The sequence below is a fragment of the Coptis chinensis genome, chromosome 5 (genome assembly GCF_015680905.1).
Source record: "Coptis chinensis isolate HL-2020 chromosome 5, ASM1568090v1, whole genome shotgun sequence".
Lineage (NCBI taxonomy): Eukaryota > Viridiplantae > Streptophyta > Magnoliopsida > Ranunculales > Ranunculaceae > Coptis > Coptis chinensis.
Window position 1 is genome coordinate 51,551,158 of NC_141460.1, and position 144,179 is coordinate 51,695,336.

The 144,179-nt window shown below is 37.3% G+C and overlaps 3 protein-coding genes and 1 non-coding gene across 19 annotated transcripts; 1 reads left to right on the plus strand and 3 right to left on the minus strand.

Moving 5' to 3' along the window:
* The first annotated feature begins 6,318 nt into the window (after positions 1-6,318).
* LOC147497866 (uncharacterized) lies at positions 6,319-6,687 on the plus strand. The gene has a single exon (XM_086563035.1). It carries the CDS (start codon positions 6,319-6,321, stop codon positions 6,685-6,687), a length of 369 nt encoding a protein of 122 aa, XP_086419161.1.
* A 19,789-nt stretch (positions 6,688-26,476) lies between these two features.
* On the minus strand, positions 26,477-26,581 carry LOC147497867 (small nucleolar RNA R71). The gene has a single exon (XR_015197224.1). It is a non-coding gene; the product is annotated as a small nucleolar RNA R71 (small nucleolar RNA).
* Positions 26,582-27,143: 562 nt separating this feature from the next.
* Positions 27,144-71,640, minus strand: LOC147497868 (uncharacterized). Of its 16 annotated transcripts, XR_015195282.1 has the most exons (11): positions 71,512-71,639; positions 71,212-71,313; positions 71,041-71,105; positions 69,946-70,032; positions 68,669-68,817; positions 68,043-68,176; positions 52,997-53,054; positions 46,000-46,137; positions 37,473-45,368; positions 27,854-27,970; positions 27,144-27,409 (listed from the first exon to the last, which is right to left on the minus strand). XR_015195282.1 is itself a non-coding variant. In XM_086560176.1 (8 exons), the coding sequence occupies exons 3-8, from the start codon at positions 71,099-71,101 to the stop codon at positions 62,408-62,410; spliced, it is 549 nt and encodes a 182-aa protein (XP_086416302.1). In that variant the 5' UTR covers positions 71,102-71,105; positions 71,212-71,313; positions 71,512-71,639; the 3' UTR covers positions 61,996-62,407. The 16 variants fall into 16 exon arrangements, 4 of the variants coding, with proteins under 4 accessions (XP_086416302.1, XP_086416299.1, XP_086416301.1 ...); XR_015195284.1 differs by lacking the exon at positions 52,997-53,054 and having other exon boundaries at positions 34,480-45,368; XR_015195286.1 differs by lacking the exons at positions 27,144-27,409; positions 27,854-27,970; positions 37,473-45,368; positions 46,000-46,137; positions 52,997-53,054 and adding exons at positions 61,996-62,420; positions 69,786-69,858; positions 70,269-70,331 and having other exon boundaries at positions 62,550-68,176.
* An 18,951-nt stretch (positions 71,641-90,591) lies between these two features.
* LOC147497869 (uncharacterized) lies at positions 90,592-90,999 on the minus strand. Its single transcript, XM_086563036.1, has one exon. It carries the CDS (start codon positions 90,997-90,999, stop codon positions 90,592-90,594), a length of 408 nt encoding a protein of 135 aa, XP_086419162.1.
* Positions 91,000-144,179: the final 53,180 nt, after the last annotated feature.

Here is a 144,179-nt window from a genome sequence, read left to right on the forward strand (position 1 = left end):
AGATGAATCTACAGCTATAGCTGCTTTTCTGGGTGTTCAGCTTGTTTCACCACCTATCACCTATCTTGGAGTTCCTCTCATCTCTTCAAGATTAGGCATTAGGGAATGCCAGCCTTTGGTGGAGAAGATCACTTGTAGAATTACTAGCAGGAAGGCTCGGACACTTTCTCATGCTGGCAGATTACAACTCATTCAATCGGTGCTTGCTTCTTTTTATATCTACTGGTCAAGAACATTTGTGCTTCCTAAGATAGTGTTAGAGCAACTTGAGAAATTTTGTGCTAGATATCTATGGAGTGGACCTAGTTTGGAGCCCAAAATGCATCATGTGAGTTGGGGAAGAATTTGTCACTTAAAAAATGAAGGAGGTTTGGGTATTACTGACATGTATAGGTGGAATAGAGCTGCATACTGTAGGTTAGTCTTTAAAGTTGCTTCTAAAGAGAATAGCTTGTGGGTGAATTGGGTATGGCAACAACATATGAAGCACAAAATGTTTTGGACAATGCTGATTCCAAAGGATTGCTCATGGGTATGGAGACATGTTTTAAAGGCTAGGAAGCAGGCAATCAAATTTTCAAAGGTAAAGCTAGCTGATGGGAAGGCTACTTATCTTTGGCATGATCTATGATTTGATAGTGGAATCTTTCTCAACAACCAAGTTGCTGTGCAAGCTTGGAGTTTCCCTGATGATACAAAAGTCGAGGTGCTAATATCTCAAGGTGTATGGAATCAAAATATTGAACTGATCTTGGACAATGCTCTTAAGGAATCTATCTATAATACACCTATAGAGGATCAATTACATGAGGATACACTCATTTGGACTCCGTCTCCATCGGGCAGGTTCACATCAAACTCAGCGTACATGGCACTGAAGCGATCACTGAATAAGGTAAGATGGCACAAGTTGGTTTGGGGTAAACTAATGTTACCAAAACACTTTTTCAATTCATGGCAGATGTTCTCGGGAAGCATTTCTACTCAAGACAGGTTGATTAAAAAAAAAGTGTTACATTCTTCAAAGTTCTGCCTGTGTAATCAAGAGAGGGAAAACACCAAGTATTTGTTCTTTCAATGTCAATATTCCAAAGAACTTTGGTTAGGTGTTAAGCAACACATTGGTCTTACTACTGATGATAGGAATGCGAACAGAGAATGGAGTAGTATTCTGAGACTATGTCAAAAGAGGAATATGGTGGCGAAGTGTACAAGGTCTATGTGTGCGCTGCTGTCAACTATATTTGGACTGAAAGGAATCACAGAAGGTTTAGAAACAAGTCGTGTCCAGTTACTGTGATCAAAGAAAGGCTACGTAAGGATATGAAATTCTACTTGCAAGCTCAGCTAAAAGAGATGGTAGATTCTATGTCGATGTAACAGCTGTTACAGAGATTGGGTATTGTTGTTAAAATTAGACCGCAGTTGTTTAAAGAAGTTGCCTGGATCAAGCCACCTGATGATGTGTTAAAGCTTAACTCAAATAGTTTTATTGGGGCTAATGGTGCCGGCTATGGAGGCACAATAAGGAATTCGAGAGGAGAGGTCGTTTTGGCGTATTCGGGGAGTAACTCTAATAGGTGCATTTTGAATCAAGAGTTGTTGGCTATTAAAATTGGGGTTATAATTAGCATTGACCAAGGCTTTACCAATCTTATCGTGGCTTCTGACTCAATGAATGCCATCTATAGTATTACCAAGAGAGAAGAGCCACCTTGGTATTGTCTAAATCTAGTATGATCTATTCAGAACCTTTGTATTCAATTTGTGGATATTTCTTTTACTCATGTATATAGGGAGACTAATGGGCTTGTTGACCATTTAGCTTCTATCTATACTAACAATGAGGATATGTTACTTTTTTTAACCCCTCTATTGGATGTTGTATCTGGAAATATTGTAGATGAGGAGATCAATGATAGAATATACTCTAGGAGGATTCAATGAATGAATTAATACATGTGAGGGTCTGCCTAACCCTAGCTTAATTTAAAAAAAAAAAAAAAAGTTTTGGAATCAATTATGTGAAGAAATATATCACTTTTGCAAGATAAAAGAGCAAAGGTTGGTTGCCAAGAAGTTCTATGGTTAAAGCCCAAGTTTCAAGGAGAAAAAACTTTTTTCAAGCCTAGTCAAAGCTGAAAAGTCAAAGTCAATGCGGGCAGAAATAGAACATAAAAGTCAAAAGAACTTCCGCAGGCTGTATCTTTGGACTCAGACCTTGGAATTGGGCCTATTATATGTCAAAAAGACCGGATCAAAAAGAGCTTTCTAATGGTCTAGGCCTTGATCCAATCAGAAGAGTAAACGTGGATGAAAAGGCTATTGTAGTAATTTCTAGCAGAGAAACTCTTTTTGGACTTAAGTAATTAGGTTTTGGGCTTGATTTAGTGGCCCAAAACATAGCTCCAAAGCCCATGCATGAAATTGTAAACCTAGCCCTCTCCTATATAAAGAAGACTAAGGCAAAACTCTAACTCTCCTCTCCTACCTCTTGTCTCTTAGATTTTCTCTTTAGTTAAAACCTAGTTTATGTTTTATTAGCCTAGCCACTATTAATTCAATTCAAGTTATTTTTAATAAAGTAGTTCTTTTATTATGTCTTCTTTTTCTTATTATTTATTCCATGATAGTCTAGCTAAACCTCCATTAGAGGGGTTTGATTGAAGCTTTGATGAAGACTTGATGTGTTAGGATAAGTTAGTTGTTTTTAAGAGTTTCAATTCTAAAAGGTAGTTCATTCACCATGAGAATGGGTTTCAACTTCCTCTCATGCTAATTATTAGTTGGTTAGAGATGCCATGAATAATTAGGGATAAAAATACCTAACCTTTATGTTGAACCTTGTGTGAAAACATAAAGATTAGGGTTGCAACAAATCTATACTAGCATGTTAGGGATTAATCAAAGTGGATTTCAAATCTCCCTAATTCTTTCTTCATATTCACATCTTTATTTAATTGTCATAGTTCAATTTAGAATACACCAAATCATAGTTTTCGTCATATTAGTTATATTTAGAAAAATTACTCTTATATTGTTTAATCGTTCATCATTAAGTGAATTAGTTATTTTCTAAGCAATTAAGAGTGGAACGAATTCTTACTCTAGTTTTTTTGCATGATAATTGAGAGTAGAAACTTTGATCAAACGAGTGCAATTTATAGCTTTACTTCTTCCTAGCAAAATTAGTTAAAGTAGGAGTAAGGTGTTATTGCACTGTTATCACTGTCCCAGCGAATTGACCAGAGTACTGTGAAGAAAGATGCTACTCAGATTGTCCAGAAGATGCTAAAAACTTATCGAGCATCCCCATTCACACCGAAGGTACTCAGTAAACCCTCCCCGCACGATTTCATTCAGCTGTGCTTTGCGATGTACGATGGCAGTACTTGTCCCGATCAACACGTGGCTCACTACATCCAGAGCCTTGCACTCTATAGTGTGTAAGAGTTCGACTACTTGCAATGCCGCTTGTTTCTTGCAAGTCTGAAAGAAGGAGCTCTCGACAGGTTCTACTCACTGGAACCGAACTTCATCAATAGCTTTGAGAAGCTGACCGATCAGTTCGCTAACCATTACGTCTACAACAGACGTAAGAAAACAAACATCGACTCACTCTTCATGCTGTCTTAGAAGAAAGACGAGTCCGCTACTTCTTAGGGCGATTCAAGACAGACTTGCTGTCTATAGAAAGCAGCCTCCAAGAGTCCTTCGCAACCTTGGCATTCACCGAGGCAATCCGGAAAAACACCTGGCTATATAGGTCGCTCGTGAAGGAGCATCCTGAAAAACTGGAAGACTTGTACACTCGCATGTACAAGTATATAAAGCTACAGGAAGCTTTAGATCATGAATGTGAACAAGAGGAAGTCACAACAATCTCAGACGTTGCCCCATCCTTTAAAAAGCGACCCAGACCACAAGGACAGACGTGAGTTTGTTGTGTTGACAAGATCTCCAAGGTACATACTGGAGAAAATAAAAACAGTGGCTTATTACCGACCTAAAGTAAAATGGCCAGAAGACACACCAGGAAAGCCGTACTGCGCTTTCCATAAAGCAAAATGCCATGTGAGACCAACAAATGTCGCGTACTCAAGCACTACCTCCAAGATCTCATTGAGGCAGGCCATATCAAGCACTATACTGATATAGCCGATGGCGACCTGCGCCACAAGCTTATGGCTCGCAGAGAGCGAAGTCGAACTCCACCACGCAACCACAACCGAGATCGCTCCCGCGTTCGAGGACACTTAGTGGATCGATCTCGTCATGATCGTCTAATCTAACAGAGATAAAAACAGAATGATCAACATGATAACCTTCTAAGACGACTCTGTCACATCCACAAGGAAGAAAAGGAGACGGGTAGGAGCCCTACAAGAAGTCTACCAGTTCTCTTCACAAGCGGCTTCTGCCCCACACACCGCTGGCCACAACTCAGGAGATATCACCTTCACTGAGGTTGACCTCAACAAGGTGTGCCTCCTACATAACGACGCTCTGATTGTCTATGTCAAAATCAGTGACTGGACAGTAAAGCGCGTCCTGATTGACCCAGGTAGCTCATGCGATATTTTGTTCTACCAGACTATCAAGGCTGTACTTAGTTGTGTCTGACTTCCCTATCAGTTCAGTTCTCTTCAAAGAGGAGCAAAACGCAGAGTAACAGATCTATTTCACAAGCAAGACATTATTGCCAGCTGAGAATAACTACTCCCACATTGAAAAGGCAGTACTGGCACTACTTTATTTAGCAAGAAAATTCAGGCCCTACTTCCAAGCACATTTAATCAAAGTGCTCACCGGCCTGCCACTAAAGAAGATCTTTCTTAAAGCCAACAAGACAACTTGTATGGCAGTATGGGCAGAAAAACTCGGTGAACACCACATTGAGTTCACCCCAAGAACCTCTCAGAAGGGTCAAGTCATTGCTGATTTCTTAGCAGATTTTCTAGTTGATGAACTGAACTGGGAACCAGAGGACAACACCCCGACCTCTAAACAACACGACCCGTCGGTATGGTCACTCTTCGTGGATGGAGCTAGTAATCAAGGTGGCAGCGGAGTCGGTGTAGTCCTAGTGTCACCAGATGGCTCTATGGTGGAAAAATTAGTTTGCATTGATTTCGCGACATCCAACAATGAAGCTGAGTACGAAGCCCTGATCATGAGACTCCATATGGCATTAGAGCTCAAAGTTCAGGAGCTCAAGGTCTTTAGCGATTCACAACTGGTCATTCGCCAGGTCGTCAATGAGTATACCACCAATGAAGGTAACCTTTCTAAGTACCTTCAAGTTGTAAATCAGTTACTATCTTTTTCAAGAAAGTCACCATACACCATTTCCTACTGGAAGAGAATCGCCACGCTGACAGCTTGGAGTACATCGCGACCCAAACACCGAACTGTGACCCTAGGAAGCTACTCATAGAAGTAATTGATAGACTTGTTTACCAAAATGAGCATGTCCTAGAAATTAGCGACCTATGCCCACTCTCTGACACTCAGATGAGTCAAACAAGGATACAGCCTATCATAGATTATATCTAGCTAGGCAAAGCACCAACAGATCGCACCAAGGCTAGACAGGTTCAATACCAGTCAGGTCGCTACTGCTTAGTAAACGACAAACTTTTCAGAAAGTCCACCGGAGGATCCCATATGGGGTGCATAAGCCCAGAGCAGGGTCAGATGATTTTCGCAGAGATCCACGAGGGAGAATGTGGAAGCCACGCAGGAGGTCGCTCTTTGGCTCACAAAGCGATCTCATAAGGACACTTCTGGCTAAGAATGCAGACCGATGCCAAGAAGTATGTACTTAAATGCATGAAATGCCAAATATTTGGCCATAATATCATCCAGCCAGCTCGGGAACTCATTAACATTGCCAGCCCTTGGCCATTTCACATGTGAGGCTTGGACATCATGGGTCCATTCATTCCACAAAAAAACACAGGCTTTCGGTTTGTCCTAGCCGCGACATATTACTTCACCAAATTGGTGGAAGAGATCCCCTTGGCTCATGTCAAGGAGTCTAATGTCAAAAACTTCAATTGGACCAATATCATTACTAGATTTGGCCTCCCCCACACACCGGTGATGGACAATGGCTCCCAATTCAAGGGCAAAATAGTCAAGGAATTTTTGGCTAAGTGGAAGATCATTCACGCGTTCTCCACCCCTTAGTACGCTCAAAGCAACGGTCAAGCAGAAGCCAGCAACAAGGCAATCCTAGAGAACTTAAAGAAAAAGATTGTAAAGAACAAGAGCCAATGGCCAATGCAGCTAGAAAACATCCTATAGGCTCATAGAATGACAGCTCGTTCTAGTATAGGCGAGTCACCGTTCTCACTATGTTACGGCACTGAGGCCGTCATTCCTACTGAGCTAACAGTTACAACGACTCGATTGGAGATCGTCGGATCTGGTCAGAATGATTCCATTCTTGCTCGAGAGGTCAACTTACTTGAAGAACGACACGACCTAGCAGCTATTCGAGTGGCATCCTACCACCAAACTCTGAGAAAGACATACAACAAGCGAGTAAACCTTCGAAGCTTCCAACCAGGGGACCTCGTCTTGAAAAAGACTAAAGATGACTCGGAACTGGCACCAACATGGGAAGGCCCTTACATAGTGGAACGAGTCGTGGGCAATAGAGCATATTGGATCAAAACCTAAGACGGACAGGCATTACCACGTCCTTGGAATACTTTCTTGTTAAAGAAATTTTATCAATAAAAAAATTACATTTCCATTGAGTTCTTACTCTTAACATATACACATAGTTTTTATTTGGCATCAATGCATTGCAATCTCTCAATGTTTTTAAATAGACGCACAACTCGCTCTCTAAGAGCAAAACACTAACTTGAACTAAAAAGCTCTCAAGAGCTCAAACGTTCTCCATGCTAAAACACTCACTCGAGCTTAGGGCTACATAGCTCACCTACTTCTCACTCAGTGCAGAACGCTTTCTAAGAGCCAAACGATTATCTAAACTTAAACACTTTTCGGAGCTTAAACGTTCAACACAATAAAATGCTCACTCGAGCTCAGGGATACATAGATCATAGGCTACTTAGCCTTAAAATTTCTCACTAGTGGGAAACTTACAACTCTAGGGTCAACTCAGTGCAGAACGCTAACTAAGAGCAAAATGCACAAGCGAACTAAAACGCTCTCCAGAGCTAAAACGTTCTCTATGATTAAACACTCACTCGAGCTCAGGGCTACATAGCTCACACACTTCTCACTAGTTGGGTGCCTACACTTCTCAGGCTAACTTAGTGCAGAACGCTTTCTAAAAGTAAACACCCTCACTCATGCCCTAAACGCTCTCTAGAGTTAAAATGCTCTTCGTAGCAGTATGCTCAATCGAACACTAATACTTCAATGCATCCTAAGTCTTCTTAGACGACAGGACATACATCTCTAGGTTAAATTCCTATGGAGATGTCAAAACAACATGCAACAACCATTCAGATAAAAGTAAGCTAATACTTCGAAGCAAACATGCATTTCATAAAGTGCAAAAGACGAACTGCTTAAACATACTCAGGAAACCAGTTCTTTAAAGTCTACCGAACTGCCACTTATTTGGAAACCAATTCAGTCAGATCTCAAAATGAAAGCATATAATAAAGGCGAACTGCCTAGGTCTCCCCAGGTTATCAGCTCTTAATGTATTTGGCTCATGCCACACAACAATAAATTCTAACGAACTTCCCAGGTCACCCCGAGAAACCAGTTCTAGTGTTTCTTGCCCAAGGCCAATCAAATGAAGTTACTTACACAAACTTTCTAGACAACATGATTAAAGGTTCAACTTGCAGAGGGTCCAACACAGGAGAGGAGACTGGTTCTATGGAGGTCACAGTAGGAGGGACAATACTGTTCATTTACAGTTCACCACCAACAAGATGTAGATTAACAGAGACAGAAGCAAGAACAATAGGCACCATACCAAGAGCATTACTTGCATCTTCGGGTGAGTTGTTCTCTCATCTACCCAAAGCCCCACGTTCATGCTCTTCTTTTAATTGCTCATACTTCTGCTCCACCTCTTCCAATTCATGACATATATCGTCGTACGCCTCCTTTGCCTGTAAAGCGACTCCCTTACATTTCTGGGTGAAGTCGTTTACCGTGACCATCCTTCCCTTCAACTCACTCAACTCATTAGCCGCCATTGTCCTCTCTAAAATTAATGAAACGACCTGCACTTTCAGAGTGTCCAATTATTTCTTCTCAGACTCCTGCACCTCCCGAACATTAGCCAGTTTGTCTTTTAATGCTTCGACCTCACCTTTCTCTATCTCAGCAAATTGAGCAGCCATTTTTAACTTCTAGTAACCAGCTATAAGCTTCACCAATAAGATCGCATCACCACACAGTTACACACTGAAACACAGGAGTACGCCAAAGAACTATATCAATCAAACAAAGACAAGTGTAGCACTTACCAAATATTGAGTCAGGTCGAGCGCCCTCAGATTTTCTGCCAGGTCTTTAGAATTAAGGTCCCTCCTATCTCCATCCAATGTCATCCTCTCTAACAAACAGGCCGCTATAGGTGTAGACTTGTAACTGTAGTCCGACCTCTTAACAAGCCGTTTTTTCCTGGTCCCCTCATCTACATACACCAGGTTGCGTTCTAGGGCGTCTTTACCCCTTAACAGAAAGATTCTTACCAACCTCCCTACCAACCAGTTTTTCTTTCCCCTTACCACCAGTAGTGTTCCCAACAGATGCAGGGTTCCCAGTCTTAGTGCCCCCAACACCAAGGACACTGAAGTTGACCCGTGTTCTCGATCTAGACATCCGAGATGCCTTTCCACCAGATTGGTCACCATCACCAAGATCAGAACTGGTCCCAAGAACATGCTCAGCCGCTTTAGCGACCTTCGCAGCCCTCGAGTCAGACCCATCTACCTTCCTCTTCAGTGATTTGTTGCGATTATAAAGAATGAACGAGATGTCCTCCACATCGACTAGGTAACCCTCAGGCACACTCCCCCTAGGGACAGCCTCGTACCGTCCCCCATCAGGTCACCTCAACGGCCCCTCTCCAAAACCCGACCCCCCACCTTAACTCCTGTTCCTCTCTTCCCTGGTGACAAGACCCCTGTTTCCCCTCTCCATTATAGATTCAATGGACGATCCACGATCAGCCCGAGCTCGTGCTCTTTTCTTCTAACTCTTCCTCTTCGCCCTAATCTCACGTCTTCCCCTTTCAATGAAGTAGTGAGCTACTTTAGGTAGTATCTCTTACTTCTCAGAACGGCTAAGACGGGCGAACTTCTCAATCACTCCACGCGTCCTCCACCTTGAAATAGTGACCTCTACAAAAAAGATATGAATAAAATTCAAAACCAACTACCAAAACACATGAGCAACAGACAATAACACAGAGATACATACCAACAAAATTGCAAACCCTAGTATTCAATCCAAACCCACTAGCTCAATAATTTCCAATCAACAACAACGGATTTCTCTCCCAAGGCTTGTTGCTTACACCATCTAGAACACTCGACTTTCTCGTTAGCGTCTGCAAGCTAAAATTATTAGCACTAGATCGCTTCACAATGAAGTGCTCAATAACATCAACGATCTCTATGTGGTACTCCCCGCTTTCATTCAGCATGTAAAAAACTCTAAGTAAACACTGAGTATTGCCAATGAACTGGCAGGGTGCTTTCCCATAGAAATTCAAAAATTCACAAGTAAGTTTTGAGAACAGTATCCTCATACCAGCTAGCAACTGCCCCTCACATGTAACGACCCTGTAATCCAGTGGAACGAACATATTGCTAAACACGTTCGCATCCTCCCCCAGTTCGTGGATTTCTAGGTCGCTAACTGTTATACCATAAGTTTCCCTTAAATCTAAAATGCTTTTAACAGCACGCTTATCTACGATTCTAGGGGCAACCCACTTGAAATGGAAACCTCTTCACGACCAGAACTACTCACTACAGCAATTACAGAATCTGATTTTACCACCTTATCCTCGCTTTCAAACCCTAACGACTCCTCTATTACTTTGTTAGAGCGAGTGTCATCTGAGTCAGACATGTTTCACTTTCTCTCCCTTTTTTCTTACAACACAATGACCTAAACAAGACTACAAACAAGAACCTTCAAAGAAAGAAAAGAAAACGAAAATGGTGAAAAGAATAACCTAGATACTCTAAACCTTTCGCAAGTTCTGAAAAATGACAAAACGGTGACTGTCCAGTTCTCAAGATGTGGTTTTGTTCAAGAAAAAACCCTTCAGTTCCCAAGGCACGTCATGATTACACTAAAACCATAGACTGACATGTACCCTTATGTAGCGTCTTTCCAAATTCTGCGAAATGAGGCGGTTGCTATTTCTATCCACAACTGTTCGCATCCTCACATATGCTAAAACACGTGTTATCGTTCTCTCTCAGAAAGTCGCTATCTTGCAAAAAAGCGACCTACTAAGATGGGGCTGTGTGAGGGAGTAATATTCACATCTAATGAATATTACACACATGTCCAACATATACAGAACTACCAACCGACCCAATATCCTAGTCCTCCGAACTCACTCCATAGTGACTCGACTCAGGCAAGTGACCTATGCAACTCGCGCTCAAGGTGATATCAGCATAGGTACTCGTCCTGCAAGCTCGCTTCAAAGTGACTCGAGTAGAGTTGGCGATCTCCTCAGCACTCACTCTCCCCGTCCCACAACGGCTAATAACGTATGAATTTATGAATGACATCAAGACCGAAGTTTCAGGTGCGCATCACAGTAGATGTCCATAACTCACCATTATGGTAGGCGAGTGACCTCAAGACCTGGATCTGACCTGACGCGAGAGTGCAAGAGGCGTGGGCACCTTACCTATATAAAGAGGATGAGGAACTACGCCTGACCTGATTCAAGTCCCCCTTAGCAGAAAGAACTTGATACGTAGGTAGTTCATCCAAACAAACTTGGTCAAACCCAATCTATCAACCCATCTCCCTCAAATTGCCTACTCTAGTAAGGTTAAACAAAATATAACCTTTACAACGCACATGTTGCTCAAGTAACACAAATTAACACGTGTTCTCTTACAAGTTGAAACCTCTCACATGTTAAGTAATGTTGACTCTAACCCTTAAGTGATACTATTTTCAATCTCTTCAACTCCAGAGAAACACTTTATAGCCGCTCTTCATGAATTCATGATTTAAGGCATCTTTAACAAAAAAAAAAATGATTCAAGGCATCCAAATGACTTGATTCTTTAGAAGGAATACAACTTTCTATCTGTCAGTCTCTCCATCTAAGTTTTCTTCTTCTCTATCATTATTGAATCCAAACAAACAATTGATGAATTGATCCAGTAGAAACCAAAGTATCGTGGTAATTTTGATAATATGTTGAAATATCGCACTTTACCATGATTTCTTCACGATAAGTTGAGTTTCATATACCATGGCATATATCAGTAATATCATGTGTCGATTAGCTGCAAAACCGATATTTATTATGATATATCACAATATATCAAGACATTTTGTACTATGATATGATAGCCGGGTTTTCAGGCCCCCAATTTTGAGTAGGCTAATTACCTGCCTTTCATTATTCAGTCCTAATACTAAAAGATTGATCTATTAGCATTATAGTACTCTATGCTTCTCAGCTGTTAGATGTTCTAGCGATGTTGCACCCATCACGTGCTTTAAGTTGGCCAAAACAGGTCACGCGAACTACTTTTGTCACTACTTTCTCTTTTCCAAATTAAAAATGAAAGCAAAACTAAAAGAAAAATAATCGATAAACTAAAAAAAAAGTAAAAACTAACCCAAAAAGGGTGGGGAAAGACCGCAATAACTAAGAAGGGATGGAGTCAGAGAAGACAACCAACAATGAAATCTATCCCTTTCTCTCTCTTAATGGAGTGCTTTTCTCTCTCTTTTTCTTGGCCCCCTAATCTCTCTTCAAATTTTATTACTGTTACCACCTTCGAATCTCCTTTGTGTTGCTGTTCCATTGTGTTTTTCTTTATTGATTCATCTTTGAGGTGGGTGTTTGATTTTAACATTTGTTGAATTGATTCATTATTATGTGACTTGGGTTTGTAGAATGAAGCTTATCTATTCTTAGTTGTGTGATTATTATTGTATTCTCAGTTTGGTGTTTATTTATTTTTGATTGATAAGCATGTTTTAATGAGATCAGTAACTCTTTGATGCTGGCAGGGTTCGTGTTTGAAGAATGGATCGTGTTCTTTAGTAGGTTTTTAAGAAGCCTCTTTGGAGAAAATTGTTAGATTAAGTTAATATAGCAAGGTTATGTTTTTGAGTTTGTTTTTTTTATCAATGAATTTGATTGAAGACATGTGGTGATTCTACATTAAGTCTCTTGGATGATGAGGCGTGTCGTCTAGCATTGTTTTTTTATATCCTAAGATACTATGAATCATTTTATATTTTTTTAACAAGTTTTCTTATGTTTTTTTTAAACAAATAAGCTAGGGTTAGGCAGACCCCCACCTGTATTAAACTCAATGTTTCCTTACATAAATTTTTCCATTTGCATCCTCATGTACAATGGTTTGTAATTCATAATCTAAAGGACTAGCAAAATGGACCGTAGACAACTCATGGTTATGAACAAGTCCTGCTAGATAGTTAGCTACTCTATTCACTTCTCTAAAGACATGTGAAAAAGTAATATAGCTAAACCTATCTTTTTTCCTCTCGATAGCCACCACCACATCTCTACAGTACTAGGGAGGTTTCTCTAACTTGCTAATGCCATTTATGGCTCTCATGGAATCAGACTCCACTTCTACCTCAGCAAAACCTTCTAGTATGCCTCTCTCTAGACACACCTTAATAGCCTTGAGTTCTTGGAAAATAACTGATTGATGACCTCCAAACCCACTAAAAGCTGCAACCACTCTACCTTCCTTGTCCCTCATCACACCTCTGTGACTTGGGCCATTCTTGTTTAGAGCCCCATCTGCGTTAGCTTTAACCCTGTTGCCCATTGGATGATTCCATGAACAATTAATATTCTTATGTTGCCATTGCTTTTGAGAGAGTTGGATGAATGAACAAGACTCCTTCCAATCCTAAATATGGTGATGCTTTTGAAGGACACTTGCGAATTTATGTGGTCGTCTTGCTATTTATTTGCCCCATTCACTTCACTTCATGTGCCTACCACGTCTTTACGTACATCCCTCATTCTTGCCCATTTTCAAAGTCATTTAAGTCATTATCCATGTGTTTATAATGTATGCAATTGGTGTCTCTATATCTAAAGTTAAATTTGTTCAAATGTGCAGTTTTGATGCAAAATTGTAGCTGAATGTCTACCGGATTTCATAATCTTAACAAAGATAGCTTACAAGGTAATTTTGGTGGTTTATGGCTTCTGATTGCTTAAGAAAAATTAGCACTCCAAATTAGTGATTATAATCCCGACCTCTGATTGTTGTCATGAGGTTTTATTTGGACAACAATGGTAGCAAGCTCAAGATTAGGTGGACTTGCGAGAAATCTCTTCGGCAGCCTACTTATGAAGTTTGTTTAATATATCAGCTTTTAAAGAAGATTTCTTAGGCATATAGTTTTTTGTAGCATCATCAGTGATTAATGTAATTTTTTATGTGAGGAATGTGTACATTTACATTGTCGTAATTGAATATTTCATTGTCGCTCATCAGTGATCAATGTAATTTTTTATCTGATGAGCTGTACATTTACATTGTCGTAATTGAAATTTCAATGTCGAATGATTTATTAGATATTTCTTACTATATTTTTTTTTGTGCATTTTTTTTTTGAAAAGTCTAGGGGTTTAGGGGACCCCAACCTCTATTAATGGCAACTTCTCAAGTACATCTTACCTTCTTTATCCACTTTGATAAGTTAAGTAATTTTTTGATCCATGGGGGGGATAAAATACATACGTTGGTTACAGCATTCGGTACTATGAGTACTACAAGTACTACTCATTCTAGATAAGTAATCCACTACTTGATTTCCTTCCCTGAACACATGGAGAAATTGAGCCTCTACAAATTTCCCTTGTTCAACCCCTATTTGAGCCACTAATTAAGTTCCTGCAATAATACCACGATGATTCTTCCTTTTTGTTCAGTATCTGGATCACTCTTAGCGAATCCGACTGCACTGTCACTTTATCTATATTCATATCTGCCACACCTTCTAGTCCTTGTGCATTTTAGTTAACTATGTATCTAATTATTAGTAGGAGATTTATTCTCGAGTTATTTGATTTGTATCCAAAGCTCAAATTGTTTAATTAAGAATGTTAGAGATGAAAACTCTATTGGTTTCCCTTGAAAAGGTATGAAAAATTTGTGCTTTAAGCCAAACTGATTCAAAAGCACAGTTTTTGCACTACCGAAATCTTCTTAATACAAATTATATAATGAAAACTCAGTAGCTGCTGCACCGTTAAAATAGGATAGTAGAACCACATCACCTTGTCTCTACAAATGGACTTAAAAAGAAGCTTAACAAGTAGGATGTGATATCAAATGAAAAAGAAAAGATGCATTACAATCCAAGGACGCAGACCATGAATAACTTTCTTGTCTGCTCCTCTATAACAAAGGCAATGATAAATACCAACATACATAACAAGGGAAATTATCGAAGAAAAAAAAACATAACAAGGGAGAGAAGTGCTTGCAGCCATAAAAATATACTTCACAAACTCATCTTTCTATATTTGTTCAAAATAGTGAGTTTAGTACAGAAAAAAAAAGGTCACAATCAAAGTAGTGAGTTTCCATTCTCTATTACATATAATAAATAGAAAGTCATAAGGAATATCTACTATCATTAGTCATCTCCCTGTTTCATAGAGCCAAAATGCAGAGCCAAAATTTCTGTCCATTCTAACTCACCACCCGCAAAACCTATAAAATTTCATGAAAGTATCAATATAAGAATAAAATCAAGAGTAATCTAAGAATAAAATGAGCTGAGTACTCAAATAATTTTTTTTTGCAAACATTCAAACATGTATAAATAATTGTAACAAGGCAGAAAGATTATCACCTCACTAGGATTATTAAGGTTGATGTTCATGCTACCATGAGACAAGTTATTAGCTCCTAAACCTAAAGATTGATGATTGCACAAACTAAGAATGCATATCACTACAAACTACAATTACAAGTTAACAAACACAAGCAAATGATGACCATAATCCATAACTCAAACTTGGCAAGTTTCTTAACATTTTTAGCTTGACCGGGATAGGTTCTTTGTTTGTTTCTTGCCATTATTGTCGGTCCATAATTTTTGCCTTCCTGGTCGCCCCTTATGCTTCACAATGGGTGGATCTTTCAATGGTTTCTCTTTGCACATACGTATTCCAGACTTCGTTTGGCTCAACTTTTCACTTGGTGCACTTCTAATTTGCTTCGTGGGGCTGATTTCCACATTTTTGAATGTCACTTCAACTTCCTTTAAAAGATTATAGAAACCCTTCATTGCAACCTTGAATACTTTGACTGATGAAGCACCTTTAGTTGTTATATTAACGGCTTTACAACAGAGTTGGCTAAACCTTACAGTAACAGACGCATGACAATCATCTACCATTTCTTCTCTATCTTTGGTTGTCACTGATCCAGACTTCACATCCTTTGTCCATCTTTTAAGCACATATTTTTCTAGAAGGTTCAAAATGTCCACAACTACAAATATCTTCATAATGTGCCTGCACAAGTATCCAGCAAATTCAAACAACAAACAATTGCATGTGACAGTATTATCACAAAAATCAGATATATGTTATCGTTCGAAATGTATGATTATGACCATCCCTCCACACATGAAACATGGACTTTGTACCGGTTTCCTCAATCTTTCTTTGGCGATAAGAAAAACCTTCTTGGAGTTGTTGCTTAAACCTTGTAAAAATTTCTTTCGAGTATGTAACCTTTAGTAGCTTCCTTCTCAATTACCATAGAAAATCTCAAAGCACGATTGGTATAATTACATTCATAGTCTTCATCATTTTCATCATTTTGCCTGCATATTACAACCATTTCAAAATGTTTCATAAATGTTGTCAAAGCCAAAGATTTATTCAAGTATCCATCAAAGTACGCATTAATACTCTCACTCTGTTGGGTCATGTACATAGATGCACAAAATATATCATGCGTATAAACTGAAGCCCATTTCTTTCGCTTTTCAAATAAGTTTGCTAACCACTTATTTTCTCCTAGCTGGTACCTTCCAATCATCCCGTTCCAACCAAACTCAAATGTTTCGACAATCTCATACCCATACAAACATTTAACAAAATCATCCCAAAAATCTAAATTTGAGTTAATCACGTGACGTATTTTCCCGATTGCATTTTTTGTAATATGCCACAGACAAAAATGGTGGTGCGTACCAGGTAACACTTTCTTAATAGCTCTCGCAATTGCTGATTCTTGATCCGTTAGAATCATTTTTTGTTGCATAGCGTTCATTGCCCTCATCCATGCCTTGATGAACCATTCGAAAGACTACATACATTCATTATAAAGCAATGTACCACCGAAGATTGTTGTTCGGTAATGATGGTTGACACCTACAATTGGGATGAAAGGCATACCATACTGGTTTGTCCCATAAGTTGGATCAAAGCAAACACATTTCCAAAATAGTGATAATCCATCCTTGACCGTGCATTAGCCCAAAAGAAATTCTTGGTTTGGCCTTTTGGATCCATTTGGATTGAGTAGAAAAATGATGGATTTCTAGAATCTCTTTCAGTGTAGCCAATATTATGAATTCCTTTAGCTTCAACACCCATATAACACAACATAAGATTGACTTTAGCCCCAGCTAATTGCATGTTCCCCATCATTTGTTCTTGTTCTTTTGGTACCTTTCTCGAAGACCGAAGCTTGTGCCGTTTGCTTGGAGTTGCAAGGTTGTGTTTATGCTTTTCAATAACTCGAGTGACAACCCAATTTTTCTTTTTGTTTCTTCTTATCAACATGACAGCCTTGCACCCAATTCTTGTATTAGATCCTTTTCTTTGCCTTTGCTCTATCGGTTTTGATCTAGTAGTGTTTCAAAACCTTGGAGAGAACAACAGTATAATCAAGCTATGATTTCATTGTTACGCTGAGATTTACATGTAGTGTATTTTCTAACGCTGAATCTTGTCCTCCTTGCAAAATAATTATAAAAATCATAGGCTTCTTCTGGATAATCGAAAATTCCATGCCAACATAGGGTTGTATGCTATTTAACATGTCTTCATTGTTTTCATCCATTTGAACGCCTCCACTGCCATTTTCGACGCTTTCAACATTATTAGCATTGGCTCTGACAGTATTTTACCATTCAAGATGCTCATGTCTTTCAGATAGACTATGGTCTTCCTGATTCTTATTAACAAATTCGAGCATGTCTTCCTTATTAGAACTATTACAATAGTCCTCAACAACATCATAAGAAAATTTTGGACTGCCACCATTTTGATGTGGTTGCTCCATAAATAGATCTAGAGTGAAATAAAATATGGAAAGTTTAGAAAAGAAATGAACTCACTAGCAGAAAATGAACAAATCATCAACTAAAGCTTGAAATCACCGCTATTGAGAAACGTCTCTTCGAAAGATGGTTGATATATATGGGTATTTTATCTATTTTTGCTCAATAGCAACGGCAACACAAAGGACTTTCAATTCTAAGGTGGTAATAGTAACACATCTTGAAGAGAGAATAAGGAGGGCCGGGGGCGGAGCCCTTCATCGAGAGAGAAAGGGAGGATAGACGTTCAGTACTTCACTGTTAATCGTAACATTTTTTTTTCATCATCACCATGTTATCTAATGGTTTAGATGCAACATGTACCATAATGCAAAGAGATTGATCTTTTAGTATCAGGACTCTTTAATATTTAGACATTCCTTTTTCATGAATTTTAAATTATAAGATATATCCTTAGATATATATTATAGTTATACCCTCTTGGCTCTATTTTTTGAGCCTTCACATAGTCTCCAATATTTGCAAAACACTTGGGCTAATTCCAAAAAAAAAAAGGAAACTCTTAAGGAAAAATTTGACAAATAAGGAATTGACATGCAATTTCTTTGTTGGAAGTTTATTATCTTTTTCTTGGATCAGTTTAGCTCCTGGGTGGCTAATAGGAAATTAGCCAAAACTTATGTTGTAGTGTTGAATCATAAAGCAAGAGGCTTTGCCACATTGTTTGAAGGCATTGGAAATACATAAAGCTCAATTAAGAGATGATGATTCAGTTGAGGTTGCCCATATTGGGCGCCTTCTTAAAGTTGTATATGCAGGATTATGGGAGTACGAGAAAGCTTTGGTGCATAATCAACTGTTTCATAAAGTATTTAAGAATCAGGGACAAGGTGCTAATGTGTATCGGAAGTTGATGCTGTTAAGCTGAATTTTGCGTTGGGGAGGCTTTATGACAACATTAGTATAATTCTTATTAACAAGACACATGGGGAGAGTGACTAGAGCTATAACACTTATTTCAATTTCAAAGGCCCACTATAACAAGAAAAACTTTCGAGCTTCTATGAATTAAGTGTCTTTGATTTGGAGTGGTTTACTAACAAGGTTCTAACGATACTAAGATTTGCGAGTCGTTGAACTAACTTCAAAGAATAATTAAAGGAAAATCAGAAACTTGATGCAAATACATTGAACTAATCTCAAAGAATAATTAACGAAAAATTAAAAACTGGATGCAAATGCATTAAACTAACCTCAAAAAATAATTAATGAGAAATCAGAATCTGGATGCAAATGCATTGAACTAATCTCAAAGACTAATTAACAGGAAATCGAACTGGATGCAAATACATTGAACTAACCTCAAAAAATAATTATCCGGAAATCAGAAACTGGATGTAACTGTTTTGAACTAACCTCAAAGAATAATTAACAGGAAATTGGACACAGGATGCTAATAAACGTAAAAATAATGGTTTACTATAACTTAATCTTACGTTATCAATAATTATTTCTTACTCTCAACATATATATTCATGCAATATATAAAGTATGGAATCGTTCCACTCTTAATTATTTAGACTTAAACAAATTCAACTAATCAAACAAAAGGAAACAGTGGTGAGAGCAATATTTATGGATGTGAATTTATACTACGAAACTAAACTTATAAATTTAACTTATACTAATTTAATTAAGTAATTGAATATGACCTGAATAAAATATGGAGAAAAATAGAAAGAGTTTGAATCCACTTTGATGAATTCCTAACATGTTATCATAGAGTTGTTTAGAAAACCCTAGTATTTATATTTGCACACAAGGTGCAAACATAAAGACTAGACCTTTAATGGTCCCTAATAACTCATGGTATCTCTAGTCATAACTAATTAGCATGAGAGAAAGTTTGTTCCCATTCTCATGTCAAACTTACTATCATCTAGTCTAGGTTAACTTTCCTTATTTCTAAGTGCATAAAAACCTAGACTTGAAGCTCTTAAACAAACATTCTATTCTAAAAAATCAAGTCCTTTTCAAAGCTTCATTCAAACCCCCTCTAATGGAGGTTTAACTTTGATTTATGAGACTATCATGAATAAAAGAATGAGAAGAAGACATAATAGAAAGAGAAATAACTTAATTAATGAAACTATGGTGTTTTAATGGAGGTTGGAGACAAGAATATTAAATCCTAATTAAACTAAACTACTAGGGGAGGGAGAGATAGAGTTTTGTGTTAATCCTTTTTATATAGGAGAGGGTTAGGTTTACAATTTCGTGCATGGGCTTTAGAGCTGTGTTTTGGGCTACTAAATCAAGCCCAAAACCTAAGTACTCAAGTCCAAAAAAAGTTTCTCTGCTGGAATTTACTGCAATACCCGTTTCATCAACTTTTAATGCTCTGATTGGGTCGTGGCCTAGACCATTAGAAAGCTCTTTCCGAGATGGTCATTTTGACATATAATAGGCTCAATTCCAAGGTATGATTCCAAAGATACAACCTGCTAAAATGTTGTTGACTTTTATGTTATTTTTCTACCCGAGTTGACCTTGACTTCCCAACTTTGACTAAGCTTTAAAATGTTTTTTCTCCTTGAAACTTGAGCTTTAGCAATAGAAATTCTCTAGCAAGCAATTTGACTCCTTTCTCTTGCAAAAGTGACGTATATTTTTTTCCACATAATTGATTCAAAGACTTGAAATACACAAAAAAACACATAAATAATACTAACTCTTATTCATTATAAACATAATTGTCTTAAATATAATACTATTAAGGGGTTAAAACTACAGTTTTAGGCTGTTATCAAACCACCCCCAAACACCATTTTGCTTGTCCTCAAGCAAATATAAGAAATTAAAATAAGTGACCAAAAATGTATTCCTAACTAATCTCTTTTTGCTGAGTGCGATTGCATTGACCATATGCAATAAAGCCTTAAACCACTAGGAATTCCCTAGTGGATGAGTTATAGCCTCGTGAGAGTTTTCCAGAGAAGATACTCACAAACTTCATTTATACTATAACGACTAAGAAATAGAAATAATTGTCCCCTAAATTTATCTCAGATATCTATACATCTCATTAGCATTTAAACAAGGATCATCAATTTAACTCCTAAATTAATACAGGCATAATAATCAAATCATCTTAAGATAAACAACTATATAATGAACTATGATATGAAATGCAATGGCAGGTGTATCAGCCTATTTTATGGCCTATAAGGTGGCATGTCGTCTGGCTAGTAGTAGGATAAGGGAAGAGGAATGCGAAACACCGTAGCCAGTCCACAGAACACTAGTGAGATGTGGGCTTCAGAGGAGAAAAGGGCCCAGGAGGGTTCCGGGGACCAGGCCAAACGCGAAGTAAGGAAAAGGAAGAGGAAGCACTGTAGCAAGTCGTGGAACCCTAATGTGACAAGTGAAGAGGCAATGATCACAAGATGAAGTGAGAGATCAACAAAGGAAAAGAGGAGAGATGGGCAATAAAAAAGAAAAAGAGAGAGAAAATAGGGAGAAGAAAGAGGAGAGGAAAAAATCACTATAAACACTAGTAAGTTCATAAGGCAGAAATTTGGTTTATACATTTGGCGCCGTCTGTGGGGACGAGTTGGCCCACGACTTAGTGGTAAAAAGAGAGATTTAGAGTATGGCTACAATAGCTAAAAGAGGAAGAGGGAGACCCAGAAAAGTGAGGGCTGTGGCCACTGAGGAAGAGACCATGAGTGTCGAGATGGAAGAAATGGAAGAAGAGGTCGAAGATACAACGGCGGAAGCGACCAGACTTTTTCAAGAAGAGGCTATGAGGTTGAGAGACGAGAATGAGGAACTGAGAAGAGAAAGAGAGACCACACAGGAGGAATCGGAGACAAGAGAACTAGAAAGTAGTGAAGTAGAAGGTCAGAATGAGGAAGCTCCTCATAAACTAGGAGCAAATTCAAATGGAGGCATCACATTGGAGGTAGTCCAAGTAATGATCGAAAAAGATAGAGAAGTAAGCCGCGAGGCGGAAAGGGAGAACCAAGGCGCGGCAAAAAAAGTGGTGGTTAGTCTTAATCAGAACCCGCTTGTTGATTTGATCTGGAACTCAGAGGTACCTAAGAGGTTCACGTAACCATGGTTCGAGAGATACGACGGGATAGGAGATCCTGTGGATCACTTACATCACTTCAGGTAACAGATGCCTCTGTGGTAAGAGAACAAGTATGATGGGCTCCGCTGTATGATGTTTCCCACCAGTCTGAAAGGGAGAGCCTCAGATTGGTATTATTGATTGGCGTTGTGAAGTATACATAAGTTTGAGGAGTTGGAGCAGGCATTTGTGAACCACTTCATTCATCAGAAAAGGAGGGTGTTCGACATTGCGTCGCTCTTTAATGTCAAGCAGAAATCCACCGAGACACTTAGGGAGTTTCTTTGCAGATTCAAGGAAGTGACCTTAAGAGTGGAGAATCTAGATGAGCATATCGCGATCATAGCTCTCTAGCATTGGTTGAAGCAGGGAACTAGGGTCCATGAATCTGTGTCAAAAATTGAAGGTACTACTTTACATGCATTGTATCCGAAGTTGGAAAGGTAGATATGCTATAAGGAGATTTTGCAGAGAAACACAAAGGAACACAAGAAGTCAGAGAAATTAGTGCAGATCATAGTGTAGGATGATAAAAAAGACAGCGACAAGGCTTTGGCAACAGAGGGGGGGATCATATAGGGGAGAGACACAGAAAGCCGAAAGGGGTAGAGAACAAGTGATCAGGAGGGACATCTGAGAAAGGAAACCATACCGTGAAATAAAGCAAACTCCCTTGAACAAGCCATTGGAGGAAATTTTGTTGTTAATAAAGGGGCAGCAGTATTACCAAGGTCCACTAAGTACACCTAGGGAAATTGAAGGGAAACCTTTTTGCACATATCATCAAATCAGGAATCATGTAACCAATGATTGTTTCGCGTTGTAATGGTCGGTGGAGAGAATGATAGAAAAGAGAAGGCTGTAGAAGTTTATCAAAGTGGTACGCCCGGTCGAAAGAGAGCCGGCTATGGCCAGGATTTTAGGTACAGTCAATGTCATCTTAAGTGGAGAAATGTTGGGGAGGAACGCCCACAGGGACAAGGTAAGGAGGACGGACAACGTGCAACAAATAAATGAGGTTGTGAGTGTTCCGCAGCCGGTCCTTGGAGCCTCCATAGGAGAGGGAAGGATATAGTTCACCCCAAAGGATCTGGAATCAGTAATCACGCCTCATGAGGATGCACTGGTGATCACGATAGCGATGGGTAACTACATGGTCAAGAGGGTGTTAATAGACTGCAGAAGCTCAGTGGATCTGTTATTCAGAGGCGCGATGGAAGAAATGAACATTAGAAAGGAACAGATGAATAATTCCATCCTGGGAAGAAGACGGATTCATGAGATGAAGACTATCCCATCCACTTATTATCAAGTAATCCGCTTCCCCACCAATGGGGGAATATACGAGATAAGAGGTGATAAGATTGCAGCACAAAACATTCATCAGGTAACAATTTAAGGTTTAGTTTGCATATCGGAGAAGGATATGTTAGGGAAGGGCAAACCCCAAGCATAACAATTACAGATCACGACCAAAGGTGAGGAACTACATGTCGATACAAAGATGATAGATGAGATTGAGACCGTGAATATAGGCGTTACAGAAGAAGAGAAAATTGTATCTGTCGGGGCCAGTTTATCGGATGAATGGAAGGTAAGGTTGACGACTTTCTTGACAAAAAACAGCGACGTGTTTGCATGGTCAATAGTGAACCTGGCGGGATTGGATTTAGAGTTCACATGTCACAGACTAAATATTAAAGAGGGTACCTGACCCGTCAGGCAGAACATGAGGGGTATTAAACTGCACTATGCGTAAGGAATCTGAGAGGAGGTACAAAAACTAATGGAAGTTGGGATAATCTGTGAATGTCAGTTTACGGAATGGCTCTCGAACATAGTGGTGGTTCCCAAGAAGAACGGGGAAGTAAGGATGTGTGTCGATTTCACAAAAGTCAACAAGCAGTGCTCGAAGGATTGCTACCCCATGCAGCGGATCGATGAACTGGTAGACCGAACCGTTGAATTTAAGATCTTCTCGTTAATGGACGCGTTAATAGGATACCATCAGGTGGTAATGTACGGGCCCGATTAGGAGAAAACTATAATCACAGTAGAAGGGGGGGGGGGGACCTACTGTTAGACTAGGATGCCTTTTGGGCTTAAGAACGCCGGGGCAACATTTCAGAGAGTAGGGAAGAAGATGTTCAAAAGCAACATCAGAAAAGGAATGGAAATCTACATAGATGATGATAAGTACCAAAAACTGCAGTTTTAACCCCTTAATAGTATTACATTTAGGCCAATTATGTTTACAATAAATGAGAGTTAGTACTCTTTACGTGTTTTTGTGTATTTCTAGTGTTGAAGCTGATTAGGTCACTAAAGACACCATTGTTGCATGGAAAATGAGATAATATGATTGCTGAGAGAGTTATATATTTAAAGCCCAAGAATCAAGATGAAAAAACCTTTTCAAGCCCAGTCAAAGCTGGGAAGTCAAAGTCAATTCGAGTAGAAAAAAGACAAAAAGCTTTCAGAACTTCAAAATGGTGTATCTTTGGACTCGGACCTCAGAATTTGGGCTACTTTATATCAAAACGACTGGTTTGGAACAAGATTTCTAATTGAACCGGCCTTGCCCTAATCAGAGCTGTAAAAGTGGACAAAAAGGGTACTTAAGTAATTTCCAACAACATTGGCTATTTTAGATTTAACCTAATGGACTTTGGGCTCACATTAGAGGCCCAAAGTCCCCCTTTTTGGCCTATGCACGAAAATGTTACCTAATCCTCTCCTATATAAAGAGGATCAAGGCTAACCTCTCAGAAGATAGATGTTAGATAGAAACCCTACTTTAGAATAAATTAGTTAGGTCTAGTTAATTACTTTTGTAGTGTAGCCTCCATTAAATCCTTCTTCAATAAAAGCTTTAGTTATTATTCAATTCTATTTACTTTAATGTCTTTCTTTTCTCTTATTAGTATAGAACATCCAATGACATAAGGTTAAAACCTCCAATAGAGGGGGTTAATGAAGCCACATGAGGATGATTGATTAATTAGAATGGTTGTTGTTTAGAATTGTATTTTAAGTTCATCGTTGGGAGATTTTAGAGATAAATCTCACAACGGTGAACTAGAGATTAGAAAATCCATCAAAGAGATTCATGGGGGTGTTAATCTTTCATGTTAGTGAAGCCATTATTAGAGATAACTTGGTATTCACTAGGGATCAAGAAAATCGATTCGATGACAAAACTAATAGCCACTCGAATCATGTGGTGGATTACCCCTCTCTATATCCTTATCTAATAATTTAAATCACTGTTGATTACTCCCTTTATCACAAGGTATTGAGAGAATTATTATTAACTTGATATGCATGATTAATGCTGGTTAAAACACCTGTTTCTCCATCTTAATTTACTTTTATATCAAATGGCGCCGCTACCATCTTGTTTGTTTACGTATTGCATGTTTAAATTATAAAACAAAAAAAACTGTTTTCACTATTTTCCCAAAACCATTACTGTTTTCACTGTTTGTATTTTTTTGAAATATTTTTGTTATTGTCTGAGTGCATACGAGTTGAGAATCCAACTCCTTGTACCACCGTGACTTGACTGGAAAAATTCCAACCGACTATATTTACTTGAGAGCGCACTCGTGCCCTCATTTTGCCTGTCTAGAGCGCGCCTCGCGCTTGCTCTCTTAGGCGCCACGCGCGCCCAAATGAGCCTATTTCAAAGTGCGACCGCCCCCTGGTTCCAGTAGAATAAATTCAATTTTATACATTAAGTGCAATATTACCTCACAAGTACGGTGCAATACTCGTATGCCCACCTACTATAGTATTTCATAACAAAAAATTTCATACTATACGGTGTCTAGAAAATTTAAAGAATTGGGGTTATCTAATTAAGGAATGTGTACACACTAATAACATCCCTCAATTCTTAAGTGGCCTGGCTGTTGGTTTGGAAAGATTTTAGTAGTAAAATTAGTAAGCCCACCCACTACCAAAGCCCGTTTCACCATCTGACCACAGACATGACATCTAGGCCCAACACAAAACCCACAGTAAAAAGCCTGACCTTAATTCTTAAACTCTTGGACTAATCAGGCTAAAATTTTTATAGGACTTCACAATCCACATCTTGGACCCGTACCAGTACTCGTATAAGTGCTCCAGTAGCAAAAGACGTGCTTCAAGGATGTTGAAGGTACTATTTATATACGTATCAAGGACGCTCCAGGTAACACCTCTTTACATCCTCAAATCCACTGTAAGAGGATTATATTTCTAGTAATAATCAGGCTATTTTTGCATGCACATTAGGATCAATGCATATTAGACTTAAAATTTGTATGAGATTAAGATCTGGTACGCATAAACCTGCTATATTAGTTTCTCATAGATGCAAAAACTATCGTCTATCTAGAAATTCACACATCACCACCCACACACCACCCACACCCACAACTAATACATTTGTAGCAGTGGGTGAAGAAATAGTAGAGAGACCTTTCTTTGATATTTACAAGGCTTTGAATGATGGACCTGAGTCCTGCATCATTCTTGTAGATATAACGGGAGATTATAGAATCCCCCATAATATATTTAATCTGCTACCAGTTTTCCATGGTTTAGACCATGAGAAGCCTTATCAAAACTTACGTAGGATACAACAAGTTCTCACTACATTTCATCATCTTAATGTAAGACCTGAACAAATAAAGCTTATGGCATTTCCTTTCACCCTAGCTGACTAAAGAACAACTTGGCTAACAACACAAAAGCTAAACTCTGTCAACACATGGGAGAAACTAGTTGGGTTATTTATAGAACAATTCTACCCACCACAGAAGACTAATGAAATACTTTAAAAGATTCACTTTTTTTTTCCAAAACCCGCATGAATCTTTTTCTGATTCTTGGAATGGTTTCAAGGATCTTCTCATAATGTCCTCATCATAACCTTGGAAAAGACACACTTATTTGTGCTTTCTTCAAGGGTCTATCTAAACACCACAAGGAAACTCTCGATATCATGAATGGAGGTAGTCTCCTAAGTAAAGGAGCCACAAATGCTTATAACTTCTTAGATGATCAATCCAAGAAAAGTAGCAACTGAGGAGGTAACGATTACCCCAGCTCCACACCGTCTTTTTCGTCTATAGCTAAGGCAGCCAATATGTTTGAGGTAAAACCAGATCCTGAAATTACAACTTTAATTGAATCTCTCACTCGAAAGGTCGATGCCTTCTCTATGGATAAACAAGAAACGAAACCCACTCTAGTCATGAACATCAACTCCCCTCGCTGTAATTTCTATTTTAGTCTAGAGCATTCCGATTTATGTTGTCCTATTGCCTATGAACAACCACTACCACAGCCTGAAGATGTCTGCACTTTTAATATCCCTAATGCACCTTAGAGACAAAATCCCAATTTTAGTTGGTGAAATAATCACCATCATGCCGCACCTCCAGGGTTTAGTAATCAAAATGTTAGGCCCACCAACAACTACAACCAATTTCAAAGAAAGGCAAGGACAAGGGCAAGGTAATTATAACAATAATAGAGGTATCATCCTGGTAAATACCAACTATCATAATCCACCAGTTAATAATCAATGTGAGATAGTTCCTGTTACAACACCCATGGCTGATCAACCTTCCCAGCCTGATAGATTCGATGCTTACATGCAAGCTCAACAACAGATATTACTATCCATTCAACAATCCATCCAATAGTTAGCCCAAGAAAAAACCCAACAAAAAGGCGTGTTTCCAAGTTAACCAGTACCTAATCCAAAATCAACAAACACACATTACTACAAAAAAGCTTATATACCACTGTTTTTAATAGCGATAAAAGGGTTTTAACCATGGTTTTCAAATCGTGGTTATAGCTACCATGACTAATAATTCTAGTAGAACCGTGGGTATAAGTTATCCATATTTACCACGGTGTTTAGGAAAATGGGGTATAATATCTTCCTAAACCATGGTTAATGCCCATTTTACTATGCTAGGATTGACAAAAACCATGGGTATAAGTTGCAGTGTATAGTTTTGAAAGAATAGTGGCTCAAGCGTACGAACAATTGTCACAGTCTCCTTGGCATCATGGTATAGTATTTTTTTAAAAAAAATAAAAAAAAAATGAAATTAAACCTTATTTAATTCAATAATCAAATCACCAATTTAAAAACACGTGTAGGCATGTACAACCAATCAATATCCTTACCCCGGGTTGCAAGGGATGAGAACAACTTTTTTTCTGCTTGCATTCTGCTGACTTTCTATAATAATTAGATTCTTCCCAGTGCCATCAGCTTTTGCGAAGGATATATAATTGACGAATCTGACAATATCATGGCAGCTAGTGATAAGCACCAAAAAGTGTAGTTTAAACCCCTTAATAGTATTCTACTTCGACCAATTATATTTATAATAAATAAGAGTTAATACTGTTTACGTGTTTTTGTATATTTCAGGTCTTGAAGCTGTTTATGTGCTTAAAGACGCCATTTTGTATGGAAAACGAGTCAAGATGATTTATGTTTAAAGCTCAAGAATTAAGAAGAAAAAGTCTTTTTAAGTCAAAGTTGGAAAGTCAAAGTCAATTTGGGTAGAAAAAAGACAACAAACAATCAAAACTTCAAAAGAGAGTATCTTTAAACTTATACCTCAGAATTGGGCCTACTTTATGTTAAAACGACTAGATCAGAATAAGCTTTCTAATGGACTTGGCATTAACCCAATCAGAGGTGTAAAACTAGACAAAAAAAGTACTGAAATAATTTCCAATAGAATTGGCCCTTTTAGACTTAACCTAATGGATTTTGGCTCACATTAGAGGCCAAAAGTCTAGCCTCTAGGCCTATGCATGAAAATTTAACCCTAATCCTCTCATATATAAAGAGGATTAAAGCTAAACCTAATTTGGGTACTCTCTCTTTAGTTTAGTTTTAATTAGGTCTCTATCTCTCTCCCACTTTCTTTAGTTTAGTTTAGGTTTAGTTAAATAATTAGGATATTATAATTGTAGGCTCTAAACCTCCATTAAAGACTTTAGTTTCTTTAATTCAATTCAAGTTCTTTGTTATTATGTCTTCTTCTTATTGTTTTAGTATAGAACATCCAATTATTTAAGGCTAAAACCTCCATTAGAGGGGGTTTGTGAAGCCACATGAGGATGATTGGTAGTTAATATAGTAGTCATTAATTTAAGCATTTCAAGTTCTTCGTTGTGAGTTTCTAGAGATAGAACTCATAACGGTGAACTAGAGTTTAGAGCCACCATTAAAAAGATTTGTGGGGGAGCCAAATTCTCTTACTAGTGAAGCCATGATCAGAGATGACTTGGTATTCACTAGGGATAAAGAAAAGCGATTCGATGACTAAACTAATAGATAATCGAATCGCGTGGTGGATTACCCCTCTCTATTACCTTTCTCATATCATTAATTCACAGTTTTAGCATCTTAAATTTACTGTTTTTATCATATTACTCTCATAATTAGTTAATAGTAGTTTATTCTAGATTCGTTTACAAGTACGTGCAAACAAGAGTAGATAAAAAACGATTACTCTCCTCTTTATCACATGAAATTAAGAGTATAATATATTGATTGATAGCATGATTTAGCATGTTTAAAACACTGTTTTTTACATCTACTTTAATTCTCTTATCAAATGGCGCCACTTGCCATCTTGCTTGTTTACGTATTACATGTTTAGATTAAAACAATGAAAAACTGTTTTCACTATTCTCTACTATTTTCACTGTTCGTAATTTCTTGATAAATTTCTACTACTGCTTGAGTGCATACGAGTTGTGATTCCAACTCCTTGCACCCCCGTGACTTGACCCTATAAAGATCAAACTCTTGTTTTCACTTACGAGCCCGCACGCGCCCTAAATTTGCCCTACCAGAGCGCGCCCCGTGCTCTACACCATAGGCGTAACCCACGCCATATTTGCACTAAATTAAAGCGCGCCCACACCCTATAATTAATAAAAGAAAATAATTTTTTAATAGTCAATGCAGTAATACCTCACGTACAGTACAACACTCATATGCCCAACAAATTTAGTAATTCAAAATTAATTTTTCATACTATACGGTGTCTAGAAAACTTAAAGAATTGGGTTTCTCAAATTAAGGAACATGCACGTACGCACAAATAACCTCCCTCAATTCTTAAGCGGCTTGGCCATTGGTTTAAAAATATTAATAGTTAAATTAGTAAACACACCCATTACAAAGCCCGTTTCACAACGATGGACCTGAGTCTTGCATTATTCTTGCAAATACAACGGGAGATTTTAGAATCCCACATAATATATTTAATCTGCTACCAGTTTTCCATAGTTTAGACCATGAGAAGCCTTATCAACACTTATGTAGGATACAACAAGTTCTTACTACATTTCATCATCCTAACGTAAGACCTGAACAAATAAAGCTTAGGATGTTTTCTTTCACCCTAGCTGACAAAGTGGCTAACAGCACAAAAGTCGAACTCTGTCGACACAAGGGAAGAACTAGTTGAATTATTTATGGAACAGTTCTACCTACCACAGAAGACTGACAAAATGCTTCAAAATATTCACTTCTTTTGCCAGAAGCCTCATGAATCTTTTTCTGAGGCTTGGAATTGTTTCGCTGATCTTCTAGTAGAGTGTCCTTATCATAACCTTGGAAAAGATACACTTGTTCGTGCCTTTTTCAAAGGTCTATCTCAACACCATAAGGAGACTTTAGACATCATGAATGGAGGTAATTTCCTAAGTAAAGGATCCCCATATACATATTACTTCTTAGATAATCAATCCAAGAGAAGCAACAACTGGGGAGGTAACGATTACTCTCGCTCCACTTCGTCTTCTTCAACAGTTAAGGCAACCAGTATGTTTAAGGTTAAACCTGACCATGAGCTTAAAACTCTTATTGAATCCCTTACTAAAAAGATAGATGCCCTCTCTGTTCATAAACAAGAAGCGATACCCACTCCTGTCATTAACATCAACTTTACCCCTTGTAATGTCTGTTTTAATCCCAACCATACCAATTCATTTAGTCCCTTACTCTACGGTTCATGGCCCCCACAACCCGTAGATAATTACGCTTTCACCAACCCTAACACACAATGGAGGCAAAACACTAATTATAATCAACAATAACAACCTACATCTCCAGGTATTAATTATCAAACTGTTAGGCCTACTACGAACTTCCACCAATTTAATCAACATCTAGGACAAGGTGATTAGGTGACCAGATCAGAAGTTTAGTGCCTGTGACTCAGAACGATCAACATCAAGATATGGCCATGTAACAAACCTTAGTTACAGTCACTCCTCATATGACCACTCCACCAGTTAAACCATCTACAGAGGACAAAGTAGTAACTTTGTTGCAACATCAAAATCAAATTATGCAACAAAACTGCAACTTGTTGAAGGAACAAAATGAACAAAACTCTAACTTGATAAAGTAACAAAATGAACAAAACTCCAAATTTATGAAAGATCAGCATGATCAAAACTTTAATATGTTACAACAAACGATGAAAATGATGCAATCCTTGTGCCAAAAGGTAATTGTGTTATCTCCTAACCAAAATAATAACCAAACAGGCATGTTTCCAGGTCAATCTGTGCCTAATCCTAAGTCAACAAACACTGCCTTCGAAGTAAACAATATTCAGTGTACTGGTAATATAGACCAAGGTGACCTACAGGCCGTCACTACCCTTCGTTTTGGGAGAGTAGTTGATAACAAAGTGACTACGCCTAAAAATGGCCTACAAACGGAAGCTGAAAACGAAACAATACCAAATACTGGTATAGAAACTAAAGACCCTACAACTGTAGAAGTACCAGGCTAGTTAAACCACAACCTAAATGGAATCCACCAAAAGATAAAATAACGGATAATAAATATGTTCACCCTTATGCTAAAGATAAAGACAAGGTTAATAATATTGTTGACCCTTGTGTAGGTATAGAGAAAAACCACCGTTTCCCCAGAGACTAGTTCTGTTTAAAAAGAACGAGAATCTTGATGAGATTAGGGAAGCGTTAAAAAATCTGACTATAAACCTACCTTTTCTAGATGCTATCAAAAGTCTATCTGGACACGCTAAGTTTCTAAAAGAGTTGTGCACCACTAAGAGGAAAACCAAGATATCCCTATTTATTTGAACATAATGGAATCGTTAAGTACAAGGACCCTGCTCATCCTATAATAAAATGCAACTTAGGAGATACTTCCACTACAATTGCTCTATTAGACCTAGGGGTGAGTGTTAACTTACTCACTTTTTTATTTATATAAACAATTAGGTTTCCATGAACCTAAACCGACCAAAATGACTTTGCAGTTGGCCGATCATTTTATTAAGTATCCCAAGGGTGTAGTTGAAAATATTCTCGTTAAAGTTCAGGATTTTTACTACCCAGCCGACTTCGTTATTCTTGACATAGAAATTGCTCATGATTCTATTCCCATCATGTTAGGGTGTCCTTTCTTGGGGACTGCCAATGCCCAAATCAATTGACGGGATGGATCAATGGCTCTTTCCTTTGGAAATATATCTATAGAAGTTAACATGTTTAGACTCAAGCACGGATACTAGTTTTGCCTGTAGAAGAAGAAGTGAAGTCCATTGAGAGTTTTATACCTCACGTTAGTGTGGCCGACGCTTTCATTCCCACACTAGTAGATACCCCTCTTAGGGAAGAAAACAAAGATCATAATTTCAACTCCCTGAAAATAGATGAAATCGAGGAAGATTTCCTTCGACTCTTTTGCAACACTTCTTTGTCACCTCACGAGTCCCCTCCTATTAACATTCATTCATCCCTTGACGCCATGACAGAAAAAGAATTTTTCACCCTCTATCCCAATGGTTCTTCTGACCCACCTATTGAGAAATGTCTTGCATATCTCAAAGCCTCTGATGATATAGAACTAAGAACACTAGCTGAGCACCATTCACCCACCTCACATCCTCATTCACCTTCTATCACCAAGATTCCCCTCCCTCTGCCTTTTCAATCGAACCTCGAGTTTGCACTTGACCTTCTTGCTTCTCCTATGCTTCATGATTTTCTAAACCCTCTTGATACAAAAATAATACCCAGGGACAAGCCACCCAATCTCTTCATTTTTAGATATGAGACAGTACTGTTAATTAATTAATTATGTGTTAATTAATTATGGAAAGACCCACAACTTTTTAGGTTGTTGATATATGGTAAACTGCATGTTAATACATATTTTAGATTAAGTCTTGAGTATCTGACTATAAAAGACCCATTTTATTTTCAGTGTACTCCATTCCAATCTTATCTTATAGGAGTTCACCATTAAGGTAACTGGACCCTCTTTTTAGAGTGAGTGGTTATAAGTGCCGGATCCTTAGTCCACGTTTTATGTAACTTATGCATTCATCTCTTGAATTTTTTCTCGTTATTTGAGTAGTGCTTCTCTATGGAGTGAGTTTCATTTTCATTTTTTTTCTCGTAAGTTTTTCCAAAAATCAAACATATAAAAATAAAAAAAAAAAAAAAAACATAAACATATACTAGTAAGTCTAGGGAATCTGACTTTAAAAAACCCAAGTTTTTGTAAAATACCACCTTTATGGAGTATAGGCTACAAAAACTTTCAAACTTAAAAAGAGTTTTCAAATTTTGTTTCGGGGTGGCGTATTTTGGTCTTTCATTTTAAAATTTTTTGCCACATTTTGCCTGTCATGTTTACTCCAGTAGAGTCTAGGTTAGTTAGTTACGTAATTTAATTGTGATATTGAATTATTTGGGGGTGGTATATTTAATTTTAGCACATTGCACGTTCACGTATTAAAATTGCATGTATAAAAATCGAAATATAGAACCAATGTACCTTATTTATTTAATTGGGATGCATAATGTAATTAGGTACCTTAATTTCGTGAAATTTCACTATTTTGGAGAATTTCGGAAGATAATCCTATAGGAGTCACGATATGTGCATGCTTGATTTGTGAACGTATGATATTATTTTATTTATGTTAGAGTCCGCTTATGTCCCAAGCGTTATTTATTATTTCATGTTATCCCCATAACGGGAGGAACTCATATAGGAGTTGCATATGTTTTTATTTCTTTATATTAGTATAGATTAACCTTCTTTTTCAGCTGCTCCCATTTACAAGCACGTTTCTATGGTACTCTCTATCATTTATTTTCATTCCATACTTTGGGGACAAAGCATGATTCTGTTTGGGGGTGGTATAGAAACACGTTGTAAATATTTAAGCACATATTAGGTTGTATATTACGCACTTTTCTTTATAAAAATGTTAAAAATCATAAATATAGTTTATACTATGCACTTAGTGATAATAGTATTGTTCCAGTCTCCATGATGATATTAGTCTAGAAATCTCACGTAGTACTTGAATTAGGATTTGATTTTTGTTACTTAGATTAATATAAAGGTAATAGTCATTGCATCTTTTCATAAACATCTTGCATGAGCATCTAGGATTGTACTTGGCAGTATTTTTTGAGACCTAGGTTAGAGTACTTAATATATATCCTATGAGCATCTAGCCAAAAAGTCTATATGAATTAATATCTGAGTGATGACACAAGAGAGTAGTCAAATCCTAGTAGAGAAATCACACATCCACTTGTTTGATCACCATACCATATTCTAATAAGCGAGAATTTAGGCCCTCTTTGGATTGATATAGCTAGAAATTCTGACTTAAGTATATTTTCCGCTAGTCGCCCCATTGAGCCTTTCATTAGTCTTTTCACAAACCATAAATCCTTTACCCAATAAAACAAAATAAAAAATAAAATTAGCCTACCTATCTGGATAAGTGTGAGAAATAGGATGAGTGAAGAATAGAGAAGAGAAAAACCTGTGTAAACAAAATTTAGTTAGTTGCTTCAAAAGAAAAAGAAATAGAAAAAGAAAAGGAAAGAAAGTTTCCATCCAAAGAAAAGAAAAATAAAATAGAAATAAAATAAAAAGTTAGAACTCCAAAAACATAATCAAAGGAGTCAAAAGCAAAAACAAAAGGGCTAAGGATGGAAACAAAGTATAGAAGCAAAGTAAGAACAATGTTTTCTCTAGTAACATATTTTGAAGACCCTATTATCTCAGACTTGTCTTTTTGAATATCTATTTCTTTCCTTCTTTAACCAACACTTACGCCCCATATCACCTAATAAAGATATTTAGCTTAATTAGGAATAGGCTGGTGTGATAGTAAGTGGTAGATATGTTTGATCGACCTTGGCTTCCTTGGATTGTCTTTGAGATTGTGAGAAAATGTACGCCCACTGTACACTAAAGTTAGCAAACTTGAGTGGAAAAATTAGAGTGTTATGTGTCTTGACACATTCCTTGTGAAAACCTACTTAAAGACGTTATTTCAAAAGTTTCAGAAACGGATCTGTCATTGGATTTCATAACATAGTTCATTATATAGTTGTTTATCTTAAGATAATTTGATTATTATGCATATATTAATTTAGGAGTTAGATTAATGATCATTGTTTAAATGCTAGTGAGATGTATAGATATCTGAGATAAAATTAGGAGACTTTACTTTTATTTCTTAATCGTTGTAGTATAAATGAAGTTTGTGAGTATCTTCTCTGGAAAACTCTCACGAGGCTATAACTCGTCCACTAGGAAATTCCTAGCAGTTTAAGGCCTTATTACATATGATCAATGCAATCACATTTTGTGAAACGAGATTAGTCAGGACGACATTTTTGGCCACTTATCTATTTTTATTTCTCATCTTTGCTTGAGGACAAGCAAAATGCTGTTTGGGGGTGGTGTGATAAGCACCAAAAAGTGAAGTTTAAACCCCTTAATAGTATTCTACTTAGGCAAATTATGTTTATAATAAATAAGAGTTATTACTGTTTACGTGTTTTTGTGTATTTAAGGTCTTGAAGCTGTTTATGTGCTTAAAGACGTCATTTTGCATTGAAAACAAGTCAAGATGATTGTTAGAAGAGTTTTATATTGAAAACCCAAAAATCAAGAAGAAAAAGCCTTTTCAAGCCCAGTCAAAGTTAATTTGGGTAGAAAAAGGACAAAAAACAATCAGAACTTCAAAAAGGTGTATCTTTGGACTCGAATCTCGGAATTAGGCCCACTTTATGTCAAAACTAACCGGCTCAGAATAAGTTTTCCAATGCACCCGACGTTTCCCAAATTAGAGCTGTAAAAGTGGATGAAAAGGGCACTTATATAATTTCCAGCAGAATTGGCCCTTTTAGACTTAACCTAATGAACTTTGGGCTCACATTAGAGGCCAAAAGTCTAGCCTCCAGGCCTATGCACGAAAATGTAACCCTAATCCTCTCCTATATAAAGAGGATTAAGGCTAAACCTAACTTGGCGACTCCCTCTTTAGTTTAGTTTTAATTAGGTCTCTTTCTATCCCCCTTTCTTTATTTTAGTTTAGGTTTAGTTAAATAATTAGGGTTTTATAATTGTAGCCTCCAAACCTCCATTAAAGACTTTAGTTTCTTTAATTAAATTACTTTTTCTTTACATTATGTCTTGTTCTTATTTTTTTGTTTATGATAGTCTCATGAATCGAAGCTAAACTCCTATTAGACGGCGTTTGAATGAAGCTTTGAGAGGACTTGATTTGTTAGTATAGATTTGTTGATTAGGGTTTAAAGTTTGGATTTTTCTTGACTTAGAGATAAGAAGAGAATAATCTAAACTAGAGAATTGTGAGTTTTTCCATGAAAATGGAAAACAAACCTTCCTCTCATGTTAATTATGTTATGACTAGAGATAGTATAACTTGATTAGGGATCGTTAAAAGTCTAGAATTTATATTTAAGCATTGTGTGAGAATATAAATGTTAAGGTTTTTTCAACATATATGCTTTCAATATTAAGGAATCATAAAGTAGATTTTACTCTCTCTAATTTTTATCATATTTGATTCATATCATTATATTGTTAGTTAATTTAGTATTAAGATTAAATTCGTAGAATAATCATATTAGTAGATTTCACATCATAATCATTAGTCTCACGTGTTCTTCCCTTAGATTTAATCTAGTTGAATTCTATTTAAGTCTTGGTAGTTTATGAGTGGAACAAAATCCATACTCTATTATATTGCAAATTTATATTGAGAGTAGGAAATTGAATTAAACATGAGAATGGTAGAATTACGTATTAGTGTTCTTAGCATTAATATTTAGTATTTTACTGTTTTTATATATGTTCATCATCTAGCAAATTCATGATAAAGAATTATGAAAATAGAGTAGAATAACTACTTTAATAGTGCTGGAAATACATATCAATTTACTGAAAATATTATAGATTGACGAATGCAAAAAACTCAACCATTGGTCTAGCCACTTAAAACTATGGTCTCAATAGGCAAAGACTATGAGCGACACACCAGTATCTCAAAACTATTTGGATTTAATCAAGTGAGATCAGACCATACATCACCACATACGAGGAGAATATCCAGCTAAGTTGCAATAGTACAAGAACCCAAAAACAATTAAGCAAGACTCTCAATTCAATGCCTATCAAAGTCTCCATCCAACAGGACTCTCAATTCAATGCCTATCAAAGTCAGGAAGCCAACAATAGCCTTGCAAACACTTAACATCTCCTAATCTATATATCATCAATGAATTTTAGTAACCAATAATTATTGCAAGAATTAAAACTTATCACCCTTATTTTCTCCAACTCATGTTGACATAAAAATATATGGAAGTACATAACAGAGCTAAGCTGCATCCTAAATTGAAGAGAACACACACCATAAAAATCTAATAATAATTCAATTAATACCTAAAATTCATCCACTTCACAGGACCTTTACATCCTTTCCCTTTGAGTCTTTGTATTGTCATGACCACACTTCAATGTAAGATCAATGTAAAGCTTAATTAAATGCAAGTAAAAGATAAACATGTAACGAATTATTGCATATACATACACACTCATGACTCACCTGTTAAAACAGATATTCATATCATTAGATGGTAGATTATTTTTAGAATCCAACCAATTAAAAGTCATCCGCGATAAATTGATGACAATCAAAACCCATTGTCCACTTTAAATGTGCTCTACCTCAAAGGCAAAAAAAAAAAGACAATTCCTGTACATTTCAAATGCAAAGGGTTTCTGCTGATCCTATCTAATTCCTATACTTTTCAAAACTCAAAAGTACAACGAACCGACCATACAAGTAGGAAGCATCAATTACATTCTAAGTAACTTATACAGACTAGTCAAAGTAAGCAACATTGAACCTATTCAATTTAGGGCTATGGCCTCATTCAAATCTAATGTTTAGAGAAGAATTGCATTAGTAAAGCCTCCACTACACAAGCTTTGCATCACCAAACACAAAACCAACATTGAGTGTAAACAATTGATGGGTATCCACTATCTTGTTTCCACATCAGATTAAAAATAGGTTTAGACTCATTACCAAATGTCATAATCCAGCAAATCTTATATTGTTAGTTATATTGCAAATCCTGTGTTGAATTCAGGTACCTTACTTGTCTTCTACTCTTTAGTACCCACACAACAACTTCAACATCCATTGCTTTCACAAGACAACACAACATAACAAAAGAAGGATGTGCGAGTTAGTTGAGACTAGAAGTGTTACAGACCATCAAATTAAATAAACACCACACACGCCAATTATGCTACAACTTCAACTTGAGCATAGTTGAATATTTTCGTTAACACTTCAGAACTTCAAACATAACCTAACCTAACCCCACATAGACAAGCATTCAAACAATTCAAGTGCTTTTTACAACAGTACTAATAACTAACCAAATGCAAAATCAGTGGAGGAAGTATCAACGCAAGAAAAAGAAAAAAAAAAAAAAAAAGAAATTAGAAAAGAATGATATTTTCCGGGGGATTAAAAAGAGCAAAATCAAAAAATTCAAACCCAAATGAACAACAAATCAACCCTAATGCATTGAATGGTTTTAATTTCATAGAACAAAACCTCGAGAAAAAAATGCTGAGAACAAAAACCCCAATAAATTGAATGGGATTTGATATTGAACATGAAATTACTGATTACCTCGAAAGTCTCGATCCGAGATGATCAAGGATGGCTGTAGCCCATAGCGATGCAAGTAGATTAAGGAAGAGACGGAGATGTAACTCAAACAAATTTAGAGAACTTTGTTGATAGATATCGATTCAAGCTAGGCCATGAAATTCTTCGCGAAGGTTGCCCAATCTCGAATTCCTAAAGTTTCTTCTTTTTCGATAACAATTTCTTAAAAGAAAAGTTGCTACTGCTGAATGATGACTACTTTATCCATGGTAGGGTTAGTTTTTTCCAAAACATTTGCCACTTTTTCTTAGAAATAGTGGGATATATGAATATCATAAACCGAAATTACTTGATATTGGATAGTACCGTGGTCTACGACAATTATATCCCACCGTTTTACGATACCAGTGGAATTTTCTTGTATCGAAATTCAAAAAACCATATGTACCGTGGTAAGTGACTATTAGCCACCGTTATTAGGGAAACAGTGGTATATACCATTTAACCAACCGTGGCTAATGTGCATTTCTGTAGTAGTGACAGCCTTCGAAATAACCGATAATCCTAGTAATGACAATCTAATCCAGGGTGAATTAAAAGCCTTAACTACTCTTCTTTCGGTTTACAACAAAGTGATTATGACTGATGATTTCCTTCAAACTGAAAAAGATAATGGAACCTTATTAGATATCGTAGTTGAAACTGAAGATCCTACAACAGTAGAAGTACCAGTTAAACCTCAACCTAAGGGGAAATCAACAACATCTAAAGAAAGGAGAAATACTTCTATTGACCCGTATGCTAAGTATAGGGAAAAACCCCCGTTCCCCCAAAGACTAGCCATTCTAAAGAAAGACGATAATTTTGACGAGACTAGGGAAGTTTTTAAAAATCTTACTATAAACCTACCTTTCCTTGATGCCATTAAACGTCTTCCAAAACTCGCTAAGTTTCTTAAAGAGTTGTGCACAACAAAGAGGAAAACGAACATACTTAAGGAAGCCTTTTTAACTTAACAGTTTCCCTCTTTATCTGAACATAACAGAATCGTTAAGTACAAGGACACTGGTTGTCCTACTGTACAATGCACCTTAGACGATACTTTCACCACAACTGCTCTTCTAGATCTGGGGGCGAGTGTAAAATTACTCCCATTTTACCTTTATAAACAACTAGGTATACATGATCTCAAACCGACAAAAATGAGTTTGCAGTTAGCCGATTGCTCTATTAAGCATCCCAAAGGCGTAGTTGAAAATATTCTTGTTAAAGTTCAAGACTTCTACTATATAGCCGACTTCGTCAATCTTGACGCAGAAGTCACTCATGACTCTGTTCCTATCATCTTAGGGCGTCCATTCTTGGCAACTGCCAATGTCTTCATTAATTGTCGTGATGGTTCAATGTCCATTTTGTTTGGAAACCTTGCTATTGAGGTAAATATTTTAAAGATGATGTAACAAACACCAGACACGACTATCGATGGAGAAGTTAACATGATTGAGAGTCTTGCCCAAGATTATTTTAACAAAACGTTTCCAGAAAACCACGTGCACCAATTCCTTTCTTTTGGTAGTACTGACTCCAATAATGATTCCTACATCCAGGAAGTACATGCCCTTTTAGAGTCTACTCCTATCTGTGATCCCTTAGTAGCTCCTGATCCCATATTTGAAGAACTCATTCCTAAACCACTTTTCATTGTTAAGGAAGAAGAACCACCCGGAGATCCTCCCACCCCTTGAGGTTAAACCTTTTCCCACTAAGTTAAAGTACATTCATATTGATCCGGATGGCAGTCATCCGCTTATCATCTCGTCTCAGTTATCTGCTACTGAAGAGGCAAATTTGATTAAGCTTATTCGTGAACATCGTTCTGCGATTGGTTGGTCCCTAGACTACATCAAAGGGATTGACCCTAGTGTATGCCAACATCACATACATTTGGAGGATAATGCGAAGACTTCACGTGAGCCACAACGTCATTTGAACCCTGCCATGAAAGAAGTAGTTAGGGTGGAAGTTTTGCGATTACTCGTTGTCGGTATTATATACACCATCTCCGATAGTGAATGGCTTAGCCCAATTCATGTAGTCCTTAAGAAATTGGGTGTTACAGTTATACGTAGTGTTGATGGTGAGTTGGTTTCAAAACGAGTTCCTTTAAAGTGGAGGATCTGTATTGATTATAGGAGGCTGAATGCCATGACACGTAAGGATCACTTTCCTTTACCCTTTGTCGATTAAATGCTTGAACGTCTAGCCGGCCATGCTTACTACTATTTTTTAAATGGCTACTCTGACTATTTTTAGATTGTTATTGACCCTGATGACCAATAAAATACTACCTTCACCTGCCATTTTTGGAACATATGCATACAAACGAATGCCTTTTGGCGTTTGTAACGCCCTGGTACTTTCCAGAAATGTATGATTCATATTTTTAATGGCATGGTGGAATGATTCATGGAAGTGTTTATGGATGATTTTTCCATTCATGGTCATTCTTCTAATAATTGTCTTTCAAACCTTTCTAAAGTTTTGAAATGGTGTCAGGACAAGAACTTAGTCTTAAATTAGGAAAACATGTCATTTTATGGTGACGAGAGGCATAGTTTTAGGTCATACTGTATCTAAAGATGGAATAGAAGTAGATAAGGCTAAATTAGATAAGATATCGTCTCTACCTATACAATGGACTGTCTGTGACATAAGGGCCTTCTTAAGCCATGCAAGTTTTTATAGACGTTTGATAGAAGATTTTTCAAAAATAGCTAAGCCTTTAACCAATTTGCTTTTCAAAGATGCCATTTTTTATTTCAATCACGATTATAAACAGGCTTTTGAGACTTGGAAAGTCGCCTTAACATCTGCACCTATCATACAACCACCTGATTTGTCTAAGCCTTTTGAACTTATGTGCGATGCTAGTGTATGTCGTTGGTACTGTACTAGGACAGAAGTTAGATAATAAGTCCACCGTCATTTTTTATGCTAGTAAAACCTTAAATGTTGCTCAACGTAATTACACTATTACGGAAAAGGAATTTCTAGTTGTTGTTTATGCCTTAGATAAGTTACGTCCTTACTTGGTTGGCTCCACGACCATCGTTTATACAGACCATGTTGCACTTAGGTACTTTCTTGTGAAGAAGGATGCTAAACAGGGATTGATCCATTGGATTCTTCTTCTAACATAGTTTATCTTAGAAATTAAGGATAAAAGAGGGGCTAAAAATGTAGTTGCAGATTATTTATCTAGGTTGACTAATAAGGATGGCAGTGATTCCGAATCGATATCTGACTCTTTTTCAGATGAGCATCTCTATTCAATTTTTTTCTGCACCAAGGTATGTGATAAAACGTAAAAACGATAGCTTTACCTACTCTTAACTAGATATGCTATGAATAAGTAAAACTAAATGCTAATACAATGCTATAATGAAAGATTCTACTCTCGTTATCATTTAATATGTGTAGTAGAGAATTCGTTCCACTTCTAGCTCGTTTAGATGTAACATTTTCTAGTTTACGTAATTCTAACAAAATCAATGAGAGTAATGAAATGAAATTATGCTAAGATGGTGATTTAACTAATTTAGATGTTATAATTTAAAATACGACAATTCAAAAGTACGATGTGAATATGGGAAGGAATTAGGGGGATTTGATTCCACCTTGAATTCAACTTAATAAACTAGCATAGATTTGTTGTAATCCGAATCGTAATATATTCACATAACGATTGGGTCTTTCGAATCTCTAATTATTCATGGCAATCTCTACTAACTAATAATTAGCATATGAAGCAATTAAATCCATTCTCATGGTGAACTAATTACTTTCTAGAGTGGAATAGATTATCACAACTATATCTACACCAACACAATCAAGTCTTCATCACAGCTTCCTCAAACCTCTCTAATTGAGGTTTAGCCTTGATTCATCAAACTATCATTCATGGAATAAGAACAATAAGAACAAGACATTATTGAAAGAATAATAATTACTTTATTAATCTAATTGAAAGAGTCTAAGAATTCAAACTGTATTAAAACTAAATTAAAACTAACTTAGAACTAAGTTTATGAATAACTAACTATCTTTTAAGAGTGATGCCTTAGTCCTCTTTATATAGAAGAGGGCTAGGTCTACAATTTCATGCATGAGCTTTGGAGCCATGTTTTGGGCCATAAAATTGGGCCCAAAACTTGATTACTTTGGTCCAAAAAGGGTTTCTCTGCTAGAAATTATTACAACAGCTTTTTCGTCTACTTCTTCTCCTCTAATTGGGTAAATGCTTAAACCATTAAAAAGCTCTTTCCGAGCCGGTAGTTTTGACATTTGTAGGCCTAATTCTGAGGTCTGAGTCTAAAGATATGGCCTTCGGAAGTTCTATTGACTTTTATGTGCTATTTTTGCCCGCGTTGATTTTGACTTTGCAGCTTTGACCGGGGTTTAAAAAGGTTTTTTCTCCTTTAATCTTGGCCTTTAATCATAGAACTTCTTAGCAACCAACCTTTGCTCTTTTATCTCGCAAAAGGGACACATTTCTGCATATAATTGACTCAAATGCCTGAAATATATAAAAGCACGTAAACAACACTAACTCTTATTTATTAATCACATAATTGGTCTAAAAGTAATATTGTTAAGGGGTTAAAACTACAGTTTTGGGCTCTTATCAAACCACCCCCAAACAGCATTTTGCTTGTCCTAAAGCAAATATGAGAAATTAAAATAAGTGACCAAAAATGAAGTTTTAACTAATCTCGTTTCACCGAGTGCGATTGCATTGACCATATACAACAATACCTTAAACCACTAGGAATTCCCTAGTGGACGAGTTATAGCCTCGTGAGAGTTTTCCAGTGAAGGCACTCACAAACTTCATCTATACTACAACGACTAAGAAATATAACTACTGTTTCCTTATTTATTCTCAAATATCTATACATCTCACTAGCAATGAATACAAAATAATCAAGTCGAAACATAAGCTAATATGTGCATCATAATCAATCTTCTATGGAGAAACAAATATATATAATGAACTATGCTATGTAATGTACTAACAGGTCTATATCTAAAACTTTGGAATAACGTCCTTAAGTAAGTCCTCACATAAAAGTCAAGGCAAAAACCACTATGATTTTTCCACTCTAGTGCATAGTGGGCATACTTTACCATACTATCTCAATGACACACAAGGATGCCGAAGTTGATCAAACACATCTGCCACTTACTATCATACTAACCTATTCCTAATTGAGTTAGAGGTCTTTATTAGGTGTTGCGGGGATTAGGTGATGGTTTAAGAATGAAGGAAATGAATATTCAAAAAGGACAAGTCTGAGATAATAGAGTCTTCATATTATGTAACTAGAGAAAACCTTGTTCTTACTTTGCTTCTACACTTTGTTTCCATCCTTAGCCATTTTTTTTTTCTTTTGGCTTTTGGCTTTTGACTACTTTGATTCTGTTTTTGGAGTTCCAACTTTTTTTTTTCTTTTCTTTAGATGGAAACTTCCTTTTCTTATTTGAAGCAACTAACAAATTCTTGGTTTCATAGGTCTTTCTCTTTTCTATTCTTCATTTCATCTCTATTCTCATACTCATTAAAAAATGGGTAGGCTGATTTTTATTTTTATTTTGTTTTGTAAAAGGGTAAATGATTTGTGGTTTATGAAAGGCTAAAGAAAGGCTCAGAGGGGCGACTAGTGGAAAATAAATTCATATTGGTTTGAATTTCTGGCTATATGGATCCAAAAAGGGCCTAAATTCTCACTTAGGATATGGTATAGTGATCAAGCAAGTAGACGTGTGATTTCTCTATTCGGAATATAATTTTCCCTTGTGTCATTTCTCAAATATTTCACTCATATAAGGTTTTAGGCTATATTCTCACCGGATTTGTAGAATAAGTATACTAGCCTAGATTTCAGAAACTTACTGCCAATACAACCATAGATACTCATACAATATATTTATAGAAAGATGCAAAGATTATTAGCTACATATTAATCTATCTAAGTTTCGAAAACTATTCTAATGCAAAAGCTAATGTGAAACTTCTAGATTATTAAGAGCATAGAGAAAAAAACAACACCAATATTCCTAAGTGCATAGCATAAACTTTTTATTTATATTTTTGAATTTTTTATTTTTTTACTAGAAAACAAGTGCATATTGTACATATCTATATCTTAACAGGTGCCTTAAATTACGCGTGTTTCTATTCCACCACCAAACGAAAGCATGCTTTGTCCTAAAAGTATAGAAATAAAAAGGGTAGGAAAATACCATGGAAATGCGTGAAATTTTGGAACATCTGCAAAACAAAGTTAAAGCATACTAATATAGATAAATAAAGCAGACGCAACTCTATATGAGTTCCACCAGTTATGGGGTTACAAAAATCAAATTGCTTGGGATGTAAGCAGACACGAACAAAATTAAAACTTACCTCCTATCCAGCATTTAGGCGTCAACATCCTCTTCTATATAGAAGCGGGGTTCTTTTGCGTCCTGCCACGCCATGATAACTTGCCAAGCCTCTCTACATGTATCCTCAACCCGTGCAATCCCGTTAAGTGTTACTCGGTCTGATCAGGTGTAAAAAGCAACCCATTGAAGTTGTACCCTCCATCCTGGCGAAGTCATAACACGACATAAATGAACAACACAATTGGTGGGTCTCATAATTTCAACCCCAACCCAATCCGTGTAGCGGGTACAAAAATTAGGGAAAAAACAGCACGTGATACAACAAACCAAAACAGGCATAAGAAGTTACTTATGCCTCATACTCTGGCTTCTAGCTAGAATAGCCACTAAAACCTTGGGAATGTCATATAGGAAATGGCCCTAAGCTAAAACAAGGAAAACGTTACCAACGGTATTATTCACAGAAGTAAACTGCCAATCCCCTAAAATATTTATCATAATGAAGAACATGGTAAGGCCTACATTCAGGGACAGGCTACCAAGGGCTATGTTATACTGCCCTCAGTCCATTACACGAAAAACCCCTCCCCCATAAGTCTCGTGAAAATACTCATAGCTATAAAGGTATGCATTATTAGTCAGATATCCCCATGAGTTTGTAGGAACAGGAATAGACATTCCCACAACAAAAGCAACCAAGAACTTGCTGAAATCCATTGTCGTATCATTAACTATGACAGAGAACACTTGTTCTCCATCTGGTTGACAAAAGAACTTTGAATTATTATAGAAATATTCAGTAATTTGAGGTGAGTACAAGTCATCAGGACTTACCAGTAGATGCTGCCATCTTGACTGCACGATTATATCGCGAAACCATCCTCCATAGGTGTCGTTTTAGAACAAATCTTCAAAAGACTGCTCCAGTATGAGTATAGGAGAGTTCATTTCAACAAATACACTCAAGAGCCGCTGGAAACAACCTCGGAAGAATCAACAAACAAAAATCAGAAGTGGAAGTGCTACAAAGGCTAAGGCGTGAGGCGCTGATAAGTGCCCAAAACTGTAGTTTAAACCCTTTAATAGTATTTATATTTAGCCAATTATGTTATTAATAATATATGTTTATTACTAATTACGTGCTTTTGAGTATTTTAGGCTTTGGAGTTGAATAATGTGAATTCGTTACTAATTAGGCGCTAAAAAGAGCTAAAGTGATTGTTATAGAAGTTCCATGAAGAAAGCCCAAGTTTCATGGAGAAAAAACCCTTAAAATACCCAAGTCAAAACTGTTAAGTGAAAGTCAAACCGGATTAGAAAGCTGAAGAAAAGTCAACAGAACTTCAAAAGACCATATCTTTGGACTCATGCCTCAAATTTGGGCCCATTTTATATCAAAATGACCGGCTCAGAAAGCCCTTTCCAATAGTCTAGGTCTTGACTCAATCAAAGCAATATAAGTTGGTCAAAATGCATGCTACAGTAACACGACCAGAATTGGAAGTCTTGGATTCAACCAATTGAGTTTTGGACTTGATTTATGGGTCCATAACCTAGCCTAAAAGCCAATGCACGAAATTATAAACCTAACCCTCTTCTATATAAAGAGGGTTAAAGCTAAACAAAACTTGGCTACTTCCCTTTTTAGTTTAGTTTTAAATTAGGGTTCTCTCTCTCTCTCTCCCTTTTTAGTTTAGTTTTAGTTAATTAGTTTAGTTTGTAGCCTCCATTAGAACCTTTGAATAAAAGCTTTAGTTTATTCAATTCAAGTATCTTTAATAAAGTAGTTCTTCATGATGTCTTCTTCTATTTATTATTATGTTTATGATAGCCTCATGATTCTTAGCTAAACCTCCATTAGAGGGGTTTGATAAAATTTTGATGAAGACTTGATGTGTTAGTTAGAATTATTGTATTTAAGAGTTTCACTCTAGTAGGTTAGTTGATTCACCATGAAAATGAGTTGAACTTTCTCACATGCTAATTATTAGTTAGTAGAGATTGCCATGAATAATTAGGGATTAATTACTTAATCTTTATTAGTTAGTATTGCAATAATCTACATTAGCACATTATGAATCAATCAAAGTGGAATCAAATCCTCATAAATCCTTCTCTATTCTTCTCCATTTTTTATTCAAGTCATATTCAATTGCTTAGTTAAATTATTATAAGTTAAATTCATATAATTAGTTTCATAGTATAAATTCACCTATATAAATATTGCTCTCACCATTGTTTCCTTCTGTTTGATTAATTGGATTCTATTATGTCATGGTAGTTTAGGAGTGGAACGATTCCGTACTCTTTATATTGCATAATGAATTGAGAGTAGGAATAATATTGATTTAAGCACTTGTTTAGTTAATTGATTATTTGTGTTTACGCATAGATAGTTAGTTTACATAAATTTGCTATTATTGAATGGCACCGCTGCCATCTTAATTTCGTTTAAGACAAAAATTTAATTGCTTGAATCGAAGGGGCAATCCCCCATTCTCAACCCACCCACCCTTTTAATTTTTCATTCTTGTTTCTCGAATTTTTGTTAATGTTCACTATTTTAAGTACAGGGGCGCACGCCCTCCATTTTGTGGTGTTCATAGCGCGCCTGCCCTCCCTTGTGTCTGCAGAGTCACAGTGAAGAATACTACGGTAAAGGTATTTTTAAATTTCTGAAAATTCTGAAAATTTTCAGGTATAATAATTAAGGTGGTATTGATTTACTAGAATTATTTCCGAATTTTTCTAATTGTTTTACTTAGTGAACTAATACCGTCTTTACAGTGCTGCATTTCAGCTTTCAAACCGTAAGCTTCTGGAAAAACAGACGAGTAGGGTTAGTTAAGCAGTTCCAAAAATTTTAAATTTTTTACAGGAGTATCTATCATAAGGCAGGAGTTTACAGTAAATATTTGATGAGTTTTTGATTTGTTTTGACCACCTAACTAGTGGATTATTTCCAGTGTGTTTTTGCAGTTTTGCAACACTTAATTTCTAGAACAACAGCCGATAAGGAGGGTTTGTAGAATTCCAATTGCTCTAAAGTTTTTATAGGAACACTCATAATCTGTCAGGAGTCTCCAGTAATATTTTGGAGATTTTGGGCTATTTTTTTATTGGTTAACCATTCGGTTGTTTGTATTGTGTCCGAAAACTGTTTTACAAACTTTGCAAGGCAGTAGAAGGACTTTCATAGCTCTGATTGTTTTCAAATTTTACAGGCTACTTGCTGGACGTCTTAACAAACTACTGTAAAAATTTCAAATTTTTTAAAAGCACGAACATTCCCTCTTGCACCTTACTTATGAGCGCGCGCGCCTCACAGAGATCTTGGACTCTGAGTCAAGTCGAGAAACATGCATACTTATATTAGCTCGATTCCAAAGCGGCGCCAGCTCGTTCTGAAGAAATCCCAATTCACAGGTTAATTATAGGATTTCTTTTTGTTCAAGTTATTTAGTATTCAGTGTTCTGAACTTCTTTAATACACTGAGATTGTGTATCAAAGACGTTATTCATACGCGTAGCAAGGAGGCATTCAGGTTCTCCTTCCTTCACTCCTCGTTTCTTCTGTCAGAGGATTCTATTTCTAGTAGTAATCAGGCTAATTTTTTTATGCTCATTAGGAATTGCCTATTAGACTTAATACTTGCATGAGATTAAGATCTGGTACGCATAAACCTGCCACATTAGTTTCTCATAAACGCAAAAATAATTGCCTATCTAGAAATTTATAGTTAAAGTTTTTTGCATATTAATTGTCCTAGAATATTTTTAAAAAAACCAATATGGCATATCCATATGAAGACCAACAATCATGTGGTTATGATGCAAACCCTTCACTATGTTCATGTTGTGGTAGTTCTTACCATTGGGCTTCTCAGTGCCCATCATACAAGAGTTTGGACCTACTATCGGATATAATAATAATTATGAGCCCCAATTTTCAAATTTTCATAGTAACCAATACAATCAAGAGTTTTCTAGTCATCCAAACTATACATGGAGTCAACCAGTGTCGTCTACTTGTAGTTCTGTGATGAGTGTGTACAACAAACCAAACACTTTTCCGTGGATAATTTGTTCAAATCCAGACCACACCGCCTATTCATGTCCCATATTTATTCAGCCTCAACCTAACCCATCACAGTACAAAATCAACCAGAGTTACTCAAATGCCAATAACTATGACTATCAAACACCGTACCAACCAAAACCTCACCACCAAGCTTCCCCTCCGCTAACAACATTTGATAAAATAATGGCCCAAAATGAAATAATACTTCAGAACCTAGAACAGACAAGATTGATGCTAACCTCACCTACGCTAGACCATTCCACCATGCCAAAAATCACCCACCCATCTAGCTCGCCACCCTTCCGAGACCAAATTTCCCAACAAATAGCCAACAATGGAAAAATGTTTAGAGAAAAAAATGCCAAAACCCAAACTATGCTTCAGAATCTACCCCAGATGATTTCCATGATCCCTTCACCTAACACAGAACTTCCAACATTGCCAGAGATCGACACACAAGTAGAACAACCTGTAGGAACCGTTATGGTTGCATCGAATGATTTACTACGAACCGCGAAACACCACACACAGCGGAATAAAGGGTGTCTCCCTCGGTTTGGTTAGAAATTTATACCTTTAGATCGGCTAAGATAACTCTGAGAATATAAGATATATGAATCAGCAACCTCTTGATCTTCTATTGTATTCCTATCCTTAGATTGGACATTATGTGGGCAACGATCTACCAACCCTTTCTTTCTCTCTTTCCTTGCCTCTCTTTTCCAATAAAAAATGACATAATGAATAGTGAATTCAGCCAGGAGAGAAAAGTTTCTATTTATAGGCTACAACAGGGACCATAAGGAGAAATTAGGGTTAGGCCTCCTGACGGGCTTGGGCTTCCCATGTTCGCCCAGAACACACGGCCCAAGTCCGTTAACAAATGGCTTATTCCACTAAAGGCCATTATTACACTACCGCCCTAATCCCAAATTACGTGTTACATTTATGGGCTCCATATTTTATGCTTGTTGATCTCCCTGTGTTTAAGATATCGAATGCCCGTTGATTAAGTCAAGTTACTGACAACTACATCAATCAACTTCTTATATCCTTGAGTAGTACCACTCAACCTCATTGTCATGTCGGAATAAATCCACCTGTAGGGTTTACATGACAATCCTCATGAGCTCCTCAAGGGGATATCATCAACCCGACTTCCTGCGGGTCACGGATTCCTTCTATAATCAACAACACACCTTACATACAATGTCATTACCCAATCCATCGAGTTTGTTGATTCACAAATGAATCTCACTCATTGATGATTTAAAGCAATGTACAATGCATGTAAGTGTCCATTATTATATCCGGATTAAGAGGACAATCATCCATAATAACAGAGGTGTTTGTTCTCTTATATAGTCAGTATAAAGAGAAATAACCTCACTTGGTCCTGTTCAATACACACAAAGTGTACTAGTGTAATCATATAGTCAAGATAGACTAATACCAGATTATACTACAACCTTACTAATGGTTTGTCTAAATCCATCTAGGTTGTGAACGTTTGCTTATACTTTTTAAGGTACTGATGATATGATCATCTGTGTTTCACCACCCACCATATCATCTACAACATAAAGTATTAGACATATGCATATAACTAATAACATATATAATATACATAACATTTGCCCATATGATTCTCATTCAAAATATAAAGAATTAGAGTTAATACAAAAGTAATGCTTTTAATATATAACCCTATCACAACCAATTCCCATAACCAAACCATTCGACCTAGTTAAGACCTACCCTAAATTTCATGAACCATTACCTTCCCATGACCTTCCCATTAACCATTATATTAACTCCACACACAACCTAGATGAGGAAATTCTTGAAGACGACTCTGTAGGACTTGTTTTGGATGACCATGATGTCATTGAGGAATCTTATATTGTTTTAGAAGACAAGAGTGAGGAAATAGAAATAAACAATTCTAATCTAAGGCATAAACAAGGTAATATGCAGGAATTAAACGAAGTGATTTCTTTAGCGTAATGTGAATCTCAATTTAGTTTGGCAGCTGAGGAAATACCAATAGATGAATTTCTTAAAGATGAAGTCACGAACCACAACTTTATGGATTCAGCTAAGCTAGATGAAGAATTCTATTATTTCTTAAGAACATGTGAGGATCCCACCCCAACCAACCACCTTCCACCTGAGTTACGACCTCCTAAAATCCAACCATCTACCATAACTAAGCCATCCGTTCCTCCACCATTTCGAAGGAACCTAGAATTTGCACTTGAGCCAATTACCTTAGAGACCCTCTATAATTTTTTCAACCCTCATGGTGAAGAGTGTTTGCCTAGCACACAATCCCATTAGTACACCATTCCTGTAGTTGAGAGCCAAGCTTTGACCGAGTGTAGTGAGAAACCTAGTTTGTCTTATTTTTCCTCATCTGAGCCTCATGGAAGACATCAGGATCCATGCTTCATTCCTTTCTCACCTAAAGTATCACTAATTCATCTTTTGGGTCATTCTAACTCTTTAAAATAGCTACAACATGATGGTTTGCATATGTTCTTTGATGGGTTGCATAAGTTTTCATTCATTCTTCTACATGTTTGCTTCCAATTATACAAGTTCATTCTGTTTGGGGGTGCATTTAGTATCATGTTTTTATGGCTAGACCCCCAACTCTTTCGACTATTAGTTTATAGTTGACCACGCATCATCCATTTTGTGCCACCCCAATTTCTTACTTGTTTGGGGGTGTGCACAGTCTAGGGGAATCTGACTTAAAACGACTCCACATTAAGTCTAGAGGAATCTGACTTAAAACGACCCCATATTAAGTCTAGGGGAATCTGACTTTATAAGACCCATATAATTTTTTGTAAAATACCACCTTAATAGAGTATATGCCACAAAAATTTTCAAACTTAAAAAGAGTTTTCCAATTTTGTTTGGGGGTGGCATATTTTGGTCTTTCAGTTCAAAACTTTTTGCCACCCTTTGCCTGTCATATTTACTCCAATAGAGTTGATGTTAGTTAGTACGTGATAGTTTAATTGTGCTTCATATGATCATATAATCTTTACAATATTTTTGTTACAAGTACTGCCAATTTTTGCCACGTTTCTATGGTAAATTCTTTCTTTATATCTTTACACTTTGAGGACAAAGCGTTCGATTGTTTGGGGGTAGGATAGAAACATTTGCAAAAATTAGGCACTTTTAGGATGTAAATTACACACTTTTCTTTATAAAAGTTTAAAAATCATAAATATTGTTTATACTAGACACTTAGTGATAATGGTATTGTTCCCTTCTCCATGATGATATTAGTCTAGAAATCTCACTTAAATTAGAATAGTTTTTAAAAACTTAGGTTAATATGTAGGTAATAATCATTGCATCTTTCCATAAATATATTGCATGAGCATCTATGTTTGTATTGGCAGTAAGTTTCTAAAATATAGGTTAGAGTACTTATTCTACAAATACTGTGAGAATATAGCTTAAAAGTCTTATATGAGTGAAATATCTAAGTAATGACACAAGGGATAAGTAAATTCCAAATAAAGAAATCACACGTCCACTTGCTTGATCAATATACCATATCCTAAGCGATAATTTAGGCCCTTTTTGGATCGATATAGCCAGAAATTCAAACCTATATGAAATTATTTTCCGCTAGTCGCCCCTCTGAGCCTTTATTTAGCCTTTTCATAAACCATAATTCTTTTACCCTTTTATAAAAAAGCAAAACAAAAATAAAAATCAGCTTACCCAATTTTTGAATGAGTCTGAGAATAGAGATGAAATGAAGAAAAGAAAAGAGAAAGACCTGTGGAAAACCAAGAATAGGTTAGTTGTTTCAAATAAGAAAAGAAAAGAAAGTTTCCATCCAAAGAAAAGAAAAAATAATAATAAATAAAATAAAAAGTTAGAACTCCAAAAATAGAATCAAAGGAGTCAAAAGCCAAAAGAAAAAGGAAAAAAATGGCTAAGGATGGAAACAAAGTGTAGAAGCAAAGTAAGAACAATGTTTTCTTTAGTTGCATATTTTGAAGACTCTATTATCTCAGACTTATCCTTTTGAATATCCATTTCCTTCCTTCTTAAAACCATCACCTAATCCCCGCAACACCTAATAAAGACTTCTAGCTCAATTAGGAATAGGTTAGTGTGATAGTAAGTGGAAGATGTGTTTGATCGACTTCGGCTTTCTTGTGTGTCATTGAGATTGTAAGGTAAAGTGTGCCCATTGCGCACTGGAGTACAGCGAAACTTGAGTGGAAAAATCAGAGTGTTTTTGTCTTGACAGTTATGTGAAAACCTACTTAAGGACGTTATTCCAAAGTTTCAAAAACGGACTTGTTAGTGCATTTCATAGCATAGTTCATTATATATATTTTTATCCGTAGATGATTGATTATTATGCATATATTAGCTTAGGTTTCGACTTGATTATTATGTATTCATTGCTAGTGAGATATATAGATATCTGAGAATAAATAATAAAACAATAGTTTTATTTCTTAGTCGTTGTAGTATAAATGAAGTTTGTGAGTACCTTCTCTGAAAAACTCTCACGAGGCTATAACTTGTCCACTAGGGAATTACTAGTGATTTAAGGCCTTATTGCATATGGTCAATGCAATCGCACTCGGCGAAACGAGACTAGTTAAAAATACATTTTTGGCCATTTATTTTAATTTCACATATTTGCTTGAGGACAAATAAAATGTTGTTTGGGGGGTGGTTTGATAAGTGCCAAAGACTGTAGTTTAAACCTTTTAATAGTATTTTTATTTAGCCAATTATGTTATTAATAATATATGTTTATTACTAATTACGTGCTTTTGAGTATTTTAGGCTCCGGAGTTGAATAAATGTCAATTCGTTACTAATTAGGTGCTAAAAGGAGCAAAAGTGATTGCTATGGAAGTTCCATGAAGAAAGACCAAGTTTCATGGAGAAAAAGCCCTTAAAAAACCCAAGTCAAAACTGTTAAGTTAAAGTCAAACCGGATTAGAAAGCTGAAGAAAAGTCAACAGAACTTCAAAATGTCATATCTTTGGACTCAAGCCTCGGATTTGGGCCCATTTTATATCAAAATGACCGGCTCATAAAACCCTTTCCAATAGTCTAGGCCTTGACTCGATCAAAGAAGTATAACTCAGTGAAAATATGCTCTACAGTAACACGACCAGAATTGGAACTCTTGGATTCAACCAATTGAGTTTTGGACTTGATTTATAGGTTCATAAACTAGCCTAAAAGCCCATGCACGAAATTATAAACCTAACCCTCTCCTATATAAAGAGGGTTAAGGCTAAACAAAACTTGACTACTCTCCTCTTTAGTTTAGTTTTAAATTAGGGTTCTCTCTCTCTCCCTTTTTAGTTTAGTTTAGTTTTAGTTAATTATTTTAGTTTGTAGCCTCCATTAGAACCTTTTAATAAAAGCTTTAGTTTATTCAATTCAAGTATCTTTAATAAAGTAGTTCTTCATGATGCCTTATTCTTTTTATTATTATGTTTATGATAGCCTCATGATTCTTAGCTAAACCTCCATTAGAGGGGTTTGATGAAGTTTTGATGAAGACTTGATGTGTTAGTTAGAATTATTGTATTTAAGAGTTTCACTCTAGTATGTTAGTTGATTCGCCATGAGAATGGGTTGAACTTCCTCACATGCTAATTATTAGTTGGTAGAGATTGCCAGGAATAATTATGGATCAATTACTTAATCTTTATTAGTTAGGATTGCAATAATCTACACTAGCACATTATGAATCAATCAAAGTGGAATCAAATCCTCCTAATTCCTTCTCTATTCTTCTCTATATTTTATTCAAGTCATATTCAATTGTATAGTTAAATTCATATAATTAATTTCATAGTATAAATTCACCTCTAGAAATATTTCTCTCACCATTGTTTCCTTGTGTTTGATTAATTGGATTCTATTATGTCTTGGTAGTTTAAGAGTGGAACAATTCCCTACACTTTATATTGCATAATGAATTGAGAGTAGGAATAATATTGATTTAAGCACTTGTTTAGTTGATTGATTATTTGTGTTTACGCATAGATAGTTAGTTTACATAAACTTGCTATTATTAGGCGTGCTAGAGAATTGGCTGTGAAGGGCGAGGCGCTCTTGTCTCACTCGACTTCCAAGCACTTCAGCGTGGGGCGCGCTTGGAATTTGCCTGTGAAGGGTGCGCGGCGCGCTTTTGTCTTGCTCGACTTCCACGCACTTTAGCGCGTGGCGCGCTCAGGATTTGCTTATGAAGGGCGCGGGGCGCGCTCCGTGTACCTTGAAGTGCTCTGACTTGAAAAGTGAAAAATAAAAGTGAGAGATAACAATGAGAGGTGTAAAGGGAGAGATGTGGTGTTGAGTGAAGAGTGAATCAAGGATTTATAGAAGTTTAGTTTCTTAATCTAGTTCCATAAGTTGCCCAGATTATTAAGGTAACTTGATGGAAACAGAATATTTCTAAAACCAAAAACGGAAACAGACCAGATTCATTATTCTAAAAATAAACCTAATAGCTTAATGGTTTGAATTTAAAATAGCAACCTTCTAATTCCATTCCTTAAAATTTCCACCACTACAACACTAACAAAACCTAGCTTACACCAAATTAGTAACATTCTCACATAATCATATTCTCACAAACCTGTAACAAATACTTCCAAAATGGTGGATAGAGTCAAGAAAATAATGTTGAACCATTAATGCCACCCCCAAACAAATCGGGAAGGTGGGATTCACAAAAAAATAATAGCATGCTTGAACAAAAATTTAATTAAACTTAAAATTTAACTAACAACCAAATATTCGAAAACAATTTCATAATCCAAAATTAACTACTTTAACTAAACAACTAAAAATAAAATTCTACAAAAAACAGGGAAATTCCTAAACACAATACAACTAAACTACTAGCCATGAGATGCGGATGGTCCAGAGTTGTCAGTCCTACGTCGACGACGCTCATGCCTCTCAGAGTCGTCAGAAGTAGGACTTTGATAAAGTGGCAAGCGTCGTAGAACTTCTTCTTGGAACTTCCACTGTCCCTCTATATATGTGTTCATGGATTCCTCGCACTCCTTATCACGCTGGACTAGGGTCTCCATGGTAGCCTGGAGCTCTCGGTTACTAGCACTGAGACCCTCAAAATTATGATAGATGTTAACCTGCCTAGTCCGCAGGTCCTCACAAATGGTATTAAGAGAACGCATGCCTCGATGAAGCAATGCCATGCGTTCTCCATCAGAAGTAGCCTTTTCCAAGGCATCGACCTCAAAACATGCCATATCTTCCTTATCGTCATCCGAATCAACAACCCTATCCTCAGGCAACTGCCACATCTTCTGAATACATTCCAAATAAATCTTTGCATTTGATTGCAATTTCAACATAACCCGCTTAGATTTCGAAACAACACCAAATAACAACATGAGCTTAGTAATCAATACAGGGTAGGGTGCAAAATGGCTTCCAACGCCTCTAATAATATTTAACACAAAGTCAAGGATGCAAAAATCATACCTCTTCTCCTGCAATACCCACAGAATGTGCAGACAGTTCAAATTGATATCACTGACTTTCGAGGTGCCAATGATGTTCTTACTAACCCACTGAGCTACAGCCAGCAGGTTGGTTCTCAGAGACGACTGTCGAACACAATGCGAACTCGCATTGTACTCTCCTTCCAAAATAGTCTCTCTCATCAATGCCTCTATTCCACCCTACTGCAATTCCTGTACTGTGATTACGAGGTTGTGTGTGTAATCAACGTCCATAATCCTAGACAACATACCTGTACAAACTTCTCTCCTTGTCAAATTCACCTTCATAAAAATCCTCTTACCCTCAATTTCCCTCTTCTTGTAAAAATTCAAAACCAAGTCCAGATGGTAGAAATCATTCTCCGTATACCAAAACTTCTGCCATCTCTTACGCCTCATCTCATCACCATAGAAAGGTGAAAATTGGTTGAAGGTGAAAACTTGTTCAGGTAGAATTTTTCTATTTTGGGCCATTTGAGGTTTTTGAATTCGAAAATGGGGTTAGGGTAAGGTGGGGGAGAGTAAAATTGATCAAAGGACGAAATGTGGTTTGATTGGCGTGATTTTCTCTATTTTTTTTTTTTTTAGTTCTAACTGATGGAGGCGGAAGTGGAGAAGATGATATGGAATAACGAAATTGGAGTGGGGTTGTTAAATTGGAGTTATGAGAATTGGTGGTTTTGTTTGTTTGTTTGTTTGTTTGTTTGTTTGTTTTTTTGTTTTTTTTTTTTTTTATAGTTTGGTGTTTCGTTAATGGAGGCTAATGGAGGCAGAGGCGTGAAGAAGATGAACGATCTCTCTTTTGGGGGGTTTTTTTTGGAGACCCACGTGCGAGGCACGTGGCCGTGAGGTTTTGGGCCCAAGCCCAAATAAATTCGAAAAATGCCCATTCTGTCCTTATGAGCGCAAACTTAAAAATGAAATTCTCAATTCGTTAACAGTCCAATTTTTGTGAATGAGCTATTAAAACAATCATTAAAGAGAGTACAATCCAATGATCTATAAAAAAACTCAATTCTAACAGTGGTTGACATATAAGATAATAGAAAACGCCTCAAAGTACGTGCATGACATAAGTTATATGATCAAATGAAATCTAAAATTATAGATATTGTCAACCTAAATCAAAATTCGACTAAACGACATAAACAATAGGAATAGGAAGTTGAGAGATCAAGAAAAAGAAAGACCAAATGCCCCACCCCCAAACAAATTTTAGACAACATGGTTTAAAAAATTTGTTTAAAAACGTGGGTCTAAGTTAGATTCCCGAGACTTGCTAGATTACTATTTTTATGGTTTTATTTATATTTTACTTTTTATGAATACGGATTAATATAAGGGAAAACAATAAAGCAATAAATACATAATTCACACCATAGAGAATCATGACTCAAAAACCGGGAAAACATGCAAGAATGGAAAACGTGAAGTATGTTAAACATGGACTTAGGATCCGGTACTTACAACCACACACTCCGATAGGAGGGCCCAGTTACCTGAATGGTGCACTCACCAATATATGGAAGTGAAAGAAAGTACACCAAACTGATAAGTGCTCAAAAGTAATGATTTATAACCCCAATTATGTATATGTTAGTCTCTATTTTATATTTAAATATTCTAATATGATGCAATTTGAGTTTTTGCAGGTCAAAGAACCTAAATATGAAATATGGAGGGAAAAGAAGTCAAACAAGTCAAAAAGAGTCACTGGGAATTACAGCTAAAGGCCTAGGGCAAAAACGTCATATTTGTCTCCATAAGTGCCAAGCCTAATGGGACTCTAAAAGAGGATAATAATTAAGTTAGAAGAGTCTTTAATCTGATCTCAAAGCCTTAATTTCGACTTCATAGGAAGATGAGATCAACATGGAAAAGAAGTCAGAGTTTCACAAGAATTAGGAAACTGAAAGCTGTCAGAAGCTATAGCTTGGGAAATAGCATGCAGGGCACAGTGGGCCACGTCCAACTTTGGTCCAATCGAATTTAACTTTTTCAGGATTGCTTCTAGAAAGATTACAGAGAGTTTGACACAAAATAAACATAGGATTCTGATCTCTATCCAGACGAGCATGTAAGCCAATATATAAGGCACAAAAACCTCAGTTTACAGGATCTAGGAAATTTAGTGTTTGCATCTTAGATCTAGAATTAAGAGAGAAGAAAGTTCAGACCTTTTCACCATTAATAGCTATAAAGATTATTCCTTTTCACATTATGTTCATAGCATAGTATGATGGGCTAATCTCCCTACTCTTAAGAAGAGAGATGAAGCCTTTTTCGTATATTTTAGTTTAGTTCTTCTTCTATCATGTTTTAATTCAAATCCCTCATTGAGTTTCTTCTTATTCGTCCATTGATCTAACGCTCCTGTGGAGGTTAGGAGGTCTTAGGGTAATTCATGATTGTGTAGAGCCAAATACCACAAACCCTAGATTCTTTTCTTCTAGTTTTTAGTGTTCTAGTGTGATGATTGGATTCTTTATGGCACCTCAATTAGTTGTATGGTTAATGTCACATGTGGATTTTCCATGGCACCTAGAGTTGTATATTGAATGCCACTTAAAGCACAATTTGGTTAGATAGAAGATATTATTGGAGATTGAAGAAGTATTTAATGGAAAGATAGAAAGCACGTTGAAAGCCACATATTATCATCATGGTTATGAGCATAATGTTTGTAGGTATGGTGAGTTTCTATTGATGATTTATATTAAACATGATAGGTAGATCTATTAGACTAATTCTATGATTTTGGTGGATTCATCTCTCCCAAGATATTCTCTCACTTGATTCATATTAATATATTTAATTTAGTTTAGTTTATGCTTAGTTTACATCTCAAATCAAATCAACTATATATTCGTCATTACTTAGCCACATCTTTTACTTGCATCCATTAGAGTAACTTAGATTAGGAATTTCTATCATCATCACTTAATTATTTAGAGTAGGATTGATACCTTGCTAGTCACTATACTAATCAATATGTATTAGGCTAAGTAAGATTTGCAAAAGATACGTAACACAAATAACGACACAAATAATTACGTGTTGCGTGCTTTTTTAATGGTGTCGCTGCCTGCTCTAAATTGATTAGGTGATATAATATTTAATTTAGATTACTTTAATTTAGGAATTCATATAGTATAAATTGCATATTTAGAATAATTAGATTAATTTAGCATAATTCAATTAGATTTGCATAGTAAAAAGTATTTTCATAAAGTTTAGTGTTTGTTTAACAGAAACAAATAGTACAGAAAACATATTTATAAATTTAAAAAAATTCTGAAATTTTACAGAGTTAATCTGTACAGTATCAGTAATTTATTTAATTTTTTTTTGAATTTTTAGTACTTGTTTTACCTGGGTAACTAACATCATCTTTGCAGTAACCCGTTTTCAGTTTTCAGGACGCAAGCATCTGTAAAAACAGTCAAGCAGAGTTATTTTCACATTATCAAAAATTCTACATTTTGTACAGGAGGAACCTAGATTTGTCAGGAGCTTTCAGTAAAAATTTGAGTATTGTTTGATCTGTTTTGACCACTTAACTAGTTGCTTGTTTTCAGTGTGTTTCTGCAGCTTTTCAGGACCAAGGTCTCTGGAAGAATAGTCGTGAAGAAGGATCTGTAAAACTCCAAATAATCCAAACTTTTTACAAGATCATCCCTGACACGTCAGGATACTCCAGTAAAACTTTCGCGATTTTTAGTGATCTTTTACTTATTATTCAATCGATTGTTTACAGTGTGTGCAGAAAACTTCTTCACTGGATTCTGCAGGATTGAACAGTACAGAAGAGGGACTTAGCAAGCTCCGATTGCTCTGAAATTTTATAGGCTACTTTCTGGACATATCTAGTAGCTGCTATAAAAATTTCAAAATTTTTAGACTTGTTTTGCTTGCTATAACAGTAAGTACTTCTCTTCCACCGTGAATCCCTTGTTAGCGGTTTCATAATTAGCATTAATAGTTAGCCTCATATAGTTTGATAATATAATTTAATTAATTAAGTGCATATTAGATTATTTTATATAGCTTTATTATCTAGTGCATGAAAACTTGGTTTCGTAATTCACCTCGTAAACGTTTAATCAGAAGAGCTAATTTTTGTAACAATCTTCCAATTCTGGTTTTGGAGGAGACCACACCATCGAACTTAGGATCTGATTCTGAATTTGAAACACACACACCACTAGTAGACTTAGAAGATACACCAGAGAGAGTACCATTAGCCACCATGGTTGATCAAAGAACTCTTAGCACCTTGTTTTAACCTATCGCGGTTCAACCACCGAATTGCATAGTGATACCCGACAATAACAATAACTATGAGATTAAGCCCACCATTCTTAATATGTTGCCAAGATATTATGGAAAAACAAATGAAGAACCATATAATCATCTAAGTAAGTTCTTGAGCATATTAAGTACTTTTAAAGCACCTCATCTTTCCCATGAAGAAACTAGATTAAGGTTGTTGCCCTTGACTTTTGAGGATGCCGCACTACGTTGGTATAGATCCCTACCCTCTAATTCTATAACTACTTGGGAGCAACTATCACAAAAGTTTATGAAACAATATTACCCTTTACGTAAGACTGAAGCCATGCAATTGGCTATTTCAACCTTCAAAGGAAAACCTAATGAAGAGTTTCATACAACATGGGATAAATTTAATGATTTACTTGTCCGTTGTCCACATCATGGTTTTGACATACTTAATATCGTACATTACTTTATAAAAGGTCTTTCACCTATGAACCATCAGTTAATTGAATCAATGAATGGAGGAAGATTTACTAGTCTTACTCCTGATGAAGCCTACACTTTTTTGCAAAACTTTTCTGAGAGTTCTAAGGATTGGGCCAATAGTAGTGACCATGAGAACATGGCATGGGTAGATGGGGGGATGAGTTTTAATAAACCAGGTATGTATAAGGTTAGAAACGATAGTGATCAAGAATTGAAAGCTACACTAGTTAATTTAACCACAGTAATCAAAAACTTAAACAAGAAATTTGATTCATTCACTTTAAACCCTCCAAGGAATAATCAACCTCAACAAGCAATGAGTGTCAATCAATTTTGTGAAAATTGTCTTACTACATATCATGACACCTCAGTTTGCTCTATGTATGTTGCTCAAGGTATTGATGATGTTTGTGCTTTTAATACATTCAAAAGATAGGGTTATCAAAATAATTTTAATAACAACAACAATTATAACCCAGATCTTAGAAATAACTCAAACAATTCATGGAGACAAAATATGTCTCCACAGCAAAACCAATATGGTTTTCAAGGTAATCAAGGGAACAATAGGCAACAATACATGAATAATAGAGGCACAGTAGTACCTTCTCCACAGTATTACTAACAACAACAACAACAACAAACAAACATGAACAGCGAATTAGCTATTGATCCTATGGCTAATCACCAAACCCAACCCAACACCATAGATGAAACCATGAAAGCTTTAGCCACCAAAACTGAGAATGAATTCAAAAGAATTGACCAAAAATTTGATGTTATGACTCAACAGATGAGCCAACAATTCAATCAGATACTAGCTAGTCTAGCCGAGAGACCCAAAGGAACCTTACCAAGCCAACCTGAACAAAATCCAAAAGGTAGAAATGTTTATCAAGTTGAAACCACCCTTTCATCCGCATCCACAAAGGGAGTTAACTCGATATCTACCCTTAGGTCAGGAAAGAAAGTAGATAACAAAGTTGACATACCTGATTCTAATGAAGTTGTTATAACAAAAGATAAGGAAAAACCACTTGAAACTGAGAAAACCAAAGAGCAGGTAACCGAAAAAATTCCACCCGCACCATTCCCCTCTAGGTTAAAAGATAACAAAAAGGAAGCACAATATAATGAGATCATGAATATTTTTAAAAATCTACATATCAATATTCCTTTTCTAAGTGCAATTAAACAAATACCTTCATATGCTAAATTTATAAAAGACCTAGTAAAGAAGAAAACAAATATTCCTAAGGACGCTTTTATTGCACAAAGTTGTTCATCCTTTCTACAGAACAAAGCCGTAGTAAAACATAAGAACCCCAGTAGTCCTATAGTTACGTGTAAAATAGGAGAGGACTACACTGATCAAACATTATTGGATTTAGGTGCTAGTGTGAATTTTTTACCTTACTCAGTTTATAAACAACTAAGGTTAAAGGACTTGAAACCAACAAATGTTAGACTACAGTTAGCAGATAGGTCTATTAAGATTCCACGAGGGGTAATAGAGGATGTCATTATCAAGGTCTCTAATTTTTATTACCCCGTTGATTTTATAGTTCTTGACATTTTATCTACAAATGGAAACCAAATTCCTATCATCTTGGGTAGACCATTCTTAGCTACAACAGAAGCTTTAATTAATTGTAGGAATGGGAACATGTCCATCACTTTTGGAAATATGAGAGTAGACGTAAACATCTTTACACTATTTAGAAACCTTGACGATGATACGGAAAAAATGGATGATCTATGTGCAATACACACAATAGCTAATAAAAGTTTTAGGAACACTCACTACAAAGATCCATTTTTATCATGTGTATCACAATTAGGCATGAATTATAACAAGGATAGTGTTATACACCATATTAATACATTGCTAGACATTGGTCAACCTCATACAAAAATAGAAGGCATTCGAGCATCTTTATGTCAAGCTACTTTTAATCGTAAATTTATCAAAGATTTAATTAAGATGACTCATCCTCTACTAAAATGTATAAGCCACGCATGGAAAAGAAGGAAGATAAAAAGAGCAAAAATCGGATTACAAACAAGTTTTAAGTCTAGGGAATATGACTATATAAGGCCCATAAATTTATAAAATTAATTACCTAAGCTAGTTAGGGGGGTAACCATAAGTTTCCCCCCTCTATGTTGGCTGGCGACATTAAATGTAGCGCTTATGGGAGGCAACCCAAGTAGTTAAATAGATAGTTTAATCAGTAGCTCATGACAAGGAAATCGAGCTGAGAAAATAAATGCGTACCTGAACCTGTGCTGAAGATATAAAGTAAAAAAAAACTCACCGAATTCTTGAGTTTTTTATATTTCCACCAAAATAACTGTGAGTAGCTTTCTCCAAATCCAATTCAAACAATGATAGAGGACTAGGGAAGTTCCAATATAACCAGGAAAACTAACCTAGTTCATGCAAAGCAAAAGAGGGAGAGTGCGATAGATTTTAGAATTTGAGTTAAGATAGGAGTTGAAATCTGCCCAGCATCAGGAAGCTGTAGCTTCATGATTATGACTAGTAGAGACGTGGAGTACTTCTGAAAGTTTTCCTATAAAGCTATATTTTGTAGCGTCTCCTGCGTTCCCTACATCAACACTTTCTACATCTCTATATTCTCTATTCCATCGCCATAAAAGGTTCGGGAAGGAGCTTGAAGTATCAAGAGTATGAAGAATTAATCTATTTTTAGTCGTTATGGTATAGTATTAGAAAGAGGGTACGTAGAAGTTAATTTTATTTTCTACTGTCATGGGATTAGTTGTTTTTAATTTCTTAAAATGCCAATAGTTTATGGAGTGAGTGATTAGTTTTTATGAATAAGAATTAAATTGATATGAGCTTAGGAGTGTATGCGTGATGCATATATATGTTAACTTGTGCCTTAGTAAGGTGGAATTCTTCTCTATTACAGACTAGTTCTCTATTCCTGACTAGTGAGTTAGAATCCTACTTTGTTTTGGATTCCAATCCTAATCAAAGTATAAATATAATCAATTTGGGCCTAAAAACTAAACCAAAGCCCACCCCTACTAGTGTATTATTGGAGAAACCAGAGAAAAGCCCGATATATCATTCTACCATTTTGCTTATCTTCTACCTCCATCCGCACTAAATAGTAAAACACTCCACCTTCAACTTTAATCCGATAGTAAAAACTCGATCACTCTAAAACCACCACTCAACTACCTCATCGTCATTTAACTCCACCCATTAACAGGCGCTGCAACTTCCAGTTACACCTACCCAAGACGTGGAGCACTTGCTAACTGGCAAGATTGACCGCCGGTCAGTTCCCAATTTTTTTGGAATTCTACAATTTCAAACATTATTTTAGATGTCCTGCTTTCCTGATTAACCGCTCAAATTTTTGCTAGTTTCACTGCTCAACTTCGGTTATGGGTTGTCGAAATTCTCGATTTGAATTTGGGTTTCTATCTGTTTAATGTTGTATGGAAGGAGACATTAGGAAATAAAGGGCGATCATGTGATGAAGAATTGGTATTTGGTTGGGCCGAGTGAAACAGGAGAGAGACAGTAGGAAATAAAGGGCGATCATGTGATGAAAAATTGGTATTTGGGTAGGCTGAGCGAAACAGGAGAGAAATAGTCCTAAATTATGAACTTAATAACTTTTCGATTACCCTAACTCTTGATTGATCAGGCGCTTAAGTATGCAGTCCTAAATTTCACCCCTGTGGTTCTGTTGTACAAATAGTTGCACATGGCAGCTAAATGAAAAATTCACACAGAACTCTGTTATGGAGAGTTGTTTGATAACAATGCCATGAATGGATTTTTTTAAAACAAGAATGTGAAAATGGGGTTGGGACTGTCTCTTTTACTCTAAGAGGGACAAATGGCACGAAGATATTATTTGATATTTTTATGATTATCGAATTGATTATGAGAAGGCGAGTGGCCTGGGAAAATGGAGTTGTATTGGGATAATCAATCCGAGCTTATTAACTGATTTTCTGGTAGAGAAATTTGGACTCTCCCAGTTCCGCATTTTCTTAATAAATATTTTTGATCACTCATATACTTGATTGTCTATTATGGTTTTATCACTTTTATTTGTAGGTAGAGACAAATCTTGTATTCCGTGCAACAATAAACCATTGATTTAAGTTATTATTATTATTATTATTCATTGTTTAATTATTATTTTTTATTTTTCAGTCGTGTCATTTGTTCATGTGACTCTTACATTCCACTCTAGCACCTTTTCTCCACCTTTTTGGAGACGTGTAACTCTATGGAATGAGCACATAACAAATATTTAGTTGTTGTAGTAATTTTAATCCTCATGAATCATCACTCTTATTTGTTTTGTTAAGGATATAAATTCTACAGATTTTAGCTGATGTAATTTTGCACGCATTTAAGGTAATATCCTTCTTTCTCTGATTATTTCAATTATGGTAAGCTTTCAGTTATTTTATTTAGTCATTGAGGACAATGCCATACTTAAAATTTTGCAATATTTTAATTACAATATTTGGGAAGTTTATATGTGAATTATGGTGATTATAGGTGAAAAGTATATTTTTATCGTTTAAACTGGCTAATGAAATTGGAAATTATAAGTCATGACCAGGATTAGTAAGACTTTTAGACTAAGTTTCTATTACTAGAAATAGATCTCACTGATAAAAGTCTTAGTCTAGAGTAAGTTCATATAATACACCACTAGAGGAATTTCAAATAAAAGAGCAACTTAAACTTCTACCAAACTAGAGGATTAGTATAGAGACTTAACATGTGAGACTTGAGCCTTTCAATTTTAAATTTCTTGGAGAGTCTTTACGTAAATCTGAGTCCAAGTTGACTCAACCATTTTTCTGTGCTTAAATTCGTTGTGTAGTTTCATTTATTCTTGATTTGGTCAATCACAAGGTGGCATCAACTGGGGAGATAGCCATTAGGTCTTGTAGTCTATTCAAACCCGAATATCATACTGATAATTCAAGTAGTGAACCAATCAGCCTTTATCCCACCTAGTAGGATTATCATGTTAACCACTTTTGAGCCTTATATATTAAACCTTTTATTCTTAAACCAATCATCTTAAACCCAACTCCAGATAAGGAGTATATCCCATATTATTAGCCTTACCCATATTTCTGAGGATTTCTAAAGAACTAAAGAGAAAGCTAGAACAAAGAAGATTTTGAAGGAAATTTTACCAAAGTCAAATGAAGAAAATCATTCCTTTTGCTCAAAGAAAAAAAAAAAAAAAATAAAGAAAACAAAACAAAAGAAAAAAGAAAAAGAAAAAAGAAATATAAATAATTGAGCAAAAGTAGTGATAGAGTTCAAGTGTTGCAGTCTACAAGTGAAGAAAATTTCCAAGAAGGTCAAAAGCACAAAGTCTTTAGTATATTCTCAGAGATTTTTGAATCATTTTTACCCTTTTCTTGTTAACCTGTCCTAAGCCCTGTTTTAATACCCAGACTTATCACTAAAGTATGATATGAAGTTTAGAATAGGTGAGAGGATGCTAAAGTGAAGGACCCGACACTTCAAATGTGATTGACATTCTTTCCATGAGACTTTATTTATATATTTGCAAATTTCCGTCTTTCTGACTAAATATGTGGGATGTTCTACTTTTTACTCATTTCCCTACATATGGAGGTAAAATATAAAACTTATCTGAGAGAGATTTTCTTGTGAGTGTATGAAATGGTGAGATTTGAAGTCAAAATACTAATCCAAAGGTGAGGTAGAAATTACGTTGCTTGGAAAAGAGAAATAAATCAAAATGGTTAAAAATGAATAAGCTCTAGTTAGGATGATTAGTCAGTCTTTTCTATCTTTATGAATAGAACTTTAGCCTAATGTTTTATGATCATGGGTGTGATAAGTAGTAACCTTTTGATTTAGACATTTTAACTGAAAAAATTGTTTTCTCTAGATTTCACCATAGTTCATATGTAAAATTGATTTTGTGGGTATATCAACTGAAAACCCTCACGAGGCTATAACTCGTCCTTTAAGGGTAACTTAAAGGTTTAAGGCCTTGTTGCATATGGTAAATGCAATCGCGATGCCTACGAAAGTGAGTTAGTTTATTATTTAATTAGTATTGTTAGCTTTGAACACTTCTCTAGTATACCACATATTTGTTAAGAGACTAGCAAAATGCTAGTTGGGGGTTGTGATAAGTGCTTAAAAGTAATGATTTATAACCCCAATTATGTGTATGTTAGTCTCCATTTTATATTTAAATATTCTAATATGATGCAATTTGAGTTTTTGTAGGTCAAAGAACCTAAATGTGAAATATGGAGGGAAAAGAAGTCAAACAAGTCAAAAAGGAGTCACTGGGAATTACAGCTAAAGGCCTAGGGCAAAAATATCATATTTGTCTCCATAAGTGTCAAGCCTAATGGGACTCTAAAAGAGGATAATAATTGAGATAGAAGATTCTTCAATCTGATTAGTATAAAAATACCTCCAATTATAGTTGACAAAGCAATGAAGGGACTTTGTCTTCCCAATACTAATATGACTGTTGGACTCCATGCAGATAGCATAGCAGTTCTGCAAAGGACTGATGTTCTCTAAATATTCTATTTCCAACCCGTTCTGCAAAAAGAAAACCAGCTATCGACCTCAAGTCTACAAGGAGCTATGTTTAAAAGTAAATGGCATACAGGGATCTACAACTATTAGGACCTTGAAGTTAAATTAGGTAGCATGACAAGATGAACCATTGAGCTTTTGCGTCAAACTTAAGTTATTTAATGGATAGATAGATATAGTAGAGAGATTATTACATAAAAAGAAAAGATTGTGAAATAATTATGAAATGGATAGATAGATATAGTAGAGAGAGCAGAAAGAAACATGGCGGTTATTTAATGGTCTGATTCATTTAATAAAGTTGTGATTCCTGAGTTCAATCTCTAGGCATGGGAATAAGATCTCAAGTTTTATCGTTAGATCATGTAGAAGCTATAAAAGATAACAACAATTCAGATTTTTTATGCCAAAATGAACAAAAAACAATAAGGCAAACTGTAAGATTATTTAGCTTTAACAAGTAGCAACACTGCGTAAAGGTGTTGTTACACATACCTCGCTAGGAGCAATTATGAATTGTTCTTTCTCCACGCATATGGAAGCTCTCAGCATCTCTGTTGCAACTACTACCCTTTGCATCTTCTTAGCTTCAACATCCATTGATTTTGTTAGTGTCTCTACGTTCTTTGCCAACATCTGTAAGACTGTAACACCACGAGTTGCAACCTAGAGTTAGGTATTAGGCTGGATATATACAAAAAAATTGAGAAGATTGCATGAGAACATTGACCTCAACAGCATCATGGCTTGACTATATTTATGCCCAGCGTTACTCTACCAATAGAGTTTGAATTGAACAAGATAAAATAATGGGTAAGAGGTAGAAACAATGAAGAACAAGAAGCATTTGTAATCTGCCTGCTTCATCAACCCATATTATACGTTCTTGATTGAAAATTTTCATATGTGGAGATTAATAATATTTACTTATAATTGTATCAAACCTCCATCTTGAAACAAGCAAGCAAATAACAAAACACAAGTACCTCGCACAGAAACATAGATGTCCTATGGATGATAAGATAAGCATGTATTACTTGAAGGCCATCACATTTGTAGCTAGTACACACTAACCCCGTCAAAAAAGATATTGTAAATAATGCCTAGTATGTACTTGTATAAATTTATTTGTACTGTATTTTGAGTCCTTAATATTCCCCTAAACCAAGCTATGAACTAGTGAACTAGGCATAAAATCTCCACATGGTAGCATGCAATGCATACTTGCTAACCAAAAGATATAAGAAGAAATCTACAAGACAATCTATAGTAGCAAGGACATCCAACTACACTTGAATCATTCTTCACTTAGTTACAAAACTTGAATCTTTCCCAAGTTGAGAAGTCCCTAACAACACTTAAATGAGATCTTACTAACACTTGAATCATTCTTTTGCTTAATTACAGACTCAGGGTGAGAAGTTGACATCTTTTTCCTTTTCTTCGAATAGAATCTGATGAGAAACAAATTTCTAATTGTGTTTCTAAACATGGTATGGTCCATAAAATATTTAACAGGGAACTACTAAATGCAATATTATCTACTGAAGCTCATGTGGAGTAAAGAAATTCATTTTCCATTCCCCGTATACAAAACAGATAAAAGTCATACCTATACGGCATCAGAGACTACTCGATCTTAATCTAGAGTTGCATTAGCTTAGGCCTGCAACTTGTTCATTAGGCTGTAACAAGGCAAGCATAGAGACTACAATAAGTCTAAGAACCAAAATGACGACAACATAACATAATGGTCAATGGAGGCAACTTACATAGCTCATTGCAATATTTTAAATAGCTCGTGGCAACAAATCGAGAGAAAAAAGACCTCCAAATGGTGTAGTGTGTCATCACCTTCCCTAGGAAGAACAATCACACGAGTAACTTTCATTAAATTTGGACAAACTACAAAAAGAAACCTTCTCTTCGAATAAATCACAAAAAAGTTGGTATTAGAACAATAAATCAATTGAGGAAGGTATATAGAAGCAACAACAAGAATGATGGAAGAACTAAATCATCTAGAAATCCATCAGATTAGAACTTATGCTATGAGCATGATAAAGACCACGGTAACTAGTCATTAGTCACTCACCTGATATTAACTAATCCCCATCCACCATGATGGATTTGAAAGTACAACAAGAAGATCATTCTCCTACAAATCAACTAAGAAGACAAAAAATAAATGTCCCTCACATTTTGGACTAATTATTCAAGGGAAAGAGAGTATCACAAGCAATATGGATATTAATTTTATTTGTGATTGATTACAAAAAGGTATTATGAAGCAGAAGATTTTAACACCCAATACCTCACCGATTCTACTGAGAATATCACTAAATGATATGATAAGGGTGGGTGCAAACATTTGATATAACTATTCTTCAATTCAAAAAAATATATCGAAAACCAGCACAAAAAGAAAAATATAATTGCTAGTTTACCCGAATGACATCCCTAATAGAAATAGAGGATGTATTAGTCGATGAAGGTAGCCCTTTGACTCAATAGTTGAAAGGAAGAGGTAATTTATCATTAGGAAGAGTAAAATGACAAACCTGAATTGGCCTGGAGTTCCATTTCAACTACCTAGCTAGCTACTAAAAATGTAAAACTCAGGGAGAACTCAAACCTATACTCAAAATTACCAAGAATATGCAAAACAATTAAACAGACAACTAAGCTAATGCCCTATAAACCTTCTGAAAGTTAACCATGGATAGTTGACACAAGAAATGCCCAATAAACAATAGGATTTACGCAAACATAAAAACCAACCATCAACGAACAATAGATAATTGAAGATAAAATTGCAAAAGCTACTAATTGCATCGGTAAATCAACAAATGGATAGATTAACTTACAGCTTCTGGTCATCACTGATTTCAATCTTTTTCTAGCAACCAGTGATTGGATTGGCGCCATTGAACTGTAAAGAAGACACAAGAAAATAAACACTGAGATTTAGAAAGCAAACTCTATCTACGGATTTTATTTAACATCTAAGAAGATAGGTTTTGAGATGGAACATTCACTTTGTTGAATGGAGTTGCGGAAGTGGAGGACTAGTTGATGAAAATTGGCGTTACCAATTTTCTCAATTGAAAACAAAGGTAAAAGAACAATTTATTTGTCAACTGTCGAACAATTAAAAACACAGCTTTAATCAATAAATCCCAAAAAGAATAATAATAGATTAACTAAAAGTCAAAGCTTTCTTCTTTGTTGAGGATTACCAAAACTAAAAATCAAAATCAAAAGAGATGGCAGTATATCAAAATCAACTTTTTAACATAATCTTTCGTCTGAGAAAAGAAAAGAAATTGCTAGCTTACCTTAACTGCAATGGTATTTAATGAAGAAAGCAGAGAAGGTTGAAGCTTCGATGGTGGAAAAGATAATGGTTATGGTGGGTGCGGTTGAAAAAGATGAAATTGCTACTGATTAGTTTTAGTCAAAAGTGCCAACTTTAAGTCTTTTTTAGTTTTAGTTAAAAGTGCTTGGACTTAAAAGTTAAAACTAGCCCTGCGACAAACTTTTCGTGTGAAAAAGAAGTACCCGCCCAGGAAACACCCATTAGCCAATAGCCACGCCAATAGCATTGCAACACAGTCATTCTTAATAAATTTTTAATAGTCATAAAAATCAATTACAACAGTAGAGATGTTGCAACAGAGTGCGTACACTGTAGTAGCATCTCCAGCGTTGTAAATAATAAATTTCTTCAAAAAAAAATATTTTTTTGATTTTGAGAAATATTTAATTGTGAACATTTGCCACGCCATTGACGTCTCAACAAATAGTTCCAAGTGAGTTGGGTAAGATAAGACGACAAACATTTCGCAGCACTTAAAGGTGTTGCAAAAGACCCATTTTAGCAACATTTTTTAGGCACGGCAAAAGGGTGCGCTACAATAGATCCCTTCTGTTGTAGTGATAATTAGGAATTAGAATACCATTTGTTATGCTAAAGCATTGACAATTAGATTACAACATTTATTTGTTAGTTGATTAAGTCGAATCAAGGTGGAATCGAATTCCCCTAATTCTCTATTGTCAAGTTAGTATTTGAAGTAAATTAGTTTTTAGTTAGTTTTTTAATTAGTTTAGATTGAAATAATTTAGTTTAGATCTAGTTTTATTGCATTAAATTAGTTTTTATAGATTAATCTAATTAGTGTTTAGAACAAGATTTAGTTTTTAAAATCAATAATTAGTTTGTATTTCAAGTTTTAGTTTCTAATTCAATATTTGATTCATAGATTTAGTTTTTCTTAAATTTATAATTAGTTATTCATAATCTTAGTTCTACATTAGTTTTAATTTCAATTTTAATTCATTTGATTCTTAGACTATTGTTCTATTCGTTTAATCAAGTTTATTTCAAGTTTATTTTAATCAAGTTTAGTTTAATTTAATTATGTCTTTCTATTATTATTTATTGTCAATAAATCCAATGAAACTAGGCTAAAAACTCCATTAGAGGAGGTTAAAGAAGTCATGTGAGGATGATTGCTTGTTAGAATAGTTGTTATATAGAATATAATTTCAAGTTCATTATTATGAGTGTTTAGAGATAAACCTCATAATGATGAACTAGAGTTTAGAGCCACCATCAAAGAGATTTGTGGTGGAGCTAAACTCTCATGCTAGTGGAACCTTGATTCGAGAGGACTTGATATTCACTAGGGATCAATATTCGATTCGATGACTAACTAATAGCCAATCGAATTGCATGGTGGAATTTTCCCCCTCTATGTTCTTCCAATTCATTAAATTCACATTTTAATTGCTTAGTTAAATTAGTTTTAGTTTAAATAAATCACAACACTACTCTCATTGTTCTCACCATTGTTTCCTTGTGTTTGATTAATTGAATTCATTTAAGTCTAGATAGATTAAGAGTGGAACGATTCTATACTCTATATATTGAATGAATATATATGTGAGAGTAGGAAATAAATAATTGATACCGTCAGAATAAAGTTAGAGTAATCTAGTCGAGTTTTTACAGGTTATCAAATGGCACTGCTGCTGGGGATGAAATGGCGCTGCTGCTGGGGATCAAATGGCGCTGCTGCCGGGAGTAAATGGCGCCGCTGCCATCTTAAACTCTTTCAGGACAAGAATTCAATTGCTTGAATCCAAAAGGCAATCCCCATTCTCAACCCACCCACCCTTTTCATTTTTCTTTCTTTTTTATTATATTTTTGTTACTGTTCACTGTTTTAAGCACAGGGGCGCACGCCCTCACTTTTGCCTTGCACAAAGTGCGCCCGCGCTCCCTTAAGATTGCGGGATCATAGTGACGAATACTGCGGTAAAGGCATTTCTAAATTTTCAAAAATTCTAAACATTTTCAGACATAATATTTAATATGTTGTTGATTTACTGGAATATTTTCAGATATTTCCTAGTTGGGTTACCTAGTGAACTATTGCCATCTTTACACTGCTATAATTCAGTTTCCACACCGTAACTGTCGGGAACAACTGTCGAGTAAGGTTACTTAGGAAGTTCTAAAAATTCTAAATTTTTTACAGGAGGATCTATCATAAGTCAAGAGTTTTCAATAAAAATTTGACAAGTTTTGGATTTGTTTTAACCACCTAACTAGTGGATTGTTTTCAGTGTGTTTCTGTCGTTTTGCAAACACTTAATTTCTAGAACACCAGCCGATAAGGAGGGTTTATAGAACTCCAATTGCTCTAAACATTTTACATAAACATGTAAGATCTGTCAGGAGTCTCCAGTAAAATTTTGGCGATTTTTGGCTCTGTTTTGATTGGTTAACCATTCAGTTGTTTGTATTGTGTCCAAAAACTGTTTCACAAACTTTGAAGGGTAGTAGAAGGACTTTCACAAACTGTTTCACAAGCTCCGATTGATCTGACATTTTACAGAATACTTGATCGATGTCTTAGTGAACTACTGTAAAAATTTCAAATTTTTTGGAGCACGTTAAACTTACTGGACATTGCCAAAGGCAAGAGCGCGACCCGCGCCAGTGTCAGGCAAATTATGCCCCCAACTCAACTCCTTGAAAATCGCCTCAGGCACGAGCGCGACCTGCACCCTTCACAGGCAAATTCTGAGCGCCCCCGTGCTCAACTCACTGAAAATCGCCTCAGGCACGAGCGTGACCTGCGCCCTTCACAGGCAAATTTTGAGCGCACCCCGCGCCCTCTTCTGTAGCAGCCCAATTTTCACTGGTCAGTTCAAACTTCCATTTCTTCAAGTTATTCGGTGTTTCTAACTTCTTTAATACATTGAGATTGCGTATACAAGATGCTATTCATACACATAGAAAGGAGGCATTCAGGTACTCCTTCTTCCACTCCTCGCCTCTTTTGTCAGAGGAGTTTCAATTCTAGTATAATCAGGCTTGTTTATCGTAAACGTCAACGTACATGCCTATCTAGAAATTTATAGTTAGAGTTTTGTTTGCATATTAATTATCCTATAATATATTTATAAAACCAATATGGCATATCAATATGTAGACCAACAATCATATGATTATTATGCAAACCCTTCACCATGTTCATGCTGTAGTAGTCCTTACCATTGGGCTTCTCAGTGCCCATCATACTAAGAGTTTGGGCCTACTATAGGATATAATAATAATTATGAACCACAATTTTCAAACATTCATAGTAATCCATACAATCAAGAGTTTTCTAGTCATCCAAACTATACATGGAGTCAACCAATGTCGTCTACTTCTAGTTCCGTGATAAGTGTGTACAACGAACCAAACACTTTTTCGTGCACAATTTGTTCAGATCCAGACCACACTACCCATTCATGTCCCATATTTATTCAGCCTCAACCTATCCCATCACAATTCGAGATCAACCAGAGTCACTCAAATGCTAATAACTATGGCTATCAAACACCATACCAACAAGACATTTCCACCATACCAAAAATTACCCACCCATCTAGTTCACTACCCTTCCCAGAATGAATTTCTCAAACTATGCTTCAGAACCTAACTATGCTTCAGAACATAGCCCAGATGATTTCCATGATCCCCTCACCTAACAAAAAACTTTCAACCTTGCTAGAGATCGACCCACAAGTAGAACAACCTATTCCCATAACCACACCATTTGACCTAGTTAAGACCTATCCTAAATTTCATGAACCATTACCTACCCAAGATCCTCCCATTAACCATTATGTTGACTCCACACCCCACCTGGATGAGGAAATTCTTGCATACGACTCTTTAAGACTAGTTTTTGATGACCACTCAAATTTTAGCGATGCCTCTGAGGAACCTCCCACTGATCCATCTAACAATGAATATAATGATGACACTTTAGAAGATATTTATAAAGGTGTGACGAAATAAGAATTTGATAACTATTGGCATTCTCTTAATATGGACCCTCCTGTTGAGCATGTCCAGGTCTTTGTGTTTGCTAACCACACTCGGCTGGATGATTCCTCGACACATTCGAATGATGCCATTGAGGATACTTATAGTGTTTTAGAGAAAGAGGGTGAGGACATAGAGATTAACAATTCTAATCTAAGGCATGTACAAGTTAATGTGCAAGAAAAAGAGGAAGTAACTTCTTTAGTGCAATGTGAATCTAAATTTAGTTTGGCAGATGAGGAAATAACAATGGACGAAATAGAAGAATTTCTTAACAATAATGTCACGAACCACAACTTTATGGATTCAACTAAGCTAGATGAAGATTTCTATGATTTCTTAAGAGCGTGTGAGGATCCACCAACTAATGAACCACCAACTGACCACCATCCACCTGAGTTACCACCTCGTAAAATCCAACCATTTACCATAACTAAGCCATCCATTCACCCACCGTTTCAGCGGAACCTCGAATTTGCACTTGAGCCAATTGCCTTAGAGACCCTCTATAATTTTTTCAACCCTCACGGTGAAGAGTGTTTGCCTAGCACACAATCCCATGAGTACACCATTCCTGTAGTTGAGAGCCAAGCTTTGATCGAGTGTAGTGAGAAACCTAGTTTGTCTTACTTTTCCTCATCTGAAATATCACTAATTCATCTTTTGGGTCATTCTAACTCTTTAAAACAGCTACAACATGATGGTTTGCGTATGTTCTTTGATGGGTTGCATAAGTTTTCTTTCATTCTTCTACATGATTGCTTCTAATTATACAACTTTATTTTTTTTTAGAGGTGCATTTAGTATCATATTTTTATGGCTAGACCCCAACTCTTTCGACTATTAGTTTATAGTTGACCACGCATCATCCATTTTGTGTCATCCCAGTTTCTTGCTTGTTTGGGGGTGTGCACAATCTAGGGGAATCTAACTTAAAATACCATATAATTTTTTTGTAAAATACCACCTTAATGGAGTATAGGCCACAAAAATTTTCAAACTTCAAAAGAGTTTTCAAATTTTGTTTGCGGGTGGCGTATTTTAGTATTTCATTTCAAATCTTTCCTGTCATGTTTACTCCAGTAGAAGTTGTGTTAGTTAGTACATAACAGTTTTATTGTGCTTCATGCTATCATATTACCTTTATAATATTTTTGTTACAAGTACTGCCAATTTTTACCACGTTTCTATGGTAAATTCTTTTCTTCTCTCTTTACACTTTGAGGACAAAGTGCTCAATTGTTTGGGGGTGGGATAGAAACATTTGCAAAAATTAGGCACTTTTAGGATGTAAATTTCACACTTTTATTTATAAAACATTAAAAATCATAAAAATTAGTTAGTTACATAATTTAATTGTGCTATTGAATTGTTTCATGAACCCCCTTCTCCCAAATTGTGTGGGGGTGGTATAGAAACACGTTGTAAATGTTTAAGTACATATTAGGTTATATATTACGTATTATTTATCTTATAAAAATTAGAAAATAAAAAAATAATAAAAAGTATTTATACTATGCACTTTGAGATAATGGTATTGTTCCCTTCTCTATGATGATAATAGTCTAGATATTTCACGTTAGCTCTTATATTTGAATAGTTTTTAGAAATTTAAGTTAATATGTAGGTAATAATAATTGCATCTTTCTATAAAGATATTGCATGAGTATCTATGATTGTTTGGCAGTAAGTTTCTGAAATCTAGGCTAGAGTACTTATTCTACAAATCTAGTGAGAATATAGCCTAAAGCCTTATATGAGTGAAATATTTGAGAAATGACACAAGGGATAAGTAAATTCCGAATAGAGAAATCACACGTCCACTTTCTTGATCATTATACCATATCCTAAGCGAGAATTTAGGCCGTTTTTGGATCGATATAGCCAGAAATTCAAACCTTATGAAATTATTTTCCGCTAGTCGCACCTCTGAGCCTTTCTTTAACCTTTCATAAACCGTAAATCTTTTACCCTTTTATACAAAACAAAATAAAAATAAAAAATTAGTCTACCCATTTTTGAATGAGTCTGAGAATAGAGATGAAATGAAGATTAGAAAAGAGAAAGACCTTTGAAACCAAAAATTTGTTAGTTGCTTCAAATAAGAAAAGAAAGTTCCATCCAAAGAAAAGAAAAATAAAAGAAAATAAAAAGTTAGAACTCCAAAAACATAATTAAATGAGTCAAAAGCCAAAAAAAAAAAAAAAAATGGCTAAGGATGGAAACAAAGTGTAGAAGCAAAGTAAAAAACAAGGTTTGCTCTAGTTACATAATATGAAGACTCTATTATCTCAGATTGGTTCTTTTTGAATATCCATTTTCTTTATTCTTAAACCATCACCTAATCCCCGCAACACCTAATAAAGACCTCTAGCTCAATTAGGAATAGGTTAGTGTGATAGTAAGTGGCAAATGTGTTTGATTGACTTCGGCTTCCTTATGTGTCATTGAGATTGTAAGGTAAAGTGTGCCCACTGCATACTAGAGTAGCGAAACTTGAGCAAAAAAATTAGAGTGGTTTTTGTCTTGACATTTATGTGAGGACCTACTTAAGGACGCTATTCTGAGTTTTCAGAAGCGGACCTGCTAGTGCATTTCATATTATTACTCATTATATATATGTTTATTCGTAGATGATTGATTATTATACATATATTAGCTTAGATTTCGACTTGATTATTATGTATTAATTGCTAGTAAGATGTATAGATAATTGAGGCATAAATAAGGAAACAATAGTTTTATTTCTTAGTCGTTATAGTATAGATGAAGTTTGTGAGTATCTTCACTGGAAAACTCTCACGAGGCTATAACTCGTCCACTAGGGAATTCCTAGTGGTTTAAGGCCTTGTTGCATATAGTCAATGCAATCGCACTCGGCGAAACAAGAGTAGTTAGAACTCCATTTTTGGTCACTTATTCTAATGTCTCATATTTGCTTGAGGACAAGCAAAATGTTGTTTGGGGGTGTTTTGATAAGAGCCTAAAACTGTAGTTTTAACCCCTTAACAATAATACTTTTAGACCAATTATGCAAGTAATAAATAAGAGTTAATGTTGATTACGTGCTTTTATGTATTTCAGGCATTGGAGTCAATTATGTACAAAAAGGTGTCACTTTTGCGAGATAAAGGAGCAAGGGTTGGTTGCTAAGAAGTTCTATGATTAAAGGCTAAGATTCAAGGAGAAAAAGCCTTTTTAAACCCCGGTCAAAGCTGAAAAGTCAACGCGGGCAGAAACAGCGCACAAAAGTCAGCAGAACTTCTGAAGCCCGTATCTTTGGACTCATACCTCGGAATTGGGCCTACTTTATGTCAAAACGACCATCTTGGAAAGAGATTTCCAATGGTCGAAACTTTAACCCAATCAGAGGAGCACAAGTGGATGAAAAGTCTATTGAAATCAAATCTAGCTGAAAAGACCTTTGTGGACTGAATAAATTGGGTTTTGGGCTCGTTTTTCCTACCCAAAACATGGCTCCAGGCCCATGTACAAAATTGGGGATCTCTTTCTCCTCTTGAAAGGAGGAAAGGAGGCAGACTCATTAGCTAGACCTAGATTAGAAAATAAATTAGCTTAGACTCCATTAATTAGTTTTATTACCTTGTTTTTAATTTAGTTATTGAATCATTGATAATTTTTCATTAGATTAATAAAAGTCAAGTTATTGTTCTTCATTATGTTTTCTTATTATTCATATGTTAATGATAGTATAATGATATCTAGCTAAACCTCCATTAGAGGGGTTTGATGAAGCTTGGATGAAGACTTGATGTGTTAGTTAGAATAATTGCATTTAAGAGTTCACTCTAGTAGGTTAGTTGATTCGCCATGAGAATGGGTTGAACTTCCTCACATACTAATTATTAGTTGGCAGAGATTGCCATGAATAATTAGGGATCATAATTAATCTTAATTGGTTATGATTGCAATAATCTACAGTACACTAGCATATTAGGAAGTTATTTAAGTGAAATCAAATCCCCCTAATCTCTTCTCCATATTCTTCTCTATATTTTATTCAATTCATATTCAATTGCTTAGTTAAATTATTATAAATAAATTTATATAATTAGTTTCATAGTGTAAATTTATCTCTATAAATATTGCTCTCACCATTGTTCCCTTGTGTTGATTAATTGATTTCTTTATGTCTTGGTAGTTTAGGAGTGGAATAATTCCGTACTCTATATATTGCATAAATCTATATCTGAGAGTAGGAAATAAATAATTGGTACTGTAAGAACAAGGTTAGAGAAATCTAGTTGAGCTTTTACGGGTTATAAAAATGAATTAGGTGGTTACTTGGTGTGGTTTAACATTTGGGGTTAGAATCTAGAAATGGATTGGGTTGTTGCATGTGGGGGTTTAATATTTGGGTTGAGATACAATTTGGAGAAGAAGAAATGGGATTTTCTATCTTATGCTGTAGAAGTTTAGATTGACCTTTTTCAAAGTTGAATAAAGAAGACAATCTATTAGCTGTTGGATTATATGTAAGATTATTACATGTGGAAATATTAAGAAACATGTGTTTGCCATTTGATGGGCATTTCATACATTACACTAACTTTTAACAGATGATTTGAGTCAAGTAACACTCAGCTTATGGTCAAACTGGTCAAGTAAAGGGAGTAGGACCAATCCCTAATTACATATTATTTGGTCCTTAATGCTTAATTTCCTATTATCAACTAGGACCAATACCTAAAAACCCTAGAAAGATCGAACCTTTGTCCAAATTCTTAGAGATTTCTTTATTTTCCCCCTCATTAACATTAACGTGTGCAGTGAACAGTAATGTTGACCATTGTTTCAGTGAACAGTGTTTTTTTGTGAACAACACCCTCAATGAACAGTATTTTCTGCAACAAGTTTCCAAAAATCAACTGACTCTTGACCTATAAAAGTAAAATAAGAAAAATTGGATTCTACTTAGGAATGATTCGTGCTCCGATACCAAGTTATGCAGATTTAAACTGGCGGAAGCTTTAGGTTATTAAATCTACTATGGAATTAAACAAATAAAAAGACAACTCTTATTTTATTGAATCTCTCAAATCATAAACATCAACTCTCTGAGGAACCCTAATTACAAACCCATTATTTATACTAATCATAAAAATAGTAAACCAATAGTAACACGATATGTGTCAACAACCAACTAAAAGATAAGGAAAAAGACCGCATAGAGCAACCCGTGGGCTTTGACTTGAACCATAAGCGCCCGCCTGTAATTTGTAGAGGAAAAATAAGCACACGCCCATAACTTGACAGCAACAAACTAGTAGTCTGCATCAACTTATTCCTATTGAAGTGAGCAAAGGCATCGTCTTTTGTAAGTATATGCCATATTAATGTCATATGTAATGCGAGATTAACCTCCTTCATTATTTGAAACTCAAGTCCTCCCTCATCATAAGGGTTACAAACTTTGCCCCACGCTACTATAATTTTCCTTCTCTCCATCGGGTCGTCTGACCACATGAAATTTTAAGCATAGCCTCACCACCTCACAATTTATTTTTTAGCAAAAATGCAAGCGGTGTTTTCCTATTCAATAAATATCAATCGGTTACAAGTACAATAAAGAGATGAAGTCTTCAGGGAGATATCTCTCTCATAGTCTGAGCTATTCACTTAGGTTTCACTTCCTAGTATATCTTTTCCCTATTCTATCATCATGGATGATTTTTCTTAGCAATTCCTCCTAAAGGAAATATAAAAGTGTTCACACCCATAGTTTCATGTAACGATGCTAAGTAATCAGCAGCTTGATTGGCCTCCCTATATACATGGACTATCTTGACTTGTTGCAACTGTTCCATAAGTGCCCAATCTCTAAGACCTCATTCTCTTATGTCCAAGGTAGATGCTCCATCCTATTTAGAATCTATACTACCCTCTTTGAGTCTAAAGCCACTTTCACCCTTTGGCAGTCTTCTGTGATGCATATCTTTAGCCCGTTTAGTATTCACATAAGCTCCTGATTGAGTACCTCTTTCTTACCTCCTGCTGTTGAGAAGCACAGTCTGACTTCTCCATTGTCTCTTATGATTCCTCTCGAACTCGCATTATCAAGCTTAAGATTTCCATCATTATTGAGTTTCCATTCTCCTGGGCCAGGTGGTTCCCAGATAAGTGACAAAGGTGGGATTAGAGGTGTACACCTCACTAGACCCAACAAACTGGTGAGTGCGTGTAGTCTGGGTGTATTTGGTATAGACATCACATTTCTTTGCGAAACTCTTATAATATCCTCTTTGATGCCTTTAATAAGGTCCTCTGTGGTTGTCTTTTTCTTCTTTTTGAATCTCCTATTGTTTCTCTCCCTCCATATCCAATAGGGGGTGGTTGCCAGTGATGTCTTAAGGATTTTCCCGAGGTACTTCCCTTGTTTTGTTGTTGCATTTATCCATTTACATTCCTCAACGGAGTCTAACACCACTATTTTGAAGCCCAATAGTCGTTTTATCTCTTGCCATATCTTCTTTGAAAATTAGCAATTGACGAAGAGATGTCACGTACTTTCCTCATTTGTATCACAAAGGATACATCGAGAGGATTACAAAACCTTAATGTGCATTAATTTACACTGGTTAAGAAAGGCTCCTAACATGAATTGCCACATTAGCAATTTATGTCTTGGGAGAGTCTATTTACTTCAAACCAGTTTATGCCATCCCACTTTCACTTCTGGTCATCTGATTGTATTGTATGTTGAGTTTGTAGTATAGTTTCCATTATCATTCGATTTAGTCTAAATCCATTTATCTATTGCATCTCTTCCACATATATCTATGTTTTAATTTGCATTTTTCCCTTGATCTATGTGGGTATATTCAAATTGTCACAGTTCAATTCCCTGTTCTGCAACATTATACTCACTATAGCATCCTCTATTATCCCTGAGGCTTCTTTGATAGAACCACTCACTGCATTAGCTAAAGGTACACTTTCCACCCATATTTCATGCCATAATGATGTTTAGTTCCATCTTTGATTCTCTTCTTCATCATTTGCTAAGCTTTATCTTTATGCTAAAGTTATTTCTCCAAGACCATGAGCAGTCTTGAGGTATAGTCATTGTCTAGAAGTTTCTATGTTTTATTTTGTTCTTCCACATCCACTTCACCCATAGATTGTTTTCTTCTTATACTATTTTGTAGATAAGTCCACATATAGCTACACTATTCCAATCATCCAGTTTAATGATACCGAGACCCCCACATTCTTTGCTTCTACATAGTCTATCTACATTTACTGAGTGTATCTTCTTAGTCATTTCATATCCTACCAAGAGAAAGGTAGTGCACATATTTTATAGTGTTTTAGTGATAGATAAAGGAAGAATCAATGTCCTTGCCCAATAGATCTACATGCTTATAAAAACATATTTGATCACCTCTAACCTACCAGCATATGATAAAGTTTTCGATTTCCAGGATGTAATTCTCCTTGTCACGGCTTCTACAAGGGGTTGGCAGTCTCCTATCCCCAATCAAGAAGCAATTAATGGCATGCCCAAGTACTTGACATGTGGCACTATCAGTTTGATGCCAATAGCATGCGCTATGTCTGCTACTCCTTCAGATGATAGATCGACCTCCCACCAAAATGTTGCTCTTGTGGTTATTCATTATTAGTCCTAATACCTCTTCGAACCCTTCAAGAGTATTCATGATGGCCTTAGTAGATTCTAATTCGGCTCTACAAAAGATCATAAGGTCATATGCAAATCATACGTGAGTTACAATATGGTTGAAATATTTTGGATGAAAGTTGAAAAGTTTCATTTATCTTCCCTTATCCAGTTTAGTACCTAAGACTTCCATGAGCACTACAAACAAGTAAGGGAAAATTGGGTCCCCCTGTCTTATGCCCTTCTTGCCTTGAAAGTATCCAACCGATTAGCTATTTATAGTAATGGAGTATGAAGGGGTGGTAATACATCCTTCTACCCATCTGATGTGGCTAGGAGGAAAACCCAGTTTGAGAATGGATATCAAGAATAACCTGCCATTGCACATTGTCATAAGCCTTCTGAAGGTCAATTTTCATCGTGCATCTTGGTGATATAGCTTTCTTCTGATAATTCCTTAAGAGCTCATGTGTGAGGAGGAGGTTATCCTGTATTTGCCTTCCTAATATGAAAGCACATTGGATCTCATAAGTTATTGATGCAATGACTTGTTTCATCCTATTGGAGAGGGTCTTCGAGATGGTTTTATATACCACATTGTAGCAAGTGATGGGTCTGTAGTCCTCCACTCTGCTTGGGTTCTCCGCCTTTGGCACAAGGGTTATATTTGTTACATTCACTACCTTGAGCATTCTTGCTGGCATAAAGAAGTTCTTAATGGCCTTGAGAAAGTGTTCTTTGATGATGTCCCAGAATTTCTTAAAAAAGTATGAGCCATACCCATTTGGTCCTGCTGATTTATCTTGCCTTATAGAAAAGAGAGCCTCCATGAATTCTTTATCAGTTATATCTTCCTCCGATCTATTAAACTTGCTTCCTATGTCCGGGGTTAAGGATTCTTCTGAAATTTATCTAATGTAACATTTATCATTATATAATCTATTGTGGAGTGTTCCTAACATCATCTTCTAATATTCTTCTATCACCTTTTGTACTTCTTCTTCAGACTTGGTGTGTTGCCTATCTGCTTTTATCAGACCCCCGATAGAGTTCTTTGCCTTCCTTTCTTTCACCACTTTATGAAAATAATTAGTGCAATCATCTCCATAGTTATGCCAATTTGTTTTTGCCTTCTGTCTTATCATGTCTAGCTCATTCTTCTTCAAATTGGCAAGTTGGGTTGATAACTCTCTTTCTTCATGTGCTAGAGCCGAGTTGGATGGTTGTCATTATAGTTTCATCTTAGTATGTTCAAGCTTCTTCCTAGTTTTTTCTATCCTTAGTTCTATATTAGAGTTTTTTCCTTTAGCCCATTCTTTAATCTCCTTCTTCAGCATCTGAAAACAAACATTGGGTAACCTTCAACTTTCTGTTGCCCGTTGTTCTCAATAAGCTTGTATGGTGTGATATCATCAACCCAAAAATTGTAGAACTTGAAAGGTGAAACCTTCTTGCCACTTCTGATAGTACTTTTTATCACACTCAGACTGTGAGGGTCTGATACCTCTACAGGTTTAAAGTCTGTCATTGTGTTACTCAATGTGTCTGACCATTTCTCATTAACCAAAACCCAGTCTAGCTGGCTCATCTTCCTGTTTGGTAAAGCACCCTTATTAGACCATTTGTATTGGCATCCTATATACACCATGTCCTCTATGCCTGCATTGTTTACACAATCTTAGAACTCTTCAACTTCAGATGGCTCGAAGAACATGGGTCATTCATCGAACATGCTATACTACCAATATCACTTCATAGGTCTCTTCTTATATGTTTTTCATTAGATGCATATATAAAGGATGCAACAAAAAAAAAAAAAAAAACTACTACTCTGAAGTATAGTTACCTTCATGTGAATCATTTGGTTCATGAAAAAAAGCTTTGTGACATATATTCTACCTAGATCCCACATAACCCATATTCTTCCATTATGATGCTTCTCATAGTTATTTTCCCAATGCCATTCCAAATCCATAGCTTTAAAGACAATCTTCTTGTTATTTTTTTTACTCTTGTTTCTACTAGTCCTATTAGAGAAATCTTGCTATATGTTATAAGGTTATTCACCTCTTTTCCCCTACCCTTATCATTTAGTCCTCTCACATTCCACACTCCAAAAGGTTGTATATCCATTTAAATACTTCATGATTGGAACTACTGCCCAGGTCTTTGTTTCCTCTCCTTATGGCTTGTAGCCTTGGCTTCCTTCCCATTTTTCGTTATCTTAGTGCATACTTGCGCATCTCTAGCTTCATTTGGTTATTTCTCTTTATTATTTTGTGCTCTAGTCTGAATGATCTTTTTTGGGGTTAGAGTTTTTTCCATTTGTTCTTCTGAGCTAGTTACATTTTGTTCACTTATCTATGGCTAGTAGGATCTTTGATGATTCCTCATAGTCTGAGCCTTCTTCCTCTCCCAAGCATTGGAACTTGCTAACTGACAATGTACGATTTAATCCATAGGCACCTCATCAGATTTTCTACCTTCTTGATTTTTTGTATGTTGCCCTTCCTCCTCATGTTCTTTTGTTGTTGGTATCTCAATCACTGCAGTACTTGTCTCTCCTGGTCCCTCACTGTTTTTGCCCTTGCACTCCTTGTTACCTTTGTCCATCATTCAGCATCAATACCAGTTTCTATTTCCTTCTCTTTCTGTTTCTACTTTCGCTGTCATACCTATTTGATCTTAGTTTTCCTGCATTTGTTTTTAGTATGCCCAAAGTCTCCACATTTGCCACATTTCTATAGCTTCCATGGGTATTCTACTCTGATGCATACTGATTCCGTTTCTCCAATATCAATTCTTAGATCCTCTGGTAGTTTTGTGGTAGAAATTACCTCAATACAGCTCCTAGCAAAAGACAATCTAGTCTTATTTGTTGTTGCATCATCAACACACACAAGGTTTCCAATGAGACTAGAGAAATAGCTAAGCCCATCACCAGTCCATAACGTTTTAGGAACATAATACAGATTTGCCCAAATTGGTATTGCTTTCACTTGTTTCTTTTGTAGATCTATATATTTATTCCATGGTTTGATGACAAACTCCCTTCCAGCTATAAAGGTTGGACTTTATTCTAGCACAGTTTTTGTATGAACAAAAATATTCACCACTAAGATCCTATGTCTTGGTCCTCTCTCCTCCCTTTTCTTTCCTTCCCAACTGTTCCTTTTTATATCCTCCCTCCCCTTCTCTTATCCCTTGATCCTTTCCTTATCCTCTAGTCCACCTCCACACACATGTCCCCTTAGGGTTCCGCAGCCCTGCCACAGTACTCCCCGTTCCTTTTCCCTTACGTTTCTTCTTCTTTGACTCTGACCACTCTGATCCCACATGCTTCTGTACGGCCAAACCACCTTTACAGATCTGCGGCCTCGATCCGATGCTTTGCGCCTCCCCTTCCTTACCCTACTCCGGGCTGGCAGACATGCCACCTCAGTAATCCAAAAAGGGGTTGATACAAATGCCCCCTCTCAGTCCGCGAATCTGCAAGGATTCGTGGGCTGAGACTCCCCAGCTATCAAACTACTGAACTGTCTAGTCACCCATCAATCATTCAAACCTTTCTGACAATCATGGTTCCCCCTGCTTTGATCTCTGGGCCCTTGCCACGCTTCCCTAGCCACGTGCCCTGCGGCGCATGCCCAACTAGCCCTGCCTCCTCGACTCTCGCAATGCCACGCGTTGGCCCTTGAATGGCCCTCCTTGCCACATGCGTGCCTCTTTTATTGTTCTGCCCTTAACTTATCATCTCCCGCCCAACACTCTTATTATGCACCCCTCCCTCTTCCCGACTTTTCACCTTTCTTTTCGCTTGCTGTCTTCTTCGTTTTTCTCACACCATTTTTCTTTCGTTTCCTTCCTAGCGAGCTCCTTGCTTTGATCCTACTTCCACCGGTGAAGCTACCCTTGCATCCCGCTCCCGCTCTACACGGCGATCGCCCTTCCTATTCAGGTTTGCATCTACATCCCTTAGTCTTCTTTTCTTTCTATTGTAAGTTTGTTGGTCACTTTTTAGTTCCATTTTCTTTCATGCCCCTCTCTTTTCTTCTGCCTTCCATTCGTTCCCTCCTTCATTAGGTGCCTCCCCTTACTCTCGTCTTCATTATGGTCTTTTTCATCCCTTTCCAGTGCCATGTCTGACTCCGAGTCTGGCAGCTCCTCCGCTATCGGATCTACTAAGTCTGGGTCCCCGATCTCCCAACCAGTCAGATCCACCGCAGAGTCTGGATCTTTCAGCCACTCCGCCGACCACCCAGAATCTCTTTCCACTGAGTCGACCCGTGGGGCTGCTGCCCCATCCACTTCCGGTAGACCCTCCGCGCTACCTCCCCCTCCATCTCACTATCGCAGACCCAATCTGGCCGCTGTGTAGGTTGCCTACAATATTCCTGAGGATATGGTCTTAGAACACGTGCCCGGGGTCACTCATTTTCCCCATCTAGTACCACCGCGGCCTGGGTTTTTGGTAGCAACCGTGGGGCAAATAGCGGCTGGCCTCCTCTTTCCCTTATCTTTGTTAGATGTAGAAGTCTGCAACCACTTTAACATTCCACCGTGTCATGGCATTGACAACTTTTGGCGAATCATGTACGCTGCCAATCATTACAATACCATGAATACCCCGTGGATTTTCCTTCAGGACATCACTTCCCATTATTTTTTCAGGAAAAGCACCAAGTTCGGGAGTGTGGGGTATCAATCCTTCTGCGTACGTCCGCAGAAGAAGTCGTTTGTCATCCGCGTCACCACTTCCGACAAGGTTTGGCATCACTATTCCCTATTTGTGTCCGGGAACTTCCTTTCTGCTGATCTTCCCCCTGAACTGTCCTTGAGGCACTCCCAATTTCTCCGCCACGGTGAGTGGAGTCTATTGCTTTGTTTGCTTCATGCATGGTTATCTCCTTGACATGTATTTTCCTCTGCTTTTTAGGTTGGAACCCGGATTCCCACTCCCAGATATACACTGGTGTTTCCTCTGGGATTTTCACCAGACTCCGCAACCTAGGGGTCAACCAGTGCGATGTCCTCGACATCGACACAGACAAAGGGAGTCCACTTCTCCGAGACCTTTCCCTTAAGGACATTGGCAAATACCGCGACCTTCCATACCTTCTGCCCCCGCCCAAAGAGAGGAAACCCAAACCGTCTCTCCCCAAGAAACAGAAAGCAAACGCCCCAGTTCATCAGTCCTTCAGGTATACCACAAAGATCTCCCATAGCCAAGCTCTCGCCCGGAAGGCTGCAGCCACTCAGACTCGTAAGCCCTCAGTTGGGTCTTTCTCAATCCCCCCTACTGCACTCCCCAGGTCTTATTCTTCCATAGCTGATTGGGAAGACGATTTTGACCCCCCAGCAGGCACCTCTGAAAATATGGATGTTACCAAACTCAAGCTGTGGGACAGCGATTCTGATGGCGAGGCACCCAACAACCACAAATACCAAAGGGCCTTCCCCGCCAAGAAGGCCAAGACTATCCCCCCTGCCGCTCTACCTCTACCTCGGCCAACATTACGCTGCCATCTTCGCCCGTCGTCGGCAAAGAGGCGGTCCCCATTGGTCCCCTGCCCATAGGGCCTGCAGAAATCTGGCATCCTCAATTCAAGGTCAGAGACCGCGACGTCAGCACTCGTGACTCCGATCTGGATAATCCAGCGGTGGTTGCATCTCTCTTCTTCAGTTGCCACCTCCCTAGGGATCAAGTTTATGGAGATTCTGGCTCCTTCGCCTCCCACCGAGCGGCGATCTACACAGGCTGGGAACGGGTATGTCCCCCATCCCTTTCCTTTCTTTCTTTATTGCTTACTTTTCTCTAACTTTGCCTGTATATTCAGCTGAGCCTGGACGTGGGTTATGTGATTCACCAACACCTTGGACGCGTTTGAATCTGTGAAGGCTGAGATTCACGGGCCAACTGGGTGGAAAGCGGAATGTACCCAACTGGAGAAGGTAAGAGATGATGCCCGTCTCACGGCCCTCAAACATCACAAGGAGCTCTAGCGCGCTGAGCAAGCCTACAAGGACTATGTAGCCGGCATCGCCTCTCAGTTGGAAAGTCAGAGGGAAGCTGATAGGGCCGCCGCTCAGGCAGACTTGGAGCAGTCGCTGAAAGGCGCCACTGAACACTTCAAGGTCCTGGCCGCCAAGAAGATAGCCCGAGAACTAAACCAATAGCTGGAAGCTCTCACTGCCGCTGGGTGTCTTCTCCCTAACCCGTCTCCTGCTTTGATTCCCACCGAATCTGCGACCATCTCCCCTGCTCTTGAGACGGAAGCCATTGCCACTCCTGGGGTGTCCTCGTCTCCCATTGATGTGGACGATTCCATCGAAGCGGTGGAGGAGGGTGGCCTGCAAGCTGACGCCTCGGGCGATCTGAAATGAAGCATACTTAAATTTCTCTTTGTCAGTTGGCTTAGCCTATTACCCAGTTTAGATCTGATCTTTGATGATTCAACTTTTTGTTTCAACCCCTGGGTCTGGATTTCTGGGTAGTCCCAGCAAACCGCGGTGGGTCTCTGCTTCTTGTTTAACTCATGTTTGGTGAAAACTCATTGCAATCCACGTGTTCATCTTTTGTAATGTGTTGCCGTCCCTCCTTGTTTATTTATTGCCTTATTTCACAGTGGCATTTACACCTGGGCACCTGCCATACGCGTCCTGCTTGCTCCCAAGACTCAACTTGCCCCCACGTCGACTATGGAGATGTTGAGGGGCTCTTGCCCCACCACTCATAGCCCCAAGTTGCCCTCTGAGATGTTGAGGGCCCCATGCCCCTGGCCACTCAAAGATGCCCCCAAGTTGGCGGTGGAGGGTGTTGGGGCGGCGAGTATGCCCGGGCCACCCTCACCCACCCCCAATTGCCTAAGGAGATGTTGAGGGGCTCTGAGTATGCCCGGGCCACTGCCCGCCACTGTTGAGGGCAAGCTGAGGCACGCGGGCCACTCGCCCCCCAAGTTGCCTAAGGAGATGTTGAGGGCCGCTGAGTATGCCCGGGCAACTCAGCCCCCACGCGTGGATGTTGAGGGCAGCTGAGTATGCCCGGGACACTCAGCTTGCCCGCAAGTTGCCTAAGGAGATGTTGAGGGCCGCTGAGTATGTCCGGGCCACTCAGCGTGCCCCCAAGTTCGCCATGGATATGTTAAGGGTAGCTGAGTATGCCCGGGCCACTCAGTTTGCCCCCAAGTTTCCTAAGAGGTCGGTATTGAGGTTGGAACCCATTATCGGCTTCTCCTGGACAAATACACACATGAACGGACGCACATTCATTAGATGGAGGAAATTGGCTATTGCTTTTATTACCATAGTAGCTAATTCAAAATAACATTACAAGGCTTGAATGAAGCAAATACAATTTTCTTTAATTAAAAGCACTCATAACAAAAGTTACGCATGGAATTCCTTCAGCATTCTGATGTTCCACAGCCGCTTGATGTTCTCCCCTTGGGGTGTCTGCAACCTGTAAGTCCTGGACATTCCTGCCTCCACCACGGTGTATGGTCCCTCCCAGTTAGGTCCCAACTTCCCGTCTGTCTCTTCCTTGGTGGCTGGGGTCACCCTCCGAAGTACCCGGTCTCCAACATGAAATGTCCGCAACTTCACCCGCTTGTTATACTGCCTCTGCAACCTCCAGTGATACTCTTCTAATCTGATGCGCGCAGTGTCTCTCCTCTCCTCTGTGAGGTTCAGTTCCTCAGCCAGTATTTTCTCATCAACCCCTGTCTCTACCGCCTTGGTTCTAGTCGTTGGAGCCATCATTTCCACCGGTATCACTGCCTCCACTCCATAGGCCATCGCTAACGGGGATTATTCTGTAGATGTCCGCGATGTCGTGTGATACGCCCACAGTACATGGTTTAACTCATCTGCCCAGCACCCCTTGCGCTCCTCCAGCTTTTTCTTTAAATTATCCATGATTACTTTGTTAGAAGACTATTCCTGTCCATTCCCCTCGGGATTGTAAGGGGCTGAAAAACCTTGCTTCACTTTGTAGGCTTGGAGGAAGGCTCCACTTCCCCGTGAACTCGAAAACCGTTCTCCGCGATGATGGTGTGTGGTAGCCCAAACCGGCATATTATATTCTCCCACAAAAATTTTCTCACATGTTCCTCTTTCACCTGCTACAGAGCCACACCCTCAACCCATTTCGTAAAATAATCCATCGCAGCCAGCATAAACCTCCTTTTGCCACTGGCCATAGGCAGAGGCCCGACGATATCCAACACCCACATAGCGAATGGCCACGAGCTAAAGACCTTGTGCAACGGTTCTGCAGGTGAATGTATCAGCGACGCAAAGGTCTGACATTTTCGGCACCTCTTGACATACTCAATCGCATCTTTCTTCATGTGGGGCCAGAAGTACCCCTGCGATAGTAACCGGTGTGTCGTCGCCCTTCCTGCCGAGTGGCTTCCACAATCCCCTTCGTGAATTTCTCCCAACACCTCTTGCGCTTTTTGCGGCCCCATGCATCTCAAAAGTGGTCCGCTGACGCTCCACAGATATAACTCCCCGTCTGTCAAAACGTATCTCATTGGCCTCTGTTCCATCCTCCTTCTTTCACCTTTGTCCCCTGTATCTACCCCCGATAGGTAACTCTTGATGGGTTCCATCCATCCCTGCTCTTGCTCAGTGGTCAGACACACCCCCTGGTTCTCCATTGTGCTTGGTTGACTTAACACCCTGACTTCAATAGATCTACCTTCTGTTCTAGGGAGCACTGCGGCAACATAAGCCAATGCGTCGGCGTGTCTGTTCTCTCCCCAGTCCAGGTGAGCAAAACTAACTTTCTCAAATTCTCCTGCCTTTCTCCACAATACGTCTAGGTACTTTACCATCCTAAGACACCGTGCCGCGAATCCTCCATTGGCTTGACATATTACCAAATTCGAATCTGAATATACCGTTAGTTCTCGCACCCCCAAATCCTTGGCCAAATCCATCCCTGCTATCACTGCCTCATACTCAGATTAGTTGTTTAAAGCTGCAAAACCCAGTTTCATCGACAACTCCAGGCGAGTATTCTCTGGGGTGACCAGCACCACCCCGATGCCATTATCGGTGTCGGTAGCAGACCCGTCTGCGAAGACTCTCCACCCATTTTGCATGTCCCAAGGGTCCAGTGGGTTGTGGTTTTGGTCTGCCTCCGGTTCCATGGTCATCTCCTCACCCCAGGTGGGATCCTCGGCCGGAAACTCAGCCAGGAATTCCGCCATTGCTTGTGCCTTCTCCGCAGTCTTGGCTTATTACTCAATGTCATACGAACTGACCAGCACCGCCCATTTCAACATTCTCCCTGATTTCTATGCCCTCAGTGCCTGCTTGAGTGGCAAGTTGGTCACCACTACCACCAAATGAGCATCGAGGTAAGGTTTCAGTTTGAGTGCAGAGAAGACCAGCACCAAGGCATACTTTTCAATCCTACTATACCTTGTTTCGGCGTCCAACATTATTTTTCTCTGGAAATACACTGGTCTCTCTACCTTGCTCACAATCCTTATCAACACTGAACTAATTGCACACTCCGACACCCCTAGGTACAGATACAGCTTTTCCCCCTGCCCTGGCCGCGATAGGATCGGGGCCTCACCCAAATACTCTTTCAATTCTTGAAAAGCCCTTTCGCATGCCTCGGTCCACTGGAAGTCAGTCGTCCTCCGTAGTAGCAGGTACAAAGGTCGGCACTTATCAGAAGACTTGGAGATGAAACTATTGAGTGTCGCGACCCGACCCACCAGCCTCTGAACTTCTTTCACGTTCTACAGAGATGGCATTTCCAACAAGGCTCTAATCTAGTCTGGGTTTGCCTCTATGTCGCGGTATGTGACTGTATCCCAGGAACTTCCTGGATGTCACCCCGAATGTACACTTTCTCTGGGTTCAACATCAACTTCTGTCTCCGCAGTATAGAGAACGTCTCTTTCAGGCCCTCCAAATGCTTTTCTTCAGTCATACTCTTTTCCACAATGTCATCTATGTATATCTCCATCTTCTTTCTGATTTTGTTCTCGAACATCTTCTCCCTTACCCGCTGGAATGTGGCCCCTACATTCTTTAGACCAAACAGCATTCTGGTGTAACAGTACGTACCTCCTTCCACTATGAACCCAGTCTTTTCTTGGTCCGGGCCATACATCATCACCTGATTGTAACCCATGGACTCCTCCATAAATGAAAAGAACACAAACTCTGCGGTCCGGTCCACCAATTAGTCTATCCGCGGCATAGGTAGCAATCCTTCGGACATTCCTTGTTGACGTCCGTGAAGTCCACACACATTCTTACTTTCCCATTCTTTTTTGGTACCGCTACCACGTTCAACAGCCACTCGGTAAACTTGCATTCGCGGATGATTCCTGCATTTTTCAACTTCTGCACCTCTTCTCGAATTCCATGCATACTGAGGCTTCATACTCCTCATTTTCTACTGGACCGGGCAGGCGCCTTCCCGCATGTGCAACTTGTGGCATGTGAACTTTGGATCCAACCCCGCCAAGTCCTCGATCGTCCATGCAAACACATCACTATTCTCTGCTAAGAAGGCAATCAATTTTCCTTTCCAATCCTCCGACAAACTGGTCCCTATGTTTACGAACTTCTCCTCCGCTACCCCAATGTTTACGACCTTAATCTCATCCATTGTCTTACCCCCGATGAGCGGCCTCTTCTCTTCGACCGCGGCCTGTAATTGCTATGCCAGCTTGTCTCTTGTCTCCGGCGCCTCTTTATTTAACGCGCGGCCTAGACCTCTCACTGTCACCTGATGTATGTTCTGTGCCGTGACCTGATCCCCCTTTATCTCGTATATCCCTCCATTCGTCAGGAAGCGGATCACTTGGTAATAAGTAGACGGGACTGCCTTCATCTCATGAATCCACTTTCTCCCCAGGATCGCGATGTATTGTGAGTTAGTATCCACTACCAGGAATCGGGTGAAATTGGTTACTGGCCCCGCGATCACCGGCAGTAATAGTTCCCCCACGGTTCAGTCATGCTGCCGTTGAATCCGAACAACTCTCAATGCCCATTTCTTCCATCACGCTCAAAACAACAAATCCATTGAACTCCCACAGTCTATCAACACCCTTTTTACCATGTAATTCCCCATCGCTATGGTAATCACCAACGCATCCTCATGAGGTGAGCTCACCGACTCTAGATTCTTTAGACTAAATTATATCCGGTCATTCCCTTTGCCACCCCCTAGAACTGGCCGCGGACTTCCCACCACTTCGTTTATCTGCTGCAGACTGGCAGTCTTCCTCACCTTATCTCGGTTGGTGTTCCTCCCTAGCGTTTCACCATTGAAGATAACATTTATCATGCCCAGGATTCAAGCCGCGACCGGGACCCTCTCGATCGGTTGCACCTCCTTGACATGTTCCTTCAACTGTCCTCTCCCGATCATCCTCTCTACCAACCACTGTAAAGCAAAGCACTCATTGGTAGCATGGTTTCTGACCTGATGGTACGCACAAAATGGCTTTCCCTCTATCTCCTTAGGTGAACTCCGCGGTTCTTCGTAGTGCCACTGTCCCTTGATCAGTGGCAGGATTTCCTCCAATGGCTTGTTCAACAGAGTTAAGTCCACTTCGCGGTAAGGCTTTCTCTCCCTGTACTCCCTTCGGGCTTGGTCTCTACCCCTCTCTGCTCTTTGTGTCTCCCCTCTGTAATTTCCTCTATCTTTGGCCGCGGCCCTGTCCTTGTCTCTCTTGTCCTCCGTGGCCACTGCATGTACTGACTTGTCGGGTTTCTTGTGTTCCTTACTGTTTCTCCGCAAAATGTCCTCATATCTGATGTATCTTTCTACCTTCAAGTACAAAGGATGCAAGGTGGTAACCTCAATCTTGGACACTGATTCATGCACCCGGGTCCCCTGTTTCAACCCATGCTGGAATGCTTTGACCGCGGTGCGTTCATCCAAATTTTCCACCCTCAGCGTCTCTTCCTTAAATCTGTACAGGAAGTCCCTGAGTGTCTCGGCGGACTTCTGCTTGATGTTAAAGAGATCCTCTACGTCAACTACCCTCTTCTTCTGATGGATGAAGTGATTCACAAAAGCTTGTTCCAACTCCTCGAACCTTTGAATACTCCGCGATGCCAACCGATAATACCAGTCGGATGCTCCCCCCCTTTAGACTGGCAGGAAACATCATGCAACGGAGTCTGTCATACTTCGCCTCTTACCATAGCGGCATCTGCTGCCTGAAGTGATGCAAATGGTCAGCCAGATCTCCTTTCCCATCGTACCTTTCAAACCACGGCTGTGTGAACCTCTTGGGTACCTCCGAATTCCAGACCGAATCAGCAAGTGGGTTCTGATTCAGGCTATCCACCACCTTTTTGGCCGCGCCGTGTTTCTCTTTTTCCACCGCGCGGTTAGCCTCTCTGTCTTTTTCGATCATTGTCTGCACCATTTCTATGGTAATGCCTCCGGCATGGTTCCCCCCGGTTGTCGTAGGAAGCCCCCTGCTTTGCACCTCCATTTCACTACCTGCAGGTACGGCTGTTTCCGCTCCCCCCTGAGTGTCTTCCCTTTCTCTCCGTAACTCATCATTCTCTTCCCTAAGCCTGCCTACCTCCTCCTGAAGTAACCTAGTTGCCTTAGCTACCGAACCTTCAACCTCCTCTTCCCCCACCTCTACGTTTTCCACACTCACCGTTTCATTTGGGACGACCTCCTCCCTCCTCGGTCTTCCTCTACCTTGTCCTCTCCCTCTTCCTCTACCCCTTCCTCTCTTAGCCGGAGCCATGTTATGCTATATTTTCTTCCTCCCAAGTCGTGGACCTATCTCGTCCCCACAGACGGCGCTAAATGTATGAACATAAATATTCACCACTAAGATCCTATGTCTTGGTCCTCTCTCCTCCCTTTTCTTTCCTTCCCAACTGTTCCTTTTTATATCCTCCCTCCCCTTCTCTTATCCCTTGATCCTTTCCTTATCCTCTGGTCCACCTCCACACACCTATCCCTTTAGGGTTCCGTGGCCCTGCCACAGTACTTCCCGTTCCTTTTCCCTTACGCTGCTTCTTCTTTGACTCTGACCACTCTGATCCCACAAGCTTCTGTACGGCCAAACCACCTTTACAGATCCGAGGCCTTGATCCGGTGCTTTGTGCCTCCCCTTCCTTACCCTACTCCGGGCTGGCAGACATGCCACGCCAGTAATCCAAAAAGGGGTTGATACAATTTTCTATCTTCCGAGTTTATGAATTTGAAATATAAATAGTTCTCATTTGTCGCTATATCGTACCTTTTGTCTTCCGTTTTCTAGCTCAAGCTTGCTTAACAATTGGGTAAGCAATCCTCCAGTCCATGAAGAATCCAACCAGGTATTCTTTCCATTCATCCTCTCCCTTTTTGAGGATTTCTTATGGGCATTTGGCAATCCCATTAATAATTACTGGGTCATACACCGTTTTAGTTTGCCAATATCAATGCTCTTTTTGAAGAAATAATTCCAAGCCGGTTTCAGTACTTGTTTTTCTTCTCTGACCTCAATTGGCATTACTTGAGTCGAAGTCTCCACGTTTGTTGTTTCTTGCTCAACTATCAGAATAGGCTCAGAAGTTTGTGGTTCCTCTTGTTCAACATGAATCACTAAAGGTTGCTCCTTTTCCATTGTAGTCACTTCAGGGAGGTTCTCTCCTTCAGTCACCATATGACCATCTAGGTTAGAGTTCTTAAATTACATATCCTATGAGAATCTATCCACAAGCCTCATAAAAGTGACTCATACAATGGAGTAATTATTACGAGTAGAGAAATCACACGTCCACTTGCTTGATCACCACACCATATCCTAAGCGATAATTTAGGCCATTTGGATCGATATAGCTAAAAATTTCAACCCAATGAATATTTTTCCGCTAGTCGCCCCATTGAGTCTTTTTTTTAACCTTTTCATCAACCATAAATCCATTACCCATCATAAAAACCAAAAAAAAAAAAAAACCCATCTGAATCAATCTAAGAAATATGATGAAGTGAAGAAAAGATGCTAGAATAACCTGTGCAAAACAAAAATTAGTTAGTTGTTTCATAAAGAAAGAAAAGAAGAATAGAAAAGGAAAATAAAGTTTCCAAAATAAAAAGAAAAGAAAAATGAAAGTTAGAACTCCAAAAAAAAAAATAGAATCAAAATGAGTCAAAAACCCAAAAAAATGGCAAAGTATGGGAAAGTTTAGAAGAAAAATAAAAACAATGTTCTCTCTAAGTTATATATTTGAAGACCTTATTTTCTCAGATTTGTTTATTTGAATATCTATTTCCTTCTTTCTTAAACCATCACCTAAGCCCTCGCATCACCTAATAAGGACGTCTAGCTCAATTAGGAATAGGTTTGTGTGATAGTAAGTGGTAGTTGTATTTGATCAACCTCATCTCGTTTGGATTGTCATTGAGATTGTGAGAAAATGTATTCTCACTGCACATTGGAGTAAGCGAAACTTGAGTAGAAACATCAAGGTGATTTGTGTCTTAGCACATTCCTTGTGAGAACCTACTTAAGGACGTTATCCAAAAGTACCAGAAGTTCCTCTGCTATTGCATTTCATAACATAGTTCATTGAATGTTTGTTCATCTTTAGATAATTTGGTTATTATGCATGTATTAGTTTCGGTTTGAAAGGAATTTGTGTGTATTCATTGCTAATGAGATATTTAAAATTATGAGATAAATTAAGGGGACATTGCTTTGTTACTTAGTCGTTGTAGTATAAATGAAATTTGTAAATATCTTTTATTGGAAAACTCTCACGAGGGTATAACTTGTCCACTAAGGAATTCCTAGTGGTTTAAGGCCTTATTGCATGAGGTAAATAAAACTGCACTCTATGAAACGAGAATTAGTTAGGATTACACAATTTTTGCTACTTATCTTTAATTTTTCATTTTTGTTTGAGGGCAAGCAAAATGTTGTTTGGGGGTGGTGTGATAAGCACCCAAAATTGTGTTTAAAACCCCTTAATAGTATTTCAATTAGGCCAATTATGTTATTAGTAATATGAACTTATCACAATTTACATGTTTTTGTGTATTCCAGGCTTTAGAGTTATATAAGTGTTGAAATGATATCAATTGTGCGTGAAAATAAGCTAAATTGGTTGCTATATGAAAATCATGGAAACATGCCAAAATTGATGAAAGTCACAATCTTTGATGATGCTTATAGGCCATCTGAAAAACACTCATGTTATATATTGGAATACTGCTTAGAACTTACTTGATCAATACACTTCTGCATTGAGAAGATAAAAACTTTCCTTTCAGCCACCAATTCTATTTCTGACTTTATTAATGATACTAGACAAATGCATTATTTTGACTCTCCCTTGTATTAGTGGTACTCCAAGATATGTGTCTGGCAACATTTTCACTTGAATATCCAACACTTCTTTAACCCTTTATAGCCTGGTTGCATCGATGTGCCCTGTGAACATTCAGCTTTTATTTTTATTCAACCTTTGTCCAGAAGATTCTTGATACAACTCCAACAATTAACTTAGCAACTGCTTTAACATCTAATTTCATCTTTAAGGAAAATAAAGATGCCATCGACAAAAAGAATATGAGAGGGGACAAGATAGCCTTTGACAACAGCCAGTGGATTACTTAGAATTATTGTTTTCGATACTGATAAATAACATGTTAATTGCTAAAACAATATCACTTCTCGCTAGCTGAATCATGTTGGATTCTCAAAGTACAGTACACTTTTACTAGGGGAAGTATTATTATATATGCCCTTTCGTTATGGGAACTCACTTTTCAATTATTGATATGTTCGATTACCTGATTATGTGTACGCCTGAATCATTTTGCAGTCAGCAAAGGAGTAATTTTAGCTATTGTTGCGAGTTCTGTCGCTGTTGCAGTAATTGGGGCACTTATTGGACATACAATTAGGAAGAATATGATACTAAAAAGGAAACGAAGAGGTAAACATGTATTGACATAAACTTATATGAGGAAAAAAAATTGATTATTGGCGCTTAGGAGCGAAAAGTCTCCTAAGCACCCATCCACCACAGATCCACCATCTTTTAACTAATGATTAATTCTACTTAATTAAAATCTAACCAAATATTTACTTATTCTCTCTTCAAATTATTCTATTTTTTTCTCTACAAATCTTTCATTTCTTTGTTTTTCCATAAAAAATATATATACAATGAAAATTTTAAAAAATTCTTGTGAGTAATACAAAATATATAAATAAATAAATAACCTTGTATAATAAAATAAAAACTACTCTAACATTTATGGGAAAAAAATGCTTAAAATTTATCATAATTATTAAAGAAACGTAAATGCAATTACAAATTACAACTTTATTACAATCCACAATATCGATGATAATAGCCAATAAAAAATAAAATTGAGAAATTTGCATTGTAGTTGTAATTGACTGAAGGAGAACCCCTTGAAAAATCTGCAACATAAAACTTTTAATTTTTAATTGAAAATTAATAATTTATTTTTATGGAAACACAAAAAAATAATAATAATAAATAAATTTGTGAAGAAAAAATAAAATGATTTGGAGAGATAATAAAATAAATATTTGATTAAATTTAATTTAACTAAAATTAATCAATATTTAAAAGATAGTTAAAAGTGGACAAGTGTTAGGAGACTTTTCACTTCTAAGCACTCGGGAGCAAAAAAATTCTTCTTATATGAGTATCAAGGAATTATATTATCGCATTACAGCTGCGATTAATTAGTGGATATCATGTGGCTAAGTTTACTTTGAGAAAAGAAACGGTGGTGAGACAATATTCCTAATGCTTTATTGGAAAGCTTTGGTGAGACAAATAATCTCTTTTCGTTCTTTTCTATCTTTCTACGATCAAGTGACTGCTTCGCCCCAAAGATGCCACCCACTTTGACTTTTTTTTTTTTTGTGTATTTAGGGGGGAGACCCTAATTGGCTCATCTAGTGGGGGGAAATCCTAATTGGCTCATCTAGTGGGAGGTAATACTAGTTAACTGGAGGTAATACTAGTTAACTCAAAAATAAATAAATAAAAAAATTGTTATGAATATAGAAGAAATGAAAGAAGAGAAAGAAAAATAGTAGAGATCGAGATGAGAGTATTATTCTCATTCAATGTATCCTTTATATAGGCTCCAAATACAACCCAAGAGTCTCAAGTTACAATTTAATTGCATAAGTATATATATTAATGGCTAGGGGCTAGGAATACGTACAAACAATTCTTCCTGATGGGCATCTAAATACAAGCACCACAGTTATCAACACTCCCCCCTTAGATGACCACCAAAACTAAAATTTGCCTTATTAAAACCTTGCTAGCTAGGAAAACCCTCTGGGAAAAACCTAAATGAAAGAAAAATTGTGCAAATCCAACGGGACCTTAGTACTTTACATTCTAAATATGGGTGTCAAAGAAGGATGGGCAATTTCTTGCACCCACCAATATTCTCTTTTCATTGATGAAAGGACCATGGTAATTAATGACCCTTTCAAAGATTCATCGCATCCATACAATGGCTTATTTAGTCCCTCAGTTGCTAGTATATCTTACAGTGCCTTCTATTCGAGATAACATCAAAGATACAAATTTTTTCCCTTTTTCAGTTGTACGCACATGAGATAATGAGCACTCCAAGATGTAGATGCGTCCTTATCTTGTCTTTGGTTGTAGGACGATTTCATCAACCTCTTGTCCCATAGAAAAAATAAAGATGTAGAGACAATGGGCAATATAATAGAAGGGTATCCAAAGATGGAGACGGGAAAAGAAATTTTTGAAAACCCAAGAAATTACACTTCAATTAGTACAAAAATTCCTCAATATATAAGGCTTCGCCCCTCCAAATTTTTTGAAGATAGTGTACTATTGCTCTTTCATATACCTTATACTTTGCCCCCCTAATAGACTTGAAGTATCGTATAAAGTGCCTAGGTATTCAATAGAACCACTCCCATCACGAGCCCTACTAGGCCTTTCAGAAATCGCTTTAGTGCCACACAACAAGCTAGGTAGTGGCAGAGCTAGGGGGGCAGGGTACGCCCTAGCGTACCTTCACTTTCCCAAAAAAAAAATACAATTCATCCTATTCACATACTATTCCACCATAACTAATTAAAGAGTTAGTCTTCAGTGCACGAGATGTATAGTGCGCAGGTAATGTGGGCCTTTGGATCAGTACTTTTGCCATGCAATACACACGCACCCCTTGGTATGAGTGGCCCAGATTTGATAGCATACCATACGACCTGTGCACTATAGATTTAGCTCTAATTAAAACCCAAGCAAATAAGAAAAGAGAAAAAGGAAACCAAACCCACCCAAAAATAGTAACTCATTAACCCCTCGCGTACTCTCTTTTAGCTCGTTGTTTTCAAGCAAATGGATCGAGGATCCACTGGTTCTAGTTTCTTGCTCACTATAGTGTAAATTCAATCCAACACTCTTATTCTTACTGGTACCTTTGGCGTTGGACTGACCACCTCTACGAAAGCTGCATCCCACCTCCTTTTTTCTTTTTTATAATACATTTATTGCTATCGTTTTATATGAATTTTGATATTTATCTTATACTTGTTTTGCGATTAGGTTTGAAATATTAGTTTAAAAATATGAGTTTTTTTTTTTTTTTTAAGTGGAAATTTTATTGATAATGATACAAGTTTTACTAATGATTAGGACAAGTATGCAACAAATTGCGCTGCAAGTCCTTTCTGAATGGCAAATTCTATCATCTTAAATACAAACTCGTTAGAGCCAGCTGTCATTATGTTATTGTCCATAACTTTTTGCAATCTCTTAAGAAGTTCAACAGACTGTTATGCCAAAAAACCAAAAGTATCGAAACTGAACGGAATGAAATAATGCTGGCTAGCCTTACAAGCATCCTCGTGTTTCTCAATCTTCCCTACCGCTGGTCTATTAGCTGCTTCTCCCACCTCAAAGACTCCCTTCTCAAGCCCTACCAACGGAGATGCTCTAGTTACATCAACACATGCATGTTTCCCTTCAGACCAACTGTAGATCAATACATCCGCAGGCCGAAGTGTCGATCTTCCCTTATTCGGATAAGTGAGAAAATTGACAGGAGCCTCCTTCTTCACTTATACCCCAACCCTCCAAAATGCATCACATAAAATGTCTCTAACATGATCATGTTGGTATTTGAAACCTGGAAAATTTCAACAATATGTTGTATGGTCCCCGAAGGCATCCAATCTACTTTTTTTGCAAACAGTGCATAAACCACCGTCAGACTACAAAGGAATCATGAGATGGTACCAGAGAATAAAACGATACTCCACTGGCGACATACGATGTCGAAGCCCCTCCATCATAATAGCAAGTAGAAAATCTTTTGCGTATCTGATTGCAAACATCCTATGACTGCCTTTTGACAAGCAAATAAATCAACCTCCCTATCGAGACCAGCAACAATCCTACCGTAGAACGCTTTTTCCAAAACATTTTATGGTTTTGAGGGGACGGTAGTATTCACAGCCAGAGAATTGAGGTCAAAATCGGGTAGGCATAGACTCAATGCACTGCTAGCAACATCAAGAATCTCATAAAAAAGAACTGGACCACAACTCCTAAGAATGTGGTTCTGAAGCTCAGAAGTCTGAAAACGGAATGCCACAAAAACAAATGTAAAGATATCAGAGGCACAATAAATACTTAAACCACCCAGACGTATTGGGAGTGTCGAAAAACGCCACTGTAAATCACCAAAGCCAGGACCATCATAAACCACAATACCCTGGAGCCATGCAAAATGCTTGTAAAATGCCGCCTGATGTCAGCTTCTCCGACATAAGCTTTGAAGAATAAAGCTACCAATATCATAAATTTATTGCACTGCCTATTTATTGCATTTTGAAGAAAATGACAGTAAACTAATAGCATATTTCCTTAATTTTACTCAATAACATTATCAAGCAACATAAACAAATAGAAGAAAAAAAACAATGGGAAAGAAAGATGCCTCTCAAGCTCCTATATTTAAACTTCTAAGCATATTTGGCAAATCTTCCACACTTTCAGATCCTTTTCCCATCCCATGCAAAACAATCCCTAAAATTTTATTAATTCAACAAAAGAAACATAACTCATTAACTATAATAAGAACTAAACAAGCCCAACATCTCAAAATTCACAAAACAAATCATACCTTGAATGTGGCTCCACATACCGAATAACACTCACCCTTCTGAAACTATGTAACGAGTCCGGATATAGAGATTGGTTCTCTATAATTGTTGCCATCTGTCCATTTATTTAACAACCCACTAAACCTCCCTTAGTATCCCCTGTTATTTTACTCGTGTTTTTTTTTCTTTTTTTCAAATAAAACTTTGTGTTAAAAAACCGATAATTCTAAAAAATTCACTTTGAAAAGGACTTAAAAAGTATTCGTCTTCTAAACCCTTATTCTCTATCTCCTAGCGCAGATGAAAAGATGGGACTGTCATTTTGTGAGTTAATATGAAATTTGTGAAGGTCAGATATGGAACGAAGAGATAAGGGTGTGGAAGACTCGAAGTCTAATGCTAATTTGTATATTTTGTGAAGAGTGATACAAGCTACAACTTGGTTAATTTTGAATTCAATATCCCTCTCTATATACACTAGCTAATGTGGACGCACTCTGGGCGTCAAATTGAAGCAATTTTAAAGAGACGTGATTGTTGAGACTGAAAAACGGATAACACTATATACTATGAATCAAAACATTGGTAAAGCAAAGTAATTAAGTAAGCTTAATAACTTTGATAAAAAATTTTGAAGAGTAATTGTGAATTTAACTCAGATTGGTTTCCAATTTTTTATTGTGAAATTTTGCAAGCATACTACAGTTCATATTAGCATGGAACTGATTTAATATACCAGAACAATAGATATACATACCCATTAAAAAAAATGTACATACAAAAAATGTAAGTTCTGATCATTATTTACAGAGGCATGACAACAAGAGGAAATAAAATAATAATAATAACTAAAAGCTAGGCTTCTATGAAATAAGCAATACATGAGTAAGCTTGTAACTGCATAACTTTAAAGGACTTGCAAAATAGATAATCAAACATATATTTTATACTTCAACCCAACAATGGTTCTAAATGACCCTCGAATTAGCATAGCAAATCATCCATCCCCATCACCAAGCTGTATATTCTTTCAGTCTTCATTACAGTCGTTGCATATTCTTTCATCTAAATGCAAGATATCAAGATTGTAAAAACTTGATTGAGAGATCGAGACACTATGTTGCAACTTGAAACCTAGTAGTTCAAATGAAATAAGTTTTGAATGAGCATCTAAGCAAACCGCATTGCACTGAAACCTAGTAGTTCAAATGAAATAAGTTTTGAATGAGCATCTAAGCAAACTGCATTGCACTAACACCACGAAAAAAATAGAAGGATAGAGGAATACAACTGTAAATTTCATTGTAAATGTGCATTTGAATTTTTTTCATGCCTTTCATTATCAACATTGTAACATGCCTTACACTAACCATAACACAATAACAACCTTAGATGAGTTCATATGTTCAGTATCCCACAATAATCAGTTTATGGGTCTAACACAAATCTCATTCCAATATAATATCGATATTAAAGTCCAGTTTAAAAGAAAAAATGGTTTCTTATGGAAAATAACAATATTTCGGGGGATTCATTGTCCTCCCCGTTCATCACTTAGCTGCACCCAATAGCATTACCAAATCTAAGCAAACACAAACAACCGATGCATTATGGTCTACTACATCCCTGAATAAGTGGTGTGTAAACTGAAATGGAACTTCCAAAGGTAATTGCATCTCTAAACTGATTAAATCCTAGCCAAACCTCCAAAGATATTGCTTGCACTTATTCCAATTACTAGAATATCTAATGCGAAAAATTTGATGAAGAGTCTTGGCTCCAAATCAATCTATAACATAATCTAAAGAGAATACATTCGAACTTGTTTTTTTTTAGTTGGACACATTTGTAAGAAAAAAAAATTTAGAGAGATGCCTATAGTTTCCACGAAGCTTACCAGTGCGACCAATTTTCATCCGAGACCTAGCAAATGAACAAAGTATGAAGAAGAAGAAGAAATGAAGACTGAGGCAGAAGAATTTTTCATTATTTTTCACTGAGTAATTACACCTCGATTACACCTCTTTATATACTGAGAGTTCTCTAATACGCTTATAACTAATTCTTATAACTAATTACATTAGTTTGTTATATCTAACTGATTCTAGAAGCCGAAATGGAGCAATACGTGGCGGTGAAGGTCTTCATACTCTAGTCTTCTATACACCCCCTCAAGCTTTGATGAGTATTCAAGAAAGCTTGATAGCAAATGAAGGTCTTCATGCTCTAGTGGAAAAACACCCCTCAAACCGAAGTGATTTCTCATCGGTTTTCGCGAAGGGGGATCGAACATTGAGTCTTTGTTGTAACATTGAATATCTAGTTGTGGACAATCCTTTTGTAAAAATATCAGCAACTTGGTCTTTTGTGCACACATATTGTAACCTAAGAACTTTGTTAGTAACTTGTTCCCGAATATAATGAAAATCAACCTCTATATGTTTTGTTCGTGCATGAAACACTGGATTCATGGACGGGGCAATAGCACTTTCAGATTATCACACCATAAAATAGGTGAATCCTGCTGGAAAAACTTTCAGTTCTTTTAGCGATATACACAACCAATAAATCTCTCGGTATTTGTGTATGCAAGAGCCCTCAGATTCAAATTTTAGTTGATGATCTTGAAACTGTTGTTTGCTTCTTAGAACTCCAAATTATAGGATTTGAACCATAAAAACACATAGACCCGGTGGTAGACCTTCTATCAAAAGGACATCCTCCCGGTCAAGATCGAAAAATGCTCGACTTGAGCATTTCCTTTCAGAACTTGATACCATATTGGATAGTACCTTTTAGATACCTAAGTATCCTCTTGGCTGCAGCAAGATGAGTACTCCTTGGCTGTTGCATAAATTGACAAACCCGATTAATCTGAAAAACGATGTCCGGTCTTGTCCAAGTAACATATTGCAGGGCCCCTACTAGAGATCTAAATTCAATAGGATCATGCAGTTCTTCTCCACTAGTTTTATCAAGCTTAGTTGAAGTAGAACAAGGAGTAGAACAGGGTTTTGCTCCATCCATCTTAGTTTTCTTCAGAATATCCAACACATACTTTGTCTGTGTTAAGAACATGCCATCCTTATCCCTTGTTACTTCCAATCCCAAGAAGAAATGTAAGTCACCTAAATCCTTCATGACGAACTTTGTGCTTAGCTGATCAATCAAAGCTTGACAATAAGATTTAGAACTCCCTGTAACCAGTATGTCATCAACATATACTAGAACAAATGTAATGTCCTGAGCCGTGGATCTTATACATAAAGAAGGATCAGCTTGAGATAAGGTAAATCCTATATCAACCAAAACATTCATCAAAGCTTCATACCATTCTCTGGGTGATTGTTTAAGTCCGTATAGAGACTTATGTAGTTCTGATTATGATGAGGTTTCAGAGGATCAATAAAGCCAGTGGTGAACCATATACACATCTTCTTTCAGAGTACCATGCAAGAAAGCATTAGTTACATCTAGTTGTTTTACCTGCCAATCCTTTTGAACTGCTAATGATAAAATCATTCTAATGGTTGCAGCTTTGGCCACTGGACTAAAAGTCTGATTGAAGTTCACGCCTTCTTCTTGATCAAATCCCTTTGCCACTAATCTTGCTTTGTATTTATCAATCGAGCCATCAATCTTTTCTTTTAATCTGAATACCCATTTATTTCTGACAAGATGTTGATGGGGAGCAGATGGAACTAACGACGAGTTCCCCCGTCCCGAATGAGAGCATTGTACTCTACTTGCATTGCTTGTCTCCACTCTGGATGTTTAACAGCTTGAGTATAGCATGTAGGAGTCAGTACTTTAGTTTCTAGATGTGAAACCAGAGCAGATGGTAAAGGATGCCTTGTAACATTCAAGTTAAAGATTTTCTTTGGTTTAGAGATTCCCGACTTTGATCTTGTATGAACTGAGGGATTAAGTAAAGTGCTTGACAGCGGATTAGTAGAAGATTGTAATTGACTATTGGGATATGATGTTTGAGTGATAGGAATTGATTCTGAGATTTGAAGACGATTATTTTCAGACACTTGAGAAGGATTGTCTTCTGATAGTAAAACAGGAATGGTATTGGCAGAGGGAATTACTGCAGTAGGAGTGGAATTAGAAATAGGAAGAGTATTGGATTGAGAATTGGTAGAATGAAGAAAATTAAAAGCTGGAACAATCATAGATGATTTTGTTGTTGAAGGAATTGATGGAATTGAAACTGGTAATAATGTTTTGAAAGGAAAATTTGTTTCATCAAAAACAACATGCCTGGATATGTATATTTTTCCTGTTTTGGAGTCTAAACATCTGTAACCTTTGTGGTCTAAACTGTAACCTAAGAACACACACTCTGTACTTCTAGGTTGGAGTTTAGAAGAAACATATGGTTTAAGCCATGGGTAACAAGCAGACCCAAAATTTTTTAGGAATGAGTAATCTGGTCTTTTATTGGTGAGTTTCTCAAAGGGTGTAACTGACAAGGTTTGAGGGATCATTCTATTTATCAAGAAAACTGAAGTTTGAAAAATATCAACCCAGTACTTTGGAGAGACATTGCTTTGAGCAATTAAAGTTCTGGCAACTTCCGTAATATGTCTATGTTTTCTCTCAGCAGTGCCATTCTGCTGAGGAGTATGAGGGCAAGAATACTGCAAATTAATTCCATGAGTAGTTAAAAAATTGCTGAATACATTACTCTTGAACTCACCACCTTCATCACATCTGAAACTTTTTATTTTTGTATCAAACTGATTTTCAACACTATTTTTAAACACTTGAAACATAGAGAAAAAAAATCAGATTTTCTATACAATGGAAAGATCCATGTATACTTTGACCAATCATCAATAAAAGAGACATAGTATAAGAATCCTGAAATCGAAGGAATAGAGGATGGCCCCCACAAATCACTATGAATCAATTGTAATGGTTTTGAAGTAGTACATGAAATAGAAGATTGAAAAGGAAGTCTGACATTCTTTCCTTGATTACATGCAGAACAAAAACTAAGACCGGTAGTTTTACCAACAACAGGTAAACTATATGTAGTCATTATTTTGGAAAAGGAAACATTATTTGGATGCCATAGTCTATGATGCGGGTTTGAGAAGCGATGGTCTTGACTCCAACAAAGGCAAATGAGACTTATCTTGGCAGTAGATTTGATGAATGATGCATGAACTTCATGAGGTATAGTCCATTCTCATGATTCCCTTGGAAAACAGTCTTCCCCAAAATATCCTTCACAAAGAATGAAGTGGGAGTGAATGTAATAGAACAGTTATTGTCTTTGATGAATTTATGAACATATAGCAAGTTTTGTGATATTTGAGGCACGTGAAGAATATTTTTCAAGTGAAAGGAGGAATTTAAAGTATGAGCATAGGAATTACCAATGTTGTTGATGTCAAGACTTTGACCATCACCCACTAAGACTTTGTCACTTCCAGTGTAAGGTGAATGTTGCGCCAAGTTATTAATATCAGCAGTCATGTGATTTGTTGCCCCTGTATCAACAACCCATTGTTCATCAGATAAATTGGCACATGTTGGAGTAGATCCTCTTTGGGCAGCCATAGCCTGAAGCTTGGATGGTGGTTGCCTTCCTTGATAGGCATGATTCATCCTATTGAAACAATCTATAGCAGCATGACCAGTTCGTCCACATATTTGACATTGAACCCTTCCTATGATGCCAGACTTTGCACCTTGTGTGACTGGAGAGTTTGAAGAAGATGCTGAACCAAAGTTCTGATAACTCTGTGAATTCTGAGAGTTCTGATATCCTCTTCCTTGATAATTATTGTATCCTCCTCGACCTCTTGAACGACCTCTTCCTCTATTCTGATATCCAGTTCCCTGATAACCATTACCTTGATAGCCATTACCTTGATATCCATTGTTCTTATAACCATTTTGAGAAATATCTTGCTGAGCAAATCTATTCACACTGAATGCTTGAGGTGAAGAAGCAACCAAATTTCTTGTTCTTTCACTTATAGTAATCTCCTCACTCAACAACAAATTGTGCAATTCATCAAATAACACTTGTTCCTTTCTAACCCTCACTGCTGTGCAAAATGCTTCATACTCAGATGGTAATCCATTATACACATAAGAAACTAAATCAAAGATCACTTATTATAACCCTGCAGCTGCCTAGACTATCCGAGGTTTCTTTGATCTTTTGTAAGAACTCTCCCATCGAATCATTACCTTTCTTGGTAGCTTGGAGTTTGTTTTTCAACCGATCTTTGGTGTGGTGATCGAGTAATTGCTGAAAACCTTCGGCTCCAACACATTCCATAACTCTCGTGAAGTAGTCATTCCAATAACATATGGAAGCACACTTTCGGATAATGTTGCATTAATCCAAATCAAAAGAGTCTGATCTTGCTTTACCCAATCAAGATAATGAGAATTAACAGTTGTTGTACCATCAACACAAATAACCTCTTGAGGACATACAAGTGAACCATCCACATAGCCAAGAAGATTATTACTTCTAAGAATCGGCAAAAACAATGATTTCCATAGAAGAAAATTATCCTTGTTGAGTTTAATAGGAACAAAATGACTAATGTTTATTGAATTCATATTAGATGATGCAGATGTTAACTGCGGAAAAGATAGAATGTGAGAATTTGATGTCATTATAACAAAGATTGAAGAATCCAAAGGATTGAAGCATTAAGAAATGAAGTAAAATCAAGAAATGAAGTAAAACCCGATGATTCTATTGAATTTGAGAACTCGAATTGATTCTTTAATGGTGGATCATGATGAAGAACTTAGATTCAATGGCTCGATACCATGAACAAAGTATGAAGAAGAAGAAGAAATGAAGACCGAGGCGAAGAATTTTTCATTATTTTTCAATCGAGTAATTACACCTCGATTACACCTCTTTATATACGAGAGTTCTCTAATACGATTATAACTAATTCTTATAACTAATTCTGTTAGTTTGTTATATCTAACTGATTCTAGAAGCAGCTGAGCTGGAGCAATACGTGGCAGCTGAAGGTCTTCATACTCTAGTCTTCTATAGCAAACACTCCAATTGCAGGCTGAGCACCAGTACCAGGGATCTTTGTTTTGTTCCCTCCATTGGTACGAAGCATGATATCCAAAGCAGTAAAACCAAGTTCCTAGAACAAAAGAGAAAAAACCTAGTGTCAGATCACCTAATACCAAACCAACATCCATATGGAAAATATATATATTCAGGTCTAGACTATCCTACCAAATCACTAAAAAATTGACGAAGTCATCAAAATTGGAAAACAGCTATAATTTAAAAATAATCAGCATGTACCATACCTTGAAATGGGATGCAACATCCTGTGTACCAAGCATAGCCGCATGCGGTGAAGATTTATCTCTATCAGCTTTGACCTAATTCATTCCACCTGTAATTGGCAAACCCAACCAAATGGTTACTTAAATGGGAACAACCGTATCAACAATTTAGTAGATTATATGTCTATATATATGGATGGGCTGGGTATGAGCTTGTAACTGAGAAATTGCCTCCACAAGATCTCAGTACGATTCTTTTCTTTTAATATATTTTCAACTTACTGAGCAAAAAATAATAATAGGATAAAGGTGATAACTTATGTCGCAAACTCTACAGATAAAAATGAAAATGTATAACTCAAGCTACAAAACTCTACCTGCAAGTCTGTAACATAGCATGCCATATGTGACATAGAAATCAGCCATCCTATTTTACTGAAGTGGACAATTTTTTTGCCTTATAATATGATGATCTTGTTGGGAGATTTCACTAGAAAGTCACACCTCAATCTAGCTACTTTCTATCCCAAATGATTTCAATTTGGAGCTCACACCAAGAAAATCATCTAGCCAAGACTTTATTAGTTATCACAACAAACTCAAACAAGCAAAATCACTAATTTATCATCACCCATAACAAGCAAACAATAAATAAGGAAGTAAATAATACAAAGTGACACAAAAATTTAGATGGTTCGGTAAATGTTACCTACATCCACACAAGAGCCGAATTTCCTTTATAGCAAAGATTGGAGAGTTTACAAGAAATATCAAGAATCAAGAACAAGAGGCCTCACTCAAACTCTAGCTCAATAGAGCTCCCACAATACCCAAGAAATGAATCTCTCAAAAGTTGTCTCAAATCCCTAATTTATTTCCTTTATATAGGTGTACATAGAAAAAAAGTGAGAAAATGGGCTTTGGGCCGAAATTTCGTTAAACTGTTGAAATTCCAAAAAGTTTTAGAACTTTAGTTTCAAACGACACCATCAAGTCGTTGGGAGGTAAGCCAGCAACATTACTTCCAAACGGTGCATGTAGACCGCTCAGTGTTTTTCCCAAACGACTTCGCCAAGTCGTTTGGCTCTCTTCCCACACGATGCCCACATATCGTTCAAGCTATTTCCAAGAGCATCATTCTCAAATGACCTCGGCAGGTCGTAGAGGCCTCGTAACATCGACGCTTCGACGTCGTCCAAGCTTGCTGGTGAGACACCGGAGCTTCGCTCGACGGTTCCACAACCCAACAGATCTTACTTTTCTTTATTTCTCTCTTTTCCTAAACTATTATATTCGACATACTCGAACCAAGCCTGCAGATTAAAATCAAATACCAAAAATTTCTCAAAATTCTCGTAGTATCTGCCAATATTTGACAAATCACTACCAAAAAAGTGACTTTTAGCCGCGAATGTTTTTGCCGTGGCCGGGGTTGGTGGCTAGATATCACTTTTTGCCACGACATGCATAAGTTGTGGCAATAAATAATATTTTGCCTTGGTTTTTTCCTTTTCTGGAAAAAGGTACATGTTTTGCATCGGTTTCATTCTAGCCACGACTGCAACAAACAGTGGCAAGAAATTCTTAGTTTGCCTAATTATAAATTTTCATATTTACTTTCAAATAGGGCAGAGAATTACACATCACTTCCCGCGTCTATTTTCATTCTTTCCCACAATTTTATTTGGTGAAAATTGAATGTCGAATCTTCTCAAAAAAAAAAAAAACTAATTTCACTACTCGACTGCTTCTCAAGTGTTTCTTCACTGCTATTGCCGGTAATCACCTTCTTGTCCAAAGTCTTTAATTAACATCTTTATTTTTTGTGCTTTATAATTAAATAGTATAATTTTTTGAGTGTTTAATTCTTTTTTGTACGTTGATTCAGTATTTATGAGTTTCTAATATAATCTATAAGATTTGAAATTAAAATTTAAATCCTTAGCTTTCTTCTTGTTTAGAGGTAAAGTTTAGAACTTGTGCATTAATTCTTAGATCTAGCTTATTGTAGATCAACCCTATTAATGTTTTGCTTTCTAGATGTTTTTCTTCCTTGTAAAAGTGGAATGTTTAATTTAGTTGGGTTTGTGCAGATTGTACACTTAAATAACAGTTCTTTGAATGTTTGGGTTAATTCCGAGATTTTTGGGGTTTCTATTTGTGCTTGAAATTAAGTCTTGTTGATGATAAGTTCATCAAAGTCTTAATATACAGACAAGTCGAATCATGCCCCAATCATTTTGCTAAAATATTTATTGCCGGCTGCTCGGCAATGCACCTAAAAATGTAATGGTTTTGAGTCACTATTGTCCTTGTAGATTTTTGTTTCTAATTTTTATTTTGTTATGATATTCTAGTACTAGCTTCTAGCTCAAACATATATTTCCCATACTTGCAGTCTAAGTGATGTATATGTACGTTATTATTTGTTTGATCAAGTGACATTTTGTACTCGGCGAAGCCATATTGGATTCAATTGAAAATGTGGCATCGCAGCGGCCAAACCGTGGTGAAAGGGTTATCTGATTGGGTCGCGGTATTGGCACCCCATTTTATGAGACTAGCACCCTTTTGGCAAAAAGTAAAACAATAATGGTTATTCTTTATATGTCCTTTTACACCCCACATGCCCAATCGTTCTACGGCATCGGATTGCCACGAGATCCCATATCCCACGGCAGGCAGTTGCCGTGGGACATTTTTTTTGTGTTTTTTGTTTTTTTTCACTTTAAATTTTGCGTATTGAACACACACAACATATAGATACTTCATTTTCTTCTTTAAAGCTTCTTTGTACACTCCAAAAACAACACCAAAACCATGACAAAAAAATTGTACAATTGAGGCATAATTTTGCTATCTCGCGGCAGATATTTTCATATGTTATAAAAAAATTTGTGATCAAATTAATGAAAAAGAGTTTTGATAATTAACACAAGCAAAGACTACATTTTAGTGAACACAACTATTTCGCGGCAACTAATATTTTTTTACGGTGGTTATTAAAAAAAATTTAAAAGAAAAAAGGATCCACGGCAACCACCTTCTGTGGGATATGAGATCTCGCGGCAATCTGATGCTGTGGATTGTGCGATCTCGCGGCAGTTTCTTGCCGTGAGTGTTTTTTGTGTGATTAATGAAGGGGTGCCAATATCTTTGAATTGGTCAAAGGGGTGCCAATTCCATAAAGTGGGGTGTCAATACCGCGAGCTTTTGCGGCTGTGGTCAAAAGTTTTTTCCAATAAAATATAATAATAGCTTATTAAATGGGGAAATACATTTTGCAGCGAGAGTTTTAGCAGCAAGAAGTGAAACATGTTAGAAAAATAGATGTATAATTGAAAATTCAAAACATGGAACTTGGATTTGCACAAATCCATTGAGAAATGAATCAGTAATTTGTCTCCCAAGTTACCCCACTTGAGATTAAATGAGTTTTACTTGAAATAGTACGTAAAGAGAGAAAGACCTTTCCAAAATAGTGCAACGGTTCAAAATGTTGCAATATGCTGAAAATGTGCAACCTTTCGAAATAAGCACTGGTTCGAAATAGTGTTTTATGCCGTAATGGTGTGTCCTTCCGAAACATGTGACTTTTCAAAGAGGTGCCTAATTTTTTAAAAGAGTCACTGTGCTATTTCGAAAAGGCACTACTCACTATAAATAGTGAACGAATTTGGAGAGAAAGACACACCAGATCACACATTTTCTTATCTTTCTCTTCTCCCTCTGTTCTTAGTCAAATACTATGTTGTGCTCGCTGATTCTGTAGAATTAAAGTGCTAGCTTTCTATAGAAGGAAATTCATTCTATCTTGGGAGACAGTTTTCCCATCAACTTTCAAGCACTGTGAGGGGGAAAATCTATCTTAAGGACATAGTGTTTCTACACTATGCTCGGATTTAACAAAGAAGTACAAGACACTTCCAAGACAGAAGGTTTGTACTGTTTGGTGATTGGTAAAGAGTAAATACATTTAAGTTGTATATTCCTAACAAAACATTTAGCTACGGTCGGGTTAGCCGTGGCAAAAAACTTCTTTCCACACCCTTTATTGCCACGGGTGTGGCTAAAAGTATTTTTGTGGCAAAACACATTTCGCCACAAATTTTGAACATTTAGTCACCACAAATAGCTGTGGCAAAAAATCATCTTGAGGTGAAGAATATCATGAAAATCAAAACGTCCTTCGACCCCACTGGCATCTGAACCTGCACTCATTAAGAAAATAAATATTTAGACATACCACGCTGCCAATGAATATTGCATTGGATTCTAAAAAAAACATGGCATACAAACATCACAAATTGCAGTGAAATCTCTAGATCCTCTCCTAAAAGCCAAGGGATTCTTCCGAACTACACACACATATTACATAATAATGACATAAGTGATGAGATATTTTGCAAGTATACACAACAAAAGTTTAACAAATTGGGGTAATGGGTACATATATATATGAAGGATATTACCCTTCTCTACCATATTTGTAAATAATAACGTACTATGTATGTTTTGAAATTCATTTGAGAACAGTCATATCATGATAGGTCATCAAATTAACTCCAAAAAATTCAAAAACCCTTAACCGAAACCTTAAAATAAATGCCTACAATAAAAGTTAAAAGCCATACTTTCAATACATTACACTGCACATACATTCATTTTACTCTCTCAAAATAATACAACCTTTTAAAAATAGAACATATACTCATGAACTATGCGAAAACAGATTGACTTGTCTTATAGTATTACTTGGCGAGACATCTACAGTGGTCCGTATGCTTTTATCACTTTCTAATTACAATCCTACTCATATATATTGATGTTAGGAAATTCTACTTAGACGTCTTAAATATGATCAAGAACGAACACTACTAAAAAAAAGGGTTTATAAGCTCGGCTAAAAGGTGAGATGTTAGAGTTTTTACCTCGGTTTTCTATGACACAAAAAACCAAGATAACATCCACTGAGATAATAAAGTTCTACAAAACCGAGATAATGAGCTACTAAATTATCTCAAAAGTCTGACATCTTATCTAAATATATTATCTCAGTTTTCTAAATTTAATCAATATTATATAGATTAAAACCGAGATGAATTGTGTTTGAAACCAACTAGTATAGAAGAAAACTTAGATGTTTTTTTTTATTGAAACCGAGATAATATCAAAATATAACCGTGATAAATTCTTTTGAGAGGGAGATCAATGGACAACCTTTTATCTCACCCTTTATTTAGCCGACATAGTTTGTCATTTTTTTTTAATCGGTGGTGGTATTGCTCATGACAACCATCAAATAAAAACCACTCTCCTAAACCACCACATTCCCTTTCATATTCATAAACATTAACACCAATCAACAAAAACAACCCAACAAAAATAAATTCTTTGAATAATATGATTTCATTAAGATAAGAACGGACAATGTCAAACATGAACTTCACTTTCGAAGAGTACAAGTGATCAATCATTTATAGAAACTCAAATATTGTATCAACTAATATTCGAATTATAATAAGACATGTTGTAAACCTTTCTAAATATATTCACAAATGAGACGGATGGATGAACCAATAAAGTCCAATGGCTTTACAGCTCTGTCCGATGTTCTGATCGAGCTCCATTGAGAGATCAACCTTGGCAACAACAACACATGTTCCCCAAAGTAATGTTAGGAGCAGCACAGTTAATCCAGCAAGTGCAGCCACTCCACTCACTACCTGAGCTTGAGCCGTTTCTGTACTTCCTGAAATTCCAGATTCTTATGACCACTAGGGGGTGCACACATGACATTCAAAGGTTCATAGCCATAAAGAAACAGCTCCGATCTTCTTTAGTTCGTTGCTTTCTCGTCGTGCAAGCATGGTTGGGCCTTGAGATGAGTGGGTGGGAATGGTTCATATCTTTCTTTCAATCTACTTTCAATCAATTGGAGAGTGGAATCTGCAAGAAGAAGCATAAGAAAAGGGGGTATACCTTTTAGTTAGCTCTACTATAATGGAGAAAGTTATGACAACCATCTCTATTGGTCCTATCTGTGAGAGATTGGTTCTTTGATCATCAAATTCACTCCATCTTACTAACTGATGGGGTCAAGAAGAAACTAAGTTAGTTATTGGTCAATTTATTATGGAAATCGACACTGATCAACCCAGATCAAACTATAGTAGCATAAACCACCTTCTGAAGTGATAATTTTTTAGACCATGTATATAAAGCTATGAAAAATAATTTAAAAGAAATTTAGAATAAAATAAAGAAAATAATTGAAGAATAAAACATAAGTCTGGGTAGTTATTAAGAAACAATAAGCCTCCTTGTAGCAAGTTCCTCATCCTTCTCAGAGTTTATTTGTTGCATCTAGTGATAAGCACCCAAAAGTGTAGTTTAAACCTCTTAATAATATTACATTTAGGCCAATTATGTTTATAATAAATAAGAGTTAGTATTGTTTACGTGTTTTTGTATATTTCAAGTCTTGAAGTTCTTTATGTGCTTAAAGATGCCACTTTGCTTGGAAAACGAGTCAAGATGATTGCTAGAAGAGTTCTATGTCTAAAGCCCAAGAATCAAAAAGAAAAAGTTTTTTCAAGCCCAATCAAAGTCAATAGAACTTCAAATAGGCATATCTTTAGACTCGGGCGTCTTAGAATTGGGCCTACTTTATGCCGAAACGACCGGATCAGAATGTACTTTCCAATGGACCCAGTCTTGCCCCAATCAGAGCTATAAAAGTGGATGAATAGGGCACTGAAGTAATTTCCAGCAATTGTTGCCTATGTAGATTTAACCTAATGGACTTTGGGCTCACATTAGAGGCCCAAAGTCCCCCCCTTTGGCTTATGCACGAAAATGTAACTGTTTGGACCAAATATGATCAAAACACTAAGTGGTGACGAAAGAGATGAAGAACGTAGAAAAGTAGTGAAAAGTGGTGGTGATCGAGAGAATAATAAGACTGTACCTTTTGGTTGCCTACGTACCCAAATTATCGATAGGATCAAGTGTCAAGAACGTTGTTCTCTATGAAAAATAATTTTGTATTTATATGTGTAGAATAGAGACTTCTTGTAACTCAAGTAATTGCAATTGAATATAACTCTTAATTGATAATTATCAATTTGATAAGAAATGAATCTGGACATAAATTAATGTACGTAAGTGGCAAGCCATATGGCTAGGGTTCAGCCCTAGACACATGAGTTAATGGGCCTGTACATCAATCTATGGTATTGCAAATTGGGCTTTAGTCCTATCGATTGAGCGAATAAGGATGAGACCCCTACCAATAGACGTTTGCCACGTAGGCGGGGGTTGAAACAGTAACTGACCTTGCTTCTTTTTATGTTATTGAGATGGTGTATGGATGATGTAGATAGATGATGTAGATGGATGATGGTCGTTGAACAAAATAGATTCGTATCAAAACCTAATTATCCCTCAATAAGTAAAGGATGAGTAGGATATCGTTCCACTTTTAAGTGTATGTTATGTGAAGGACAGGACTGGAAAGGGGGTTTGAGGGATTAAAAACTATGATTGTAGAGATTTTAGATTCTAATGCTAAACTAAACTAAACTAACTAAAGTATTGAGAATTTATAAGAGAGGGAATTTAAGAGATTAGAATCCACCAATACTTTTGATCTATGACCTTTTGCTTCATGGTTGTTCTTACAAGTAGACTACAATTAGGCAATCGAGCGAATGCCGATGCCCTATTGGATGAAACATCATTAACAATTAATTCTACTTAAGATTGTTCCTATGTTTATGCTATTAATATCTCCTTTCCTTTTATGTAAGCTCGGGCAACCATTCAATGTATTACCGAGAGCAACATCAAGGAGTACTTCCTAGTAGGGCGGCCATTCAATGAATCACCACTTAAGGCAAACACAAAGAATACTTCCCCTAGGCAGCCACTCCCTGAGATACCCCTTCTAGGGCAACACAAAGAATACTTCCCTAACTCTAAAAAACTATACTACTAGAAGAAAAATAAAGAACAATAGCATGATATTAATATTGAAAAACACAAACCATATTCTATACTTCCATCCCCTGGTGTGGGCAATAGAACTAATAACTAAAAACAGAAAGAACTAACCTGATTGAAGAACACCATGAACCAGAAGAATCATTAAACCTTAAGCACCGACTTCATCTCCTCCCTTGAAGGAGAAGATTATCCTTCCATAAAGAAGAAAGAACACGAAGAACGAGAAGAAGAAGAGTCGAAGGACATAAGACTAGAAAGACTAACTTATTAAGACTCGACTAGTTAAAACCGAATCTTTTATTATTAATCTCTCTCTGCCTTAAGTTATGGAGACAAGAATATAAGTGAATTGGCAAGTTACATGAGGTACTTAGGTCCTCTATTTATAGGGGTTACAATGAGTTCTAGAAGCATTCCAAACTGCCATTTGTTTCCTAATACAAATCAACTTCTTTCAGAGTCCAATTTCGTCTCCAAAACTGAGAAGGAAGTGGCTACAGTGTCGGTTCATGTGTCTGGACGCACGATCCTTGCATCTCAGATGTGAGCATTGCATCTGGACGCACGATCCTTGCATCCCAGATGCGAGCATTGCATCTGGACGCACGATCCTTGCGTCCCAGATGCGAGAGTCTATTTTCTCTCTTTTGCTCTATCTTTCTATCCTCTTTTGCTGGCTTTGGTCTAAGCAACGAATCATTTTGCCTTGGGCTTCCAAATAGGCTTTGAAATAGGTCCAAGTCACATCTTTAATAGCTTAAATTCCTTGGCCTTCTCCATGATTGTCCACGGGCTTCCCATGTGATCCTTAATGCTCCGAATTGCTCCGTTTTACCCCTTTTTATCTAATATTCCACAAAACTCTCTTTTTCACCTATAAAATAATAAAACATAACTTACAAACACTATTAGTCTACCAAGATGGCTAAACAAGAGGCATAATCGAGGGTTAAAATACACTTTTTGAGCACTTATCATAACCCCTAACTAGCATTTTGCTAATCTTTTAACAAATAAGATTAAAAATAGATAAGTGATCAAAATCACATCCTAATAACAAAAATAAAATCCTAACTCACTTTCGTAGGCATCGCAATTGCATTTACAATATGCAACAAGGCTTTAAACCTTTAAGTCCCCCAAAAAGGATGAGTTATAGTCTCGTGAGGGTTTTTAGGTGATATACCCACAAAATCAATCAATAGCATGTTCAAGAATGATAGTATTATTCAGAGAGAGAAATTCCTTACTCACTTAGTGCTTACTCCAATAGACGGTCTCCATTGCTAACTACATTGGTGCAAAGACTCATAGATTATGATGTGAGATAATAAAAATTGACAAAATTCTTAATCAAGGCTTATGTGTGTACTTAGTCAATCTCCTATACTCTCCTATCCAAGAAACGGAATCCCTAGTTTACCTTTAGACAGATACTTTCGACTTTCAATCCTCACCGATCATACTCTCAGAAAAGAAACTCTCAGAAAAGAATCTCTCAGAAGATGGTCTACTATTTTACCTCATGTATATGGGGAAAAGAATAATGAATACGAACATCCCACATATTACCTTGAAAAATGAACTTCTAGATGACAGTAGTCTCATGGAAAGAATTTCAATCACATATGAAGTGTCGGGTCCTTCACTTTAGCATCCTCTCACCTATTCTAGACTTCGTACCATACTGTAATGATAGGTCATGGGTTGTAACTTGGCTTGGGTATTGGTTTATGAAGGAAAGGTAAAAAGGATTCAAAGGTTGTTTCTGAAAACACTAAGAGATTTGCTTCTTTCTTTGGAAGATTTCTGTATTACAGAGAAAATTCTTCCTTTGTCTTAGCTTTTCCATCCATTCTGTTCAACTTTTTTTTTAGCTCAATGGTATATCCTTGATTAGTACTGGATATGCTTGTTTTCCATTAGCTTCTTTCACTTAGAACAAAATGATGGTCTTTATTGTATTTCTCTGATATTTCCTTGTAATCTTCCTTTTGTGCTCTTTCTTCCTCCTTGTACCCCTTGTATATTCATAAATATATGGGTATGGCTGATAATGATTTTGGGTTATACTCCTTGCCTGGAGTTGGGTAAGGGATAAAGGGTTTTGGAAGAAATGGCTTATTATAAGGCTCAAAAGGGTTTAACATGATGGTCCTACTAGGTGGGATAAAGGCTAAATGGTTTTACTACTTGACTTATCAGTATGATACTCTGTTTCGAATAGACTACAAGACCTAATTGCTATCTCCCCAGTTGATGTCACTTCGTGATTAACCAAATCAACGAATAATGAGACAATATTACAACGACATAAAGAACTGAAAGATGTTGAGTCACTAAACTCGGATTTTTTGTAAGAACTCTCCAAAGAATGGGTATAAAGCTCAAGTCTCACGGGCTAAGTCTAAAAATTCTACTTCCAGTTTACTAGGAGTTTAAATCTCTCTTCTAGCAAAATTACACAAAACTGACCAAGTACTATGGTGGTGCCTTGATAAAGAATTCTATCAACAAGAACTATGTCCGAGCATAATAAATAGTCTAAGTGGTAATGAAATCAATAATATCAACTATCTATCAAACTCAACACTAAGCAGTATAAAATCTATATCCCAGACTCATCATTAAAATTCATTTTTCTCATGCTGCTAATATAGAAACAAAAATATTTTTGTTTTTTGAAAACTAATTTTCAAAATTCATTTCTCAAGTACACCCTCCCCTTACTTATGCATGCATTGACCTCAATGTATAAAGAAATAAATGAAATGGATGAGAAAAAGGTAGGATATTACCATTAATGTCGAATATCAGTATTTTGATCTTTTTCTGTCATATAAAGGTTAAGCTCACAAAATAGAGAAAATCAAATACAATTAGTTCAAATCAAATTTAGGTCTTTTTACGTCAGATCCCCAAGACGTAATGTGAGTCTTTTAAGGTCAGATTCTCAAGACTTTTGAGTTCTTTATAGTCAAATCCTCAAGACTATTATTCCCACCCACTAGATTTCACTTTGTAGGAATTCTTCTGATCTCTCTCAGCAGGTGATTAACAAAAGTATACCTTGTACCAACAATTTTCTCTTAATGGCTGTAACCCATGACAAGTTTCAGAATGACAATTCTTACACCAACCTAGCTTACGCACTCTCCTCTTATGCCCAAATGAACTTTTACCAAATCCTACACGAGCGGTAGAAATAATCTTCCTTTGAAGGTCAATGGGGAGTAAATCCGACAAACTAACAGGTGGTGAACACTTAGGTTTCCATCTCAAAACTGATATCTCAACAACATGCTTACTTCCTGTAGACATTTTATACTCGGTCTACTAGAGTTATGAGACTTTGACTCCGGCACTTGCAACTCCTCTCAGTAAAGGGTAAAGTTATGAAAATCTGAGGGCCCGTCTATCGGTGACATTTATACTAATGAGATCCTAAGGAGTCAAGCTTACTACGCTTGGCTTCCTCATGCAAAAAATTTAAACTAGACAGAGTAACAGGTTCAGCAAGACATAGAATGTGATCTTTAAAGTGTGTATGTAACTTACCCCAATTTTCCACTTCAACAGTGATCTGATAAACCGGATCCTTGAGAAAAATGGCTTCCACGTCTCCAGTAGGTAACTCCAGAAAAGGCTTCAGTCGATGAGCATTGACTTTGAAACGAGTCCTTCTCTTTATGTCTTCTACTTCAATAGCTCCAAAAGGTGTAACATGTCTTACTACAAATGGTCCCGTCCATCTAGATCTCAACTTTCCAGGGAAAATTTCTAGACAAGAGTTGTAGACCAGAACCTTCTATCCAGGTTCAAATTCTCTCTTCAGAATTCTTCTGTCATGTAATGTTTTAGTCTTATCCTTGTAAATCCTTGACTTATCATAAGTATCACTTCTCAATTCTTCTAATTCACTGATCTGAAGATTCCTCCTTTCTCCTACTTGATCTAGGCTGAAATTCATCTCTTTCACTGCACAATAGGCTTTATGTTCTAACTCAACAGGTAGATGACACGCCTTTCCATATACCAAGCGATAGGGTGAAATCCCTATAGGTGTTTTGAATGCTGTCCTGTATGCCTATAATGCATCTTGGAGTCTAAGAGACCAGTCTTGCCTAGATGGATTAACTATCTTCTCCAGAATACTCTTGATTTCCCAATTCGAAACTTCTACTTGACCATTAGTCTGAAGATGATATGGTAAAGCTAGCTTGTGAATTACTCCATACTTTGCCATAAGATTCCCAAATACATGGTTACATAAGTGAGAGTCATTATCACATGGCTCTCGGTATTCCAAATCTTGGTAGAATGTTCTTCTTCAGAAAGTTCACGATGACTTTATGATCGACGATCTTCGTAAGAACTGCTTCAATCCACTTTGAAACATAGTCCACAACCAGTAGAATGTAGGTGTAACAAAAAAAAAGGCGGAAATGGTCCCATGAAATCTATACCACATACATCAAAGATTTCTGAGATATGGATCGGTTGTTGAGGCCACTCGAACCTTTTCGAGGTCTTACCCAAAAATTGGCATCTCGAACATGCTTTGCAATAAACATTTGCATCTTTAAAAAGAGTAGGCCAATAGAATCCAGCTTGTAATACCTTGTCTACAGTACGCTATGGGCCAAAGTGTCCTCTGTAAGGCTGATTGTGACAGAATGATAGAATGGATTCTTGTTCCAATTCTGGGATGCATCTTCGAATAATCTGATCCGAACACTTCTTGAATAAGTATGGATCATCTAAAAAATAATATCTGGCCTTTTAGTAGAATAAATCTTTTGCTTGCTTACTCCAATGCGGTGGTACCTTGTCGGTCACAAGATAATTTGCGATGTAGTCGTACCATAGTACTTCTGATATACTGAACAACTACTCATTAGGAAAAGTCTCACAGATTTGTAAATTGTCTTCCGTATTCTCTACTAGCTATCTAGAAAGGTGATCAGCAACGACATTCTTTGTTCCTTTCTTATCACGTATCTCCAAATCAAATTCTTGTAAGAGTAGTATCCATCGGATCAACCTAGGCTTGGCATCCTACTTAGCGAGTAAATGACGCAGCATGGTCAGTATAGACAATCACCTTTGAACCTATCAGATATTGACAAAATTTGTCAAGAGAATAGATGACGACTAAGAGTTCATTCTCAGTGGTAGAATAATTAATCTAAGCTCCATTTAGAGTCTTGCTAGCATAATAGATTGCATACGACACTTTCTTGTCTCTTTGTCCTAGAACGGCTCCTATAGCATAATCAGATGGTTCACACATGATCTCAAATGGCTGGCTCCAATCAGGCGCACGAATAATTGGTGCTGAAGTGAGTGCTTCCTTTAACTTCATAAAAGCTTCGACACATGAGGTATCAAAATCAAAGACAATATCTTTCCCTAATAGATGTGCCAGCGGTCTTGCAATTCTGCTGAAATCCTTGATAAATCGACGGTAGAATCCCGCGTGACCTAGGAAGGCACATATATCTTTTACAGTTCTCGGTTTGGGTAGATCCTTTATAATATCAATCTTTGCTCAATCTACTAGAATTCTTTCCTTTGAAACTTGGTGACCTAGCACTATCCCTTCCTTTACCATGAAGTGACATTTTTCCCAGTTTAGAACTAAGTTGGTATCCCAACAACGTTTAAGGACTAAGGAGAGATGTTGTAGGTAATCCTCAAAAGATGATCCAAAAACTGAAAAATCATCCATAAAAACTTCTATGTATTTCTCCACCATGTCGTCAAAAATACTCATCATTCATCGCTGAAAAGTAGCCAGTGCATTGCATAGACCAAAAGGCATACGACGGTTGGCGAATATTCCGAACGAACATGTGAATGTGGTCTTCTCTTGGTCCTCATGGTGAATATGGATCTGGAAATATCCTAAGTAACCATCAAGAAAGCAGTAGTAAGCTTGTCCAGCTAATCTTTCTAACATCTAATCGATGAATGGCAATGGAAAATGATCTTTCCTCGATGCGCTATTCAACTTCTTGTAATCGATGTAAACTCTCCATCTAGTATGAATCCTAGTTGGAATGAACTCATTGTTCTCGTTCTCGATCAGTGTGGTTCCGGACTTCTTTGGCACAACTTGAGCTGGACTAACCCATTGACTATCAGAAATAGGGTAGATAATACCGGCGTCAAGGAGTTTGACGACCTCTTTTCTAACTATTTCCTTCATCTTTGGATTAAGCCTCCTCTATGGTTGCTTAAAAGTCTTGGAATCCTCTTCCAAATGAATCCTACGTTGAACTATCATAGGGCTGATCCCTTTGATATCATCAATTGTCCAACCTATAGCTGACTTGTATTCTTTTAAAAGTGCTACTAACCTGGATTCTTGATCCTTAGTCAAATCTGATGCAATGACTACTGGGTAGGTTCCCAAATCTTCCAAGAAAATATACTTGAGTGTAGACGGCAAAGGCTTCAATTCTAGCTTAGGCGATTCCGTCTTAAGCTCTTTAGATGGTCCATCAAGCATAGGCGATTCAAACTTTTCTTTGAACTTGCTGTCATCCATGACAAGTGATGAATCCAAAATCGCATTGATTGCCTCGACACTAAGTTCCTTACAGTCTGAGTCTGTCAGAGCTTTCAACAACTCGTCAGCAGGATATGAATGAGTCAGATAATCATGTGCTAACGCTTCAATCATGCATACATCATTCATAGCACACACCTCATATGGTTGCTGTAACATATGGAAAGCATTGGTCTCGACTCTCATATTACCAAAGGATAACGTCATATTACCGTTTCGACAGTTGATGAGTGCATTTGCAGTGGCCAAGAATGGTCTGCCTAGAATGATTGGTATCGCCTACCGGATGTAGGTTACGTGGTCGAAAATACTATGAAATCAACCAGATAATAGAAATCTTCGATCTTGACTATGACGTCTTCAATGATTCCTCTATGTATCTTCATTGATCTATCTGCCAACTGTAAAGTAACATCAGTCGGTTTTAGATCCTTCAAGCCTAACTTCTCGTAGACGAAATAAATATGGTAAAGATTCACACTAGCACCCAAATCTAATAAAGCTTGGTTCTCCAAAGAATCTCCATTCAGATGTAATAGTTGACTTCCGGGATCTTTTCGGTTTCCACAACCGCTAGATTCTCAGAGGGTACGATGAACATCTTTGAGATAATAAAAGCTCTTCGAATGTTGGTTTTCTTCTTTACTAGATCTTTCACGAACTTAACATACGAGGGAACTTGCTTGATGGCGGTCAGAAATGGGATATTAATCTACAAATTCTGAAATACATCACAAATCTCCTTGTACTGGTCATCCTTTCTAGTATTCACTAGTTTTGAAGGAAACGATACTGGCGGATTCTTCAATATCAGTTCTCTTCTTTCGGCTTCAATTGGCTTGGTAACAGATAATGAAGTGATAGGTGGAGTCACTCATGATGGCTTCCTCTTACTTACTTCCACAGTAGTTCCTTCAACTTCTTTTGCAACAATTTCTTCAGCAGGTGGCATAACACTAGATATATCTAGAATGTTAGAACTGAGTGGGATGGTGGGGACATAAGTTACCTTAGGCTCCGCAGAATCTTTTCCTAGTTAATAGACAATCTTGTTATCAACTTTCTTGCCTGACCTCAAAGTGGTGACAACATTAACTTGGTCATTCGACTGAGTAATCTCCAGGTTATCCACATGCAGGACACCTCTTCCTTTCGGATTTGGCTCCGACTGGCTTGGTAATGCTCATTTTGATCTCTCTGTCAAGGAGGCAGTGATTTGCCCTATCTGGCCTTGAATGACACTAAAGTTATTCTCCAGCTTCTGGGTTCTTTGATTTTTCTATTTTAGCTCATTGACAATGGTGGTGATAACTTCTTCCAGATGTGGGATAACTGCTTTGCTCGACTGAGGCGTAGGGGCAATGAATCCACTCATAAGATCTGGTACTAACTCTCTGTTTGTGTTGGATTGGTATTGCTGGTTCTGGTATGACTGTTGATTTCTGTATAGTTGCTGGCGGTCTTAGAACTGATACTGGTTATTCTGGAACTGATTTGACTGATTTTGGAATCCTGGAAGAAAATTCCTCTGATTTGTATTTTGTGGGTTCCAATAATTCTATCTTTGATTGAACTGATTATTTCTTCCTAAAGATTTGATACTACATTCCTCTACATTAGTATCCAGATAGTACAAACACTATTCAGTGGTGTGGCCTTCATCAGAACATAGCTCACAAATGGCATAACAAGGCTTGGATGGCTGAGGTTTAACTTGAAAATTGTTTTCTTTTGGAGGATTCATAGAGAACTGATCAAACTTCTTGTTCAGAGTTTCAAGTCCTATTGATAGGCTTGCCATAATTGATAGCATTGCTTGATTTGGGTCTTCTTGAATTTGGTTGCCAAATTGCTTCGGCACCCCTTCCACTCTAGCTACATCCTCGTTACTAGTACTCCATTGTCGAGTGTCTTTAGCTAAATTCTTGAGAAAGTTGTAGGCTTCCTCTCCATCCAATGATGTAAACTTACCTTGATGCATTGGTTGTATCATCTGCTTGTTCATAGTAGAAAGTCCTCGAAAGAAAAAATGAGCTAGTGTGCTCTTATCATAACCATGATGTGGACATGAGACTAGCAGTCTCCCAGCTTTGATGATATTCTTCAATCACCTTCCCTTTAAAATTGCTGATGGCTTGCTGCATGGCATCTATCTTCTGGGGTAGATAGAACTTGTTCATAAACTTTGTTCTCAACTTCTCCCAGTTGTTGATTGAATTGATCGGCTGTGCAGTTAACCATTCGGATTCTTTACCTTCGAGTGAGAGTGGAAAAAGAATTAACTTGATACTCACATCCCTGATATTCTAGTTCTTAAAAGTTTTGAGGACGGATAGAAATTTGTTCATGTGAACATAAGGCTGAACATTGTCTGAACCATTGAACTTTGGAAGCATAAAGATTACTGATGCTCTAAGTTCAAACTAGTTCGCTTCTGTCTCTGGAAAAACAATACTGCTGGGTGGGTCTCCAATGATTGGGGAATAGAAATTACTTAGTTTCTTCCTCTGTTGTGCTTGCATGGGTAGGATAGCTTCAGGATTATTGGTGTCCATAACACCTCCATTATTGCGTGCAGCCATTGTATCAATCTCATCTAGTATTCTTGTGAGTCGATTGTTAAACGTTGTCCACTGTTGTGTTCTTATTGGACAACGATTGGGACGATGGGGGCATATATGATAAGAGCCCAAAACTGTAGTTTTAACCCCTTAACAATATTGCTTTTTGACCAATTATGTGATTAATAAGTAAGAGTTAGTACTGTTATCGTGTTCTTATGTATTTCAGGCATTGGAGTCGAATATGTACAGAAATGCGCCCCTTTTGTGAGATAATGGAACAAAGGTTGGTTGCTAAGAAGTTCTATGATTAAAGGTCAATATTCAAGGAGAAAAAGCCTTTTTAATGCCCGGTCAAAGCTGAAAAGTCAAAGTCAACGCAGGTAATAATAGCGCACAAAAGTCAGCAGAACTTCTGGAAACCGTATCTTTGGACTTAGACCTCGGAATTGGGCTTACCTTATGTCAAAACGGCCAGCTTGGAACAAGATTTCTAATGGTGTAAGTCTTGACCCAATCAAAGGAGCAAAAGTAGATGAAAAGGCTGTTGAAGTCAAATCCAACTGAAAACCCCTCTGTGGGCTGAAGAAATTGGGTTTTGGGCTCAATTTTTCGGCCCAAAACATAGGTCCTCAGCCTATGCACGAAAAAGTGGATATGGTCTCCTCCATTTGAAGACAAAAGACTTAGCTCTGAAGCATCTAGTTTTTTTAGTTAGCAATGATCCAAGAATAGATTAGTTTTAGAACAAAGAATGATTATTATTTAGAATCAGATTTAGTTTAAAATAAATTATTAGTTTTTCATTTCAATTTAGTTTTATGATTTAATTCTTATTTAGATTTAGTTGTCTTAAATTCATAAGTAGTTTGTTTCAATTTGATAATTAGTATTCATAATTTTAGTTCTAAATTAGTTTTAAATTCAGTTTTAGTCCATTTTGAATCTTAGACTATTGTGAAATTAGATTAATTAAGTTAATTAGTTATTCAATAATAACTTGTTTTGATTGTTCTTGTTTTAGAAATGATAGTATAATGATTCAAGGCTAAAACCTCCATTAGAGGGGTTTAAGGAAGCCTTGATGAAACTTGATTTCGATTAGCGTAGAATAGATCGTAATATTCTATTCCATTCTAGAAAGTAATTAGTTCACCATGAGAATGGGTTTGATTGCTTCATATGCTAGTTGTTAGTTGGTAGAGATTACCATGAATAATTAGGGATTAGGAAGACCCAATTGCTATGCCAAAGTATTGCAATTCGGATTACGACAATTCTTCGTTAGTAAATTAAGTCGAGTTAAGGTGGAACCAAAGGCCCCTAATTCTTTATCTAGATTCGAACCTTGGTATTTAAATTGCCATCTTAGTATTTAGAACATTTTGATTACATTATTTCCATCATTGTTAGCGTAATTACATAATCCGTACTCTCATTGACTTTGATAGAACTGATAATCTTAGTTAAAGTGAATTCTAAATAACTAGGAGTGGAACGAACTTTCTATTCCAACTATATTGCAATAGCATCAAGAGTAGAAAACTTTGATAACATTAAGCATGAAATTAGCTTTAGTTTTACTTGCGTTTCAGTTTATTAGCTTATGCGTAGGTAAAACTATCTTTTTACCTTTTATCAAATGGCGTCGCTGCCATCTTAGTTCCGTTTAGAATTGTTTTCATTAGTATTGTTAGTCTTCCCAAAGTCCCATTAAACCCAACCACCCTTGTTTGATTATAACCATGATTGTCTGGTTCAGAAACTAAAAAAATTTCCAAGGAAAAGCTTGAGCGCGCCCCGCGCCCATCAAAGGCTAATTTCGAGCGTCCCCTACGCTGAAGCGCTTGGAACTCGAGTTGGACTTGAGCGCGACCCGCGACCTACCAAGGCTATTTATGAGCGACCCGCGCACTGTTCTGGAGCAGCCCGAATTTCACAGGTCAGTCCAGATTTCCATTTCTTCAAGTTATTTAGTGTTTATAACTTGTTAATTACACTGAGCTCGCGTATACAAGACGCTATTCATAAGCGAAGCAAGGAGGCATTCAGGTACTTCTTTCTTCCACTCCTCGCATATCCTATTAGAGGATTTATACTGACATATCAGGGTTGTTTTGATTGTTGTCATATTTCTTTAATATTATACTTAGCCTTGCATGAGATTAAGGTCAGGTAGAGAAAAAACGATTAACGTAATCTATCGTGAACGTCAACACACAACCCTATCTAGTATACCACACACTACACCTGAAATAATGGCTAAAGAAAGAGAGTCTCCTCTCTCTGACTTTTACAAAGTCTTGAACGATAGCCCAAAATCTTGCATCGTTCTTGCAGACCCAGTGGGGGATTTCCAAATCTCCCTAAATATATTTAATTTGTTACCCGTTTTTTATGGGTTAGACCACGAAAAACCTTATCAGCATATGCGTAGGATTGAACAAGTCCTTACCACATTCCATCATCCTACGGTTGGTGCTGAACAAATTAAACTAAGGGTGTTTCCTTTCACCCTAGCCGACAAGGCGGCGTCTTGGTTAACTGCCCAAGCGCCTAATTCTGTGGACTCATGGGCCAAACTTGTTCAACTATTTATGGAACATTGTTACCCACCATTGAAGACAGAATAAATGCTTTCCAAGATTCACTTTTTCTAACAAAATCCTCATAAATCCTTTTCAGAGGCTTGGAATCATTTCACTGACCTTCTTATAGAGTGTCCACATCATAACCTTCCAAAAGACACGTTAGTTCGTGCCTTTTTCAAAGGACTTTTACACCACCATAAAGAAGTACTTGATATAATGAATGAGGGTAGTTTCCTCAGTAAAGGAGCCCCAGAGGCTTATAAATTTTTAGAATATCAAACAAAGCGTAATAATAACTGGGGGGGGGGGGGGGGGGTAGTGACGATATCTCCTGCTCCGCTAGTTCTTTTTCAACAGTTAAGGCTACTAGTATATTTGAGGTTAAATCCGATCCTGAGCTTAAAACTTTAATTGAATCCCTCACTAAAAAGGTAGAAGCTATTTCTGTTCAACAAAAGTCTACCCCTGTCATGAATATCAACTCTATTACATGTAATTTCTGTTTGAGTCCTGTGTGATAAGAGCCCAAAACTGTAGTTTTAACCCTATAACAGTCATACTTTTAGACCAATTATGTGAGTAATAATTAAGAGTTAACACTGATTACGTGTTTTTATGCATTTCAGGTTTCAAAGTTCATTATGTGCAGAAATGTGCCACTTTAGCGAGATAAAGGAGCTAAGGTCGGTTACTAAGGAGTTCCGTGATTAAAGGCCTAGATTCAAGAAGACAAAGCCTTCCTAAAGCCCGGTCAAAAGCTGAAAAGTCGACACGGGCTGAAACAGCACAAAAGTCAGCAGAACTTCCAAAGGCCGTATCTTTGGACTCCAGACCTCGGAATGGGGCCTACCTTATGTCAAAACGACTGACTCGGAAAGAGCTTTCCAATGGTCCAAGCCTTGACCCAATCAGAGGAGCAGAAGTGGACGAAAAGTCTGTTGAAGCCAATTGTAGCTAAAGAGGCCTTTTTGGACTGAAAATATTGGGTTTTGGGCCTGATTCTCTGGCCCAAAACATGGCTCCAAGCCCATGCACGATTTTTGGATCTGGACATATAAAAACAAAAGCTTAGCTCTTGGTTAATGGTAGCTAGTTAGACTTAAAACAATATAGATAATTCTAGATCTAGTTTAATTAATTAAATTAAGTTTTAGTTCCATTTTCAATTCTTGTTTTAGATTAAGTTTTTGAATCATTGTTCTTGATTGATTAGATAAATAAAATAGTTATTTTATCAATTTCGAATTGTGTTATTTCAATCTATTAGATCTAGTTTTAATTATTGTTGGTTACCATTTCTTAGTTGTTAATTAGAATTTAATCATTGTTTAATTAGATTAGTAAATTTCGAATCTTGATAATATGTGTAGTTTAGATTCATATGGGAATGATTATGAATGATTCAAGGCTAAAACCTCCATTAGAGGGGTTGATGAAGCCTTGATGAAAACTTAGTGGTATAGTGTAGAAGCATTGTAGAGTCTATTCCAATCTAGAAGGTCGTGATTCACCATGAGAATGGGTGGACGACCTCACATGCTAGTTAGTACTCGGTAGAAATGCCATGAACACTAGGGATTAGAACTCGAATTTCTTGCCGTAAGAACGTAAGAATCGAGATACAAGAATCTATGCTAGGCTATTAAGTTGGATTCAAGGTGGATTCAATTCCCCTCTAATCCTTTATCTAGATTCAAAACAATCATATTGCCATAACATTCATAGTTAGATTCAACATAATCACTTTCATATAGGTATCGTAGTATAACACACTTTCGTAAAGCTCTCATTGACTTAAAGACTGATCAATTAGACTAGAAAACAATTCCATGCTAGAGCACTAGGAGTGGAACGAACTTCTTACTCCACTATATCTCAAGGGATTGAGAGTAGAAACTTTGATAAATATAGACTCATAAGATTAGTTTTAGTTTACTTACGTTTTGAGATTCAACGTTCATCTCGTAGGTAAGCTATTCAAATTTATCTTTATCAAATGGCGCTGCTGCCATCTTAGTTGCACTTTAGCATTGTTTTCATAGTAAAATTAGTCATTTTTAAAGTCCCATTAAACCCACCCACCCTTGTTTGATTCATACTGTGGTTATCCGTTTCAGCGTTGAAAAAGTTCCGACAAATTTACACTGAGCGCGACCGCGCTTGTAAGGAGCGCACCTACATACCTCGAAGTCACGAACACGAAGCCACCCCGCCCTATTTTATCGACCACGAAGCGACCCGCCCTCACACCGAAGCCATCGACTAAGCGCTTAAGTCATCGAACAAGGAGCGACACCAGCTTCTATCCGAAGCATTCTGCGCCCTAAGCCAAAAATCCCGGATTTCAACAGTTTGTTTCAAACTTCGATTTTTAAGTTTTTCGTGTTCTAACTTGTTATTTACACTCGAACACGATAAACAAGACGCTATTCATAAGCGAAGCAAGGACGCTATCGTATTCCTTTCTTCCATACCTCGATCTCCGTTAGAGGCTCATACTAATATATCAAGATTGTTTGGATTGTTTTCGTGTTTAGACTTAGACTTACATGAGATTAAGGTCCGGTCGGAGAAAAAACGAACGTAATTAACCGTCAACAAACAAACATATCGAAATATACCAATCACTACACCTCTAACTACTATCCCACCCACCCACCATACCTGACATAATGGCTGAAGAAAGAGAGACTCATCTCTCCGACTTCTACAAAGCTTTGAGCGATAGCCCTAAATCTTGCATCGTTCTAGCAGACCCAGTGGGGGATTTTCGAATCCCCCCAAACATATTTAATTTGTTACCCGTTTTCCATGGTTTAGGCCATGAAAAACCTTACCAACACATGCGTAGGATTGAACAAGTTCTTACAACATTCCATCATCCTACGGTTGGTGCGGAACAAATTAAACTGAGGGTATTTCCCTTCACCTTAACCGATAAGGCAGCGTCTTGGTTAACTGCCCAAGCGCCTAACTCTGTGGACTCGTGGGCTGATAAGAGCCCAAAACTGTAGTTTTAACCCCTTAATAATCATACTGTTAAACCAATTATGTGAATAATAAGTAAGAGTTAATACTAATTACGTGTTTTTATGCATTTCAGGCTTCAAAGTCCATTATGTGCAGAAATGTGCCACTTTAGCGAGATAAAGGAGCAAAAGTCGTGAGAACTTCGAATGCCATATCTTTGGACTCAGACCTGGATTGAGGCCTACCTTATGTCAAAACGACCGGCTCGGAAAGAGCTTTGCAATGATCCAAGCCTTGACCCAATCAGAGGAGCAGAAGTGGACGAAAAGTCTGTGGAAGCCAACTGCAGCTGAAGAGGCCTTTTTGGACTGAAAGAATTGGGTTTTGGGCCTGATTCTCTGGCCCAAAACATGGCTCCAAGCCCATGCACGATTTTGGATCTGGATGTATAAAACAAAAGCTTGACTTAGTGTTAAGGGCAGTCAATGGCAGTTAGGTTAGGTAGATAGCTTAGAATAGAAAGTAGCCATTAAAATAGCTTCTAGATCTAGATTTAATTGTTTTATTTAATTAGTTTCAAATCCTTTATTAGATTAAACCTTTGGATCTTGTTCTTCATTTGATTAGATCAATAAAGTAGTGTCCTTTATCAATTTCGTTTTTGTCATTTACAATTTATTAGATCTAAATTCAATTCTTGTTACCATTCAATTCTTAGTTATTAATTAGATTCCATTATTGTTTAATTAAGTAAATTTCAATGCTTTATATTATGTTTAGTTTAAATTTAAATGGAAATGATTGCGGAATGATTCAAGGCTAAACCTCCATTAGAGGGGGTTGAGAAGCCTTGATGAAAGCTTGATTCCGTTTAACGTAGAGTCGTCGTAATTTCTATTCCACGCCAGAAATAATTAGTTCACCATGAGAATGGGTTTAATTGTTCACATGCTAGTTATAAATTGGTAGAAATGCCATGTGTAATTAGGGATTAGGAAGAACCGATTGTTCTGTGTAGCAGTTCAATTCGGATTACGACGACTTCGCCGCTAGTGGATTAAGTTGAGTTAAGGTGGAATCAATCCCCCTCTAACTCCTTATCATCGAATCAACGTAGCATTCCCTTAGTATTCTGATAACCGACTAGTGCATTTCGTGGGTAGTTGCATCGTAGTCTAGTCCCCTTTTCGTAAAGCTCTCATTGACTTTAAGTAGAGTATTGAGACTAGAAAACAAGCATACGGAAGGACTAAGAGTGGAACGAATCACTCTACTCCACTATATCTCATAGGATTGAGAGTAGAAAACATCTTTGATAAACAAAGGCTCACAAGAGAAGTTGTTAGTTTACTTACGTTGTGAATTCATCATTCATTTCGTAGGTAGACTAACCATTTTTATCATTATCAAATGGCGCCGCTGCCATCTTAGTTTCACTTTCGTATTGTTTTCGTAGTGTTAGTACTGTTTTTAAAGTCCCATTTCACCCACCCACCCTTGTTGAATCATACTGTGGTTGTCCATTTTATAGTTGAAAATTTTCGGGCAAAATTTACACCGAAGCGCCATGTACTCCTCCTTGAGCGACCATATATGTTATCGGACCGAGCGCGACCAGCCCCATGTGGAGCGACCCGCTAAAAACACCGTAAATTGAAAATACCTCGGGCCGAAATACCGTGTTAAATTTTTGGATTTCGGCGGTTTTGATTCGAACTTTGATCTTTCATATTTTTCAGTGTTCTAACCTCGCTATATACACACCGAACAAGCGTAAACAAGACGCTATTTATAAGCTTAAGCAAGGACGCAATCAGGTATTCCTTTCTTCCAAACCTCGCAATCTCCTGTTAGAGGTTTTATACTAGTATATCGAATTGTTTGGAGTGTTGCATGTTTAGTTAAGCTCGACTTAGTCTTGCATGAGATTAAGGTCTGGTAGAACAAAACACCTAACGAAATACACAACAACACCAACAAACAAATCTATCTAGTATACCACACACTACACCTCTAGCTACTATTTTACACACACCACCTGATATAATGGGGGAAGAAAGAGAGACTCCTCTCTCGGACTTCTACAAAGCCTTGAGCGATAGCCCCAAATCTTGCATCGTTCTAGCAGACCCAAATGGATTTCAGAATCCCTCCAAATATTTTTAATTTGTTACCCGCTTTTCATGGTTTAGACCATGAAAAACCTTATCGGCTACGCGTAGGATTGAACAAGTCTTAACAACATTCCACCATCCTACGGTTGGTAATGGAACAAATTAAATTAAGGGTATTCCCTTTCACCTTAGCCGATAAGGCGGCTCTTGGTTGACTGCCCAAAGCCTAATTCTCAGGACTCGTGGGCTAAACTTGTTCAAATTGTTTATGGAACATTTTACCCACCCCTAAAGACGGATGAGATGCTTTCCAAGATTCATTTCTTTCGACAAAATCCTCATGAATCATTTTCAGAGGCTTGGAATCGTTTCACCGATCTGCTTATAGAGTGTCCACACCATAACCTAGCAAAAGACACGTTAGTTCGTGCCTTTTTCAAAGGACTTCAACATCACCATAAAGAAGTCCTTGACATTATGAATGGGGGTAGTTTCTTAAGTAAAGGAGCCTCGGAGGCTTATAAATTTTTAGAAGACCAAACTAAGCGAAATAATAATTGGGGGGGTAGTGATGATATCCCCCGCTCAGCTAGTTCTTCTTCAACAGTTAAGGCCGCCGGTATGTTTGAAATTAAACACGATTCCGAGCTTAAAACTCTAATCGAATCACTCACTAAAAAGGTAGAGGCCATTTCTGTACAACAAAAGCCTATCCCCGTCATGAATGTAAATTCAAACCCATGTAGTTTCTGTTGGAGTCCTGAGCATCCCGACTCCCACTGTCCTATAGCCTATGAACAGGCTTGTTCCATTAATAGTGAACCTAACGCCCCTTGGAGACAAAATCCCAACTTCGGTTGGAGGAATAACCAACAAGTCACACCTCAAGGGTACAATAATCAATATGTTAGGCCAACGCACAGCTTTAACCAAGCTCCACTACGACAAGGACAGAGTCAGGGTAATTTTAATAATTATAACAACCAAGTGCAACCTCGACAAGGTCAAGCACAAGGTCAAGGTAATTATAATAATTATAATGCTAATAGAGGTATCGTCCCGGTAAATAATAATTATCAAAATCCACCTATAAATAATTCACGTGAAATAGTTCCAAATCCACACCACCCGCGACTACTACACCCACACAACCGATCGCCTCGACACCTTCATACAAGTGAGCCAAAAACTTTTCCAAACCATGGCTCAATCTAACCAACAAATTTTCACAATCCGTTAATAATTTAACCCAACAGTTGGCTCAAGATAAAGCCCAAACCAAAGGTGTGTTGCCAAGTCACGCAATACATAATCCTAAAACAACAAACACACCTTTTGAGGTAACGGATAATACTAGTAATGAATTTGAAAATATAGGTGAGATAAATGCCATCACCACTCTCCATTCGGCAGAGTGGTTGATAACAAGGTAACTATGCCTATAGTTACCCCACCAAGAGTCCCTACACCTACTATTTTACTAGATACGAAATAGAAACTGAAGAGCCTACCACCGTAGAGGTACCGGTTACAACAAAACCTAAGAAACGTAAAGCCACGCTTAAACATCCAGGTGATACCATTGCTAAATATAGACGAAACCACTTGTTTCCACAAAAATTAGCCATGTTAACTAGGGATACAAATTACGAGGAGATTAGGGGCGTTTTCAAGAATCTAACTATAAACCTTCCCTTCCTCGAAGCTATTAAAAAAGCTACCACATCATGCTAAGTTTCTTAAGGAATTGTGTACTACTAGGCGTAAGACAAATATACCAAAAGACGCCTTTTTTTAACAAACAATTCCCAACCTTATCCAACATAATGGAATTGTTAAGTACAAGGACCCCGGTCGCCCCATCGCATAATGCACCTTAGGAGATTCCTATACGACGACAATCAATTATTAGACACGGGGGCTAGTGTTAACTTACTCCCATTTTATTTGTACAGACAAATAGGTCTAGACAAGATGCAACCCACTAAAATGACGTTGCAATTAGCTGATCGGTCTATTAAGTATCCTAAGGGTGTAGTCGAAAATGTGTTGGTAAAAGTTCAGGATTTCTACTATCCGGCTGATTTTGTAGTCCTCGATACCGAAGTCGCTAACGACTCTATCCCGATCATTCTAGGGCGTCCTTTCTTGGCAACTGCCAATGCGCTCATTAATTGCCGTGATGGTTCAATGTCCATGTCTTTTGGCCATCTTGCTGTTGAAGTCAATGTTTTAAAACAAGGACACAGATTACCCGATTCGCCTATGGATGGAGAGGTTAGCATGATCGAGAGCTTTGCTCGAGATTATTTCAACAACACGCTCCCCGATAGTCATATGCCCAAAATTCTTTCCTTTGGAAAGTCGGACTCAACATTTTCATCCCTACACTAGTCGATACACGTATTATTGATGAGGAAGGGATAGAGGATTTTCTCAAAGATGTAAAGGACTACCATAGTAATGTGGATATGACCAATCTAGATGAGGAATTGGATGAGTTTCTTCGAGTAGGTGACAATTCACCCTATCAAGAACTAACTTGCACAACATCCACCTCGACTCCCCTCCTTCCACCCTTTCAAAGGAATCTCGAGTTTGCACTCGATCCTTTTGTTTCTCCTGTGCTTCATAATTTTTTAAATCCTCCTAGAAAACAGATACTTCAGAAAGGACAAACTATTTGACACCTTCATTTTCAGAATTGAGACAGTCCTACACACAATGAATGAAGTTCGGTGCTAAAACCACATCCTCATTGTGTACAAGCTGTCTTTCTACAACTTATCCATATCCACCATATTCTCCACACCCATTCACTTTTCCACACTTATTTACTAGAACACCCACTCATTCAAAAATTAAAAAGAAGGTGCATGATAGGTTACACAATAGGGTAATCCGACTTCCCTTTCATATCACTAGGTTGAGTCATAGGAAAAATTGGTGTTTGATTGTGTTTGGATATGTTTTCTGTGATATTTATTTATGGAATGATCCACAACTATTTCGTTGTTGATATATGATCAATTGCATGTTCATACATATGTTTTAGATAAAGTCTCGAAAGTATCCGACTATAAACGACTCAATTTCTGTGTTTGGTGCACTTCCTTACACTTTAATATATTGGCGAGTGCACCATTAAGGTAACCGGGCCCTCCCTATGGAGTGTGTGGCTGTAAGTACCGGATCCTAAGTCCACGGTTCACATAGTTCACGTTTTCCACTTTTGCATGTTTTTCTCGGATTTTTGAGTCATGTTTCTCTATGGTGTGAATTATGTCTTTATTGCTTACTGTTTTTCTTTCTAAAAATAAATAAAAAATAAAAAATAAAAATAAACATAGTAATCTAGGAAGTCTCGGGAATCTGACTTTAAAAGACCCACTGCTAAAAACAAATTTTCTAAGCTTCGTTGTAAAAATTTGTTTGGGGTGGGTGTTAAATGTTTCCGTAATAAATGTTTTATGTCCCATTAGAGTTGCTTAGGCCGTTTTATTGTATTACGATTTGGATTGACATAATCTATTAATTTAGAGTTCATTCGTCGCGATAGCTTACGCCATGCACGCACTTCGAGGCGTTTTCCACTATCTCGTATGTCATCTGAAGTCGGAATAGAGTGTTTTATGGATCATTGGATAGGAAATTCTCTCCTGATCATTTCCATATCTCATTCGCATAAATGGGACCGTAACGGCGGGAATTTTGATTTGAAATTAGCAAAAAATCGAAAAATAAAAATTTCGATTTTTGGCTTCTTTAACCCGCTAACCAACCCGCCACCCATCGACCCAAGCGCCTTTACATTCTCAGCAACAGTTCATCGCTTTTTCCACTCCATTCCGCCATTAACAAAGCTCAAAACCCTAACAAAAAATAAAAATTAAAAAGAAATACCATAAACTCACGCCAACCATCAAATTTCCAAGCCAAATCTCTTCTAAAACTAAAACCAAACCACCTCCACCAATTTATCCCAACAAAACCACCAAAAATTCAAAATTTGGTGTCATACCACCACCACACCGCCACCACCACCACTGTTCTTTCAGTCGGTCAAGCTAAACCACCACCACCACATCATATTTAAACCCTCACCCATTCCAAACACTAGATGGCTCAACGCCGAATTATACCGAGCAAGTTTTCATCGGCAGCCGACCATTTCGCGCCGTTTTACGGTGACGAAATGGCTAGTAGAGACTGGAATAGTCTCTGGTACTCGACCGAAGCCTTCTACCACGAAGACTTGGTCCGACGTTTCTACAACACCAGGGAGTTGGAGGGGAGTAGGATTTTTGTGATGGTAAGGAAGAAGAGAAGGGAGTTGACTACTGGGCTGTTGGCTGAGATTCTAGGCATTCCGCCTAGAATCCATCTGGAGGCCACCTTACAGGAGCCCCAGTTTGACGGGGTGGAGCCATTGATGGGCGTTACTGTCATCAATGGGAGCTACAATACAAACTCCCATTGTGTTCGCCAGGCATCCCCGGGACCAACCACCGGCTACAGCCTGACCCGATGGATTAGAATGTCCTAGGGAAGGACAAGGTCACGACATCGGTCCGACCGCCTCCATCGTCCTATGGATACTCCAGAGCGTAAGAAATGCGATTTCTGTATCCCGGAGTTTTTGCTTGAAAGCATGATTAGGGGGTCGGAAGGTCTTTGGCACCTCTTCCCGTGTTAATCACCAAGATCATGTCAAGATGAAAGCGACTCCGGCGTCAGAGGATTTACATTACCCCGCACCGAACACGCCAGATCTATAGGGAGTGTGTCCAACAAGTTTGGAGGAGGGCGGAGGATAGAGAGGAAGAAGAAGAGGATGGTGGGGCTGGGAATGAAGAGGAGGAGGATGAGGATGCCTCCGGGATGAGGAGGACGTGACTGCTTTGATGCAGATGCCTTCCGTGAGGTGTTGGTTCGATGCGTAACGCATGGCTATGCTTCATAGGGGCATCGTTCACTAAACACTATCTGCCTGACCTCCGGACTCGACAGCGACTATTCATCACAACTTCGAGATCCGCACCCGAGAGAGGATGAGAGATGGGCAGCGGCAGGGCTGAGATGGAAGCCCAAGCCGGTTTAGAGTGGATATGCTTGCACGCTTCCCACCTCATACTGACTCTGCTTCCAAGGACACACGAGCCTACGAGGCATGAGCGTCGTCGGCGAAGGACGACTATCTTCTTTGGACCTTCGGAGCCCGGAGCCACCACTAGAGAGTGTGCCCTCCGCCACCGATGGGCGGCTGTTTAGAGAGTCCGAGGATTGATAGTGGTTGTTGTTTTATTTACTTTTGTTGTGTTATTTACTTTTGTTGTTTTATTTACTTTTGTTGTTTTATTGTAATGTAATTTTTATTTCCGTAATTTGAATATTGTAGTGGTACTCCAAATGAAATTTTAATATAAGGGCTTATTTTCATTATGCATGGTTGTTTCATATTGACCCCACCTTCCCAACTTGTTTGGGGTGGTTTTATCAATTCAAGCATTATTTTTGTATAACCCTCGTATTAGAATTAATTATGGAGTCAAGGTGAAAATATGGTTGTTTAGGCAGAAATATGATTAAGTATCATTGTAGGATGAAATCTAGATTAAATAGGTACATTCTATCATAAAATCAACCTAAAAGATACTTGGGTTTGAATTAGAATCCGTGATATGAGTTGTTTCCGCTTTTCGAAGTTTGGAAATTTTAGGATTTCCTAAACCTGCCGTAATTAGTTTTGGCAACTTTCCGATCCTTTTAGCAACTTTAAACCTATATAAACTTGATACAAACTATCCTCACAACTCACACTACACCTAAACTCCATCACTCACCTTTCACACCCGCGATTTCCCACGTTTCGACTTCATTTTCGCAAACCGCAACTTCGGATACCAAGCCTGCATAGAGTAAGCCAGCGCCGTCTACACTTCCGACAAAAAATTTTGTCGAGCGCCCCAGCGCTTCAAGTCAAGCGACTTCGCTAAAACACTGGAATTCCAAAATACTAATAAGCGGCCCAGCGCTCTTTTTGAGCGACTTCGCCTACTTACTCGGAATTCCAAAACACAAAGAGCGACTTCAGCGCCGGGTTGATGCCTTCACTTGCGACTTCGCGGACCAGAAATTTTTCAGTTTTTCGTAGCGTAGTATCCGGATCATTCGCAGCTATCCCAAAGCGTAATTTTGAGATGACATCTCCAACATTGATACCGAACAGTCTTTTCAAGATTTGTTCCAAAGCACTACTTACGGTGCTTGGTTTCGCGAGGTGATCACATATGTTGGTAGGAACCTCTTATGGTAAGACCGGCTGAACTTTATTCTCCAAAGACTTGCATCTTATTTTTATAATAACTGCATTTTCTTTGAGAGACCGGATGGAGAACAAGTGTTCTCCATCAACATTGACGATGAACCAATGGAAATTACCGTGTTCTTGCTAGCATTTGTTCTTGGACTTGCTATGCCCACGAGATACAAGACCCATGGTGCTATTGGGTCGATAATATGCATGTCTACACTTATGAGTCTTTGCACGAGGCTTATGGGGCGGGCATTTTCCAGATTGAGGACCAAGGGGACTATAACGCTGCCCACCTTGGTACCCTCGTCCCATGAACATAGGAACTGTTATGTTTTGGATTATGCTAAACATTTTAGGGGAATGGCGTTTTTCTTCAGTGAATGACGCCACTTGCAGCGTTTTCCTTGCTTTAGCCAATGGACGCCGGTTCTATGACCTTCCCAGAACTTTGATGTCTAGTTTAGCACGAGCCTATACAATGAGACATAAGTACCTTCTTATGCCTGTTCTAATTTCACGTATTATGCTATGTTTCTTTCCTGTTTTTTGTACACGTTTCACGGATTGGATTAGGGTAGACACGGTGCGACCCACCAATAGTATTATTCGATCTTTCCGCGTAATGACTTGGCAAGGGTGGCGGATACAACCTCACCAGTTTGCACCCTACACCCCATCGCACCAAGTGGCACTTAATAGGTTAGCAACCATAGATGATAAATGGCGTGAAGCCCGGCAAATTATCATAGCATGGCAGACGCTTGAAGGAGCCTCACTTCTTTATAGAAGTAGAGGATGACGAAGATGACGAATAACAGTGGGAGTGGAGGTAAGTTTTAGTTTCTGTTAGTGTCTGCTTACGTCCCAAGCAATTTAATTCTGTTAACCCCATAATGGGTAGAACTCGTATAGAGTTGTGTCAGTTTTTATTTCCTATATTAGTACGTTCTAACCTTGTTTTACAGATGTTCCTGAATTTCACGCGCTTCAATGGTATTTTTCCTACCCTCTCTATTTAAATGCTTTGAGGACAAAGCATGCTTTTTTGTTTGGGGGCATAGAAACTCGTGTAATTAAGACATCTGTTAGGATATAGATAGACATAATATGCATTGTTTTCTAGTTAAAATTTCAAAAATTTAAAAATATAAATAAATAAGTCATGCTATACACTTAGGAATATTGGTATTGTTTCTTTCTCCATGCTCTTAACAATCTAGAAGTCTCACATAGCTTTTGCATCAGAATAATTGTTAGGAACTTAGGTTAATATGTAGGTAATAATCTTTGCATCTATCTATAAATATATTACATGAGTATCTATGATCGTTTGGCAGTAAGTTTCTGAAATCTAGGCTAGAGTACTTATTCTACAAATCCTGTGAGAATATAGCCTAAAGCCTTATATGAGCGAAACATTTGAGAAATGACACAAGGGAGAAGTAAAATCCGGATAGAAAATCACACGTCCACTTGCTTGATCACTAAACCATATCCTAAGCGAGAATTTAGGCCCTTTTTGGATCGATATAGCCAGAAATTCAAACCCATGAATTATTTTCCGCTAGTCGCCCCTCTGAGCCTTTCATTAGCCCTTCCATAAACCACAATTCCTTTTACCCCCAAAACAAAAAAAAAAAAAAAAAAAAATAAATATATATATATATATATATATATATATATATAAAAATAAATCAACCTACCCAATGAAGATAAGTCTGAGAATAGAATGAGTGAAGAAAGAAGAAGAGAAAAACCAGTGTAAACAAAAATTAGTTAGTTGCTTCAGAAAAAGAAAAGAAGTTTCCATCCAAGGAAAAAGAAAAAAAAAAAAAATAAAATAAAAAAAACCAAAAAATAGAATAAAAAGGGAGTCAAAAGCCAAAGAAAAGAAAAAAAAAAAAAAAAAAAAAAAAAAAAAATAAGGATGGAAACAAATTGTAGAAGCAAAAAGTAAATAACAAGGTTTTCTAGTTACATAATATGAAGACTCTATTATCTCGGACTTGTCCTTTAGAATATCCATTTCTTTCCTTCTTAAACCATCTCCTAATCCCGTAACACCTAATAAAGACCTCTAGCTCAATTAGGAATAGGTTAGTGTGATAGTAAGTGGCGGATGTGTTTGATCGACTCGGCTTCCCTGTGTGTCATTTGAGATTGTAAGGTAAAGTGTGCCCACTTGTATTAATCGGAGTAGCTTAAACTTGAGTGAAAAAATCGAGTGTTGTTTCTTGACTATTATTGTGAGAACCTACTTAAGGACGCTTATTCCGAAGTTCTCGAAACAAACCTGCTAAACATTTTATAGTACTACTCATTGTGTATATGTTTATTGTAGATGCTAGATTATTATGCATATATTAGCTTAGGTTTTTGACTCGGTTATTCT

What these genes read in the sequence shown, in the direction of transcription:
- LOC147497868 (XM_086560174.1), bottom strand. Translation starts at nt 71,101, where the DNA reads ATGGCGCCAATCCAATCACTGGTTGCTAGAAAAAGATTGAAATCAGTG. An exon ending in AAAATATTGCAATGAGCTAT is followed by an intron (nt 68,818 to 69,945) that starts GTAAGTTGCCTC and finishes GTGGTGTTACAG; the next exon opens with TCTTACAGATGTTGGCAAAG. An exon ending in TTTGTCAACTATAATTGGAG is followed by an intron (nt 62,655 to 68,042) that starts GTATTTTTATAC and finishes CTTTTAACCTAG; the next exon opens with AGGGGAATGGTGCGGGTGGA.
- LOC147497866 (XM_086563035.1), top strand. Translation starts at nt 6,319, where the DNA reads ATGACAGCTCGTTCTAGTATAGGCGAGTCACCGTTCTCACTATGTTAC.
- LOC147497869 (XM_086563036.1), bottom strand. Translation starts at nt 90,999, where the DNA reads ATGGCCTATGGAGTGGAGGCAGTGATACCGGTGGAAATGATGGCTCCA.